The sequence below is a fragment of the Leiobunum rupestre genome, chromosome 6 (assembly GCF_980474605.1).
Source record: "Leiobunum rupestre chromosome 6, qqLeiRupe1.1.hap1, whole genome shotgun sequence".
NCBI classification, from domain to species: Eukaryota; Metazoa; Arthropoda; class Arachnida; order Opiliones; family Sclerosomatidae; genus Leiobunum; species Leiobunum rupestre.
Window position 1 is genome coordinate 55,917,183 of NC_143389.1, and position 144,179 is coordinate 56,061,361.

Sequence of the window (144,179 nt, forward strand, 5' to 3'; positions counted from 1 at the left end):
GTAAGCTACTTGTAAGAGTTGCCTATAGCCGCTACTAGCTCTAGCCCGCCTTCCTACCGTAAGTATAAGAATTTGAGATTCCCAGAACGAATTTACGTCATTAAGAACGGTGCACCAATTTAATGTGGCACGTCTAACATGTGGAGGCTGCAAAACTTTGATATTATTGTTATTGTTACGTTATTTTTATATTTCACTTCATTTTTATATATATTTTTCATTTACCATATACCTTTGTAAAACGTGCCCCCCTCCCCCCTTACGCTTTTCAAGGGAAATGAAAGTCGTGGGGTGCCCAGTTCTCAGAAGTCGCGCGGGACAGAGAAGTAAGGGCCTCGAGGCTCTAAGTGGTTCCTTTGCCCCCCCCCCTAATGACCGCTCGGGAACTCCAACCCTTTTCTTTATTTTCGATTCTCCTTTAAAAATTATCGTGCCGATGGGCAACCTTAGAAGTTGCTAAAAATATTTTAACTGTCAGTGACTATTGTCACTGAAAATATTTACGATGTTGTTTTGAACTTTTTGGTGGGAATGTCGGGGAATATGCGTGTCAAGATTGGGTGGTTTTCGGATCGTCACTGCCACTTACAATAAAAAGCCAGATAAGCCATGGCAAAATAAACCATTTCTAAAACGTTAATTGTCAGCCCACTGCCAGTCATGATACATGAACCATAAACTCATTTCAACCTACTTTTACCCCTTTTCTCGCCATATACTCAATAATAAGAAAATAAACGCTTCTCTTAATCCGCTAAAATATTTGGATTGGCCAGAACTTAGCCCCTCCCATGACCTACGATTGGTGTCACCTAGTGACCCTAACACGTGATTTCATGTGCCAAGACATCAAAAAAAAAAATACAATAAAACCAGCGAGAGTGAGCCTGAAGGAGGGAGACGTCCGACGACTTTAGCCTGGGAGGCTAGTTTTTCCATATAGGCCTGGGAGGCTAGAGTTTTCGAAATATTAGTCTGAACCAGACTTCGCTTTCGTTCCGCAAGTTTAAAAGAGTATTAAAAATTCAAAAGAGACAAATCTGTCCAAATCGGGAATGTGCAAACCTCTTCGTCGAAGTCATCGTCCACCATCACCTTCTATCTACTAATCTTCACCTGTGGCCAAAACTTTTCATTAATCTACGTTTTTCCGTTTCCGGAGGAGTGCATCGGTGTATGGTACCCAACGAAGAGATAAGTACTTTCGTCGAATATATGGCTTGGCTTTAGGTAAAACAAAAGGGCAAAACGCTGGCAGTGACAACAATCCCTATTAGAGACAAAGTTTTTTTTTAATTGCATGTATTTAGTGTCGGGGAAAAATGAGTATTTAGTGGGAGGGTAGCTTGAAAGTATTTGGGGCGGGAATTTATTGGGGATTGGAAGTGTACGGGTTTGATAAAGGAAGCAAGAATTCCTTATGTATATTTGATGTATTGCAATAGTGTACTAATTTAACCATTGGCACGATAATTCCCAAGAATAAATTTCAAACGTTAACCTTGATCCAGTACAATTATTTTCACCCACAGGAGCTCTTCCTCTTCCTATTTAATGTTACGGCTATCTAGAGAACCCCTAGGAAGAATTTAAAATTACGATAAAAATAGCGTAACAAACTGGGGGTCCGTCCGGGATCCACTGTAGGAAGTATATATTGTTTTTTTTTATATAAACAAAAACCTTAGTTAAACGTATATGAGTGACTCTGATAATAACGAAACCTTTGAACCCTCTTCAAATCGCTTCCAATTTTGCCCTGACTGTGTTCCTAGTTTAGGGAAAAATAATAGTTGCTCTGACTGCTTACGAGTTTTTCAAACCCAAGAAAGAGAATACCGCAGGCATAAATTGAACCAAGCGCGCGAATTAGAACAGTTGAAACGAGATCTATCTCCGTCCTCAAACAAAACCCTAACAGATAACCTAAACCATCAAATACCCAATCATACCGAGGGCAATAGTTTAAACCCAATTCGGGAAAGCGAAATTATAGAAGAAAATATGGCTACGGCAGACGTCTTAGCCGCCCTTGTAGCTCAAATACAGGCCCTCACGGCAACCATGGTCCCAGGCCAAAACAACCAACCCGCGGCGTGGATACCTAAGGTTGATCCCCCGACATTTAATGGGCACGCGGATGAAACAAATTCTCTGAAAGAGTTTTTGATTAAGGCCAAATCCTTTCAGAAAAGTCGGAACATCCCCGACCAAGTATTTATCAGTTCATGGGTCCCAAACATCTTAAAAGGACCGGCTTTAGATTGGTGGGTTGACAGCCGATTTAATTTAACCACTTGGGGGGAGTTTGAAACGGCCATCAAAGAGGAATTTGAAAGCGAGGATGAGGATGACCGGGTGTTAGAACTACTTCATTCGAAAGTTCAGGGAACAGAATCCACTTTAGATTATACGAATAGCATGCAAGACCTTATGCGGCGTCTGCAAAATCCCCTCTCGGCGAAAGAAAAAGCCCGTATTGTGTTTAGAAATTTGCGCCCCTCCATGCGAGGTTATCTAGTGCATAAAAAGTACACCTGTCTAAAGGATATCATAGCAGACGCTACCCGCGTAGAGAGCGTTATCCCTTCGGAAACTCCGAAAGCCGCACCGCTCGCGGTTGCCCCCATCCCGACAGGGAAACCGGTACCCCAACCGTCCCGTCAAGGTGACAGGTACCCTCCGCAACCCTCCCGGGGGTCAAACTATAATGACTCGAGGTATGGATGTTTTGAATGCAACTCCCCCGATCACTTCAAAAGAGATTGCCCTCGTCTAAGAGACAATTGGCGCCGTAACGTTAACAGCAACCAGGGAAACGGGAGAGGCGGTGGTCACCGAGGCGCGGGGAATGGTGCACGTCGTACCGCGCAATAGAATCCCCACCAGCTTTGCCTGAAAGTCCTCCACCATTGATAGAAAGCAGTACTCTTTCGGGCAATAATTTACTTTTCGTTACTGCTGAGTTGGGAGAAATTCGCTGTAAAATATTAGTTGATTGCGGGGCGACCCATACCATTTTAAACGAAACCTTAAAACCCCATATAGAAGGTTTAGGGCATAGCACTAATAAAAATGATACAATTTTTAAGTTACCTAATAAGCATTTTGTACAAGCACGTGGTAGTACGATTATTCCGATTTCCTTCCCCGAAGTTACTTTAACAACCCCAGCTGTTTATGTTCGAAATTTAAATTTCCCCGCTATACTTGGTATAGATTTTTTAAGCAGAGCCGGCATGAATATCAATTTTCAGAAACGTACCTATTACTGGCAAGCTAATCCAAAAAAAATTCATTCTTTCGAAGAAATGTCTGAACTACGCAGTGTAACTGTAAATAATTTTCTTGTAGATAAATACATGTTTGACTCCTCTGACGGATCCATTGATTCTGAAGAGTTAAGTAAAGCTTTAAATCTGGCCCCAATAAATGATACGCGTAAAGAAAGTCTTTGCGAGGTAGTGAATAAATGGAAACACGTATTTACTAAGGAGGCGGGAAGATCTACTACCACGGAGCATTTTATTGAGACAGAGGGTCCCCCAATTGCTTGCCGCCCTTATAGATACGCCCCCCCTATTCAAAATAAAATAAATAGCATTATTCATGATATGATTGCCAAAGACTTTATAGAGCCATGCGAAAGTCCTTGGTGTGCCCCGGCATTCCTAGTTAGGCGCGAGGGGAAAGAAGATCGTCTAGTGATAAATTATACGAAACTTAATGAAGCCAGTAAGAAAGATCAGTTTCCACTCCCGAGAATGGATGACATCCTGGAATCTATCTACAAACCTAAGTTTATCACCCTATTAGACCTAAAATCGGGTTACTGGCAGATACCCCTACACCCTGACTGTCGCGACAAGGCAGCCTTTATTACCGACAAGGGATTATTTCGCCCCAAAGTCATGATGTTTGGCCTATCAAACGCGCCTCGAACTTTCCAGCGCATGATAAACAATATGTTCATCCAATTAAATAGAGTTATTGAAATAAGAGTCCTAATTTTATACGGGGAGGTAAAATAGTAGAATAACCCCTCCCTACGTTTGAGATGAAGTGGTGTGGGGCCCATTTCTTGGAACCCGCTCGGTCGGCGTAGATAAGAATCGCCTTTTTTGGTCGCCGTCCTAAGTGCTCCCCCTTCCCCCACGTAATTGCCGCCAGGGAGCCCCCAACCTTTCTTTTTAATCCTTTCTTCAAAAAAAAAATACCGTGCCGATGGTCAAATCGCCAAACGTCCGAGTTTCTCGGGAAAAATATTTCACCTTTCGTGTTGACGAATTTATGACTTTGTTTTGAAAGTGTAAGCAAAACTTTGATATTATTGTTATTGAATAACTTAGGTTCACATCTCTGATATTTCTGGAAAATGTTTTAAGTAACACTTTTCTAAGACGAATTATATGAACCTAGGCGACTCGCAACTCTGGCTAATAGCCGCACACTTTAATTAAACGAATCGGCAAATCAAAGCAAATTTTCAATCATTTCGATCAAAACTTGGTGTCGCTAATGTTGATTTCAGACCACCTCTGCTATAGTTGGCCGTCATTTCTGAAGCGTTTCTTGACTCTACCACCTACCTCTCTATTAAATTAACTATAAAATGTGCATAATTACATTCCTAAACATAACTTTTTTAAAGACTTAAACTAACATTAGTTTTAAGCTTTTAAAAATAATGAATTTGTTTTATAAATTTATTTGTTAAAATTTCATAATTACTTTGTTTTAACTTTTAAACATATTAATTTAAAAATATATTAAAAATGTATTAGTTAATTTGGAAAGATATCCATACGTCATCTTTTTAAAATTGTTAAAATATAGTTTTCCGGTTACGATTAGTCATTCAAATTTGGACCTTCGTCATGATCAGATCGCTTACTCGGCTCTCGTTAGGCTAGTTGCCAATCCAGAGTTCCCCGGGAAAATACCAAAGTCCCACAACACACAGTCTTGGCTCAAAGTGTAAAGTTAGCTGGGAAATTCCCGGTAACATAAAACGACAGTATAACGGTGACAAATATCGTGAATTTGTGCCACTATACAGGTAAGATTTTTTAAGCTATTTGTAACGGTAATAAAGGAAGTTGTAACTTTTTTGGGGACACTAAAGAGGGTCGCATCTGAATATTATCGAATGTGAATATTATCGAATCTGAATAGGATCGAATGTGATTATTATCGAATCAGAATATTATCGAATCTGTATAAGATCGAATCTGATTATTATCGAATCTGAAAAAGATCGAATCAGACTATTATCGAATCTGAATAAAATCGAATCTGACTATTTTCAAATCTGAATAAGATTGAATCTGAATAAGATCGAATCTGAATAAGATTGAATCTGAATAAGATCGAATCTTACTATTATAGAATCTGAATAAGATCGAATCTTACTATTATCGAATCTGAATAAGATCGAATCTGACTATTTTCAAATGTTAATATTATAGAATCTGAATAGGATCGAATCTGAATATTATAAAATCTGAATATTATCGAATCTGAATATTATCGAATCTGAATATTGTCGAATCTGAATATTATCGAATCTGAATATTATCGAATCTGAATATTGTCGAATCTGAATATTATCGAATCTGAATATTATCGAATCTGAATATTATCGAATCTGAATATTATCGAATCTGAATATTATCGAATCTGAATATTATCGAATCTGAATATTATCGAATCTGAATATTGTCGAATCTGTATAAGATCGAATTTTATCAATAATTTACTAAACTCGAAAATGATTTGTCTGGAATTTGAATAAGATCTAATTTTATCAATAACTTACTAAACTCGAAAATGATTTGTCTCGAAAATGATTTGTCTCGAATCGGAATATTATCGAATCCGAAAAAGATCGAATTTTTTCAATAATTTACTAAACTCGAAAATGATTGCTCTCGAATCTGAATATGATCGAACATATAATTTTCGACGCTTTTCAGTTTCAATATATTTCAGTTGCGATATTATTTCGTTACTAGCCAAAGTCTATCGAGGATATTCAGATTGGAAACATAGCACTTTCAAGCTTAGTAATTGTTATCGATTTCGACCTTATTCAAATTCGAGACAATTCCATTCTGAACACATCGATTTCGACGCTTTTCAGTTTTGATGTAGTTCAGTTTCGAGACTATTCCTTTACTAACCCAAGTCTTTCGAGGACAATCAGATTGGAGAGCAATCAGTTTCGAACTAAGTCAATTAGTTACGAAATTTCGAAGATAATGGGATTGGATAAAATTTATTTTCTAGACTATTCAGGCGGCCTTGTAATTGTTATTGTAATTTGCATTATTACCGGTTAAAATCGGGAAATGGGGCGGCGATGTACGTAAGATTTACGATTTCCTTCGGCCGAAATAACAACTACTTAGCTTCCAGATGGGCGTGTCGAGGATAATTTGTTTCGCCAGTTGATGGCTTCTGATGTATGACCCCAGTTGTTTATTTGAATGTTGGCTGCCGATCGGCCGAGCTAGCTCCTAAATCAATCTGAATACTTACAAATTCGTACATATTTATTTTCTCCCGCCTGGAATACATTTTCTACTAGAGGAATTTAGGAAATAAATGACTTCTTTATGTAGATAAGAGATGGAGCCACGGTGGAGTTTTTAGGGGTACTGAAGGACCGCTCTCGCCGGGACCAAAACGCGCATTCATTATCAAATTAGTTTTGTTTTTCCGATTACAAACGTGATATCCGCGTTCAAATAGAACCGAATACACCCACCGGGGTTGGCGTCGATATATTCAGTTGCGGGTGAAGAAAGGCTAAATATCTAGTACATTTGGCGGAAGATACTAGCACGAATTTTCGGTAAATCGTCGCCGGGAATTTAGAAAAACAGAATCATAAGGTTTGGAATACTTGGGTAGGATATTGTCCGTAGGATGAAATAGGATTACAAATATTAAAACTATTATTAAAGAAATAACTGGTTTAATAATAGTATTCAAAAACACAAACACGGCTGACATTGTGATTATATAGTTTATTAGGGTGTAGTAACTTTGTTATTGAGTGCATTTTAGTATTGTTATATTATTTTTCTCACTCTGTTTTGTATGTACTTAGTGTGTAAATGAGAAAAATCCTAGAAGTCAGACTAGTACTGTGTACAAGATTGTCGATATATTATAATTTAAGGATTATTTAAATTGATTCTTTTCATTTAGTGGTTTATTTCCCGTATTTTTTATTTTAAAATTTTATTTTTAATCCTAGATTTTCATTTAAGGACTTTATTTTTAATCCTAGATTTTCATCTAAGGACTTTATTTTTAATCGTAGATTTCCATTTAAGGATTTTATTTTTAATTCCTAGATTTCCATTTAAGGATTTTATTTTTAATCGTAATTTTCATTTAAGGATTTTATTTTAAATTCAAGGAATTTAATTTAAGGATTTTATTTTTAAATTCCAGGAATTTGATTAAAGGATTTCATTTTTAAATTCCAGATTTACATTTAAGGATTTTATTTTTTAATTCCTTGAATTTCATTCAAGGACTTTATTTTAAATTCCTGGAATTTCAATTAAGGATTTTATTTTTAAATTCCAGATTTTCTTTAATTTAAGGATTTTATTTTTAAATCCAGATTTTCATTTAAGGGTTTTATTTTTCAATCCAGGATTTCCATTTAAGGATTTTATTTTTCAATCCAGATTTTCATTTAAGGATTTTATTTTTCAATTCAGGATTTCCATTTAAGGATTTTATTTTTCAATCCATTATTCTCATTTAAAGATTTTATTTTTTAATCCCGAATTTCCATTTAAAGGTTTTATTTTGCAATCGTGGATTGTCAGTTATATAAGGCCTATGGGGATTTTCGAATTTTGACCTTTTACCGAAATAATGTTGTACAAGATCTTTTGTGTTTCTTTGATAAACAAAATTATTAGCTTAAATAGATAGAAAATTCTAAACTCTTTTTTTATAGGTCTAAAAGACTATTTTACATTAGAGTAAATTATCATCCTTTTCAGACTCATGGCCCAAAATGGTGTAGCACTAAATTTGCACTAGAGTTACACTTGCAATGTAGCTACACTTGGCACCGATAGTTTGATCACGTGCACCACTATAACTGAAAGAGTGTAACACTAGTGTATTAGGTAATACTTTACACCAACAATTTCTAAGAATTACACAATTATATTATTATCACTTTACGATTTCTGGAAAATACGCCCTTTACTTCTGAAATACGCCTATAGGGTAATTTTCTAGACTGCCTATAGCTTTTTTGGCATGTGGGAACATTTTGCAACTTGCCGATGCAAAAAAATAATTATATGAAAGACAGGTATATTCGAAGTAGAAACTATTAAGCCTAGTTTTCACTAGGACAAAAATGCTATGACGGTGAACGTTGACGCTAAAAAATCCCCGTTAGGCCTAATGCAATTGTTTTGCGTCAACGGTCACCATCGGTCACCATCGCGACTTTTTCGCCGTCGTGAATACCAGTTTTTAGGGGGAAATACATTCAGGTCGTTCAGATTAAGTATTTATAGGCATAGTTAAAATAAATGAAGAGAAAAATCGACGTGAGGAATTACAATTTTGGAAATCCATTTTTTTCCACGAAACTGACCCGAAGTGTGACTGTGGGAGAGACGCGTGATGATGTCCCTGGTTGTACTTGTATCGTGAATTGGAGAAGTAAATTATCTCGTATACAATAAAGTCGTCAATCACCAGATTGTCATTTCTTACAAAAAAATCTGGACGACGCGTAGCTGAGAAATGTAAGAGACCAAGGGCAAACATGCCAGCTTCCCGCGGAAAACCTACTCGGCCATTTTGGTCACGCTATGGTCATTAAAAAGTGAAACGACGTTGCATTCGTAGTTCGCGTCCTATCAATTCATCATCTTCAAGAAATGGCCATGGCTTGATATCTCTCCTCCTCCATCTTTGACGAAGCGTGTCCGATCTCCAGCGATGTCCCCTCCAGGTATACCCTGAGAGCTAAATCGGAGGCATGTCCCCCTGTTCGGATTTAGAGAAGCACGGAAGATTATCATCAAATTGCTGAACGACTAAATGTTAAATTGAGGATGGCCCTTTTATCAAATAATAGCTCCCTTCACCCTATTTTAGTGGCTAGTTCTGCCGTGTTTGGGTACTTATAAAAGTTAAAACCTACTTACTTAATTTCTTATACAGAACTCTATGGGTAGTTCTGCCGTGGTTGTTTAGTTATAAAAGTGAAAACCTACCAACTTAATTTTTAAATAGAACTCTATGGGTAGTTCTGCCGTGTTTGGGTAATTATAAAAGTTTGAACCTATTTTCTTAATTTTTAAATAGAACTCTATGGGTAGTTCTGCTGTGTTTGGGTAATTATAAAAGTTAGAACCTATTTTCTTAATTTTTAAATAGAACTCTATGGGTAGTTCTGCTGTGTTTGGGTAATTATAAAAGTTAGAACCTATTTTCTTAATTTTTAAATAGAACTCTATGGGTAGTTCTGCCGTGTTTGGGTAATTATAAAAGTTTGAACCTATTTTCTTAATTTTTAAATAGAACTCCATGGGTAGTTCTGCTGTGTTTGGGTAATTATAAAAGTTAGAACCTATTTTCTTAATTTTTAAATAGAACTCTATGGGTAGTTCTGCTGTGTTTGGGTAATTATAAAAGTTTGAACCTATTTTCTTAATTTTTAAATAGAACTCTATGGGTAGTTCTGCCGTGTTTGGGTAATTATAAAAGTTTGAACCTATTTTCTTAATTTTTAAATAGAACTCTATGGGTAGTTCTGCTGTGTTTGGGTAATTATAAAAGTTAGAACCTATTTTCTTAATTTTTAAATAGAACTCTATGGGTAGTTCTGCTGTGTTTGGGTAATTATAAAAGTTAGAACCTATTTTCTTAATTTTTAAATAGAACTCTATGGGTAGTTCTGCCGTGTTTGGGTAATTATAAAAGTTTGAACCTATTTTCTTAATTTTTAAATAGAACTCTATGGGTAGTTCTGCTGTGTTTGGGTAATTATAAAAGTTAGAACCTATTTTCTTAATTTTTAAATAGAACTCTATGGGTAGTTCTGCTGTGTTTGGGTAATTATAAAAGTTTGAACCTATTTTCTTAATTTTTAAATAGAACTCTATGGGTAGTTCTGCCGTGTTTGGGTAATTATAAAAGTTTGAACCTATTTTCTTAATTTTTAAATAGAACTCTATGGGTAGTTCTGCTGTGTTTGGGTAATTATAAAAGTTAGAACCTATTTTCTTAATTTTTAAATAGAACTCTATGGGTAGTTCTGCCGTGTTTGGGTAATTATAAAAGTTTGAACCTATTTTCTTAATTTTTAAATAGAACTCTATGGGTAGTTATGCCGTGATTGTTTAGTTATATAAGTTTAAATCTACCTACATAATATTTATATATAACTCTATGGATAGTTTTGCCGTGTTCGTGTTTGGTTAGTTATAAAAGCGAAAATCTACCTACTTAAATTTTGATATAGAAATCTATGGGTAGTTCTGTCGTGTTTGGGTAATTATAAAGTTGTATCAAACTAGACTTAAAGTTCTATCAAAATAGAGTTAAAGTTCTATCAAAATAGCCTTAAATTTAAAATTTGTATCACAATAGCCTTAAAATTGTATCAAACTAGACTTAAAGTTGCATCAAAATAGTCTTAAAGTTGCATCAATATAGCCTAAAATAGGCATCAAAATAGCCTAAAACTGGCATCAAAATAGCCTTAAATTTAAAATTTGTATCAAAATAGCCTTAAAATTGTATCAAACTAGACTTAAAGTTGTATCAAAATAGTCTTAAAGTTGTATCAATATAGCCTAAAATAGGCATCAAAATAGCCTAAAACTGGCATCAAAATAGCCTTAAATTTAAAATTTGTATCAAAATAGCCTTAAAGTTGTAGCAAACTAGACTTAAAAGTTCTATCAAAATAGAGTTAAAGTTCTATCAAAATAGCCTTCAATTTAAAATTTGTATCAAAATAGCCTTAAAGTTGTATCAAAATAGCCTTAAAGTTGCATCAAAATAGTCTTAAAGTTGCATCAAAATAGCCTAAAACTGGCATCAAAATAGCCTAAAATGGCATCCAAATATCCTAAAATTATTATATGAAGTATCAATATCTTCCTTAAGAAGACATCAAAATATCCTTAAAGTTGCATCAAAATAGCCTAAAAATGGCATCAAAATAGCCTAAAAGTGGTATCAAAATAGTATAAAATGGCAATATGCGTAATAACTAATGTATTAAATATAATGAACAAATTGTTTTACTAAAAAATAAAATGTCATTGTCCATTTCCTAAATAATAGTATTCCAAATTCTCATTTCTAATTCCCTTGCCTATTATGTGAAAGCTCCATAATTGTTCGGCAGTGATTTTAAACTAATCTACCTTTAATCAACTCAAACCGTCTGTCGTAAAGACATCGTCACGTTTAGTCTTATTTTAAACGGGAAAAAAAAATCCAAGTTGGAATGATCTCTTTTGTGCGATTTCTCCAACGCGTTGCGTGCTCATTACAAAATCTCTGAGATGATGTTTATTTAATGGAAGCCCCCGGTTCCCCGCCAGTTTTAGGGATTGTCAAAGAAGAGACCGAAACGCCACTTATCTCTACTGGTCCACGCGATATTTCCCAAGTATGCTAATCATTCAAATTTTCTCTCTACTTTTTATTTTATTTTGGGCCGAAAAAGCTGGGCCATAAAAAGGGGTGAGATGGGAAAACAAGTCTTCGCTGCCGACTTTACAATTTTTAAATTGATGTTTTTAATAGTTGCCAGTTGCACCCCTCCCCCGTCGATTGAAAGGGGGAAATATTTGGAATTCCTATCTCCTCGCTCTCAGTCTCCTCTTACGTTTATCAAAGGATCGAATATATAGGCCTTTTAATTATTATTCTACAGCTCAGCTTAAGAGCTTCAAAAGGTTCTGTTTATATCGTTCTAGCAAATACATTCTTGGTTCTAGTAGACATTAATATTAAAAATAAATTGGGGAAAATTTTACATTTAATCGCTTATATTATTGTTGGTGGCTTAATTGAACTTATTAATTATTTTAAAGTTAAAATAGTATTCGCGTTTTTATTTTCAACACTATTTAAATATTATCAGGTTTGTATTTCGGTATAATTTCTATTATTAAACGATATTAATTTTGAAAAGTACGCGATCACATAATTTCCAATTAAATTTTGGCTTGTGAAAGTTAACTATTATAGAATTAAAGTAGTAAAACATTATGTTCAAATTTTAATTTAAATTACTAAAGTAGGTCTGTATTTTGTTATTTTAAAAAATTAAGCAGTATTAATTTGTAAATTAAAGTATTAAACTATAAATTACTTTAAATTATCGTCATAATTGTTAATCTTAGATAAATTTTACTCCCAAAATATATACTTTCTTTAATATTGGTTTAATCAGCTAATCTTGTATTAATGGTACTCCAAAATAGATATGTTTTACTCCAAAATAGATATTTTCATAAATATTTGTTAATTTTTAATACATTTCACTCTCAAAATATGTAAATATTAAGGGGGAAGACTACAGTGATTGTCTACTTTTGCGCTATTTCAAGCTGAACTCTTTTAATTTTGTATTTTAACTTATAAAACTAATAGTTATGTGTAGAACAGCCTCTTGTTTAGTGATTAAAATAATTTTAACGATTTCAAATTTAAAATAAATTAAGTTATTACGTTTTAATTCGGACCCCCGGAGCTAAACAAGTTGGGCAAGCGCTCAAACTACCCTTTAGTTAGGACCTCAAATCTCGTTAACTATTAATATTAGAATTATCAAGATTATTTTAAGCACTAGAAGAGGGTTCAGCCTAATAATAAAAATATAATTCAATTATGTAATTGTTAAAACATAAACGTTCAGCTTGAACGAAAAAGAGGTTTTTACTGTATTCTTCCCCCTTAACCGGTAAAATTTAAATACATTTTACTTCAAAATAATCAAGCTAAATAAATTATCGTATTAAAAATTTTGATGTAAATTTGTCATGTTGTAAATTAAACTATTAAAAAAAGTACGACTTTAATTAGAATTTTAATTTATTTAATTTACGCGCGAATTGGTTTGGAACCAAATATTTTGACACCTCACCAATTTGGAAATATCAGCGCGACTAAATAAGAATAATTTCGTTGGCCTCCGTCGAATCCGCGTGTTCGGGCCGCAACGAAGGCGAACGTTAATACGATGTTGAAGATGATTTAGATCCCATACACCGAAAGACCCGCTTAGACGAATAATGGGGCGATGGGGAGGACTGGCAGGCCAGGGGGGGGGGGGACTAGCCAAAGACAGAAAGAAAAGCTATATAGCTAGTAGAAGCGTGACCGGAGTGACAATTCACAGGTGTTTGGCGGGTGGCAGAGATGCCACTGCAGGGGTAGGCGAAGACTTCACCCCCCGCCTCGCAATTCATCAAGCGAGAAGACGCGCTGAGGATGGAGATTGGAATTCCTTCATACTCGTCCTCATTGACTATCCGCCTTGTCCCTTCGCGTTGCCCTAGCCTAGAGTCGGACAAGTGATCGAGGCAGGCCCAGTTTGAAACTTCATCCGTCCATCATCCTCCGAATGCCATCCCCGGGTTAAAAATCACTAGGGGGGGCTTGGGGGTTTGGGGGAGATGAAGGCGGTAGAGGTCGCTCTGGAGGGGGAGGGCTCGCTTCATCGCGCAGGCGCAATTAACCATTTAAAGCCGTAATTATTTTAATAATTGGCCAACGGAGAAAGCCTACTTGGTCATCAACAAACCATAATTCGAAAATCGCTCTGGCTTCGTTTTTATTACTGTTATTAAACTTATTATCACTTTTATTATTATAATTATTATTATTATTATTTGCGATCACGACAACCTGTATTATAGTCAATTTGGAAGATATGGCGTCTAATGAGCCGGCCATATGTCGGTAGACGTTAGTGAGACATCCGAGGTTGGCTTGGAGGAAGTTCAACCAAAATAACCGGTTTTCTTAATTATATTTATTAAGTCTAATTTTCATTACCTCAATCGTATATTTCATTTGACGTTAATTTTACGAAGACCAGTAGCAAAGTCTTAACGATTTTAATTGGCTACCTCTAGAGTCGAAATATTTTTTGGGGGTTTGTGGGTTTTATCTAACTCTTGGTTTCTCGAAAAAAATTAAGATTTTGGCAATAGATATACTTTTCTTTACTGTATAGTTTTCGGTATAATTTTGTAACATACATTTTAAAATAAAATTAAACGTTAAGTTGTAAAAATTAAACATTAAGTTGAAAAATTAAACATTAAGTTGAAAAATTAAACATTCAGTTGTAAAAATTAAACATTAAGTTGAAAAATTAAACATTAAGTTGTAAAAATTAAACATTCAGTTGTAAAAATTAAGCATTCAGTTGTAAAAATTAAACATTAAGTTGTATAAAATATTTATTTTTCCAGAAAATATAGAACTTCGTATAAAAGGATTTTTTAATAATAATTTTACACATCGTTTGGCTAAGATCAAAGTGTAGTATTTTTTCGCAATATCTGTGAAACATATCTCACCATGTTCAACAATTAGTAGGAGAAAACCCTGGTGGTCAGCTTCACCCAGAACGCCGGAATAGCAAGGCTGAAACACTTTTACAGGAGTGTGGCTCAATATTATCTTTTTATAAATAAATCCTTCTGATATCCAAAATAAATCATAGACAACAATTTCGGGTAATAAAAGTCTAACATTTGCATCAGATTTTGGACGAATAACAAATTCTAACAAATACCAAATAACCAATGAAACCTTTAGTTTTGTAAAAGGGCTGGAATGTGGCAAAAAAAAAGCTAATTTCATACTTAAGAAATTCGATTTCAATTCTATATTTATATTTTAATAACCAAAATTTCAATAGAAATTTGGATCAGGTTTTTTCAAGATAAGATAAGATAGAAGATAAAAAAAATCTAGACATTCTATAGACCTCTATTAGATTTTAATTGTTTCGTTATTATAAAATAACAAATATTATTAAAAATATCACGCTTAGTTCACCTACTAACTAAGCTGGAACTAAACTATATTCACACTACGTTACTTAATTTAAAACTAATTTTTGTAGCAATCAAACTAACCATTCTGAAGTTCCAGTAAAACCATTGTTTAACCTCTCTAATAAGAATATCAGACATTTTCAACTCGCTTTGTCGTTAGGCTTAGCGAATCCCTTGAAAAATCCCGATAAGTGGGACGTTTTCCTAGACGTATTTGTCGTTCTTCATCCCTATACTAACGCGGGAAGGTCATGACGTGCCGAATTCAATAGAACAATCTCGGAACAAGTGTAGTTCTTCAGCGGTCGCTTATTTACGAATCGTAGAGCTCATTAAACGGTTCGCTAACCCGTATCAAAAGAGTCTCTCCCTCCCCGCATTCTCTCTCCAAAGAATCCTTTAAACGCTATGTAAATGACCTGCCCCCCCCCTTCCTATTTAGTAGTTACCTGACTCTTTGGGGGGATGTCAATGGTCCGAATAAATCGCCACTGGGTACTCTCTCTCTCTCTCGGGATGGGATTTGGGGGTTTCGCGCAGTCGACTGGTTCTGGAATGGAAATTCCGAGTGAACGCGGCGGGGATTCTCTCGTCACGGACTCTTGGCTTTCGCCTCCTCGCGTGTGACGCGTTGTCTGCCCCTTGCCTCGTCGCTGCCACTGATAAGTCATTCCCTCGCGTTTTCGCTTCCTAGGATTGCCAGACTGCGCGGCTACCACGGATCCCCGCGTAACCCCCCGAAGACATCTTTTCTGGCTCACCCTCCCGCGTCCAGAAGAAATATCCGTCGCTTTCACCCCTGTCGGATGCCGACGCTGGTAGCGGTGGGTCCCCGGGAATCTCGTCCTCAGGTATGCCAAATCCGGGTATTACGGCCGGCCGACGCGAGATAATAAAAAATGGTCGCCTAGAGAAGTCTCTTCTTCTGTAAGAGAGAAACGAATTTGGCTCGGAGCGCGGTTGTACGACGGAAGATTAGGACGCACTCCGCCCATCGTAACGTATTCACTGCCCCCTTTCCCCAGTGCGTCCGCAGATACAAGTACTTCTTCTCGTCTCATTTCCATGTCATCCCCTCCTTAGCTTCCTCCCCTCGTCATCTGCTATTTTTTATATTCGTATAAATATATACATTTTTCTCGCTACCCCACCTTTGGAATACGATAAAAAAATGACCACTTTCACCTCCAGGCCCTAAAAAAGGCCAGTTCTTCGTCAGCGGGGATGGCGAACGAAGGGGGGCCCGAAGGATCCTAATAAATTTGATATCGGAATGTATATTCCAGGAGACTTCTGCGTGCCTCTAACATCGCTTACGCCAAAAGTCCCCGAGAGCCAAAGAAGCGTTGTTTGTTGGAGTTTTTTTTTCAATTACTCTTGAGCAGACAGCGTGGCCACGGTCGGATCAGCACCGTCATTATACGTTCGACCCAGACTCAGACTGCTCGGCTGTTCCGATATTGATTATACAATCCCAAAGAGAGGTCAATAGGTGGGCGTGGTTGTTGTTGTTTTTGAGGGATTACCCAAACAACTAAAGGTCAAATCCGCTTCCACCTCGACAATTTAGACATTATTTTTTACCTAAATTTAATAAAAAACGATTTATTTATCAGTCTAATTCGAATTGTGGTCGAAAAAGTGGCTTTTTTTGGATAGTAATCTTCGGTAAAGAAATAAGTGTGGCGCAGCTTCAGGTTTTGGACCAAACCACCATTTCCCCTAAATATTGAATAACAGAATTTATATTATACCTTTAGAAATATATATTTTACTAAATTTTGTGAATATTTTTATAAAATACGAATTTTGCGTGACTAAAAGGTCCATTAAATAATTTCATTAGCCAGCTTAAAACATCCCTCAAACTTGTAGTTCAGTTACCGGTACACTTATTCAAGTTTCGTCTTCAAAGTCCGTTGATAAACGTCATTCGATTTGATATAAATTACAATACTTTTATTAATAAAAAAAATTCAAAGTACTTGTTGGAATTTTCCTCAGTAGAGTCGATGTTTATTCCTACTTAACGAGGTTTACCAATTGGAATGCCTACTTTTTATTGTCACAAAACAAGGATGCATTTTTTGGTCGTGAAATAGCGGCTGGCCAATGCACTCTGACCTCCGAACATTCAAAACAGAGTCTCGTATTTTATCCAAAACGACTTAATTAGAAATTCAGGAATCTTTAATGATCTTTTTAATTTTCTAATATCAATTTTTTTTTGTCAGATTTAGGGATAACCCGTGCCGGAGTGTTATCGAGACGCTCAGAGAGAGATGACACCACGCCCCGGGGCAGCATCGCCACCAGTTCCCCTCGGACGACATCGAGAAGAAGAGAAAGGAATTCGACGAATTTGGCTCTTCGCAGCCGCATACCGAAGTTGCCTTTTTTTTTCGCGATGGCATAAATTTTTATTTTTTTTATCCTTTGGTAGAAAGGGGGGTTGTCAGCGGTCCCGGATTTCACTTTTTTTTGCACCTTTTAATATCGAATTTATGAAAAGCATTTTTATTCGCGACGCATTGTACGTTTAAGCACCGATTGGCGAAATTTCGGTTCGGTCAGGGGGCGGAAGTTTCAATATCTGCATAATGAATTGGTCGTTACGGAATTATCGTTTTCATAACGATCGCGTCGGTCGTCTCGAAAAGCCGCTTATAATTAACATGATCTGGGAAAGTTATTTTTACGGGTTGAGGAATTTTTTGGTCGGTGCAGGGTGGGGAACGGGGAACGGTGTGTGGAGAATAAATGTCATAGTTGGTCATTAGTGACGAGTACCGCGTCCCGAGATGGGACAAAATGTCCCTCCAGGTAGTCTCGTTTTTAAACTGGCGTTCAAGGGCTTATTTCTATAACCTCTAGATCCATCTCTGACGTACGTATATTTTAAATTATTATTATTTTCACGCTAATTTTTGTCGTGTGACGTCATGATAAATTTAATTTAATAGAGAAGAAATTTCTTGGCGGTCATCACCGTTGACACCAGATGGCATTCTTCGACGCGTCACACACTGCTCAAGCGCCATTTACATAGCTATAACCTCCGAGGGGTAAGACAGTCTCAGATAATCTGTACACCGAGTTCGTGCATTTAGCACTGTTAAAGGTACATATTTTAAAGAGTTCGCGAGTTCCATTTAGCACTGTCAAAGGTACGGCAGTGTACACCGAGTTCGCAGAGTGTCTTACCCCTCGATAACCTCCGACTTTCATTTTCTCTGATAATTTTATTCGTTAGCTTATGCCATCTATTGTTTAATTTTTGAGGGACAAAATTTAAACTGAAAGTATTCGTTATATGAAAAAAAAAACGCAGTTCTTTTTATAATTTAAAAAAAGTAAAACACCGAACGTCAGAGGGGGGAAAGCCTAAGCTTTATTACATTTGTAGTTCTAGGCGAAAAGACAACTTTTTTTTTTCAAATATCGAGAACATTTTAATCGGTCAAATTAAATAATCCAAAGTTTAACCAAAAACTCATTCGAATTTTTCGAATTTTTTCGTCAAGCGTGAGATTGAATAAAACGGATGGGAAAATTTTGATAATTAATTCCTTCGAACCGTCACTCGGACTCTGATAAATGTTTTTTCTTCTAAATCTGTCAGGGCAAACATTCAAACGGGTTGTTTCCGAGAGATAAACAGTGAATATATTAAGTCTAGAACATGATTTTTTTCCAAACAATTTCTAACCTTTAATTGGATACAAATTGGACCCTCTATATAAGATTTTAAAAATTTACATATTTTATTAGATAGTAAGGGATTTAAAAGAACATTTTCGGAGATGTCACGAAAGCGACCGAAGAAAAAAAGGTATCGAACGTACCCAATAAGTGGTATATGCTAGATAAGCCTCAATCAAATTTCAAGCTGAGTTACGAGCAGATAATTCGGATTCTTTTGAAATTCGATTTTAAGGGCGAGCCGATATAAACGTATGTACAGGTAATAAGCGAAACCTCGTAAATTCACCCAAATTAGTCCCGTATTATCACACTAACTCTCCATTATGGTTACCTCCTGATAACGATACTTCTCCAATTTCTTATAGGAGCCTTTTTCACGCCACGTCGCTAATGGAAGCCGCCATAACGGATAATCTTCGCTTTGACCGAGCGTTTAAAGCGAAAATGTCGGTCGAGCTACGGCCGCGATAAAGGTATATTTATGATAGCGTACTTCCCACTTTATACTGGATATAAGGCCGCGAATCTATAGGTACCCCGCGACTGCCTAACACGCGCTAGTTATAAGATTGGGAGTAAACTTGGGGCGTAGAAGTTTGTAAGTTGCGGCGGTTGTCGTGCCGCTCCTTAAGGTCATTGAATGTCTGCCTTGAAAAACCATTGAAAGAATCGACGGGTATAAATTCAGTGAGCAGGGAAATTTATGTCCTTTCTATCCGCTGGTGGCGATAGTCAACCTCGCTGAAGAGGATCCTTTGGGAGTTAAGGCGATCGCGATTACACCAGAGAAAGCGCGCCCGTTTTTCAATGGGGAGACCGTACTCGCCTCTGGCCTGATGCCTCGATCGTCCCCAGCTTATAATCTGCCGTAAAACTCTTATCATGGGCGCGCGAGCTCTACTTATGGGCCATATAATGGTCCCGGCAGGTAGCTTGTATATCTTTGAAGAGCGACCATGGCTGTTTTTAGGTATCAAAAGCTAAAAGTGGAAAACCAGGAGTTGAATTCGATAACATTTTAATTTCGCGGGTTTTTTTTAGTATATTTAATTTAATTTATTGATGCGCAAATATATAACAGAAGTATTACAAGAAAATATTGCATCTTCCCGTTGCCACAAGCAAAATTGCTTGAGCGTGGCTGGGAACATAAATATACAATTATTAATAAATACTTTTTCCTATTAGCCCATAATAAAAGGATACATAGATCTCGAGGTGAGTAGATAGTTAAAACAGTGGAAAACCAAAATACAATATTACTAAAGTTACAATATTTATCAACCACAGATTAAAAGTCTAACATATTATATAATTGGTCAATCTCCGAATTAATTAACCAGCTAATTATTTTCTTCTTAAAAATTTGAAAATGTTGGATTAACTTAATCTCTTAATTTCGCGGTTTAAAATGATTATCAGGGCAAATTCAAATTATTTTATGTTCGTCAGTAGGACCCATACTAGCCTAAAATATTACCTACCTCCTCCCATAGAAGTACGATCTAAGTTCTAATCCTACTCAGGAGTGTTGTACCACATTTAACAACTCGACCTTTAACGTTAATAAGCCAATTTAAATTTCACACTTATAACCGAGTTTGTAACGATTGTTGACCGTGTATTTGCAGGGTTGACGAGAGCAGGGCCCGGGCCTGGGCCCTGTTAAACAATCATTGAGAGTCGTTATTATTGGAGATTATTATATTGAGCTGGAAAATAATTTTTTCATAAACGTTTTGAGGTGAGCAGCTGAGTTCTACAGGCCTTGAATTCATGAATCTGCCCAGCCTTTTGTCGGAATTCAGGTAAAGATGTACAAGGGTAAAAATGTACAAAGCTAAGACTTATCAACGTAAAGGTAAAATATATGAATGCCTAAATGGGTATTTATAGCCCAATTATCTTATCCAACCGAAACTAACTATATACAGAAATCAAAAACATACTGGTATTGTATTAAAATTGGCATCTAACTGAACTGAACTATAGTGAAGAACCCCATGCCTTGTAGCATAAAAAAACACTTTTAAGCAGATTTTAGCAAACCAATGTGCGGAATAAAATAACTGTTACCAACTGTTAAAACTGAAATAAAAGTTCGAAGAGGGAAATGATATTACTGTACAAAGGCTTTACTTTTTTGACCTTTGACATTTTTTTATCTTTATCTACGTCTGCACATTTTTACTTTCTACAATTACTTATTTTTACCTTCGACTTATGTACATTTTTACTTACATCAGCACATTTTTACTTTCTACAATTGCTTATTTTACCTTCGACTTATGTACATTTTTACCTACATCTTCACATTTTTACTTTCTACAATTGTTTATTTTTACCTTCGACTTTTGTACATTTTGACTTTCTACAATTGCTTATTTTTACCTTCGACTTATGTACATTTTTAACTACATCTGCACATTTTTACCTTCGACTTTTGTACATTTTGACTTTCTACAATTGCTTATTTTTACCTTCGACTTATGTACATTTTTTACCTATGTCTGCACATTTTTACTTTCTACAATTGCTTTTTTTACCTTTGACTTGTGCAGACTTTTACTTTCTACAATTGTTTATTTTTACCTTTGACATTTGTACATTTTTACCTACGTCTGCACTTTTTTACTTCCAACAATTGTACCTTTTTATTTTCTTCAATTTACATTTTTACACTCTACGATTGTACATTTTTATATTGTACAAATTTATCTAATAAAAAGGTACATTTCGTGTTGTTACTTTTCACATTTTAGCCCATAACTACTTTCCATAACGTTTTATTGTATTGCATTTTGTGCAAATATCGTATGAATGAATATTGTATTTACCTTCTAATGTAATGCTGTCTTTTCATTCAAAGAGGATTACGTATAAAAGATTTATCATGTACAAATTATAGACTTAATACACTAATATTTTATTCAAGCATGATATAAATTAAATGAAAAAATTTATAAAATTAAATAATATGAAATATAGAAAATTGCGTATTTATTGGCAAAATGGTCTAATAACACGGACTACGACTTGTTTTTCCCGAAACTAGCGACAATTACCGTACGTTCGAAGGGGAAAGTGAACTGCAGGCGTCGCAAAGAACAAGCCTTTTAATCGATCAAGCGAATGATAAATAAAATACGTAACGTATATTCAAACAGCCAATTGTTACCGGTCTATGAGACTGTGCTGCCACCTAGCTTACATAAAATTAGTACACGATGTAGTACATAATAGAGTGTTTTTATTACATCAGGAAAATATTGTTTATTAAATAAATATCAACAACGCTGCTTAATTTCTATATTTTGTATGCTTGAAAATTTCTTCGCACCTGCGAAGGTCGAGCGGCGAAGGTACAAGTTTCATTTTTACAGCTTAGATGGATGGATATTTTATATACAGCTGATAATTTTAATATAAAATCGTATAACGTTAAACTTTGATCATACGGCCAGAAATTTTCTGAATTTTATAGATTATTGGTCATTTGCAGAATATATGAAACCAAGATTTAGTTCAAGCTTAATTTTTCATTTAAGTCAACCGTGAATAAACTTCACCGGCCCTTCTGGTCTGTGCCTCTATTCAGTGCTCCAAAATACCATTTTTTTTAATATAGCGCATACCGCTTGTAACTAACAGTATTTTGGAATTTTTAATAAATAATGGAAAGTATTACTAAAAATTAAATAACATTGCGGTTCATTAAAATTTTATTTAATTATTGATTTTAATTAAAATTGTACTTAATTATTGCTTTTAATTAATTTTTATATATTTATTGCTTTTAATTTAAATTTTATTTAATTATTGCTTTTAATTTAAATTTTATTTAATTATTGCTTTTAATTTAAATTTTATTTAATAATGGCTTTTATTTAAAATTTAATTTAATTTTTGCTTTTAATTAAAAATGTATTTAATTATTGTTTTAATTAAAAATATATTTAATTTTTGTTCTAAATTAAAATTTTATTTAATTATTGCTTATAAAATTCGTTTTTTAATTATTGATTTTTATTAGGATTTTATTTAATTAGTGCTTTTAATTAAAGTTTTATTTAATTATTGATTTTAATTAAAATTTTATTTGATTAATACTTTTATTTAAAATTTAATTTAATTTTTGCTTTTAATTATTTTAAAAATATATTTAATTTTTGCTTTTAATTATTTTAAAAATATATTTAATTTTTGCTTTTAATTATTTTAATTAAAAATATATTTAATTTTTGCTTTTAATTATTTTAATTAAAAATATATTTAATTTTTGCTTTTAATTATTTTAATTAAAAATATATTTAATTTTTGCTTTTAATTATTTTAATTAAAAATATATTTAATTTTTGCTTTTAATTATTTTAATTAAAAATATATTTAATTTTTGCTTTTAATTATTTTAATTAAAAATATATTTAATTTTTGCTTTTAATTATTTTAATTAAAAATATATTTAATTTTTGCTTGTAAAATTTGATTTTTTTTAAAATTATTGCTTGTAAAATTTGATTTTTTTTAATTTTTGCTTTTTATTATGATTTTATTTAATTATTGCTTTATATTCGGATTTTATTTAATAAGTGCTTTTAATTAAAATTTTATTTAATTATTGCTTTTAATTAAAATTTTATTTAATTATTGCTTTTAATTAAAATTTTATTTAATTATTGCTTTTAATTAAAATTTTATTTAATTATTGCTTTTAATTAAAATTTTATTTAATTATTGCTTTTAATTAAAATTTTATTTAATTAATGCTTTTAATTAAAATTTTATTTAATTATTGCTTTTAATTAAAAATTTATTATGTATGTAGTTGAATTCTAGCCTACAAATTTAATTTTGTAAATAATTCATAGTAATAATTATTTTTGAATTCGATAGAGACCTGCAATAGGAATTTTTTACAAAACAATTATACAAAAATTTCGAAATAATTTCCAATTTCAATTATATTTTAATAAGAATTATTAATTATTATTATAAATTAATTATATATATTTCATAGTTATAATAATTATTTAAAACAATTTAAGTACATCTAAGCGCGCAACGAAATTTGTACTGAACAGAAATGGCCGTTTCAAACATAAATTTATAATAAATTATTCCATTTTAACGTTATTTACCACAATTTAGCAAACCTTTAAGTACCACTTCGGAGCAGAGTTCCTATTTAAAATGAGTAAATATCTGTAGTGGAGATTTGGGAAGATAGTAACGTAACTTTATTGAGAGGGTCAGCGCGGTATCTTCGGGGGAAGGCGCTGTGGAAAATGGATCTACGCATTCCAGCGTGTTCGCTTTGAGTCGAGTTTCGTCGGGTTTAAGTCGCCATGGCGCGCCGCGTGAAACAGCCGTGTTCGCTGCACCTCCGCAGCACGCCGCGATCCCGGGTCACGGCGCATTCCTCTCCATCTATCTATCCGTGGATGTACTCTTCTTTTGCACTCAACACGATATTCCAAAGTCAGACTTCACCCTACTCACAAGGAGAGTACCCGAGGTGTTTATTGCCGATTTTGTTCAAAGTCGGGCGTAATGTAGACCTTATGAGATATGAAATTTCCCAAAAGGAGACGTTGCACTATCCATTCGATTCGCCATGGCAACCGAAAATGTTTTTGACCACTTCAAACAAAAATAAGATTTTTTCCTTATTGTACCCAAAAATTGTTACAATTTTATCCCAAAAATGTTCCAATTTACTCAAACGATGAAATTTACCTAAATGTGGTCCAAATTACCCATTTCGTAATTTTAAATTATATAAAAAAAAATCGTAGCTAGGACCCTGTGAAACCGAGAAAATCCCATGGTTTTTTAAATGGAGATTTTTTGTTTTATGTGGTCAAAAACATTTTCGTTTGCCATGGCAAATCGAATGGGTAGTGCAGTGTCTCCTTTTTTGAAATTTCATATCTCATGTAGGTCTACATTACGACCGACTTTGAACAATATCGGCAATAAACACCTCGGGTGCTCTCCTTGTCAGTTCTCAATCCAACAATTTCGTTCGATGGTCTCGGATAGAGATTGGCCTTTTTCTATTAATTATCCACAAATTGGGAGATAATTTAAAAAAAATTATGCTTGTAGATAATTTATCCATTTTATTTATCCATATTTGTTGTGGATAAAGCAATTTTCCCGGAAATATTTCGATTATTTGAAGAAACAAAATTTATTTTATTGAATAAATCAGTTATTTTATTCAAAATTTATTCATTTATCCCTTACGTATACTTTAATTAAACAGAAAATTGTTTAAAGAAATTATGTGAGTTTTATCAATGAATAATGAATATCCGAAAGCCGACCTCTAGTCTCGGAATTATCATTTGCTGATTTGATTGTTTAAAATTCTTAATTTTTTTTTCAATTTCTATATTTTATTGATTGGTTTCTTAATGTTTTAACAATTGATCTCTCATCTTAATTTTACTTTTATATTGATATTTATTTAATTTATGTTTGTGAATGCCCACCACAGGCTTTGCCTCTGTGTTTGCCTGCAAAGTGATTGTGAAATAAATATTATTATTATTAAGTTATATGTAATACCACTTATGGTTTACCAGTGCCTTTTCCTTAATATAATCAGAAGTATATAAGATATATCTTACTAGTAAGTATCCCTCTCGCGCTTGAAACATGTACCTTAGCAGGCTCCTGCTGAATTTATAAAAATACATTTCGGAATCTTGATAAAAATAATACGGAGGAAATTCCCGATTTTCTAAGAAAAAAAAAATTGTTTATAACAAGTAAATAACCTTAGGCAGTGTAATTTAAAAAAATTCGTCGTAAGGGAAAGTAAATATGGAATAAGTGGGCATCTTTTCAACACATCCACGTTGTAATTCCTGCCAGCGAAGCTCAAACTAATAATAAAAATAATCAGCTAGGCTAATAACCTAGGCGCGCACCACCTTAGGCCCAAGTCATCAAGCGACTTATAATGCCTTTAAACTGATGGCAAGCCCTTCATGCCACGTGAGCCAACAGCTCCCTACACTTACTATTACCATTAACCTCTTCAAGTCTTTATGGAAATGGGAAACCGAAGAACTGGAGAGAAAACTCCTTTAACCAGTGGGGAAAGAATATGCAATCCCAACGCGGAAGGAGTAGTTCCGAGTTTTCGTTTTTACGTCCTAGATGTATACTTCTCTTATACGTTATATACTTCTGATAAAACCTATTTTCACCACTGACAAATTAGTAGTATTAGCAAATTTTGAAGTCCTCGTGGTTTCATTCTTTCCTATTTGTTAGCCAAATTTAAATCTAATATTGGTCGAAAAATGTTGTTTGTTTGCCATAACTACACGGAAAAATGTTGTCTCATAATACAAATAGTCTTTTAGTACGTGTTTCTTTAATTCAAGAATACATCGCTTTTTTATCGATGTAAGCGTCGATTTTTATTTTGAACGCGTTATAAATTTTGCTAAGCCTTGGCCTGATACGTAAACAAGTAAACGGAGAAGATTACATTCCAGGAAGTATAATGGTACTATCTTGTTTGGTTTTCTTAGCGTCACTGTGTAGAAATGACGTAAAAGTAAAACTAAAGAATACTTATTTTTATTAAGTTACTTATGATGCAGTCTAAATCGTTATTTTCTGCTTATTCTGGCACCCACTTCCAAATGGATTCCAAAATCTACTTCTTAAGGTGCTTTTTCTTTATCGCATTAGAAAATAAATGTTTTTTACGGCAAATCCATATAAATTAAACGCCTTTTTTCAAGGAGAATTTATTTTTCTTTCTCGAGGGAAATCACGGCGTTTATCGGCGCTAGAGGACGCTAAAATTTAAGTACTTCGGTCACACTGACAAGCCGGGACACTATCTGTCTCGTTGGGACGATATGTCGTATCCGTGGCTTTATATTGCGCACCATGCAGGTTGAAGCTGGAATCCGTAAATTTATCGATGAAAAAAGGCAAAATACGGGACAAATTGGTATTTGAACTTTGACAAATTAAATTATTTATCTAGACCTTTTATATATGGCTGTCTCAAACTTAAAATTAAAAAAAATATTCAAATATTCCCAAATTAAATAAATTGTTTTCGAATTTCTGGATGTGTTAGTCTTATAATTGACAATCATAAAATAAAAAAACACGTATTGTTAGTAAAACTAAATTAATTTTATTAAATATTCGATCACAAAGAATAGTTTGATGTAGAGGTCGGGGACGGTTAATCATTATCCATGTTTAAATTGATTTTTTTCGGGGAAAAAATGTAAACAAAGAAATTTACCGGTTAATATTTCGGAAAAGGATTAAAAAACATGTATTATTCGTAAAATTTGAGCTTTTTATCGAAAAAAACGTCGTTTTTCCGATTAATTTTAGAAATTTATCAAAAAATTAATCGGATAATACAGAAATATAAATTACTTGATCAAAACATTTTACGAATAATTTTGAGAGCTTTATCTATTGAATAAAAGTTAACCATCCCCGACCTCTAGTTTGATGTACGGCTAGCCTAGAAAATGTGCAAACTAGATTTAAAAAATTAACTTTTTTCTAAACCCGTTTTTAAATAAAAATCGATTCATGACTGTGCATGCAGTGTGATAAGATGTTTGGGAATATTTATTAAAAAAAATATTTATCAATTTTATAATATAAATTTTGGCGTTTAATAAAAACAAAAATTAATATTCTGGTTTAATGTAGAATAGATTAGATCATTAAAAAACTATATTAATTTAGTCAAGATATCACAATAGCTGAAACATCTGATGAGCTGATTACTTTCCATATTCGTTATATACTATGGCTGAAATGATTACGGTAATCATCCTATAATCAGACCGTAATCGCTGTAATATATCTGGAATCATGTAATAACATATACAGACTGAAATTGTTTCTTTTTTTTGTAATAAATCCGTAATCTCTGTAATCGTTCCGTAATCAGATCGAAATCGTTTTGTTATTCGCTACGGTAGATGCGGAATCTCTGTAATCGTTTTATAAATAGTCCAAAATCATTTTGTAATCGAACAGTAATCACTATAATCGTTCTATTATCAGTCCAAAATCATTTTGTAATCGACCAGTAATCTCTGTAATCGTTCTATAATCAGTACAAAATCATTTTGTAATCGTGTAATCGACCAGTAGTCTCTGTAATCGTTCTATAATCAGTCCAAAATCATTTTGTAATCGTTTTAATCGACCAGTAATCTCTGTAATCGTTCTATAATCAGTCCAAAATCATTTTGTAATCTTGTAATCGACCAGTAATCTCTGTAATCGTTCTATAATAAGTCCAAAATCATTTTGTAATCGTGTAATCGACCAGTAATCTCTGTAATCGTTCTATGATCAGTACAAAATCATTTTGTAGTCGACCAGTAGTCTCTGTAATCGCTCTATAATCAGTACAAAATCATTTTGTAATAGTGGTAATCGACCCGTAATCTCTGTAAGCGTTTACTGATTACGTAATAGGTGTAAATTGAAGTGGTTAACCAATCCATCGAAACAATAATTATTACAGCTATTTTTTATTAAATATTTGTACATATTTTCTTTATAGAAATAACCCGAAAGGCTCTATATATAGTTTTGTTCACTGTTACTAAACCAAATCAATAACTATCGTAGGCATAAACCACTACTGTTAGCTAATATTTTTTAATGCGATTAGGTAAATATTTTTAAATGTTAATAGCAGACGATATTTTTCCGAAGTCTCACACTTTTTGTTGCCTTTTTAGGCGTATGATAATTAATCGAAATAATGATTGTTTGGAAAACAATTTTAATTTTACAGTATCACTGTATAGACCGATCCAATTTTAGTTCTGAAAGATTCAACATTTAATTTTGGTTAAATTTAATACATTTTGAAAAAAAAGTGGAACCCCTTTCGGGTAGGCTCAACCTACAATAGACTTTTCTTCAAAATAAGATAAATTGAGCGATTTCAAAATAACCTTTACGTTGTGAGGTATAACCATAGATATAAGAAACGTATATAAAGGTCTACATAAAATATTTCAAAGGGAGTGAATACGGAGGTGACAGCTAGCAGAAACGCGTAATTTCTGCAGGCTATCCTTATAAAGCGCTATCTATCGGTAAGAAAGCTCGTGCTATCGTCGCGAGAGCCATTGTCTCCTGCTTAAAAATTATACTAAAGGTCACCAACAGATGGTGTCTAAAGACTACGGCCTGCGGAAAGGTCAAGCACTTAGTACTAAAATGCTAAGAGAGCTCGCGCTCTTGGTCACGTGCCTTCCTCGGTGTCTGCTAGGTGTCAACTCCGTATTTTATGTTAGGCTTAGACGCCCCGAAATTTATCTAGACCTTTATATACATTTCTTATATCTATGGGTATAACAGGCATATTTACCTGTTTTTATACCCTAACATGGCGGCGTATTTTCACGTGCAAAATGAATTTTAAGATCCACCAATCAAAAATTAGAGATATAAAATAACGAGTAAAATAAGACACGTGATTTATGAATATAAATTTCTCACGTGCGCTGTAAAATCCGAATTTCTTCTAGCGATTTTAGCACGCGCTCGAAAAGAGTCAGTGACGTAAGAGCTACGTTAAAACAAGAAAGCCAAGCTACTTCATAGAAAGAGCTATTAGCATCGCTACTCGTTAGTGCTAAATTCAATTTTGTCATTCTGATTCCTAATTATATACTTGGATATAGCCCTAAGAGCGAACATTTTATAAAGAATTACCATTTACCCGCGTCGAAAAAAATTATTCCCGCTAAAAGTGCTTACCAAACCAATAACCTTTGAACTTGACAAACATTTTCTTTACGGTTTGTAGTACACAAAATTAATTTCAGCCTACATAACACCTATTGGACCGATCGAGTATGCATAGCTCGATACGAATTCCATGCTATAAGTGGTGAGCTGTTTCACAGAAGAGATGAAAGATATAATACACTTTGATCGTAGCCAAAAGACAAAAAACCTTATTAAATTTCAAAAATATTATTTTAGGCTCAAAACAAAATATATTTTAGAGGAGTCTACCTACACATAGATTTTATTTTAAATGTTTTTAAAAATTATACTAAAATCTATACAGCAAGTCACTAGTTGACTAAGGCTAGTTGACTCGCGTGGCTTGCAGGGCTTGCCACCACCCTCCTACGCATTGTAACCCGGTCACCTGAATTAATAGCTTTAAAAGTCGCTTGATGACTTAGGCCTAAGGTGGTGCCTTGGGTATTAGCCTAGCTGATTATTATTATTATTATTAGTTCCTTAGGTATTAGCTAAGCTGGTTAGCTGGTTAGATATATCGAAATATTGCTAAAATTTTCAACGTTTTGGAGAAATATAGCGTTAGATATCGTGTCTGGAGTCAGAACCAAATATCAAGTCTATTACCATGTCGTCCTCGATCGCTTAGCACGCTGATTCCCTAACTTTTTGAATGAAAAAAAATCCGTGAAACCCCTAATGGTTTGGTTTTTTTATAGTGAAAAAACCCCCGGATTTAATTTTTAAAATAAAATTAGACCACAAGACTCGCGAAAAATGGAATAAAATGCAAAAACTCCCACGAAAACAGAAGATAATTTATACCCAAAATAGTATGTGCTCGCCGTCGAAATACAAAATATAAACCATTGAAATAAAGCCTAAATAAACAGCATACATTTTACGTGCTACCAATTTAAGCCCTATGGGCTATTAAAGAAAACGAGAACCACCGTTGGTCTAAAGATAACATTGAACAACATCGAAGAGGTAAGAAAGAAAAACAATGTTTGTGGAAACAAAAATAAATTTATTTAATAATTTGAACCGATACGCGGTACTTCGGCCGATATACCTTAAAGGGAATATAACCTCAAGTCTTTTTTAAGGTCTTTTATGGTAACAATTTTGGCGGGAAATCACTAACTAGCGCCCAAAATATCTGAAGCCATAGGAGTGAGCGGGAAATGGTCGAAGTGTTGGTGTTCCACACCAAAAAACCTGACGTTATATTCTAGAGGTCGGCGTTTGAATAAGAAATTGTACGATTGTTTATATTTATCCATAACCGAGAATTATTCAGAAATATTCGAAAAAAATGATCAATTTTGCATGTTAAATCGTTGTTTAATTTATTCGTATAAAACAAATAATACTAATTTTAATGATTAATTGAAATTTTTGCGGTTAATTTATTTGTTCCGCCGACCTCTATTATATTCCCTTTAAAGGTGAAGTTACAAGTTAACAAACTAACGGAATTTTTTATGGGCTATTAGCACTTCATATTTTTGCTCCAAATAATTTCGTGGAACCACTGGAACTATGACAGAGTTTGGGAAACACTGGTTTAGCACATGGTAATTGAATAATCACGGTATTTTGTAATTAGATAACTAATCGATCGACTTACCTGATATTATGGAATGTAATTGTCCCCCTTTAAGTAGGCTTCCATGTCGAATCGCGAGAGGAGAACGGTACTCGTAGAAGGGGTTGGAGAATATATAGAAAAGAAGGATTTCTCCGTTAAATAATTTCCCGCGCGCACTCTCATAAATACTTTTGAATAATGTTGTAATTTAATCAGTCGACACGCTTGGATGCAATATGGCCAGAAAGGTTGGGGGCAATCAGAGTCGGGGGGTGGGGAAGCGATAGAGAAGTTGGACTTTGCCGTCTTCAAACCTTTCTCCTCATTCTCCCTCAAAAGAGTCTCCCCAGCTCTTAATTTTAGCTCGTAAGAATATCCAAGAATTCGGGGTAGGTGTCATTCTTCTATAACTCATTCGGCCCCTCTTCGCCCATATTTGAGCTCGCTCTAAACCTAAAACTGGATGGTCTCGCTTTGACCCCGCATACTGCCTTAATTTCTATAATGAATGAAGATGGATTGGTTTGGCTCAAAATAGGGCCGGTTATTGGCGTTTCAAAAACAAAAATAGGACTAATAATGAGATTTTAAAATAAGTTTAGATTAAATGTAATAACTATACTCTTTCGTTGACCAAATTTAATTATTGTTAGAAATTCAATAATATAAGTCTTACCATATGTCTATAATATTGTTCCATAAGTTTGTCACTTTGGGGAATATTTTACTAAGAGGTAGTAACGGAGTGACGTCATCGCGAGAAGAAAATCTCCCCCTAGCGAGGCGGTGTCAAAGGCCATATGTGTGACGCGTTAGCAAGCGGACGAAAAACGGTGACGAAGCCCGTAATGCAGTCTGTCTTGTTAATAGCTTTCAGTAAAACTTTTTCATGTTAAGAATAGGAAGAGTCACACGTTTATTTAACTATATTATATACTTATGGTCTTACATATGCGCGGATAAAACCCCTATGAATACGTAACCAACTCTTTAAATCTTCATAGATTGAAAGTCTGATTAAAATAAGCTAGTATCCATACCTACCTGAATAGTGCTTATGTTATTTACTTGAAACATTAATTGAGCTCACCTTGTCTTTGAAAATAATCTTTGGTTTGACTCAAAAATCGAAGACTATGGCTATGCGAAGTATTCTACACTATTCGAATATATCAAATTATGATGAAAAATCCCGTTAACTAATCGTACCGACGATTCAAATAATCATTATTCAAGAATTCCTAATATCAATATCAAATCCGAGCTATTTGATATTCAACAAATTCTTAAATAAAGTGTCTTTTATAGCTCAGATGGATACTTCTATCTTATAGATTATATACTTTTGATACAAGTGATAGGCTTATAAAAGTAACGTACAAAATGTTCTAAATCGAAGCTTAAGAATTATATATAGAAATAGTCAAACTCAACTCTGCGATAAACATAGAATAACCTTATAGCAAGGTTAATTTTTCTAATAACATTTGCTTTAGAACAATTATATCCATTAAAATCTATAGAAAACGTTTAGAATAAGTTTAGTTAGAAATAGCTTTATAATATCCTAAAAACTACAGAGCTATTTCTTCAAATGTCTTTAGAACACTTTGTACGTGATATTTTTCATAGCAAAAACGTTCAGGTGTTGGTCTATTTTTGGTACTCGCGAATAAATGGCCCTGTCTTCGGGGTCTTTTAGGAACGAGCAGTTGGAATGGATGTCCTCAAACTACTTATTATTCGAGAAAACATCCTTTCCCCGAAGCACGCGTCAACTATATTTAGTCTTTTGTTATTGCAGCGAATGGAACCTTACCTCGGAAACCCCAAAATCGTACCTCGAACCCTGTAACGATACCTTTTCAAGTCTGAAGTTAAGTTCATTAGCAATATCACGCTGATAAATAAAACTGTGACATTACGTTTGAAGGGCACTAGGTGTAGAAACACATTTAAATTGTGAAATTACGTTTGAAGGCACTAGGTGTATAAACGCATTTAAACTAACAAGGAGACGACCCGAGGTGATAATCACCGATTTTGTTCAAATACGGGTATAGGGTACACCTCCATGTACATTCAAAAACCTGCAAGGGAAAAGTTGCGACGGGCTTTCGTTTTGCCATGGCAACCGGAAATGTTTTTGACAACATGATTTGGAATTATTTCCATTGAAAATAACATGGGAATCTGAAGGATTTTAAGGGTCCCCCAATTGACCAAATTGCATTTAACCTTGATTAAATTAAATTTTTAAAATCAATTAAATTTTTTTTAATTTTCAAAATTTTTCGTTTTTTAAAAGGTTTCACATGGGGGACCCTTAAAATCCTTCAGATTACCATGTTATTTTCAATGGAAAAATCCCAAATCATATTGTCAAAAACGTTTTCGGTTACCATGGCAAAACGAAAGCCCGTCGCAACTTTTCCCTTGCAGGTTTTTTAAGGTACATGGAGGTGTACACTATACCCGAGTTTGAACAAAATCGGTGATTATCACCTCGGGTCGTCTCCTTGTAAGTTTAAAGGGCACTATAGGGTGCAAACGCATCGAAACTGTGAAATTACGTTTGCAGGGCACTAGGTACAAGCGCAATTAAACTGTCAAATTCAGTTTGAATGGCACTAGGTACAAGCGCAATTAAACTGTGAAATTAAGTTTGAAGGGCACTAAGTGTACTAACGCAATTAAGCTGTGAAATTAGGTTTGAAGGGCACTAAGTGTACTAACGCAATTAAGCTGTGAAATTAGGTTTGAAGGGCACTAAGTGTACTAACGCATTTAAACTGTGAAATGAAGTTTGAAGGGCACTAGGTGCACAAACGCATTTAAACTGTGAAATGAAGTTTGAAGGGCACTAGGTGCACAAACGCATTTAAACTGTGAAATGAAGTTTGAAGGGCACAATAGGGTACAAACGCAATTTAACGTGGCGACTTTGTGACTGAAAACAAACTTTATTGAGCACATTATAATTATGACCCTTTCGTGGTTGTCGCGTATAACCGTCGAAATAAACATCATTATCGGAGGGAAATGCGAACGACACCAAATTTTAGGGACAACGTCAAAAAGAGGAAACCGCGTTAAATAATAATTGAAAAAAAAATGTCCGAATTGAGTTCGTACAGCGATTTGGTTTTAAGGACGTATTTAGTGAACATGGTGCAGTCGCTGGTTTTCGTTGGGATAAAAAAATGAAATGTTTTTCGGTGAATGACGGCTTTAGCGAGATGTCTCTTCTCCTTGGCACTGGTCGACAGTGATTTCTCCGTCGCTGGCCTCGCTACAATCGTCCACGTCCTCGGGCCGCAAAGGGTGTCCTTGCATGGCCACCATCTCCAAGTGCCTCAAGGAATGGGTCAACGTGTGTCTTCGCAGGTCGCAGTTGCGCCGGAAGACTTTGCCGCAGGCGGGACAGTTGTAGGGCTTGATGTCGGTGTGGGTGAGCAGGTGGGTTTTGAGGTTGGAGCGTTGGTTGAAGCTGCGTCCGCACGTGGGGCATTTGTGGGGAGAGTCCTCCATGTGCAGGATCCGGTGCACCGCCAGAGTGCGCGACTGGCAGAAGCCCTTCCCGCATTCCGTGCACTTGAACGGCTTCTCCTTCGAGTGGATGTACCTGCGAAACAAAACATATCCTTATTTAGACCAATTTTCTTTTCCAATTCAAAAACTCTTATCAACTTAAAAATGTTATTGCTCAAATCGGACACTAAAACGTCAAACTCGCGGTGATCATATAGAAACAATACAATGCCACCTAGGAGTAACAAACACAAGGAGAGCGTAGCTAGCCTTTAAACACGCTATCGCGGTGTTGTGTACAAATTTCATTGGACGAGCCTTTACGCTGAACGTTTTACGGAAAGGGGGAAGACAATTTACGAATTTTCCCTTCCGATGGCAGCAATGAAAACTTTACACAAGAAAATGCACGACTTTTGACGGGTTGCGTTCTCCTTGTGTTTGTTGCTCCTAGCTGCCACGATACTTTAAGTCCTCATTATTTGCTACTTGAACTATCGTGACTGAACCGACCGAAGTCCTTTGGACCAAGATCGGTTTTAAATTATCTCCGAATGATAAAATATAACGGTATAATTTGAAATTCGCGTCATGATTTTCATTCGGGAACAATTAACCTAATAAAACTATTGCAGCCGTCTGATGGTTCGATTTATTTGGGCCGCATTTTGGAGTAACGCCCCTTAATTTGTTCATCGCGTTCCTTATTAGTGGAGTAATTAATTCCGATTAGGTTTGCTTCTCTAATGATTTAAAAATTGAAATCAGTTTTTTTCTTTCGACGAAATTCGCGCACCGTTATGTCGCCAGCTCGACGATGGTACCAATTACGTAACCAGGACTAACGGGAAAAGAAACGCGTTTAAGATAGGCGCTGGCCAACTCTCCGAGCAGAACCGCGACTAATACGTACGTAACACGCCGTTCCCCACTCGCTTTCAGGTTAAGTTATCTCGGGTGACCATCCCTGACGACCTTGGCTTGTTGGGGAGTGTTGAGTAATTAAAATCTACTAAATACCGGGGTACCATGGCCTAGGTTCCTTCTGTATCGCAATTATTTCGACTGATCCCTCCATCGGGAAGAAACGGCGGATAAAAACCTCCTATTATTTCGCGTTGACCTTCTCCGGTAATTTCTCTCCTCCCATAATTAAAGCCGCTCCCACAGATTCCCCCCCCCCCCTATTTCTTCGTCCCCTACTCCCCCCCCCCCCCGTTCAAGATTTCATGTTTTTTTATATCGCGACGTTTGTCTAGTTTTCGTCCAATATTATAAAGAAACAAGTTGCTCATACACATTATTTTGGGAATAATATCTATATACACTAGGAATACCAAGAAAGGAGCAAGGTGGTCATATAAATTATTTTGGGAATAATATCTGTAAACACTAGGAATGCCGAGAAATAATCCAATTTATCATGGACATTATTTTGGGAATAATATCTATGTAGACTAGGAATGCCAGGAAAGAAGCAAGATGGTCTTATACATTAATTTGGGAATAATATCTGTATACACTAGGAATGCTAAGAAATAATCAAATTAATCATAGACATTATTTTGGGAATAATATCTATGTAGACTAGGAATGCCAGGAAAGAAGCAAGATGGTCTTATACATTATTTTGGGAATAATATCTGTATACACTAGGAATGCTAAGAAATAATCAAATTGATCATAGACATTATTTTGGGAATAATATCTATATACACTAGGAATGCGTAGAAAGAAGCAAGGTGATCATTTACATTATTTGGGAATAATATCTGTATACACTAGGTATGTACTTCCTTAGTTTTGAAAAGTAACATCTCTTAATAGTTATTTTTAAAGCCGATAGATGGCACGGCGATGATTAAAAATCGCTTTATTAATTGCGCGATTTATTTGACGTCACTGATTTTCTACAACGTTTAGAATATTTTATTGGTAATATTTTAATCAAAATATTTCGTTGGTTAAAAATCGTCTGGCCACACACGGTAATTTTCCCAAGTGAGACCCCAGAATTCATATAATAATATAATTTAACAGTGTTCCTAAAAATAAACCTTTTTGGAGAAAAGTCCAGACCAGTGGTAAATAGTGCAACTAATAAAGAAAATTGCATTTCAAAGCTTCAAAAAGTAATTGGAATTAAATTTTTAAGAAGATTTTTGTAAAAATGTCTTAGTTTACACTGAACTTACAATATTATAATTATTTATTCCAAAAAATTAACAGACTATTCTAATGTTAATAAGAATCTGACCATTCCGTGTTAAAATATTTTTCTATTATTATTTTATAATTATCTGTGGTAAAAATATTTATTGGCCACTTATGGTCATATTGGCCACTAAATTCACTTTTGTACAATATTTTCCACACTATTGTCTGCCTGGCAGTTTCCACCTCGGAACACTGTAATTTTATCTTACCAAAACCTAGCCTAATCGAACATAACCTAACTTTAAATTACCCTACCCAAAAAACTGCGAAAACCAAATTCTAGCGAACGGTTCACCAATTTCATAAACCTTAGGACAGAAACAAGATGACGTAATCCGCAACCAATAAAAATCGTAGCCATATTGCTGCGTCTCATGATGTCGAGAAAAATATTATATGGAAGCGCTTAATTGCTTTTCTTTAATAGCAGAAGTAAATGAACTACATTATTTCCCGTAACACTTTTCATGCCATTTTTAAATTTATGAGCACTTCTAGCGGCACCTAGCGGCGTTTTCAAAATATTCGCAACTCCACAGTACATTTAAGTCGCGAAAACGAAGCCTAGTTTTCCATCGAAGGAAAATGCCTCTTAATTTTCAAGTTTTTCTTCGGTAACTTCAGTTCATTTACGTCTGCTAATAGTGGTATTATATTAAAACGAAAATATGATTGTCGCGTCGAATGGGGGAAGCAGAAGGGGGTTATAAAAATTAGCGTCTTCGGAACAAAACAGAAGCTTGATTTCTAGAGGGGCGTCAGATAACTTACTCGCTGTACTCCCCCATTTTCTGTCAGCCCCCCTTTGGCTTCTTACAGAAAACCAGTATAATAATATCCACAGAAAGTAGCTAGCTAGACATTAGCTGACTGGAGAGTAGCTGCTTGAGAAAAATCAAACCCGTTACAAATTAGGTACAGCTTTAAAAAGATAGTTTTTAAAGTGTATTTTTATTTAAAATAACACGGTGAGATACGTCTATTATTTTAAATAATTTAATTCGTTTGAAAAATTTACCTATTCAGGCTCACGTTGATTTTCAAAAACAGAAAATTTATTGCGTCTTGAAAACTAATTTAGGGCTGTGCGAGTACTCGAAAATCATCGAGTAGTCGGCCTTTTTTAAGGTCCTGTACTCGAACTCGCCCTCGAATAAGTAATTGGAGAATACATAATTACCGAGTACCAATAAATTGCATAGTCGGGTACCCGATTACTCGAATAAGCTGCTCTCTAAACTCGTCGAGTATTTGTTTTTTCTATCCTCGTTGCTTCAAACTTTTTGAGGGGCAATAAACGGTACCTACAAAGTTGTGTAAACTGTGGTTCATTTAAATTAAAGGAATATTTTTCAGCATTGAAAGCTACTTTACACTCCTTTTAAATTTAATTTCATAATTACTTGAAAAAAACCAGCTCCTAATCAAGTACTCGATAACCTGACTCGTTAAAATATAACTCGAGTTTTTTTTAGTTACTCGACTCGAATAAGAGAAAGTTTCCCCTTAATCAAGTACTCGATTACTCGACCCACCTTCAATATTACTCGACTCGACTTCAATATTACTCGACTCGACTTCAATATTACTCGACTCGACTTCAATATTACTCGACTCGACTTCAATATTACTCGACTCGACTTCAATATTACTCGACTCGACTTCAATATTACTCGACTCGACTTCAATATTACTCGACTCGACTTCAATATTACTCGACTCGACTTCAATATTACTCGACTCGACTTCAATATTACTCGACTCGACTTCAATATTACTCGACTCGACTTCAATATTACTCGACTCGACTTCAATATTACTCGACTCGACTTCAATATTACTCGACTCGACTTCAATATTACTCGACTCGACTTCAATATTACTCGACTCGACTTCAATATTACTCGACTCGACTTCAATATTACTCGACTCGACTTCAATATTACTCGACTCGACTTCAATATTACTCGACTCGACTTCAATATTACTCGACTCGACTTCAATATTACTCGACTCGACTTCAATATTACTCGACTCGACTCGAAAACTCGATGAAAAGAAATTTGATACTCAATAACCGACTCAATTGCCTAAAACTACTATACTCGCACAGCCCTAAACTAATTACATAGATCAAAATATGACTGATTTTCAAAAACAATAATAATCAGCTAGGCTAATACCCTTGGCAGCACCTTAGGCCCAAGTCATCTAGCGACTTATACTGCCTTTAAACCGGTGGAAGGGTTAAAAATTGATAAAAATGGGGTTTTTAAATAGGAAGTTATCCATACGCAGTGTAATTTTCACATTTTACATCGTTATGCAGGGTAGTGCAGGCGGTACATTTTCACATTCGCGGTTTCGTATGGATACTTCTTTCGTTAGGGATATGTTATAAACTTCTAATAAAAGTAATTCTTTAAAAACAACGAAGCATCTATTATACAAAGAATATCCACTGCCCAGAAATGGAAACTTGACCCTCGAAGTTTTGGAAAAAGAATATGAGTAGAACCCGATATAAACAAGTCGACACTGCTTTTGTAGAAACAGTAGAATACAGACCATTTACAGCTAACATTTCTGGACTGAAAATTCTTGGCTTTAAAGATACGTAGTTTAAAATTTTAAATGAAACACTTTTGTTTATGGCAAACCCGTTACAAGATAGATGTGGAAAAATAATGTTTTATCATCGATGATACGGGACCGAGTGAAGTTTGAACGTTTATAAGATATTTTTTCGTATTTGACGTCTCGATTGGCCCATAAATTAATCACGAAGTAACTATAAATCAAATTGACTTTCTACCAGATGAGGTGACCTATATTTTTGAGATCTCATACCACTAAGTCGTAAAATTTAAATGTCATTTAAAACAAAAAAATCTGATAGGATAGGACAGTAGAATACTAATGAAGACACACTTTTGTCTTTGGACACTTATCTAAAAATCGTCTCCTAACATGAGCTAAGAATTGTTTTTAACGTAACTAGTTACCCCCAGCGTCTGTTAAACATCGTGGAAGAATTGCGAAATTAGGTAATAAATAGTGTTCGGAAATGTTTATTCATTATCCACAAATTTTCCGATTTATTTAAAAAACGTTGGTAAAAAGAATATCATTTAAACTTATTTAATTATGTTTTTACGCAACCAAGCATTTATTTGAATAAAAGTGGTATTTATTTAAATAATTGTTTGTTTTATTTAAATAATAGGCTTATTCACTTTCGATTATTTAAACATTTTACAAGTTTTATTCAACTATTGGTTATTTAAATAAATATTATTTATATATCGCCGAGCTTATTTTATTCATGGATAAAAATTAATCTAATGCCGAGCACTAGAAATAAATATGAATATTTTTACACTCTTTATTCGATAAAATAAATAATATTTAGGGATTGAAAATTTAATAATATTAATATCGTCTGCTCTAATAACTTTTTAAGTAAAATGGGATAACGTTTCATTTTAATTCATTAGATTCGAACAATAGATTTTGCAATATTTAAAGTCTGATTTTGAAACTATTGATTTTGAGATAGTCATCATATACTGCCCAAGTGTATACTACACGGATTAAGAGGAGTGCTCTAGAAATGTGAACGACAAATTCTTTAAAATTTAAGCGTGTTTTCAGTTCAACGCCTATAAGGAGCACGTGAACGGTTCAAATAGAAGTTTAACTGATTTTAGACTTTTGCTATTAACCAGGATACGAGAAAAACGTGTTTAAACAATACTAAATCTGTGATCATTGTCTAAACACAAACTTAGTTAGTTTTAGTTGAATACTAGTACTGCTTTCACCTTAATTAAACAAGGCTTATTTAACATATAATATAAGGGCAATAATTACTCGACGTTGCCCTAAAACTTTTTAGAGTGCTTTGCTTAATCTCTTTAGGTGGACAATAGTATGGAAAATAGTAGAAAATTCCAGCTTGGACAAAAGTGAATTTAGTGGACAATCTGAACAAAAGTGACCAATAAATATTTTTAACACAGAAAATTATAAAATAATAAAAAATATTTTAACACAGAAAATTATAAAATAATAATAAAAAATATTTTAACACAAAAAATTATAAAATATTAATAAAAATATTTTAATTCAGAAAATTATAAAATAATAATAAAAAATAATAAAAAATATTTGAACACAGAAAATTTTAAAATAATAATAAAAAATATTTTAACACAGAAAATATTTTAACACAGAAAATTATAAAATAATAATAATAAATATTTTAACACAGAAAATTATAAAATAATAATAATAAAATATTTTAACAGAAAATTATAAAATAATAATAAAAATATTTTAACACAGAAAATTATAAAATAATAATAAAAAATATTTTAACACAGATATTTCAGATTTGGTCTACTTAAGGCAAATATATATGCATAGGAATGGTCAGATTCTGATTAACATTAGAATAGTCTTAATTTTTTTGGAATAATTAATTCTAACATTTTAAGTTCAGTGTAAACTATGACATTTTTACCTCTCCGAGGGGACTTTGTACCCTAGGAGGGGTTATACAACCACCGTGTCTGTCTGTCAGGCCTGCGAACGCGTTCGGGGCATTTTCGGGGCAAAGGGTAATCACTGCGTACGCAGTTTCTTAGAATCAGGGAAAAGGTTTTTCCAAAAGCGCCCTCTTTTTGTCATTGGGTGTAGTATAATTTTTTAATCGGCCGGGATTCGAACCCGAGCCCTCTTGCACGACAGGTGAGCGTTCTACCGCAGAACCACGGATACAGTTACGCTTCATTGAAAATTAAAAATTCTTACGAGGAGAGGTATATTTTGGCTTGCCAACTTGTTACAATTAACTTCTTAAAAATTTAATTCCAATTACTTTTTTAAGCTTTGAAATGCAATTTTCTTTATTAGCCACTATTTGCCACTGGAATGGACTTTTCTCTAAAAAGGAGACTTTTTAGGAACACTGTTTAGCAGGGGCGTAGGAACGTTCTAGAAGTTGGAGGGGGCAAAGAGAAACGAAAAGGGGTCTGGAGAAAGTTTTTGAATTTTTAATGGAGTGTAGCTCCGAATGCATGTGTACTTTTTACTACTATCGAAATGGGCGGGAAAAGACGGACATTTTAAACACAGTTGAGGTTCTATACTAAAATTAGCGATTAAGTAGATTAGTCCATAATGAAAAGGGATAATAAAGCTAAACCCTAATAAAATTTGAAGAAATTTAAAAACTTACTAATAGCTCGTACCAATAGGTCTTCGAGCAAACAAAAAGACGCGGAACTCGGACCAAATCGATCTTCGAGTGAAAAAAATAAAAATAAAATAAAATAGCCAGAATTTCCAACGGTAGACCGGGTTTGTCCTATTTGGGACGGAAAGCCTAATAGGGGGAGAGTGGTCGATAATAAGCTTTATATGCTTATAAATCAAAATTTGAGCCTATGAAGATTTCAACTGACCAAAACGTTGGAGGGGGCAATAAAATTAGTTGCCCCTCCCAGCAAAATTCTACGGAGGGGCATTTCCCTCCCCCCGTTCCTACGCCCCTGCTGTTTAGTAGTTTTATCAGCTTTCTTACGGTTAATTAAAGCAAATCTCAGGCAGCATTTTCTTCTTCCTGATTGTGTTTGTTCGAAACATTTTCGTTTTTTTTTCATTGGGAATAATTTATATCGGTCATTAGAGAGGATAGGAAAGTAGCTTAAGAGGGGGAAACGGGAAGATGAATAAGATAGCCTTCTTAGTTAAAGACAAATGGCCATTTCGCTTTAAAGAGTACACGATCGTTTCTCTAATGGCCATAGCACCTATAATCACAACCCCCGCGCCCCCCACTGTTATTATTTATCTATTTCATTTATATCGGGCTTCACCAGAGGGTATTGCCGATACAATGCGCCGGGGTCGACAAATCGAGAGGTCGTCCGGGGGACTCTCGAGTCTCTCGTTACTTAGTTGTCACGCCAGTCGAGTGCAGCGCCGACAAACGACCAGCGGGAAAAATGATTTTCCCTTTTTCCAATGGCGCGATTCTGCAAAATCTACGCGAGCAACGAGTTTTGAGACACGCAATGTCTGTAGCTTCGTTGGTTGTAAGGTCCCCGAAGCGCCGAAGGGAACGTTAATACTAACTAGGGGGCGCTATTCATCGGACATCATCCGAACGCTCGCGGAGATGGACCCAGGCCCTGCTGGAGCTGTTTTTACCAATGATTATACATATCTTTGACAAGAACTCATTTAGCTTACTGAGAACGTACGAGTCTACTATTTAAGCTTCTCTCTCAAACTGAAACCGAGGGGCTTTTCACTCCGAATTTGCCTGTACACTGGTTACGTAATTTCGGATTACGCGGAGTACGCTAAGACTACGCGGAGATTACGTGGAGTACGCTAAGACTACGCGGAGATTACGCGGAGTACACTAACAAGGAGACGACCCGAGGTGATAATCACCGATTTTGTTCAAACTCGGGTATAGTATACACCTCCATGTAACTTGAAAAACCTGCAAGGGAAAAGTTGCGACGGGCTTTCGTTTTTGACAACATGATTTGGGATTTTTCCATTGAAAATAACATGGGAACCTGAAGGAATCTGTGAAACCTTTTAAAAAATGAAAAAAAATTTAAAATTTCAAAACCGTTAAAAATACATTTAAATTGATTTTACAAATTAAATTTAATCAAGTTTAAATGCAATTTGGTCAATTGGGGGACCCTTAAAATCCTTCAAATTCCCATGTTATTTTCAATGGAAATAATTCCAAATCATGTTGTCAAAAACGTTTTCGGTTGCCATGGCAAAACGAAAGCCCGTCGCTACTTTACCCTTGCAGGTTTTTCAAGTTACATGGAGGTGTACATTATACCCGACTTTGAACAAAATCGGTGATTATCACCTCGGGTCGTCTCCTTGTAAGACTACGCGGAGATTACGCGGAGTACGCTAAGACTACGCGGAGTACGCTAAGATTACGCTGAGATTACGCGAATATTTCGAGAATTACGCAAAGATTACGCGGAGTACGCTGAGATAACGCTGAGATTACGCAGAGTACGCCAAGATTACATACTCTTTTCGGGAAGCCTTTACACCGATTACGCGTAGTGATCATCCCCTTGTCTCAAAAGCTCCATTTTTCCCATTAGTAAAGCGCCATCTGCACTCGAGTCGTAAGATCAATTATCTTTCGAAATTAGTTATTAATCACTTCGATATAATTATTAATTTAATTTGGGCAGCTTGAATAAAAGCTAAATTTAAAGATTTAATTTAAATATATTTGATAGAAGGTTAATTTGAATGCAGTTCTATATGCTGGTATAGTTGAAATGAGACGAAAAACTTCCTTATACTTGTGTAATATGTTTAATATTGAAACCGTAGTATCCCACTAGGTTTTATTTTTGAAATATATCCAAATTTAACGACGTTTTTTGTCTTATTTCAATTAATTAATCATAATTCAAGTGTTGCGTTAAGAAAATTGTTAGTAATTAAGTCACCGAAAGATGGTGTTAAGCTTATTTGGCACTAGCGCGCGTAATAATTATTTGAGTTGCAATTTTCAGCTAGTACTTCTTGCTTATGTAAATGGGTCGATTGGTACTAAATTAGTTATGGACAATAAAAATAATCAGCTAGGCTAATACCAAGGCACCACCTTAGGCCCAAGTCAGCTAGCGACTTTTGAAGCCATTAATTCAGGTGGCCGGGTTACAATGCGTAGGAGGGTGGTGGAAAACCCTGCATGCCACGCGATCGAGCCAACAGCTCCCTACACTAACTTTTACCGTTAACCTCAATTGCAATACAAATCGTTCACGCTTTAAGTTTATTGTAGCTGATAATTATTATAGTTATTAGATTATCCCAATTTATTTTACTAAGAACGCGATAGATGCTTCAATAAAACATCTTCCAGGAAATCACCAAGAAGTAATATTTTCGAGAGCCAGGACCTGCAAGCTAGCTAGTTACCGTTTGACTTTTCACCTGTACGGTATGCAACAAGCGTTTCCTTTTAACCATGTAGCTTTTTTTGACATAATAATTCTTAGCAAAACACGATGTTCTGTTTACAGGTGAAAAGTTTCCATTATTTCAACAAGTACTATATAAACAGTAACTTGCAGGTAATTTCTCAGTAACAGTAACTTGCAAGGCCTGGCCTTCGGATATATTACTCCTTGGTGAATTCCTGGAAGATATTATATTGAAGCATCTATTGGTTTTACGCGAGGGTACCGAATATCGTACTTTATCGAGAAAAATTCTTTTAGAAATTAGGAAATCAACTTTTAAAATTGTAAAATCTAGGCGAAAATTAGTTCCAAAATCTCGAAATCAGCCATAAAAAAGCAGAAATCGACACGAAAATTGTTCTCTGAAATCTCATAATCAGTTTCTGATTTCTAAAATCACTTTCCTATTCAAAATCCAGAAAGCAAAATTTTAAAGTGTTCGGTCAAATGTGTTTTTGAATAGATGATGCAAACTGTTTTTTAAATTAAAAAAAAATTGTATAACGTTAAATTAATTTCAAAAGATTTTAAAAATGGTTTTGAGATTTTAAAAGCCGATAATTATCGTTTTTTGAAAATTAATTTTAAAAACTGTATGGCTAATTGCGTAAGGAATTTTTACGATTTCCGCGTTTTTTGAAAATATATAAAATCTATAATTGACTGCAAACGCACGGGATTTTGAAAAATATAACTGTAAAAACTAGTACCAAATATAAATTCGAAATATGCAATCAATTTTCAAGTATTAGTTCTAAGCCAATTAATTATAATCGCAATTATAGAATAAGTTAAAAGGTGACCAATAAATTATTTTAACAACAGAGTGCAGAGTTTAGTCCACCAAGTTCCTATTGACTCGAGAAATAATGGTATTGACATTTGCTTCGAAAACGCTTTCAGAGATAAAATCGTTCATTGCAAAGTGGATATGCCTTTCTTATCTCATTTCTAAAACGATGACGTAATATCGTACTCGAAGTTGATGATAGATTAGTCTATGTTTCTTAATTTCGCCCACAATCCCGTCTAATTACTATAATAACAAAAATATTCATCTTTGTTCTCCGCAAGATCATTTGTTTTATTTAAAATGACAAATTGTGGAAGCTACCTACGCGTCACCACCCGTATTGCTAATTGCGTGACAAAATAAACAACTGCTAAGTGGTATTTAAAGATTTATAGTGCCTGGTGTTTATACGGGTCGGGGAGTTGTCGCCAAAATCGTTTTTACCGAGAGTTTGATATCCCATATATTCGCCAATTGTAGATAGCGATGCTTTATTTACCTCGTTTGAAAATTGGCCGAAGCCCAAGTGTCGTAAATTATCGAATTGATCCGGCTTTCGACGGTGCTTGGCGACCCAAATTCTGCGAATTCCTAAATTTTATTTCGTCGTTCGGTCTTTGAAATAATATCGCGGGAAAAGACAAAGGACATAGATTACGCGTCAGAGTGGTAAAACCCGAAACTAATGTGGCCTGATGAAATATCCGCTTCCCTAATAAGGATACTGTTCAGTATACTTATCCCGTTAATGTCAAATGTACCAAAAGCTATTAAATTTTTAAAATTTAACGAATGGATTATGTTTAATTTTTCTTCTAAATAGCTTCAAAAGAAGTAAACGTTCATTGATCTATAATTTAATTATATTTTAGTGGGCTGTTATAAAATTGAGTACTGCTCAAAAAGGTTCAGTTTGTAAATCATTTTGGGTAGAGGTAAAATTTGGTTTTGCAAAAGTGACATAATTAATTAAAATAAAATGAAATAATATAATAAGAAGCACCGTTGCATAGTAAAATTTTATAATATTTGATTAAAAATATTTATCACTACTAGTTTCGAAGCCATTTCGGCATCATCATCAGGGGTGCAATTAGTTTTAAGGCTAAGTATAGCAAAGAAGTTACACAATTAACAATCTTATCCTAATTTTGGTTAATTTGGGGTAGGCACTGTATGTCCGCGATTCAGAAGTAAATCACGCGTATAAGGAATACTTAGACAATTCGGCTTTTTCTGGATCCGTCTTTATTTTAATTTTTTTTTATTTAATTCAGCTATAGATTCTTTATGTTAATATACCGATTAAAAATTGTTCACACTGAACTAATCAATAATAAACGAAATTAAAATTTCCCGGATTTTAGATAATTTAAAATTTCTACGTTCCAGACTAATGGCGCCATCTGGAGGACTTATCGTATTTAATAGGGCTGTGCGAGTCCTCTTTTTTGGATTTCGAGTCGAGTCCGAGTCCCAAAAAATTGGACTCACCAATTTGCGAGTCCCACTTTCGAGTACTCATTCGAGTCTTCGAGTCCCTAAGAATTAGCCACGAGCAATATTCGAGTCTTAAATTTCCGAACGAGTCCAGTATTAGCATTAAATTTATTCCGAATCCAATTCGAGTCTTAAATTTATTCGCGAGTCCAATTCGAGTCATAAATTAATTCAGAGTCCCCAATTTGCAGTTGAGCCCTATCTAAGCCTTATATTGCTAAAAAGTCAGAATCATCCTAAAAATTAAATCAGTAATTAATATTTAAAATACTTAATTTACTTATCTACAATTTTTATAATAAGAAGTAATTTTACTAATTTACTAATTTAAGTAATTAAAATTTTCTTCAAAAATGTTTTAATATCTGGAATCTGGATTTTTTTGGTTACTAAAACTTACTACAAGAACTATTCACCATGTGAGTCATGTGACCTCTGACTAAACAAACTGCGTTAACGCTACCGCAGCGCCAATACGGGACTTTTACAAAAAAAAATAAACAAATAAAAATGACGGACTCGGTGGAAAATAACGGACTCGTCTTAAAAAAATTGGACTTGCGAGTAATTTTTAGGACTCGGTGAACGGCTCGCAAGTCCATTCGAGTAATAAAAATTAAAATATTCGAGTCCGAGTCCGAGTACTCCACTCGGACTCGAGACCGAGTACTCGCAGTTTTCGAGTACTCGCACAGCCCTAGTATTTAATACCTTACCTTCAATGCCGTTAAATAGGATCTTATCCCTTGTCATACGTGTATCGATCTACTAATTTTAGTTCTAGTTCCAATAGAACGGTTTTCTGTATTTGCATGTACGTATAGTGCATAAAATAATTTTGAATATTTTAAATTCAATGGTTAGTTGTAAAGTATTAAAGTTAATTCCAGGAGGTAAAGAAGCTGGATTAGCAGAAAATTTTGCCTCATCGTCTCAATACATATTATCACCTCATTAATTATTCAACCAATTAATCAGAAAAAATTATTTCAAGCACTTGAATACTATACCCATAAATCAGACTTAACGAAACTATTATATTACAAACGAATCGTGTTATTATCTGTTATTTCTGAGGCAGTTTTTGCCGCCTAGACCGTTTAACTCGGATAAGAGATGACCTTTCTAACTCGTACCCTTGACCTTGATCGATAAAATGGATCTTACCTGTGATCCCGGAGGTGATCCTGTCGGCGGAAAGCTTTGTGGCAGATATCGCAAGTGTAAGGTCTCTCATCCGTGTGCGTCCGTTCGTGAATCAGCAAATTGTAGGATTTGGTGAACCGACGCTGGCAATACTTGCAGATGAACTCTTTCTTTGGCCTCGACGACGGTGCCCTGGTCGCTCGGTGGGTGGTCGTTGCCAGGTGGTAACCGCTCCTTTCCAAGATCAGCCCTGGCTCCCTGACGAAAGCGGATGGGTGAGGTATTTGGTGCTTGGCTCCGAACAGAGCGGCCGCCGCCGCGAAACTGTGTCCGTAATGCGGGGGAGCCGAAGACCCGTGGTGGACCAGATGGACGCCGTAATTGGCCATCGGTACTGGTAAAGAAGGACGGTGACCGTCCAGTTTTTGCGGCGGGACCTGGTAGGCCGGGGACGGGTAACTCGTTGGGAATCCTGGTTCGAAGCTTTTGAACGGGTAAGAATTGTCCTCCAACGCGTGACGTTCCGGTACTTGGGTACCGCTGAGAGGAATCCTAGGCACTTCCGGCGGGATTCTCCTTCCGGCGCAGTCGGAACCCGACTCGTCGTCTTCTACGTCCAATTCTTCGTCGTCGAGACCCACCGACAGACGCTGTCTGACGCGTTCCATCTCTTCGTCGTCGCTGCAAGCTGGGTCGGAATCCGATTCCTCTCGATCGGAGACGGTGGCCGAATAGGCCAGACGGGCGAAATCGAAGCGTTTCTTCTTCTTGCGGGCTTCCGCTTCCTGCCGACAATTCCTTCGAGTCGCGTCGTCAACTTCTTGGCTTCTCCTTTTGCGATTGTCCGCCGTCGTTTCTCCGGACGAGGACGTGGAAAGGGAAGAGCTGGATCGGCCATCTTCGGAGCACGGCGGGGAAAGTGCCACGCCGGCGGGGAGGCCTCCCGGGTGGTTACCGGAGAATAAGAAAGTCCCGTTAGCGGGCGGGAAACGTCCAGGAAGAAGATCGGGCTGGAAATCGGCGAAGGAGGCGCCGCGTCCGCTTTCGAGGTTTCGGCTAACGACTCGGTCACGACGCGTCGAGTGATTAGTTTCGGCTGGTGGCGCGTTGATCGTGACCGTGCCTCTTCTCCCGCGGCTGCCAGCGAGAGCGAGTTGTTGGGAGGAGGCGTTCGAAGATGATGGCTCATTAACGAGAGCGTCGCCGCCGACGAGAAATTGATTCGCCGCCGCCGAAGGAGAAGCGTCCGAGGCTTGGCGGGACGAAGACGGGAAACTCGGGTAAGAGAGACACGATGTCGCCGTCGGCGCCGATGTCCGCTTCGTATCGCATTGTTTCGACGCGGAAACGGCGCTCGGGGGATGATAAGCCGTAAACGCCGATCCCCCTCCGACCGAAGGCCCGGTCTTCGAGACAGCGTGCCGAAAACTCGGTTCCGATTTCCTTTCCGCTAGTCGCGGCGGCTGTTGGTAGGCCATCACTTTCGCGTTGGTCAAGTTCCTCAAGACCGCCTCCATCGACGCTCCGTTCCTTCGCGGCGAAAATGTCGCCAATAAAGGGTGCGACGTTTGGTGGTCCCCGCGTTCCGCCAGGAGCGACGTGGTCGAGGGGACGGTGGCCATCGGGGTGACCAGGAGCGTGGCCGACCCGGAATGCTGTTGTTGCAGCATCCCTCCGGTCGGGGTCAGAGGCGGAGTCGGCATGAATAGATCTCTTCTCTCGTCTGCAAAACGGAAACGGGTTATCACATTTTAATTACTTAAATTAAATTAATTAATTAATTAAAACTCTTATATCCCGAAGAATTAAATAAATAAGTCATACGCTAATTATCAATGTACGGGCGTAAATTGTTTGGGATTTCACGTCATTTTTTGGGGAAAGGTTGATCAAATCAGGAATTTATGAAATTACATTTACTAAATGAAAAGAGACTTAAAACGGTTTTAAAATTCACAATTTATTTATTGAAATAAATTGTGAATTTTAAAACTGTTTTAAGTCTCTTTTAATTTAATTTTTCACAATGTGCTTCTCTTCACTTCTACATTTACTAAAGTTTAGACACCGACAAAGCTAGGATTTTGGTTAGGTTGAGCACGCAATTAACTTAAAAGTTTTAAAATGAAATTGTTTATAAAACCATACATTTCGTTACATACAAAGCCACTACTAACAGGCCAAAGCTATTTATCTCAATAGCTATAAAATGATGCGAAAATAAACTAATTTAAAATAATAAATTTTATCGAATTAGTTAATATTTAAGTCTATTTTATTTCAATATATTTGATGCTGCAGACTTTTTATTAAAGGTTTCCCGCCTACGATTGATGTAAAAGAACATAAAACAACCAAGCAGTGAGGAGTACTTAAATATTATACTCTAGTGGAATTCAAGCGAAAAGCCCAATTACTTCATATATGGTTGTAATGAGGGGGTGGCCTAGCATCGTTAAATTTTATTTCATGAATATTTATTTGAAATACGCTTAAACGTGTTGTATCCGCGGATTTTTCTCGAACAATTTAGTTTCGCTGTCCTGCCTCCGAATGGCGTCCGCACCCAATCCTCGGCTTCCGCACGCATCCAGCAGTTTAATGGCCGCCAAAAAGCCATCCCATTGTCTGCCAAACAAGGCAGTTGAATACCGAGGGAGGGGGGTCTTTTAAACGGGCGCGTTTAACATGACTCAATAATAATTGGTATCGTGGCCCATTATCACCTGCCCAGCTCCTGACCCAACCGCGAGGGTAATGGTTAAAGAACGGAGAACCTTTGGGGGTCGAATTAGACGGGCTTCCATATACTTCAGCTATTTCCGCCACACCAGGATTTCAGAAGCCCGGAATTGGCTGGAAGACGTAAAAATAGTCTTAATCGAAGCGGAACTTATATTAGGGAGCTCTCTGTTACTACAGTTGTTGTGGCAAAAATTTTCAAGTTGGTCTGACGATATAAACGCTGGTACGGTTAATCATTATCCATGATTAAATTGATTTTTTTCGGGAAAAAATGTAAACAAAGAAATTTACCGGTTAATATTTCGGAAAATGATTAAAAACATGTATTAAGCCTGGTTTTCACTTGGCGGAAAATCACCGACAGAAAGTTCGACGTCGGAGATATGGTTTTCGACGTTTCGCTCACTGTCGGCGTTTTAGCATTTTCACTTGGCGTTTTTTTAGGGCGGAAATAAAGCGCTTTTGTTTCTGGCAGCGAGTTCGTCGGTTTTCGTCTGATTGTGGAGATTTAAGCCTAGGCCTAAAAATGGATGATTTATCTGATCATAATCTTGAACTATTGATTAAAGCTCATGTAAGCATTTTAAATTTAAGGTTATTTTACATGATATATCGTGTTCAAAGAAATATGAGTTATGAAAGATCGGTTTGTGTGAAAGAAACATACTGGAAAACAAGGCAACAAGGGTATCAAGAAAAAAAACACGTTCCAAAATTCACAGAAAAGCACGTGGCCGATTTCCGGATGCAAGAAGCGGGAAATTAACCATCCCCCCTGACGTCACAGTAACCTTTCGATAATGGTTTTTGATTGGTTGAAAAAGAGCGAAATCGCCCAACTGACCGAAAAAAATAGAAATGAAAATCGCCACACAAAACCGAAAACCGACGGAATTTCCGCCCGGCGTCGACGGAAATTTTCGCCCATTTTCCGTCGACGCCGGGCTTTTTCGCCCAAAAACCGCCAAGTGAAAACCAGGCTTTATTCGGAATATTTGAGCTTTTTATCGAAAAAAACGTCGTTTTTCCGATTAATTTTAAAATTTATCAAAACAATTAATCGGATAATACAGAAATATAAATTACTTGATCAAAACGCTTTACGAATAATTTTGAGAGCTTTATCTATTGATTAAAAGTGAACCATCCCCGACCTCTGGGTTCTTCCTTTAATATACATTGGTAAGATCCGTACTTTTATTCCTGTAGACAGAAGTATATAAGATACTCTTACGACAGAAGTATCCAACTAGGCTATAACATTGTACCTTCTCGCGGGTTCTGTGTGGTTTTCAATGGGAGTTATTTTCCCGTCAAATCGCGGAAGCATACACCGCATCACGATTAAAATATTACAGCCTGTATTACTCCGCCTGAAGATGTAACTAAATTTGCCTTTTCTAGCTTTAGATTAGTAGACCGTCTTGTGATAGTAAAGTATCATTTCAATGAAAGATACGTAACGCTACTGATAAGATACTAACACGGCTTCTTTTAAAGGAAAATCTTAAGAATTTCCTAAATAAATTTTTTTCTATACTTCAATAGTCACTACGCCGAGATTTTTTCTTACAGAAAACTATTAAATTTAACAGAATCTTAAACAACGCACGAGTTTAGAAAGACGAACTAGCTCGTTTAATCCCATTATGAACACTTTAGTCATACTTGACAATCCTGATCTCAACCATGCTGCCGATTTTAGACTATAGTAAATACGTGAGCTTTTATCTCTTAATGAACCCTTTTATATGAGGGGTTTAAATTTAACCCAACTTAAATGAATCGCAGTTTTCCCATTGACCCGAGGCATTTTCCTTTTAATTCCAATTCAGGGAAAAACTTAAAAGTTACTACATAAATAAATATAGGATTCAAAGAAGAACAACACTTTGTTTGAACTAAATGGTCCCAGAACTAACTTATTTTTTTAAATAATTTATAAATTGGCTTATTTTTCATTATTAAAATATTTATTTAATTTTGACTATTTGGTAAGCCACCATTTAGCAGTATTATATATTGTTTTAAAGGAGAACTGTCACCAAAACCAAAATTTACGAGGTTTGTTTACAGAGAGATGGAAAATAGATTAATAATTATGTCCCTGAAATTTTATAGTTATTGGAAAAGTATTTAAAAAGTTACGCTACTTTTTCCGCAACCTACATCAAACGGCTCCAAAAATTTCAGAAATCGTGGTTGAACCTACGTGCAGCGCCAAAAGAATCAAGCGGCCAAAATTTGAGAAAGGGAAGCGTGTAAGGCATATTAAAAACACGATTAACTACAATCTACCAATATAACTAGGTTAAAAAGCCAAGGAGAATGTCGTAGCAGACGGCAGTTCCGATCGAAAAACGATAAAACCGGGGGGGGGGGAATATTTCATTCACGAGATGGCGCTGCAGGTAGGTTCAACCAATCGGTTCTGAGATTCTCGAGTCGGGGAGGATAAAACACAAAATTTGGTTGCTTATAATAAATCAAATACTGGAAATATTAACATGAAATTTTTTGTATAAAAATTTTCGGACGTCCTCTATCCATTTAAATAGTTTTAACCAATTTTAGGGTGGTGACAGTTATCCTTTAAGTCGATTTATTTTAAAAAAAATAGTATTTATGTGAAGTTCACAATTGATGCAATGTCTCGCGGAAAAATTTGGATCATTCGAGCAGTTATCGAGCCAATTTAAAAAACTTCAGGTCATTTATTTAAATTACAAGTTTATATAACATTTCGTTTGCGCGAATTTCCCGCCAAACATTTACCATGTGCGCCTAACTATTTGAAATGTCTAAAATTACACTGGTAGAGATATTTATAAATCATATATTAGCGATGTAATAGTTTTAAAAACTCGCTTCAAGCCGTATTTCGATCCGCACTATTTTATCTTTCGTAAGGTATTTTGAAAAATCAACGGGAGCCTGCGAACGTACATGCTACAAGTGCATTAAATTATGAGTATAAATAAATTAATACTTATCTCGTAATAGATATGTTATATACTTTTGATTATAAAATAATGCCCGGCAGGGCAGTACAAAAAGTGTCTTACGTATTCTGTTTCACCTTACTCGTAGTTTCAAATGTGGGATTCAATTTCGGTTATACATGTTGGCAAATATGAATAACCCAAATTGAATATATAATTGTAAGGCATTTCTCTCGCAAGTACGAATAACCCAAATTGAATCAATTATTGTAAGGCATTTCTCTGATAAATATGAATAACCCAAATTGAATCAATTATTGTAAGGCATTTATCTCGCGAGTACGAATAACCCAAATTGAATCAATAATTGTAAGGCATTTCTCTCGCGAGTACGAATAACCCAAATTGAATCAATTATTGTAAAGAATTTATCTCGCAAATATGACTAACCCAAATGGAACCCCGCGTTTCAAGGTATTGCTCTCGCGAGTACGAATAACCCAAATTGAATCAATTATTGTAAAGCATTTCTCTGATAAATATGAATAACCCAAATTGAATCAATTATTGTAAGGCATTTATCTCGCGAGTACGAATAACCCAAATTGAATCAATAATTGTAAGGCATTTCTCTCGCGAGTACGAATAACCCAAATTGAATCAATTATTGTAAAGAATTTATCTCGCAAATATGACTAACCCAAATGGAACCCCGCGTTTCAAGGTATTGCTCTCGCGAGTACGAATAACCCAAATTGAATCAATTATTGTAAGGCATTTCTCTGATAAATATGAATAACCCAAATTGAATCAATTATTGTAAGGCATTTCTCTGATAAATATGAATAACCCAAATTGAATCAATAATTGTAAGGCATTTCTCTCGCGAGTACGAATAACCCAAATTGAATCAATTATTGTAAAGAATTTATCTCGCAAATATGACTAACCCAAATGGAACCCCGCGTTTCAAGGTATTGCTCTCGCGAGTACGAATAACCCAAATTGAATCAATTATTGTAAGGCATTTCTCTGATAAATATGAATAACCCAAATTGAATCAATTATTGTAAGGCATTTCTCTGATAAATATGAATAACCCAAATTGAATCAATTTTTGTAAGGCATTTCTCTGATAAATATGAATAACCCAAATTGAATCAATTATTGTAAGGCATTTCTCTGATAAATATGAATTACCCAAATTGAATCAATTATTGTAAGGCATTTCTCTGATAAATATGAATAACCCAAATTGAATCAACTATTGTAAGGCATTTACCCCGCAAATATGAATAACCCAAATGGAACTCAATATTGTAAGGCATTTACCCCGCAAATATGAATAACCCAAATTGAACCCAATACTGTAAGGCATTTACCCCACAAATATGAATAACCCAAATTGAACCCAATACTGTAAGGCATTTCTCTCAGAAATATGAATAACCCAAATTAAACCCAACGTTGTAAGGCATTTATATCGCAAATACGAACAACCCAAATTGAATCAATTATTGTAAAGAATTTATCTCGCAAATATGACTAACCCAAATGGAACTCCGCGTTTCAAGGTATTGCTCTCGCAAATACGAATAACCCAAATTGAATCAATTATTGTAAATAATTTATCTCGCAATACGAATAACCCAAATGGAACCCAGCGTTTCAAGGTATTGCTCTCGCAAATACGAATAACCCCAATTGAATCAATTATTGTAAGGCATTTCTATCGCAAATATGAATAACCCAAATTGAATCAATTATTGTAAATAATTTATCTCGCAAATATGAATAACCCAAATGGAACCCAGCGTTTCAAGGTATTGCTCTCGCGAGTACGAATAACCCAAATTGAATCAATTATTGTAAGGCATTTCTATCGCAAATATGAATAACCCAAATTGAATCAATTATTGTAAGGCATTTCTCTGATAAATATGAATTACCCAAATTGAATCAATTATTGTAAGGCATTTCTCTGATAAATATGAATAACCCAAATTGAATCAACTATTGTAAGGCATTTACCCCGCAAATATGAATAACCCAAATGGAACTCAATATTGTAAGGCATTTACCCCGCAAATATGAATAACCCAAATTGATCCCAATACTGTAAGGCATTTACCCCACAAATATGAATAACCCAAATTGAACCCAATACTGTAAGGCATTTCTCTCCGAAATATGAATAACCCAAATTAAACCCAACGTTGTAAGGCATTTATATCGCAAATACGAATAACCCAAATTGAATCAATTATTGTAAATAATTTATCTCGCAATATGAATAACCCAAATGGAACCCAGCGTTTCAAGGTATTGCTCTCGCAAATACGAATAACCCCAATTGAATCAATTATTGTAAGGCATTTCTATCGCAAATATGAATAACCCAAATTGAATCAATTATTGTAAATAATTTATCTCGCAAATATGAATAACCCAAATGGAACCCAGCGTTTCAAGGTATTGCTCTCGCAAATACGAATAACCCAAATTGAATCAATTATTGTAAGGCATTTCTATCGCAAATATGAATAACCCAAATTGAATCAATTATAGTAAGGCATTTATATCGCAAATATGAATAACCCAAATGGAACCCAGCGTTGTAAGCTATTGCTCTCGCATATGCGAATAACCAAAATTGAATCAATTAATGTAAGGCATTTATCTAGCAAATACGAATAACCCAAAATGAATTAATTATTGTAAGGCATTTCTCTCGCCAATATGAATAACCCAAATTGAATCCATCATTGTAAGATATCGTAGTTTTCCTTCGATTAGTCGTATCTCAACCACATTTGGAAGTCGTAGTTAGTAGACGGGGATTGTCTGCCTTCGATACAGCTGCGTGAACACGATCAGGCTAACGAAGAAAGCGGGAGTCTGCGTCCGAGATGGGAAAGCTCCTTTTGTTTGTCCGCTCTCGGTCGGTCATGATCGGCGTGTCCAGCGGCAGCGGGATCCTTACCTTATCTACAGCTATATGGACACGAAGCCAGACCATGCAGCCGCGTGAGAGACGGGGTGCGCTGCGGGATATAGACAAGCTTCTACCTCATTCCTTACATCTGCTCCCGGAGACTTTATGAGTAAGCTGAGGCGTCTGCGATTCAATCTGACCACCAACGTTTTCTAATTATCCGGGGCTATAACGGACGGAAAACAATTGGACCAAGGGTAAAACGATTGTAGTTTGGGGCATCTGTTCGTATCTGGCCATAAAATTTATAGTAGACCCATACCGTACCGATTTACGGAGCTAAACGTTACTCCACTTCGAATAATAAATAGATAAAAATGTGTCAATTTGACTGCAGCTGCGTTTTACAACGAACCAGCTTCCCATCTTATAGGACACCCATGAAATAATTATTACAGGGACGTTTAGCTTCCTCTAAAACGTAACAACGCTTATTTTCATCCCTCTACCGGCGAAAAAATGCGTAACTAACTCTGCGCATGCGCGAATGTATCACACGTAGAGATGCTGACTAGGTGGCGTCTCCTTTTGGCAATAATAGGCAACACCCTGATTTTTTCGACGGTTTCTTTTGAAATCGAAATAGTAATATCGTTAAGAGCAGCAAGATGGCGTGGTTTACGTTATTTTTAAACATGGCCGCTTCTTGTGATACCGATTTTTGTGAAGGTTTCTTTTGAAATCAAAATAGTAATATCGTTAAGAGCGGCAAGATGGCGTGGTTTACGTTATTTTTTTCTTGTGATACCGATTTTTGTGAAGGTTTCTTTTGGAATCAAAATAGTAATATCGCTAAGAGCTGCAAGATGGCGTGGCTTACGTTACTTTTTAAACATGGCCGCTTCTTGTGATACCTTCGAGAATGCGTATTCGCTGTTAGGCTTTACGCATGCGCGCAGGTGTAACATGCAGAGAGGGTCCGGTTAGACAGTGTCTACTGTTGGCTTTAGTAGGCGACACCCTAATTTTTGCGCCCGTTTTTTTCGAAATAGAAATAGTAACAGTAAGGTGGCGTGGTTTACGTTATTTTTAAACATGGCAGCTTCTTGTAATACCTTGATGCATGGGCAGTTACTGTTATATCTATTTTTCCCGATAAAGTGATGGGAATAACGTTTGCTCGCTTAGTATCAATTAATTGCGTAATTTTATTTGAAATAATTTCTCGAAACGCCTTTTATTTTATGAAATCAAGTAACTATATGATAACATAGTTTCAATGCTTGAAGCCTAGGTGTTCCCAGGCATAGGTAGGTTATCGTGGCGTTGAATATTTCCTACGCCACTCATTACGTCATTGTCGTGCCAAGTTAAAATATCGAGACTATTGGCTGCGTTGAGTAATAGTCGGTATCAAAGAAAATGAACTTACAGAACGATTGGTTTGAAAGTTCGGAAAAATAATATTTAGTTTAACTAATTAATGAACTTGCTAATGATGATTTGGTGTAATTAAAGAGTATGAATTTGAAAAAGCACCGAAAATTATATAAAAAAAAGTAACTACGTGTATCGTAATTAGCGCTATATCGCAAAATAAAGCTAGGCCTTGGTCAGTTCATTAAAACAAAATACAATTACTCATCCGAAAAAAAGACTCCTCCAGCCGATAACGTCTATATGAGCACAGCCAACTTTGATCACGCGCTGTTCGCGCTACAGCAGCCAACCCATTCGTCGAAATTCCGCTAGCAAGGATTTCCCCCTATAAACTATACTATAACGCTCGGTTTGTATATTGGCTTCAATGTAAAAGCTATTCTAAAAATAATAATCCGCTAGGGGCGCTCACATCATACACATCCTTTGCTCATAGGTTAACACAGAAATGTCAACGAATGAGATGGCCGCTGTAGCGCGAGAGATCAAAGTTGGCCGTGATATGAGCTACGTCTAACCGGAAACACGAAAAAGCGTTAGGCAAGAAACCGGTGTCAGCGGGTATTCATAGGTGTCAGCTGGTATTCATAGGAGTCAGCGGTTATTCATAGGGGTCAGCGGTTATTCATAGATGTCAGCGGTTATAAATAGATGTCAGCGGTTATTCATAGATGCCAGCGGTTATTCATAGATGTCAGCGGTTATTCATAGATGTCAGCGGTTATAAATAGATGTCAGCGGTTATTCATAGATGTCAGCGGTTATTCATAGATCTCAGCGGTTATTCATAGATGTCAGCGGTTATTCATAGATGTCAGCGGTTATTCATAGATGTCAGCGGTTATAAATAGATGTCAGCGGTTATTCATAGATGTCAGCGGTTATTCATAGATCTCAGCGGTTATTCATAGATGTCAGCGGTTATTCATAGATGTCAGCGGTTATTCATAGATGTCAGCGGTTATAAATAGATGTCAGCGGTTATTCATAGATGTCAGCGGTTATTCATAGATCTCAGCGGTTATTCATAGATGTCAGCGGTTATTCATAGATGTCAGCGGTGAGAGGCATACTGAACGCCAAACAGTATAGGCAAAAGCTAACGTTACGATTAAATACTCAACAAAAGATGAATTAGTTTCTAATCTTTTCTTCAAAACGCTAATTTTAGAGTTTATGGTGAAACTAAATTGTTCGCTAATTTTAACAAATAGTCTTAGTGTAAAATTTAAAATAATTGTCGGAAAAGCCTTTGACCAGTTTAGGAAGATAATCCCGAGACGCAAAAATCCGCCATAAACAGCTCTGCCAGGCCAAAATATTCCCAGCTAAAAATATAGCAGTGTTGTCAGATTCAAGTAATTATTTTTTTCACAACGAAAATGGCCAAATTTTGTTTTCCCGCCAAATATGCAGCTATGAAACTAATATTTTGCGTCGAATTACGACGCGCCCGTCATACGCCTCGGCACGGCTCCGTGCACGAGCTCGCAATGACGACGACGCAAAAACCACGTGTTAGGCCTAAATGACCAAAAATAATTATGATCACTATAGAAATGACTCTCGGTATAATTATAATTCGAGAATGATAGGGAACTGACCAGTGACAGTTTAAATAATACGCGGGTCCGATTATTAGGGCCCCCGTTAACTTGGTTCCCTCTTGATCGTAAAGGGGCCCTCTACATTTTGGCAAGTTCGGGCCCTTACGGTTAAGCCTACTTGGTCTATTGGTTAGTCTTAGAACTGACACGTAAACCTCATGTCAACAGTGAAGTGAGAAAAGTTACCGCCTAAAATGTTGTAAAATTAAAAAATATCTGCGGTTTAATTTGGTTTTAATATGAATATTTAGTTTATTGGAAACAATATTGAGATTCACCTTGATCCATTTATCACTTATCTTTAATTGTTTAGAATTATACAGGAATAAATTAAAAGTGCACAGGATTATTAAGGAATTCAGGACGAATTTCAGGTATATATATCTTTTCGATTCGCAAAACACGTGATTCTGTAGCCCTACCTTCAAACTTCAAAATGATTATGTGGCCCTCAAATAAACGTTAATTAATCCCATAATATAATATTCATTTCTTAAAATTTTAATTTCCTTTGTGAATGTCCGGCAAACTCGTATTTTTCATTAATTGGAAAGTGTAATTATTTTTAAATTCGTTAATTAATATATTTCACTTCTTCTCATCCCTCTATCGGCCGAAAAAATTACTAACTCACTCTGCGCATGCGTGAAGGAAGAAAAATGTGGCGATCCTTACTTTTTGCGTCTGTTTGTTGAAATCGACACGGTAATATCGTTCAGCGCTGCAAGGTGGCGTGGTTTACGTTATTTTAAACATTCACGCATGCGCAGTCGCTGTTACGCCTATTTTTTCCCGATAGAGGGATGGTAATAAGCATTAGTGCGCTTGCTAGTTAAATTCGGTGGCGGCGAAACGCCCCTGTATTGATTATTCAGAGACCTTGGTGAATTGTTAGCTTAATTGGGGAAAGGGTTGAGGTTGAATGGCTCGATTGACCTCAACCGGTTTTGCCTTTCACTCAATGCTATGACGCCCAATAATCCCTATAAAGACGCTATTGTATCACTCATACCGGTATTTGTAGTTGTTTAATTACTGATTTTTAATTATTCCCTTTATTGAGTTATTAGATTGGCAACCAATCAGCGACTGATACCCTGGCAGTTGTCCAATGAACGGCGAGATTCCCTTTACCATTCATAATGACCATAGCCTACTCAACACTCTAGGCCTAGGCACGTAACAAAAGAAAAGGCAGAAAAGCCGGTTTTCAAAATCTCGCTAGATGCCGCTATTAAAAAGTATATTTAAATTAGTTGAAGTTGCCGCTAATATCTAAATTTTTATCAGATTTTTTCAATGGTGAGTGATAGACAATTTTTAATGTTTTGTTTGTTAATATGGACCCGATAATCAACGCTATATTTCTTAAAAAGTTTGAAATTTTAGCATTACATCAATTAGCCTTTTCAGCTTTCATACAGCCACGTAGCGGCCAACGCGACAAGCTAATAAACTGCTGGATTTTTGGCTGCTAAGTAGAAGCTTTGTGATTTATTAACCGCTTAGCCGACGAAAACCCGGTAGTTTATTAATATCTTACATTGGCCGCTACGTGGCTATTTGTAATTCGGTAAAGTACTTTTTGAAAAACCTTAAATAAAACTGTAGATAGTCAAAAGGATCAAAGATCTTTTTGCGTCAATAAAATAGGTGACTTTGCAAAATAAATTATTTTGAAATTAAATGATAAGATTATTCGTGTTTTGGCTAAGATCAAAATGTAGCAGCAGTAGATGTATGCCAAAATGTTACATTAATTGAGGTTTCAAAGTGCCAGATAAATGAAGAGAATAAGTAGGCCTAGATAGTTGAGAAGCTAGGCCAAGTTCTAACTTATAAACGCCCTTATAACGGTGGCGCCATCTCCCTTTGACGAAAATAAAAAACCCACCAAATAACATTAGATACCTTCACTTCTATGGTTACTAGGATTAAATCATGATTAAATCGAATTTGTAGCTGTGAATGCGTAAAGATTAATTATGATTAAATTCAGGTAGTGTCACGATAACAAAATAAATTTCCACATTAGGTCTTGAAATTTTGATATTGCTAATCTGTGTATGTTATACCAGAAGTATATAAAATTTCGCATACGAAAGAAGTATCCGCCTAGGCTATAGAAATGAAACTTGTACCTTCGCATGTTCGTAAAGTTTCAATGGACGTGATATTTCCCGACAAGTAGTGGTTGTGTACACGGCCTCACGGCTAAACACTTACCACCGATATAACTACGTCTAACTAAAACGTTAAAATTAAATTGACTTATTTATAAACCTTTTTTTCTATTAAATAGTTTTAAACAGTTAGTACATAATGCATTTTGACTGCACAATTTGTAGTTGAAAGTACACGTTTAAAGCGAATAACAATAACAGGATAGGATGACGGATACTTATATCTTATACTATATACTTTTGTTCATACGTATCGCGTACACGGAAGCGTTCCGGAGAAATATGGGGTGGTCAAAAGCTTCGTGAAATTCGTGTAATGCCTAGGCCTATAGCAAATTATAAATAAAATTTCATACTGATGAGGACATCAGCTTACAGAACGAATCCACTGTTTTTTCTTTCGTGACATAAAGCATATGTAACGTAATTACTCATAACATAAGTGTATAAAATTATAACATAAGTGTGACACTTCCTATTCTTCACATGCAAAAGTTTTACTGAGAGCTATTCACAAGACAGACTGCATTACGGGCTCGTTTGCCGTTTTGCGTCCGCTTGCTTACGCGTCACGCGTAGCCTTTGACAGCGCCTCGCTAGTGGGAGATTTTCTTCTGGTGATGACGTCACTTCGTTACTAGCTCTCAGTAAAATATTCCCCAAAATGACAAACTTATGGAACGATATTATAGACTTATGCTCATAAGTATGCCTCTGTATAATATTTCCATGGAAAACATTTCAATGAAACCTTGATTCACATGGAACATACAATGAGCGGACCGTAAAATAGAAAATTCAATAATCTTTGCCCGATTGAAAAGGTTACCACGGAAACGCATTCTGGGTGTTTTCAAAATGGGCTTCACTAACTAGCGTTTTTGAAATCGCTACAAGTGGGTGACGCGTATTTCGTCAAGGAGTTGAAAGTGAATAATTTATATCCCGCGAACAAGGTTTCATTAGAGAAAATACCCTTTTTGGCATAATTATGAGTGATTATATTACATATGATAAAGGGAATATCCACAATTATGATGGATAACCTAACTTCACCTTTACTGCCAGCACCAGGTTGAACATAAACTAGGCTTAACCGGCGCTAGTTACTTTAAAAATATTTTGTAACGCGAAAAGACCATCAGTATGAAACAAAGATTGGAGAGCCTTTAATAATATGTGAAATTAACCCAGGAGCCCCTAAGCGTGCTAAAAGGCAGGGGCCCCAGACACGAGGTCAAGGGGGCCCAAGGGCCAGGGGTCAAGATGGTATTTAACCCGTCACTACTACAAGACTCCCCTACACGTGTTACCGTCTAATAGTACAGGCCAATAGTAAAAATACAAAAATGTCGCTAGGATAAAAATGTCAACATACCAATATCTTTCATAAGCGGATGACTAGTCGCTTCCGTCTGTAACATCTTGCCCAAAAAGAAAAAACTTGGGATGATAAAGTACTTAACGTTCCGCGTATAGCAACCGAGTCCAATTTAACGTCCTTTACGTCGTTGTCATATCGTTAAAATACATTAAAAAAGTCGACGACGAAACTGAAATAACGCGTCTTCAATTCGGCGACGGGACGGTTAAAACGACTCCGCCGAAAAATCGCGGTGTGTCTTCGGGCGTAGAATGTGTGCGCGCACGGTAGCGAAGTACGATGAGGGAATGCGATCTTTTTTTGGGGGGTATTTTTTCTTCAGGCGGGCAGCCTGGGCGTCGGATCGCACTCTTTGATGGCCAGTTCAAAAGGGGGGGGGGGTCGCCACTTTTCTCAAATTGGGGGGAAGGAAACGCGCCCGAACTGAAGATCGCGCAGAACAAAAACAAAGTAAAAATGAAGTTTAGCGGCGGGACTTGGTCCCCGAAAAAAACAGCTCTGCACCGTGCGAGCTCTTCGCCGGCTCTGGCCGACTGTTTCTCTCTCTCTCTCTCTCTCAGACATGGCTTCTTTCGGTCCCCCCATCTTTTCTTAAATGTCTCGAGGAGTAATTTTTTTGTAACTCTACCCCCCCTCGCGGGACGCTTGTACGGGACCTATTCCGTAGTTTCGGCGAATTGTCGACCCTCCCTGATATAATTTCTTCGTCAAGACGCAGGGCGTATCTATTCCGTTATCAAGGGTCCTATTAAATGCAGGGGGCTGCCGTCTTGTCCCGGCCCATCCGAGAGAATGAGATTCGTCATCTTGCTCATTAATGCCTCCTCTCTCTTGGAGAAGATGAAACTGATATTTTTCTTTGCACCTTTCTTTTTTTTTATTTCCCGTCCCCCCTTTTGACCCTCCCCGGGGTTTCGCTTTGACGATTCTTATACCTGGTGTATGTTTTTGATCATAATGATACCTGGATGGACTCCCCCCTACTTTCTGCAGATCTGTTTTAAGGGATGTAACTTAACTCCCTGGTTTTTGATGTCACCCTTGGGCTAAAATATTTTTATAGTTCATTAAAGAAACGTATTATTTGGATCCCGATGTATGTAATAATACCACTTGAAAGTGGACGAGATTTTTAAATATATTTCTTGGTGTTATAAGTAACGTAACGACGTAAGTCTGACACTGATGGATTTCGGTTCGTGGAAAGATTGCGTTAGATGAAACTGGTTAATACTTTATTTACTGGCAAGTTAATTTGATGGCGATAAATACGATTAAAAAACCGTGTTTAATAGAGTGCTAGCAGTTGATGGGTTTTTAAAAGTTAGTGACGTCACAGCCGTAGCTTCCGTAATGGTTGTCATGAAAACTCGCGTTTTTTCTCAATAGACGTTTAACATTGGTGACGTCGCAGGGTTTCAAGCTGCTGGCACTCTATAATAATAATCAGCTAGGCTAATACCCTTGGCACCACCTTAGGCCTAAGTCATCAAGCGACTTTTAAAGCCATTAATTCAGGTGGCCGGGTTACAATGCGTAGGAGGGTGGTGGCAAGCCCTTCATGCCACGCGAACCAACAGCTCCCTGCACTAAATAAGATAAATTTTATGTCAATAATTCATTATTATTTTTACCTCAGTAAGCATTATTTTTACTATTGAAAGCGTTTCGAGTTTCAATAAGCGAACATCCTAAGAATTATCTTTTTTTTTTACTTTTCCTAACTGTACCTTTTGTCATTGCTGTTATTTCATTCTTATTTTTGTGTAACTTTCATGGTATTTTATATTATCTCCATTCCCTACTAAAGCAGGGCGCAATAAGTGTAAAGTGTAAACTTTATTTTCCTGTTTAATAAACTTTGTTATTATACTAGTGTATAGTTGTCAGCCACGTTATGATTTAGGTAGTGAAGACTATCATTAAAAACATTACCTTTAGGTCATACTTATCACTACTATGTTACTTATAGCGGTAGCTATACAAGGGTGGAAGTTTTTCGTTTTTAAAGATAATATTATGTTTATGTACCAGTTTTACGTGTTATTCAAATATAACATTTATTGTAATTATATGTAGTGTTATCTAAAAGCTCAAGAAAAGTTTTTGAAGTGTTTTTGTCAATCATACAGATTTGTTTGAATACCAAATTTTTGTTTTGACGTTAGTCAAAGTTTAAAGTAAATTATAATTTATTGGAAAATGTTCAAATGCGTTTAAGGTTGACCACAATATCGTACATATAATTAAGCTACGGAACATACATAAATTTAAATTTAATTAAATTGAATTGATTGAAAGGAAAATTTCAAAATCGAAATAAACCGATTAATTGTAATATAGTTGGAACAAAGAATATTTTAGAAAAATTGATATTCAAATCTGGAGATCGAAATGAACCAATAAATTCTAATATAATCAGAACCAAGAAAATTCTAGAAAAATTGATATTCAACTTTGAAAATTGAAATGAATAAATTAATTTTATTTTGTAATTACAACCAAGAAAATTTTAGAAAAATTTATATACAAATCTGAAAATCGAAATAAACGAATTAATTTTATTATATAGTTAGAACCAATCAAATTTTACCAAAATTGAACTCAACTCTGAAAATCGAAATGAACGAATCAATTTTATTGTATAATTCGAAAGAAGAAAAATTTAGAAAAATAGATATTCAAGTCTGAAAATCGAAATGATCGAATTAATTTTATTATATAATTAGAACTAAGAAAATTTTCGAAAAATTGACATTCAACTCCTAAAATATAAATAAACAAATATGTTTTTCTAATATAATTAGAACTAAGACTTTTTGTAATTATTTTCCTTTAATTTTTAAACGAATTTTTACGCAATGTTGTATACCATATTTCAATAAAGATATTATAATTTTATTCGTAGCAATGCAGCCCTGCTAGATGGCGCCACCCTACGGGAGCTCCCCCTTTAAATATTTTGTCACGAAATAATTTTATTATAACAAGTTAATTCATAAAAGTGCAATTTAAAAGGATATCTAAATACTTCCTCGACTTGTATTTTTTTTTTACATATTTTTTTTGTAATAGAGGTTAATCCCCAAACTTTTAATTTTAATCATTCTAAATATTTCCCGTTCCTAACGGGTTAACGATATCCTTTTTAGTGGAAAAACGTGTGACTGAGATAATTTCAATAAGGCGGGTTACAGGCGGGTTACATCCGCTTGGCACAGGAAGCGGTAAAAGACCCTTTAGAGCACCACGTTGTTCAAATTACACCATTTTCCTACGAAAAGTGTAGTTTTGTAAAATACGATTAAAAAATCTTCGGTAGCTTCTTTATAATATTATTTTACCTGAAAACAAAAATGAAAAAGCGGTTCTTAAACCGCTACCAATAGACGCAAAAGCATTGAGCCGCGGGGGGGTAACACTTTTTTTCAAGGTAATTTTTTTTTTGGTTTCTAGAAATTCGAAAAGTTATACGCCATTTTGGTATAGTATAGTGTATTCAAGAGTATAAAAATGTAGCTGGAAATATATATATATATATATATATATCCTGGTGAGAGAGAGAGAGAGTGTGTTCTCGCCAGGAATGAAAGGAGCGAACTTCGTGAGTTTCTTTTTCGGGCGTCCCGAGTCGATCGTGATAACGCGCAACTTATGGAATCCGGATTTCCACTTTTACCCAAAGAGAGAGAGAGAGATGAACAAAAAAAAACGTAGCCAAGTATATATACCGTTGTTACCTAGCCGCGTATTATTTATATATATATATATATATTTTATTATACATACGCGTACGGTATTACACGTAGATTATTTTCAACCGTGGATGTGTTTTTCTTTTTTGTTGCTTCTAATATGGCGCTTCGGGCCTTGGCCAGCAGCCACGTGCTGCGACGCGAAATAAACCGGCGTTTTGGCTTTTGAAGGCGCGCGCGCGTGTGTGGTGGTGGTGCGGCCCCCTCTCTACCCCCTCTTCGGGAGCTTGCGCGAGCGGCGCGTGACGATATCCACGCCGACGCGTGACGTTTGTCTCCCTCGCGCGCGCAATACGGTCACGTTCTACCCCCCTTTCTGGTGCACGCTTTTTTTGCGTCGGCCCGGATATGCTCGTTTTAGCGCGCCATTTTTCCGCCGAGGGACCGATCACTCAGCTCCGGGTTTTTTTCGTTTGTTCAGCCCTGATTTCAACTCCGAACCCGCTACGTGCGTTTCTCCACTCTCTCTTTCTGGGTTTATTGCGCCTTCCTAATAATAATAATAATGATGATGGTGATTGCGACGCCCCGGTAAGAAAACGCTACGATGACTAACGTTTGTCGTGTACTAACGGCGCGCTCCTGAAGTTTAAATCTTATTATTGCTTACATTACACATCCGGCACTCAATAGTATCTCTTATTACTATGTCTTAACGTAAATAGGTGGGGTTTCTAGAAAAATGCATTGCTACCAGAACGCAAATTTTTCCTGTCAAAGGCAAAATTACCCATGGCATCGCGTCACGATAAAGTTAATGCCCGAGGCGATATATACTATGACGTCACCAATGCCCGGGTGATGTTGCCCACTATTTAACTTTGGATTAATTAACGTACTTAATTCTACGTTACCAGAATTATCCCTGGCAGACGCAAAAACGCTAATGGCGCTCTGGCGGAAAGGAAATGCATGCGCGAAAAACAGTGCACATCAAAGATTGCAATGCCTCGTTTTTCGCGCATGCGCAGATATCGTTTTGCATTTTCTTTCCGCTAGAGCGCCATTAGCAAACCTTTTTCTGGTTTTTTCTGAGTCGAAATATCCCTGCGCGTTAATTAATCCAAGATTTAAGCTATGAGAAATGTCATGACTTTGAAGTATTTTTAGGTAGTTTTAAAATATTCAATAAGCTAATTCCTACTGTAAATTTTTGTCATAGGAGACTCACTTTTGTAATAACACTAGCGCCATCTCTAGATTCGTTGGTTAGCCACAATTCAGCAATAGATCTAGGGATGGCACCACGTTTTTTGGGAATCAATTGTAGGGCTATTCTCCATGACAGGGTGGGGTGATCGGTTAATTTCTACTTGCATTTTATATTTTGCTTGATTAATATGGGCGTTTTATTCCTGTCACAATAAGGCCTAATAGACTTTTTTTGCGTCCGCATTTGCCTGTTAAAATCGTCTGCTTCCCCAATTCATTCATCAGCTTACAAAAACTCAGAGGAAATAGGAATAACGTCCATTGTAGCGAAGCGTCCATTATTATCATCGTAGACAGGGTAAACGTTAACCGATTTGAATTAAATTTTTAATGGAAATAGATCTACTCCAATTTTAAATTTCCATCGAGGGTCTAAGATATTCCATGTTAAAGTTCATAACGCGGGAATCAGTTCTAGGATCGCGTAAAAAATCAACAATATTGTGGAATATATACAGAAATCTCGCAAGATTTTAAGTATTTATGTATTACCATAAAAATATAGAAGATTTAAATAGAAATTTGGCAGATTTATTGTTTTGGGGTACTTTACGTCTATTACTTCTGATAATGTCATGACTTAAGCCTTTTCTATTAAAATTATATTAATCCCTCGCTTTAGACTTGAACTAATTAACACAGGGACGTTTCGGTTTACCTAAAACGTAAACCACACTTAGGGGCATCCCTCTACTGGCGGTAAAATGAGTTACTCACTCTGCGCCAGCGCGAAAGTATCACACGGAGCGATCCTGTTAGGTAGCGTCCTCTGTTAGCATTATTAATCAATATTCTCCTTTTTGCGTCTCTCATAGCTGACATCTTTAATATCTATGAGGTGGCGTAGCTTACGTTCAAGATTCGAAATTTTGAGCATGACCGCTGCTTGTGATACCTTCGCACTTGCGCAGTGGCTGTTACGCCTATTTTCCCCGATAGAGGAATAAGAATAGAATAGAATAGAATTTATTGAACTGGAATATATACAAGCTTATTGGGCCAGCATCAGTGTAAGTTCTCTCCCAACTGGTTTAAGGGGTTTTCCCCCGAGTTCTTCGGTTTCCCCTTCCATAAAAACTTGTTGAGGTTAACGGTAATAGTTAGTGTAGGGAGCTGTTGGCTCGCGTGGCGTGAAGGGCTTGCCACCACCCTCCTACGCGTTGTAACCCGGCCACCTGAATTAATGGCTTTAAAAGTCACTTGATGACTTAGGCCTAAGGTTGTGCCTTGGGTATTAGCCTAGCTGATTATTATTAAGTTCACCGTCGCGTTCTTGCTGGCCAAATTCAGTGGAAGCGAAAAGTCTCTGTGTTAATTAGTCCAAACTTTTGAGCTTCGAGATACATTTTAGGGCCTTGTCAAAATTATAAATCTATATTTTCTATGGACATGCAAAATTTAACTATTATCAGTAAAAAATAGGTTCACTGAAGATAACAATTACCATTTGGATATATTTAATGGTTATTGTCTATCGAGAAGACGTGAAATCATAGGCCTGAGAACCCAACCTGAAAATGTATCGGAGGGGCGCAAGAAAATTGTGAAAGGGTAAGAATATAGGGGGCGCAATGTCTCGGGACCTGACTTAAAAGACTGCGCGCGCCTATGAGTTAAAGCCAGATTGTAACCAATTAATCGAAATAATTAAACCAACTTTCCCCTTCAACGTCGCTCTTTGAACAAATTTGGGTTTAAAAATTACAGAACAATTATGTTGGAGTTTTCATTGTGAAAGAAGAAATTTAGGGCCATTTTAGTTTCGCATTTTCCACCTGATTTTCTCTCATTTCCACCGACGGAGACCGTGGCGACATCTGTGAACGAAACCCGTAACGTTCTACTGACCCATCTTACAACCTTCTATTTTTACGACGTTTGATAAGAAGTATGAAGATTCTACGCTCTAAGAAAGCGTTTACGACCACCTTATACCATCCGAAAAAGCACCTTTTTAATATAGGCTTTGTTGTCTAAACTAGGGTGGTCTCTCGAAGCCACTGTCTGTTGTGACCGCCACCGTCATAAACAAGACATCCAACGTGGATAAACGTCGCCTCATAATTTCCGTTGAGAACGGTTTCACGTGATAAATTTTAAGTATCTATTTTATACCGTATAGGTTTTAGTATTTTAAAAATTCAAAACGCAAATGGACGCCTAGTATAACCAGAAGTATATAACATATCTCTTACGAAAGAAGTATTCGCTATCTATCCAGGTTGTGTTATTTGCTTGAAACATATACCGTGGATTTTTCAACATAAGCTTCGGAAGGCAAAATAGTGCGTGACGAAAAACATCATTATGGTAACTTTCTTAAGCTATTTTATCGGAAAAATATGCCTTTTATATAAATAAATATCTCTAGAGTTTAATTTTTACCTTTGACCTTGTTAGACGGAATAATACGAGTGGTAGATTTTGAGAAGTCACGCGGTGTATACATCCGCGATTTGACTGAAAATTCGTGTCCGTTGAAAACTAACTCGTGCCAGTAGCGCATTAATAGTTCTTTCTATATTTTTTTACGCTTATCCAACTTGTTAAAAGTAGATGTATAACATGTTGCTCTTACGTCACAAGACTTAGCTTTGGTAGAATTATCTTAGCACGCGGGATTTGCGCGAGCGTTAGAAAATAGGAAGCTCCTCGTGATTCGAGCGCGCGCTCGTAGTGTTGAAAAAGGTAAATATAGTGACGTAAGAGCTACATTAAAACAAGAATGCCATGTGACGAACTATTACAAAGTTGGCCGTACTTTAGCCTAGTCACCCTATTGGTTAATTCGCAATTGTCTCGAGCCGGCGAAGGTTTACATATTTCATTTTAATGTCCTATAGGTGGATACTTCTTTCTTATAGAAATATAGTATAAACTTCTGGTAGAGCTTTCGAGAGTAGTTTTTTCTTTTACGATCGACTTAAACTTTATGAAATTACATGACTGCTTTTATATCCATAACCGAAATGGCCAAAGTAAACGGAAAATTGATGCCTACGCGCGTTTTCATTGCGGGTACATTAAAAAATGAACATCTCAAAATATGCCTCCTGTTCATATCATCTTTTATGTTTTAAAGATATTTAGAAGAACGACGCGTGGGTTTTTATGGACCATAAGATATTTTAGATTGGGGGCGAAGTAGTAATTCTTCTTTATTTTTATTTATATACTCAAATTAAATTTGTGGAAATCAGACATTTGTGTACTATTGGCTAAAGGAAAGGTTTAGGCTGATAATAACTTTTTGCCATCAGAAAGATCTTGAAAAATAAATAATGCAATTTGAATTATGTTTCTAGCTATAACAGCCAAAGAATTATAATCATTTATATTTTGAATGGACGTTATTCCTATTTCCCTCAAGCGGTGGTTTTTCGAAGCTTATAAAGGGACAATGTGTATTAGCCTAGCTGAAATATCCGTTATTTTCACAGGGTTTCCACGTAGTTTTCAACTTTTCATTTTCATTTATAATATTTATAATTATGGCCGCACTGTTTTAATGACAATGAAACAGGGTTGCCACACATTTTAGAGGAAAACTGCGTGGCAACCCTGCCTGGGTGCATTTGGCCGACTCCTCATTTGACCGACTTTTCAGTCGGCCAAATGAGCAGACCATATGGCCAACTACTTATTTGGCCGACTACCCTTTTAGCCGAAATTCGGTCGGCCAAATGAGCAACCTATTTGACCGACTACTCATTTGGCCAACTGCTCATTTGGCCGACTGCTCATTTGGCTGACTGCTCATTGAGCCGACTGCTCATTTGAACGACTGCTAATTTGGCCGATTTCTCAGTCGGTCAGATGAACGGCTCATTTGACCGACTGTTATGCTATACTAGCCGAGAAGCCCGCCTTACAGACGGGCCCTCAGCTAGTTGTGTGTTTCGAGGCACTCCACCCCGGTACGCCCCCCCTAACCCCTTTTTCCCATAGGATAATTTCCGTGCCACCCTTTCCCGCATAGTCGAACAACCGCAGTAAGGCACCCTTCCCCTTTTACCCATGCGATAATTTCCGTGCCACCCTTTCCCGCATAGTCGAACAACCGCAGTAAGGCACCCTTCCCCTTTTACCCATGCGATAATTTCCGTGCCACCCTTTCCCGCATAGTCGAACAACCGCAGTAAGGCACCCTTCCCCTTTTACCCATGCGATAATTTCCGTGCCACCCTTTCCCGCATAGTCGAACAACCGCAGTAAGGCACCCTTCCCCTTTTACCCATGCGATAATTTCCGTGCCACCCTTTCCCGCATAGTCGAACAACCGCAGTAAGGCACCCTTCCCCTTTTACCCATGCGATAATTTCCGTGCCACCCTTTCCCGCATAGTCGAACAACCGCAGTAAGGCACCCTTCCCCTTTTACCCATGCGATAATTTCCGTGCCACCCTTTCCCGCATAGTCGAACAACCGCAGTAAGGCACCCTTCCCCTTTTTCCCATGCGATAATTTCCGTGCCACCCTTTCCCGCATAGTCGAACAACCGCAGTAAGGAACCCTTCCCCTTTTACCCATTCGATAATTGCCGTGCCACCCTTTCCCGCATAGTCGAACAACCGCAGTAAGGCACCCTTCCCCTTTTACCCATGCGATAATTTCCGTGCCACCCTTTCCCGCATAGTCGAACAACCGCAGTAAGGCACCCTTCCCCTTTTTCCCATAAGATAATTTCCGTGCCACCCTTTCCCGCATAGTCGAACAACCGCAGTAAGGAACCCTTCCCCTTTTACCCATGCGATAATTGCCGTGCCACCCTTTCCCGCATAGTCGAACAACCGCAGTAAGGCACCCTTCCCCTTTTACCCATGCGATAATTGCCGTGCCACCCTTTCCCGCATAGTCGAACAACCGCAGTAAGGCACCCTTCCCCTTTTACCCATGCGATAATTTCCGTGCCACCCTTTCCCGCATAGTCGAACAACCGCAGTAAGGCACCCTTCCCCTTTTACCCATGCGATAATTTCCGTGCCACCCTTTCCCGCATAGTCGAACAACCGCAGTAAGGCACCCTTCCCCTTTTACCCATGCGATAATTTCCGTGCCACCCTTTCCCGCATAGTCGAACAACCGCAGTAAGGCACCCTTCCCCTTTTACCCATGCGATAATTTCCGTGCCACCCTTTCCCGCATAGTCGAACAACCGCAGTAAGGCACCCTTCCCCTTTTACCCATGCGATAATTTCCGTGCCACCCTTTCCCGCATAGTCGAACAACCGCAGTAAGGCACCCTTCCCCTTTTACCCATGCGATAATTTCCGTGCCACACTTTCCCGCATAGTCGAACAACCGCAGTAAGGCTCCCTTCCCCTTTTACCCATGCGATAATTTCCGTGCCACCTTTTCCCGCATAGTCGAACCACCACAGTAAAACCCCCTCCCCCTTTTCCCATGCGAGATTTTCCATGGTGCCCTTTTCCCTAAAGTAGAACCCCTCCAGTAAGGCCCTTCCTCCCCCTTTTCCCCATGTGATAATGACCGGGGTACCCCCTCCCCATTCTTTCCATGTGATAATTACCGTGGAACCCTTTTCCCCATAGTCGAACCACCGCAGTAAGGCTCACTCCCTTTTGTCCCATTCGATAATTGCCATGGTACCCTTAACCCCATAATCGACCTCCCCCCTAAGGCCCCCCCCCCTTTTTCCCCATGTGATAATGACCGGGTACCCCCTCCCCATTCTTTCCATGTGATAATTACCGTGGAACCCTTTTCCCCATAGTCGAACCACCGCAGTTAGGCTCACTCCCTTTTGTCCCATGCGATAATTGCCATGGTACCCTTAACCCCATAATCGACCTCCCCCCCTAAGGCCCCCTCCCCCTTTTCCCACGCGATAATTACCATTTTCGGTGTCCTATAATTTTAACAGTGAACTATATAGGACGTTTTTTCCGACTTTGCGATATTGATGACCTATAAATCGTATAATTTGAAAATTTCTTACTGAGAGCGTTAACCGTCCAAGAATTTCTCGGCTCGCAGCTGACAAATGCGATGGATAACTGTGTTTTTATAATTTTGCATTTTTTTTACTTAAAAAGTTTTATTTTACTATACGTCACTGGGTTTATTTAAAAGAGAAATTTTATCAAACATCAGTGGGATATCCGATGCAAAATTGAAATTACCGCCAAATACAATATGTCCTATAACTTGGACTGGAAAGATATAATTTTTAGTCCTTGGGTCTATAATTGGATTTTGGCTATCTGGCAACGCTGCTTTCAAATCGGAACGACGCCGAAACCGTCGCCCCTCCCCGTTTCCGAAACTCACCGCCTTCCCCCCTCCGAAATTCGCGGTGGAAAGAGAGAGAATATCGGGTGTCTTGCGTGTTGGGACAAACACGGCCCAACTCTCAGGGGCGACAGATTTGGAGAAAATAGATAGTCGAACCACCTCAGTAACGAAGCGAAGGCCAGCAGCTTCTCTCTCGGTCCCGCGCTGGCGCTTTCTCGCCGCCCCGCCTTTGGCTTCGTGGCCGACTATGCAAACATTCCTGAAAGCTCGGACGACGACGACGACCAACGTACCAAGTGCTCCTTATAATATAGATAGCCTGTCCTATACTATGTCTTTAGTGTTAGGTTGACTTATAGAACGCGCAATGTATTCTAAATACCCAGCCCCATTCTTTATAACCAAGCTGGGCCTTCTAAAACGTGACCTAGAGGACAGTACCTAGACAAACGCACCTAGTATCGTTCAACCGCCAAATGACCAGTCGGCCAAATGACCAGTCGGCCAAATGAGCAGTCGGCCAAATGAGTAGTCGGCCAAATGATTAGTCGGCCAAATGATTAGTCGGCCAAATGAGTAGTCGGCCAAATTATTAGTCGGCCAAATGATTAGTCGGCCAAATGAGCAGTCGTTCAAATGAGCAGTCGGCTAAATGAGCAGTGTGCCAAATGAGTAGTCGGCCAAATGAGTAGTCGGCCAAATGATTAGTCGGCCAAATGAGTAGTCGGCCAAATTATTAGTCGGCCAAATGAGTAGTCAGCTAAATGAGCAGTCGGCCAAATGAGCAGTCGGCCAAATGAGTAGTCGGCCAAATGATTAGTCGGCCAAATGAGTAGTCGGCCAAATGAGTAGTCAGCCAAATGATTAGTCGGCCAAATGAGTAGTCGGCCAAATGATTAGTCGGCCAAATGAGCAGTCGTTCAAATGAGCAGTCGGCTAAATGAGCAGTGTGCCAAATGAGTAGTCGGCCAAATGAGTAGTCGGCCAAATGATTAGTCGGCCAAATGAGTAGTCGGCCAAATGATTAGTCGGCCAAATGAGTAGTCAGCTAAATGAGCAGTCGGCCAAATGAGCAGTCGGCCAAATGAGTAGTCGGCTAAATGAGCAGTCGGCCAAATGAGCAGTCGTTCAAATGAGCAGTCGGCTAAATGAGCAGTGGGCCAAATGAGTAGTCGGCCAAATGAGTAGTCGGCCAAATGATTAGTCGGCCAAATGATTAGTCGGCCAAATGAGTAGTCGGCCAAATGATTAGTCGGCCAAATGAGTAGTCGGCTAAATGAGCAGTCGGCCAAATGAGCAGTCGTTCAAATGAGCAGTCGGCTAAATGAGCAGTCGGCCAAATGAGCAGTCGTTCAAATGAGCAGTCGGCTAAATGAGCAGTGGGCCAAATGAGTAGTCGGCCAAATGAGTAGTCGGCCAAATGATTAGTCGGCCAAATGAGTAGTCGGCCAAATGATTAGTCGGCCAAATGAGTAGTCGGCTAAATGAGCAGTCGGCCAAATGAGCAGTCGTTCAAATGAGCAGTCGGCTAAATGAGCAGTCGGCCAAATGAGCAGTCGTTCAAATGAGCAGTCGGCTAAATGAGCAGTCGGCCAAATGAGCAGTCACACAGTGGGGCAAACTGAGCCCAAACCTGGCCAAAAGTCAAAAAAATAAATCGCACGTATGAATTTTATTTTAATTTATAATGTTTGTTTATTAACCACCGCACACTTTACCGGTGTTTGATTTTTGACTGCAAAATTTTATTCTCCACCAGGCTCCTTATAAGTAGTAGAATTTTTTTAGAAATTTTAAGTAGGAGTTTTGGCATAGTTTTTGGTATACATTCAGGCTTGATTTAAAAGGTAAAGATATTTTTTTGGAGACTTTAGTTTTGGAAATATCAATACCAAGTAGATATCGATATTTTCGAGTTATGAAACTATTATACAAAGCCGCGTAATTCAAATAGTGTTAATTCTGGAAAATGACGTTAAAGGTCTTAAACTAATATATTCCTTTTAGAATTAATGTGACATTTAGTTATGAATTCAGGTAGATTAATTAAGTTACAATTTTTGATTTAAGTTCATGAATATTCAGTATTTATCACAATATCGATTAAAAATTTTGCCAATATTTGCCTATTTTCTATTTTTTGTACAGATTTTCAAAAGATGTATGAAATTAAAAAGGGTGTCCAATTTAAAAATGATCAATAGTGATAACATCTTAACCGTTTCCTGTGCTAATTTAAATTTTTGTGGCACTTAACACGTGTTGGGGGACAATTAAAAATGATAACATCGATGTCCTTGAACCGTTTCTTCAAGGTCATTGATAAATTATCTCGAGTACCATTACATTTAGAAACTTGATGACTTTCAATTGATCAAATGAATTCGGACCAACATAATTTAGACATGATATATGAAGAGGAGCAACTTTCTAATTGGAACGAAGTTTCTAAATCTAACGATTGTCGAGATGATTTTTCAATGACCTTGAAGACTTGGTTCAAGGTCATCGATGTTATCATTTTTAATTGTCCCCCAACACGTGTTAAGTGTCACAAAAATTTGAAATTAGTACAGGAAACGGTTTTTGAGATATTAATTTTGACCAGGTTTGGGCTCAGTTTGCCCCACTGTGAGTCGGTCAAATGCACGGTCCGTTTAGCCGACTGCCCATTTGTCCGACTTCTCAGTCGGACAAATGTGCAGTCGGCCAAATGGACAGTCGGCGTAACGTGTATTTTGTGGTCGGCCAAATGAGAAGTCGGCCAAACGAAACTCTCCCTAAAAGGGGGGGCCTTAATGGTAATAGTTAGTGTAGGGAGCTGTTGGCTCGCGTTGCATGAAGGGCTTGCCACCACCCTCCTACGCATTGTAACCCGGCCACCTGTTTAAGGCATTAAAAGTCGCTAGATGACTTGGGCCTAAGGTGGTGCCTTGGGTATTAGCTTAGCTTAGCTGATTATTATGTTATTCCTATTTCCCTCAAACGGTGGTTTTTGGAAGCTAATAAAGGAACAAAGTAAAAGCACCTCAAGGCTTAGCCGCCAATTTCTTACGGCGTTCCCGCAGCGAACCTTGAAGAAACGTACGTTGGCAGTTTGCTTTACGGGCGAGTCTCACGCGTAGGGGCCTTATAGAAAATATAAAATAAACCTAACTCTTTAACCAAGCAGCAGGGAAATGCGAACATTAAGGTTTGGGTTCGTGTGATAGGTAAAAAAGGGGGTAACGAATCGAGGTAACCAGCGTAAAAAAGTAAACTTAAACGGTATTTAAAGTCCCTGCTGCTTGGTGTGCGCTTGTTGCAGCCTACTTAAAGGGGCTTGTAGGCCACACTTTGAAGCTCTCTGGCGCTCTTTTGACCCATCGTAGGAAAATGGGGGAAACACAGGCATACTTCTCAACTCACCCCCTACAACTCCTTAAATATTTTGCATAACCTGTTGAAACACCCTGTGTAGTTGGTTTCCATGGTAACTATGGAGCTAATTCATTTGCAGTTTCGACAGGAAGTGGCTTTTATTTCTAATCTAGGGTACGATGTTTATATTATCCTTGGTTAAATGACCCATGATTAGCCTTTTAAGTGTATATAGAGCCACCTAGCGTCCAATGCGAGAAGTTCAATGTACACTTAAAAGGTTAATTGAATAATCCCATATGCAATTTTTTCATAACTTTGACTGGTAAAAATTTAAATTAAATGTAGGAAAGCTGTCTGCTCGATCAAAATGAACCTTGCGCCAACAGACGAGCGTTTCAGCTACAAGCGTTAAAATCTAAAAGACGTCTGATATTTATCACCAGTTTCAGTTTTAAAATATTACAACAGATGGCGCATTATATTTTCTAAGCACGAAGCTCATAGGTAGTTTTTCCCGTTTAATCGTAAATTCATACGGGAACCGATTAATACGTAAAATCATCTTGGTTTGTGGCCATTCTGTTTTTAAAAGAACATGATCGTAAATCGGAGAAGCTTCGATAGATGGCGCCCAAGGGTAACGTCGCTTTAGGATAGCCGCTTTATCCAGCTAAATATATAAGATATACTTCGTAGAAATGGCCATATCTCGCGATAAAGATCTTAAACGGCTACCACGCTTTCCGTTTTGGCAGTCCCGAATTATGTCTCGCCATTTGGTAATTAATTACATAATCTCCTCAGGAAGAAGACACGCCTTTGCCCTCCCCTCCATTGCGCTGCAGTTTAAAAATAGCCTATTCACACACTCGGAGGTGGGGTGGCTCAGCCCCGGGGGACCCTTTGTTTTTTAGCCTTCTTGTAAGACGTTTTGGACAAGATGTTATCTTTTCGACTTTCGAAGTAAAGCTGTTGCGCCGTCGAATCCCATTGTCAGGGGAAATTTAGTGACCGTTTCAGACGTCTCGAGGCGCTACTTGACCCTAGACCCGAGAAAACAAATGAGGGGCGCATTTCTAATGAGCGCCTGAGTTAAGGTCCGTTCAGTTGATGAATCGATGCCTCCGGTTTCTTTCTCCATTGTCATGGTGTGAATGGCCTCGTTTAGAGACTGACTGTACTTTATATTGAGTATCTCGATCGCTCACAGCTCGTACATTTAAGCGTAAAGCCTAGCGTCGAAAATAAGCGAAAGTTTTAATGTCTATGGGTAACTTTGGGTAAACGCTTCGTTACAAAATCGCCGATCGAAAAGCTCTCAGAATTCACATCTAGGATACGGAGTTCTTTATTATCTTTGTTCTTATTGACATCACTCGTTAGATTTTCTAAACTCATGAAAAGACTATCATAGTGAAGCACACGCCATTTTATTTATTTCACATTGATGCATGGCCTTGTATGGCAGCACTAATTTCCAGTGATATCATTCTTACCAAAGATTGATTAATTTTTTATGTAAAATAGCGTATGTTTAAAAAGACGGGTAAAAATGACGACCCACCCTACCAAATTTGAATTTATATGGACATGAGTTTCCTGTCTTGCGTAGTGTTTTCCGTTTAAAATCATCTGAGTTTCAGACGACTTGTAACGAAATAGCAGTTACTTATTGGTCTTTCATATAAATTTAAATGCTGGCTGGGTCGGAATTTTTACCCACCTTTTAATATAGGCGTATTGAGCTCTTAGAACACTTCCCTCGCTTTTTATTAATAGGAATAAGGCCAATTCCCGGAGGTTGGTTTTACCCGGCACACCACTGTATTGCACGTGGAACACTTCTACAGGGGCTTTCCTATTTTTGACCTGCATAGATATTACACGATTTCTGATCATTTTCATTATTGGCAATTTGTAAATATTTTCCAAGTGAAGATTTAAATTTAGTTTGGCTTCTATGGTGGTTCCAGAGTTGCACTAATTTGAATATATTATTTTATCCAACATTTTAAAGGATTTGTTAGCTTTGCATTTTCCACCAAAATCATTCTATCTTTTACTTTTTAAAGAAAGGTCTGCCATCTATTGGACGGTTTGGTAATATTTTAATGATTGATTTTTTTAAGCCTTAATTTAAACGTTATTATTTTCATTTGTACATTTTTAAATTGTTTCATTGCTTTCTAAAATTAATAATTGTGTGGACAGATCAAAAGCACACGGTTTTATTAGAAGACACAAGACTAACGGCAGACGGGCTTCTCTGAAGTACAGACTACACACACCCCACAGTCTGTTTACAATGTTTTGATTTTTTTCGTTTTCATCACATCAGTCTCTTCGCGGCAAGCCTCCGAGCACATTACGTAATATTGAAATTTTTTCTTTGGCAAAATTTTTTCATCCTCGATGATAAACGAATGAAATATAAAACTGTTTAGCGGTATTTTCTTAATTTAATTTTACATTCAGCGCGTTCACGGAGTAGTTGATTTTAATTTTTATTAAAAACAATTCCATTTCGCGAAAGGCTTAGTACTATCATTGTTCCGATTTTGACGTAATTTTCATTTTGGCGATAAATTTTACGTTAACGCGTTATATCGGTGGAATTTGGCGCGTTTACTATTTTATCGATTAAAGGAATATTACAGAGGTAGCGCACCGTGTTTAACGTAGGCGTACATCGCTATTCATAGAATAATTTAGTAGATTGTTAATTCCGTTCTTTAATTTTAACGCCAGACCAACGTGACTTGGCTCGAAGATTGCTTTAGTTCCATTACCTACTTTGTTGTTGGCGGAGGAGGGGTCAAACGTGAACCACCAAACGAATCAAAACCATTCTGGCCCTCTCCTCATTCATTGTAATCCAAGGTTTGTTACCCATGTCTCCTACATGACACACCCTTTGAACTTTGACCTTCTAAACCACCAGCTTGAGAGCAGTGGCCAAAACACTAGTAGTGGTAAATATTTCCTGAGCATTAAGTAATTTTGGCTTGCTCACTTTGTTCTGAATTAACCTACTTTTTTTTGCAGCGTCTCTCGGTGGTTTATGTGGAGGAAGTTCAAATATGATTAACACTGGCAGATTATCCCCAGGCTCTCAGGTGCCTTCTTCCTCAACAACACGTATTAGTAAGGTTAAGCGAAATCGCTTCTGTAGGCATTCCTGGCAACCTTACGCATTTCCATGGAGGCCAAAATTGGAAGAGACTTTAAGTCTTCAAGGACCCTTGCCGTCTTCAGCTTTGTCTAGAGGTTGGTTACTTTTGCCTCATTTTGCACTAACGCAATTGGGGGTTTATATCTTAAGTAACTGTGGCATTTTCACCTGTCAGATTTTCCTTCTCTGGAAAGGAAAAGGACGGAATCGGCCCCTCCAACTTGTAACGTTTCTAGGCAAGATAGTGGGAATAAATCAAACCCAGGCAGCCCGGTTAAGAGTCATCCCTTTGGTGGAATCGCAACGGGAACAACCCGCGAGTCATCGTCAGAATGCTCAATCATTCGCTCACGATCGCTGGGCCATTTAGATTTTACCAGTGATGGCTGTGATAGGTTATCAGACGTAGAAACAGTGTCTCAGCGAATTAGTAACCTCCACGTTGTCTAGTGTCAAATTCGAAAGAAATTAAACTAAACAAAACTTTTACGAACTAATATACCTATTAAAACAAATTATATTATGGAAATATATTTAAACCCGGTACGTGAAGTACCCCTAAACTTGACCCATTGTTTTTCCCCTCATCTCGAAAAGAAAACAAATGCGTGCCCTAAATTTTGTAAAGATTTATAAAAAAACAACAAAGCTTTAGGTAGTTATATCCAGTATTAGGGGATGGGGGAATTTTTTTACAATTTAATTTTGACTAATTAGTTAATTTCTAGTTAAGACAAAATGAACGAGTGTACCGTGGTATTTCGAATCCTTTTCAATGGCTGAGTTTAGGAATGAATTGTGCCCCATTTATATGGTTAGTTGTTATGAAGATATATTGTAAAACATTTGGAGTCGAAAATTATTATTGTACTTAAATTTTGTTCAGCTCCGTTGGTAGCTACTTGTTTAGTGTCGGTATGTGCTTTATCATCAAAGCAATGGGAATACTTCAGTTTCAAGTTATAAAAAATTCTTTGAATCTCCAAACTGCAAATTTTCAAGCATTTTTTAGGTCAAAAAAATACTAGATATAGTTCAAAATTGTGCATGTTATTTTGTTTTCGTTCTAAACCAAAGAAGGCCAGTACTCCAATAAAATTAACTTTAATATTTGAATGAGGTACATAATTTTCAGAATTGAGACGAAAGACTTGACCAATTTTAATCTAATATTTTAAAACTTCAATTAGCTAATTTTAGGTATTCGCATAATAACTTTTTTCAAATAAGCTTGTATTAAAAGTGCCATAATTAGGTAGCGCGAGTCATACTTTCCAAGTAATCCCACTAAATTAATCTCAGGGCGATTGAAAAAAAAATGATAAAATAACTTTAAATATTATTTTAGACATTTTTTTGGTCTAAAAATTTCAGTTCTATTGAACTAGAGAAAGTAAGGAACGAGCGGAAGTTTTATGGAAATTGACCAAAATAGTCATTACTGTAGAGGGAGGAAAAATAAAAAGTGCCTAGAATGGGGTCCTCAACCAGGTCTAACCAAATTTTACCCTTTCATAAATTTTATCTAGTTATATATAAACAGTAATGAAATTTATCATTTTAATGATTTCTTATTGGAATAGTTAATTAAATAAAAACCTCTGATTTAATTGCGATGGCCACTTTTCTTCTGGTACATTCGCTAAAATAAACCACAGAAAAGACTTATTTTTTCTGCACAAAAGTAATGAGTAAAGCAGCGAGTGTCGTACCTTTTGTGGCTTATGTTAACAACTTTTGTTGTTAATTGAACTTGCAAATATTTAAAGATGATAAAGAGCTTGTTCCCCGATACAGTTAATAACTTAAAATGTGATGTTTTTTACCTTTTTTTATTTCTATTTGCCAAGTAATACCTATATCTTCTAATTTTTTCTTTAAAGTGATATGTAAGAAATAAATTAAACATTCGCAACTATAAAGAAAATATGGTTTATTTTTTACTATAATTACAAAATGGTATAAGAGTATTAAAAAAAAATGCAAAATTAATTTAACCAAAATTTACAGGTACCTTATATTTTAAATAAGTCATTTTTAAAGTAATAATTCTATATAACCATCTTGGATTTCAAGGAATAAAGATGCACATACCCTGACAACCTAACCATAATCTTTTTTTAATATATAATTTCCATGGGGTCCCTTTAATTTGAGTTTCATTTTGATGTTTATCTTCTTCGACTACTGGTGAGCCTTTTTCTACCTGCAATTTATAAGAAAATTAAAGACTATTTTATGATAAAAATTATAATAGTGCATTGTTGAAACTAAGGAGCTTTGTATTAAATCGCAAAAATTCAAGCTTTATACACCATTTTCATACTTATGCTTCAATGGAGTCAGCCATTTTGTTTAACCAGCATTTACAAACTAGGTTTACGCATAATGGCCACTTTCAAAGTTGCATTGGTGAAATTGGTCTACAACTAGTTCACAGGAAACCTTCTCTATAATTTGAAATGCAAAATTCTGAAGGTGCATGTACAATGAATTTCAGTTCCATACCAGTAATGCCATAAGTAATATACTATATGTAAGTTCTATTCTCCCAACGATAAATTTTTATAAGTCCAATTCACCAATGAAAAACATAAATCATGATGTGCCAAGTGGTTATTAATCTTAGGAATTGCCAAGTTACAAGGTTGGACAAATCTCTGCTGATTGCTTTTTTTTTATATGGCAGCCAAAGCCTAATGAAAATTCAAACTCTTTAGAAGTAAGAATGACACTTCCTTTGATAAATAATAATTACTAGAAGATTGGTACTTTAAATGGACTTATTTAAACTTTCACTGAGGGTCTAAACTGAGTTCTCAAACTCGGATTTGGGCAGTGCTATTTGTCGTGAATTTATCGCAAAAAAGTATGAAAAATTTAAAATACGAAGATGTCGTGGTCGACGGGTCTTCCAGTACATATCGACAAACGTAGCTAAGTTACTTATTTACATCCCTTTTTTACCAAGTTGTTAAAAAATAAAATAATTCCAAGGTTCCAATTGGTTTTATAGCCAATTGAAATTATGTTTTGAGGGTTTAGTTTGTATATAGCAGGTCTCTCGCCGTTATTTTTTTGGGCAGTTCTAAAAAATTCTTATTTCATCCTCTGCTCTCACTTTGTTTCTAAACGCCATCAAACTAACTTGTAGCGATTCGGAAGTGGGGACAGAGAAGTTTCCTCTTACAGAAATTTCATTAACATATATCATTCAGTGTCATCCTTATATCTGTTATGTTACTTATGTTAATGCAAATAAGGAAAATATATTAATATTACCCCAAATCAGAGAGTTCAAATATTCAGTTGCGAAATACTCAGCCACTGATACAATAGCCATAATTGTAAAGAAGATCAAACGATGTAAATTGCTCATTTGATATAGAATAGGGTACACCCAAATATTGTAGACAAATCCAATGAAGAATATCCTATCAAAGAAAAAGTTGTATTAAAATTATAGATTTTAATATATTTTACGTGGGAGGCGTGTACCAGATTAAATAAGCCCCTCCGAAACACAACCCAGCTTGAAGAGATTGCCATCTTTTCCAAGTGTAATTCCTGGTACTTATTTCAATGATAATTAACGGTAACATCAGAGTGTGCTAAATATAAATTTTTTGTTATTAATACATTGACATTTATTTATTGTAACGGGGTGATTTTTTACGGAAAGATGGTTCAGCCATTGCGGGTAATATTTCTCAAACGCTTTTGGGAAGATCAGTTCTCTGTCTACCGCATAAATTGACCAAAAAGATACGCAAACATTCTGTAAGTATGATAATTTTCTATTAAATTGTACAATTTCAATTGGAATATTTGAAATTTTACTATTGCGTAAGGAACCGCTATCCCTGTGACTAGTAAATTCCTAAAGTTATGAAGCTTGACTTGATAATGATTTGATAATGGAATGAAATCCATGATAGTCGCTACACTGAATACCAATGCTTGGGCAACCTATGAAGTCAAAATGTCATTGTCTTACTTTGATTCGAGTTTTCATTGTTAATCTTTGCTTTATTTTACAAATTACTTACAACATTCCAGTAGGTTAGATATTTAAAATTGCCAAACCACGCTCTGTTATCAGTTGTAAGATTTTTCCGTATCTCCGCTATGGGTAATGAATGAGTACTTTATTTGGCAAACTAGTCACTATTATTTGCATTATGTATTAAAATTTTACTTATGCAAATTAAAAATTACCTAGCGTCTCATAGAAATTCAAGGCGTACATGTAGATCAAAAATACAAGTAGATGGTAGATCTTCAACCACTTGATGTTCATTTTAGATGCCATTACGTTTTAATTTTATATGGTAAACGTACAACGCTTACGTGGATTATTTTGACGTTTCAAAGGTTAATTCTTTAGAACTTAAATAGGGAGATCACGTTCATACCAAAACGGATTTGAACGGAACAACCTTTTATGAACCCACGTACTCAATGAAAATGCCAGAAGCCGCAAGCCGGTGCCGGGGGTGACTTGTTAGTGGCGCATATTCACCATAATTTAAGGGGGGGGGGGGATTTTATGGCTATTTTCATATTGTCTCCAATGGGCACGGCCATTTTTTTTCCAAAAGGTAAAAGGACGATAGTTAACGGCCAACTTTGGCTAACAAAATATACCTTCCACCCGGTGCAATCGTAAATTTCTCTACTTATTATTTTTGGACGAAAAAATTAAATATTCAAATATTATAAATTTTAATTTCTATTACAATTTGTGAGAATTTAATCATTTTACTATGCTTTTTGCATTTCGAATGGCCTTTGGTGGTTTACATTCCCTCCCCTCCACAAGATAGCGTAAAATGACGTCACGAATAACTCAAGGTTATTTGGTGACTGGCGTCGCTCTGGTCGCCTTTTTTTTCATAATTAACGCCATCTGGTTAAACAAAACAAAAATAAGTCGCGTTCCCTCACTTTCGATAGTCGTGTGGCTCTGTTTTTAAGTTAAGTTCATTACGGCTTTGGTTTAAGCTTCGCTTACGCTATTTTAGAGGTGGAATGAAATAATAAATAGACGAAGATGTCGGCCGCCCATCATTTCGGCCACGTGTGGGAAGACCCTTCCTGTAAAATCGGGTACGGATAGTGAAAACAACTTCGCGAGCCTCTCTCGGCCGCTTTCCACTCGGGCTTAGGCCCCGCCGCTTTCACTGATTCGGGGAAGAGAAAATTTGTGTACAATGCCACGTCGGAAACAAGGTCATTTTTCGCAATGTGAGTCTTTTTATTCACTTTCATTCTGACAAATAAAAGTAGGGTCGTCCAAATTGTTTTTAACACTCGGCTGATGAGAGAGAGAGAAAGAATGGCGAATGTCTCCGAGATGATATCCCCCCGTCGTAAACAGTTTCGCGTAACGTTAGGCCTAGCGATCGGGTACGGCGTTTTTCCATGGCAGTGGTGTTTCCCGATTTTGCGCTTTCATCGGAGGGGGGTTGAGTCACGCTTCGCCTTCGTTAGGAAAGGGGGAAAGCAGTTCGGGAAACCTCCGACCGACCGACCGAGTGAGAAGGGATATCCCTCGTATTCGAAAGAGGGATATCCCCTCCCGAAAATTCTTAGCAAAGCCTCGTTTCTCAAAATCGCGGCTGCGAAGATTCGCCGAACGAAAAGCGTTTTCTTTCTCTCCCAATATTTAGAAATTCTTCAATGGCTGTAGTCAAATTGCGGTAATATTTCCTAAGAATTAGGTCATAACTTAGTAGCGGTGTACATCGATAAATTTTGACCTACAAGCGGAAGGGGGGTTGTTTATCGTAAAGGGGGAAACCCCCTCATACCCAATATCATTCGATTTTTATTTATCGAGTTCTTATCGAATAAGTTCTAAATAAAATTCTAAGTTACAAAATAGTCAGTTTGTAAGACCTATTTAGTTCACTTCGCACCGCGTTGTTTGTTCACCGATTACAACTGTATTGTAAGCCAGGAGCTAGAAAACAGCTTCCCCCGTTTGCTAATTTGAATCTTGCGCAATCACCCAATGAACGTTCGAGACGGCAGACTTTTTATAATGAAAAATGTTGTGGGAGGGAGGGAGGGGCGTAAGACAAGGGGGGGGGGGGCGCAATTCGTCGTGTTTTTCAGGAATTTCTCTTTCGCGATAGCTTACCTCATTCGGTGAAGTAACAACCAACTGGAATATAAATGCCGCTAGCTAATTGGCTACGCTCGTTGAAAGAGCGTTTGAACGGCTTCGGGGCTAGCCCAAAGCTGCAGTATCGGCAGCTTTCGGCTTGCTTCGTAGCTTTTTTTCCCCTTCCTTGATCCTCGTAGCTTTACTTTCATTCTGGATTTTATCCCCCCTCCTCTTACCCGCCGTGCTCGCCACCCTCCCCTGAAAGACAGGCTTGTGGCGTTTTCCAGTGGAACGCAGCCACGGAGGCGCCAACCTCGATAGCGAAGCACTTGTTTGTGTCGCTAGATTATTCGCACTCTCTCTCGCCGGTTTTTTACATTCGGCGTTGCGGGGGGGGGACGTTACTTCTTTAGTCCCCCCCCCCCGGTAGGAGGAGGGTGGGAGACACTCCAGTCTCCTTGGCTTCTTTAATACTTTACCCACTGCCTGCGAATCTGTTCCCGGAGTTATCTGCCAGAGTGCCAGTCCATTTGAAAGCGTCTTTAAGGGTTATGCGGGCACGATGTCCGCCGCCTTTTATAGAGTTAACAGGTGACCCATTTATTCTCCTTTTTAAACACTAGAAAGTTAAATATTAATCACGTTAAACTCGGGATTATCCGATATAAATAAATTATTTAAAAAATTAAATTATTAAATAAATCATTGTCTTAAGTCTGATAATATAATTCAGTATATTTACGAAAAGGTACAAAAATAGTTTCCTTAACAATGTCAAATCAAAGCCAACTAAACTTAAATTTAATTTTTTTAATCAAGATTTATTTAAAATTTAGTTGACATAAAATGTTTAAAAATCAAAGTCTATTAAAATAATTAAAATATTTAAATCAAATTAATTTTTAGATTTAAACCCTGGATTTCTACTCAAAACAGGAGCAATAAACAAAATTAGTTTAAATCGATGCTTTAAAATTTCAAGGTACTCCTAAATTATCGCGGACACAAATATTTCTAATCTAATAGTAGAACTCGCTTCGCTTGGTTAAATTATCTCTCCCAAGTACAAAACTGAATAAAACCGAAAACTTAATACAATACAAAGTTGATTTCATTCCAAACTTTGTACTAGGTTGTACCGTTACATTATTTTTTGGTTACTAAGGGTGTTGGGTTATTCGATATAAACTTTGAGCTCTTATTTTTAAGAGTAGAATGTTGCGCGGGGGAGTGACGGTTACATCGGTACAAAATACAAAGATCCAAACGTAATCGTACCTACAGGGAATAAAATTTTATTTCTAGGGCTTCGTATTTTTTCGTTATCTTTGAAAAGGTGCGTCTGTCTACGACGAATCTCCCCCCTAAAATCGCCATTTTTCCGTATTTACGAGTGGGCGTTTGAAAACGCTCTTTCCATTATATCCAAAGACTATGTAAGCTATCGCTTATCTTAAGCGGCGAGCTGACGTCAATTTTTTGCCCCTTCCTCGTCTTATCGGGGAAACTTTCAAGTAGCGCCAAAAATATTTCAACCCGGTACATTGCCGCGACATTATAGACTCTTTCCATCGGTAAACCCTCCTTGTCGCCACTGATTATAACTTATCGAAAATTTCGCGTACGGATAAAATAGCGAAGCCCGGGAATCACCCCAGAATGCGTCACAGGGACGAAGGATAGGTTTTCAGGGTCACGTGACTTTCAATGGGCCTTCGCGCGCCTTTAAATACCCCCCCCCCCCTTTTTTTTGGCTAGCCACCCCCTCCCACCAGATGCACGCGCGTTCTTTCTCCTCGGACTCTTTTATCCGTTTATCGTGTTTACCAAAACTAGCGGAGACAAACGTACGATTGTACTTGTTATGTCTCATTTTGGCTCCCAATTATAAGTGCGGTTGGAGATTCAGACCAAGGTTATCCTCGATTTCCGCCTGTCTTCAATTTAAAACCAAAACCATTTCAGTCGAGGAATCATGAGGTATGGAATGTACCGGAATTCTTTTTTAAAGGGGAAGGGGTATTCCTTGAATTTGGGTTAGCTCTAGAGCCCGTGTGTGTGTGTGACTCGCGATTGTCATTGAGAGATGGATAAATATAGAACACATAAAACGTGAAATCGCCTTAAGTGTTTTATATTTAATGTTTGGGATTTTACATTTTAAATCCATTTTAATATTATAAATATTTTTACAATGGGCTGATCATTGTTCGTAAAGGCCGTATTAAGGTTTCAAATGCCTGTTTATCTGTGTACAGATTTCTAGGAAGTAGTATTTTCTACATCGTCAGGTTGGCAGTGTTCCTAAAACCACCTCCGTTTGTACGTTTCACATAAATATCTAAAAAGACTGTTTAACAAAGATCTTTTGGGCTGTCTTGTGGTAAAACCTTGTAAACGCCAACTTTTAAAATTTCCAGTTAGTCGTATTTTCAAGTAAAAATACGAATTTTACACCTACTGTAAAAATATTTGACAATCTTCATTTTACGAAAATTAAACGCTTTGAAATTGAAGCGAAAAAGCTCGATTTTGTTCCAAGTAAATACACGTGTATTTGTTTGAATGAAACGCTCGTAAATTTAGATTGTTTCAATCAAAATTCGATAAACGAAACTTTCTTGAATTTTTTTTTAAAGCTATAAAAGAGCAGTTTTGAATGTGAGTTGGACATTTGCCCTTTATTTCGACAAAACAAATCAATAGTTTAATTGAAACCTTTACATTGCGTTGGAAAACCACGTGCGCGTTATTTAGCCAATTAAACGAAGCCGTTTTATCCGTGACATCTGGGATGATATCACGCTAACGAGTTGGCACCGTTTCGCCCCCATGGGGTTTCTCCCATGTATTAGATTACCAGTACCTCTAATCAAGGTAGCTGTAGTGTGGTGCCTCTGTTTTGACTAATGAGCCTTCATTTTTTATCGAGGGTTTTCAATGTTACGATTGTTTTCGTTTAAATTTAATGGTTTCCTTTGTATTTGAGAAATTTGGGGAAAAAATATTTGAGAAATTTGGGGAAAAAATATTTGAGAAATTTGGGGAAAAAATATTTGAGAAATTTGGGGAAAAAATATTTGAGAAATTTGGGGAAAAAATATTTGAGAAATTTGGGGAAAAAATATTTGAGAAATTTGGGGAAAAAATATTTGAGAAATTTGGGGAAAAAATATTTGAGAAATTTGGGGAAAAAATATTTGAGAAATTTGGGGAAAAAATATTTGAGAAATTTGGGGAAAAAATATTTGAGAAATTTGGGGAAAAAATATTTGAGAAATTTGGGGAAAAAATATTTGAGAAATTTGGGGAAAAAATATTTGAGAAATTTGGGGAAAAAATATTTGAGAAATTTGGGGAAAAAATATTTGAGAAATTTGGGGAAAAAATATTTGAGAAATTTGGGGAAAAAATATTTGAGAAATTTGGGGAAAATATATTTGAGAAATTTGGGGAAAATATATTTGAGAAATTTGGGGAAAATATATTTGAGAAATTTGGGGAAAATATATTTGAGAAATTTGGGGAAAAAATATTTGAGAAATTTGGGGAAAAAATATTTGAGAAATTTGGGGAAAATATATTTGAGAAATTTGGGGAAAATATATTTGAGAAATTTGGGGAAAATATATTTGAGAAATTTGGGGAAAATATATTTGAGAAATTTGGGGAAAATATATTTGAGAAATTTGGGGAAAATATATTTGAGAAATTTGGGGAAAATATATTTGAGAAATTTGGGGAAAATATATTTGAGAAATTTGGGGAAAATATATTTGAGAAATTTGGGGAAAATATATTTGAGAAATTTGGGGAAAATATATTTGAGAAATTTGGAAAAAATATATTTGAGAAATTTGGAAAAAATATATTTGAGAAATTTGGAAAAAATATATTTGAGAAATTTGAAAAAAATATTTGAGAAATTTGAAAAAAATATTTGAGAAATTTGAAAAAAATATTTGAGAAATTTGAAAAAAATATTTGAGAAATTTGAAAAAAATATTTGAGAAATTTGAAAAAAATATTTGAGAAATTTTAAAAAAATATTTGAGAAATTCGGAATAAAATATTTGAGGATTTTGTAAAAATTTGTAAATGAGAAATCTGACGTAGAGTTTTTAAAAGCAGGATTTTAGTGGGGAAACGTACTATCATTTCCGTGTAGAGGCAATGTCACGTGAAAGGTACCTACGTTAGTAATTATACCTTCGCGACAATATCTGCCAAGTTAAATTCTCAAAAGAATACGAGGATAAAACGTCGGGAATAATGAAGATAACTAACGCATTTTTAATTGTCGCGTGTCGACGGTGAAGCCTAAGGCTAGGCGCCCACTGGCTCTCCGTTTCGTATCCGTCCTGCCTTCCAGAAGGCATTGTCTCCGTTACGAAGCAAAGGCTTGTGAAAGGTAGGACGGAAACGTTACGAAGAGCAGCGAGCGCCTGGCCTAACGCGTACGGACGGCAGAGTGGCGGGTAAACGCGTTGTTAAGCTTTGTTTACAGCTGGCAATTTATTAATTTCAGCCGAGTTGGACGCGGAGGAGATGTCGGACGTCTCCTTAAGCGAGGCGTCTCCTCTTGTTCAAAATGGGATTGCCGCGGATGAGTCACAAAGTGGCGGCCAAATTGTTCTTCAGCGAGACTCTTTTCGCGAGGATCCTCTTCCCGCGCTCCCCGTCGTCTCCTCCGGCAGAAGGAGGAGAACCGGGGTCGTGTCCATGAGTCCCCAGCCGATGCAACAGTCGGTTGCCCAAAACCTCTCTCGGCCTTTTTGCCCCCGTTGCGAAGCCACCGTCACCGTTTGCTCGTGCAATCCGCCCACTCTCGTTCCGGAGTCTCCGCTACTGGCCAAAACGAGCGACGAATGCGAAATGTTACCGCGCGCGGCCGAAGAAGCGGGAACCCCGAAAATGGCTGGTCCATTGAACGGGTGCCTGCCAGATTCCGACAGGGTGATTCCCGCCATCTCGGTGACGTCGTTCGAGTCCAACGAGGTCGAGATTCTCAAGTCCAACAGCGAGGACAACGAAAGTCGTAGTCTCGTGGGCAGAGGCCCCATCGTGTCTTCCCTCCCATGGCGGGCCGTGAAGAGGGAAGAAACTAGCCTTTCCAGCCCTCCCCTTCGAGACGTTTCGACCCCCGGAAGTTCGAATAGTTTTTCCGACGTGTTCGCTCGTGACAAGCTTCGTCTGGCGGTGCAATACTCGAACGTCGCCATGCCCAGCTCCGTTTACGGGGTGAGAGCCTCCAACATCGAAAGGGTCTTGTCCGGACTCGTCCTCGACAAACCGGCGGTCACCGACCCCCTGAGCGTGGACTGCGGCCGCCGGGAAATGGACACTCTGAAACCGGAAAGCGACGACCTTCCTCGAACTCGTTGTCACAGTTTGCCCAGTTCGACGTTTTCGCTGTCGAACGCGCTGACGCGCCTCGCTCCGTCTCCTCCTATTCCCCAAAATCCCGTTCTGAACGTAGACGTAGCGATCACTCAGTCCAGTTCTATGCAAACTCTCTCGGGGTACTGTATCTCTAGGACTTCGAAACTAACCCGGCCCGAAGTGATCGAGCAGCGCATTAGCAAAATTATCTCCGAGAACGCGGCCATCGTCGAGACGCAGGACCCTTTGTGGGTCAAGCGCTACATGAGACAATCGAGTATGGCCTCCGAAAGTAACAGCGACGACGAGTCCAAGAAATACAAAAGCAACAACAAGTTTCGACGCTACAGCGAAGAAGTCACCGTCAAGTACAAGAGACCGGCCTCCCCCAAGTTCAAGTCCAAACTTCACTCGGCTCTATTGGGCAAAGTGGACGAAGTCCCTTATCGAAACGAGGCGCTCGGAGGCCGGAAAATGTCTTTGGACTCCAAGGTCAAACCCAAAATCGTACATTTTCCTTCGCTGTCCTCTCGAGACCAGAAAATGACGGAAGTCGCGTATCCGGGAGACGCGTTCGGTAAATCGAGCGAATGCGTGTCGCTAGATGGCGACAAACACCCCGAAAATCCGGAAGGCAGCATCATTAAAGACTTGTTGCTGAAAGCGCGCGGTTCGCCCTTGAGGAAGTCGCCAGTACCGGGTGACGAAGATAGTCAAAGTAGTAATTGTAGAAGCCTGGTGAACGGGGACAACGGTACTAGGCCCGAGCAAAGTCCCGTTTATTACTGCCTTATTTGCAACATCGGATTTCGAAGTAGAGAGAATTTGGAAGCCCACAAGTCGCACTACTGCAAAGGGATCGTCGAAGCACCTTCGCGTTCGAATCATTTGGGAGTACCGCTCAGCACGGACTGGAAAACAACCGGCGCCGTCAACAAGCGCTCTTCGTCGTTCAGCTACCCTCGGCCCGATTTCGGGTCGGGACAAATCCTCAAGAAGCAGCTATTGAGCGGAGCCACCAGGAACGTCTCGCCCTCCAAGAAAAGGAAAACGTCCGAACCCGTCTTTTCCTTCGCGAAGACGGATGGCGTCTTCGGCTACCAAGACGTCGTCAAGCACGGGCGTACCAGCGTCTGCTCCAGCGCCACGTCCTTCAATACCGACGTGAGTGGTTTCCCTTCCAGAAACGCTAATTTCACAGTGGCATCTCTTCTTCCAACGGTCACTATGGAAACCGTCACCACCCCTTCCGTGGTGGTGACGATCTCCAAATCCGTCTTGAGTTCCGGCGGAACCATGGTGCATTATTCCGACAGCCAAACTAGGGGTATCCCGACTATCACCTCTAGTTTCGCTTCGACTCCAAGTTTGAGCCTTCCAGGCTCCGTGATAGTTAGTCCTCATTCTACGACGACCAATTTGGGGATAACGGACGCGGCTAGCGTCATCAAAGCGAATAGAAACGCCGGCGCTGTCGAAAGTTGGCTTTTATCGCAACAATGCTCCGAACCGAACCGTCCCGTCTGCCTTAATCAGCCTCTCAATCATTCTACTACGCCTTCGATAGAGAGCTCCACTAGCGATGCAAGATCGGACAATCTTCCCGCGACGGACGCGAAACTAGTCAACAAAAGCCCCTCGCCAATTGCTCAAAAACAATCGACCGAGAACGTGATCGTTCCGACAGTCATTCTCAGCCCCTGTAGCCCCGTTCGAGCCCCCGCTGACCATTCGCTGACCGAATCCGCGCCGCCGCTCGAAGAGGGTAAAAATCCAAAGAAGTTTCTTTTCGCCAAAACCCAACAAGTCGCTTCCAGACCGACTACTTTGCCGCTGTCCAAAAAAGCCGTCACTCTGATCGGCTCTACAATCGTCAGTCCGGAAACCCCCCGGCCCAAGCGAAGTCGCATTCAACTCTACCTAAACGGCCAAGCCTATACCAGTTTATCGCTCAAGTGCTCCACCAAATCGTTCTACTGTTGTATATACCGTTTGCAACCCATGTTCGTCTTGCAAAAGACGCAACCCAAGTTGTCGATGTACTCTAATTGGCAGTGCTACCCGCGTAAGGAGTCGCCGTTAGGTCTGACTCCGGGACAAGAGATCTCGTTGTACAACACCAGGAAAGGACAAAACGGCTTACCGCTCGTGTACTCCATCTCGACCGTGAGCGACAGTTTGGTCGTCACTCATTCCAGCTATTGGCAGTTTCGCAAAACCGACGTCGAAGTGTCGAAAACGCAAGAATCGTTGTATCCTATCGAAAATGGGAAACGAACCGATCCGGCGTCGGTAAGTTTTGCGTGTTGGCCAGCCGTGTCTCTTATTCTTAAGATTTTTGTTCAAAACTGTCCCCCATTCATTGCCTTGCGTTGAAACTCGAGTGGATGTGCATGAGCGATACAAAATAATCGTGATAATAATCATAGTGAACGTCCGACGTAACTACTCGCTACTTGTCTAGACACGCTTTTTTGCTTTTATAGCGCTACTTAACCCAGCCAGAAAGGGGACGTGCAATGGCGAGCTTTGGCTCTTGGTGGTGGTTTTCGGTGGAGGCTGTATCATTATAATTGGTCATAACATGTCGGAGCAACTCTAAACCCTTTCCCTTTCTAACCCAATTCATCTTAACATTATCTTACTCGCGGATTCGTAGAAATTTACCATCTTGTGTTTGTTCTTCATAGAGCGCATTTTGTGACTCATCTGTGTCAAATCCATCACGTAAAAAACACACAAAAATACTAATTATAACCAAAACCTAGTTCATTTGTCCGCTGTTTGCTACACATCGTCCGTATAAAGCTGCTTTTGGTGCATAGGTTTTTTCAAGCTTTGATATTATTATACCCTGTCATTCGTCATCCATTTGTAGATTTTTTAAGTATTTTTTTTTATCTGTAAGTGATTCCTAATAAAACGTCTGGTTTTGCTACCGCTACTTTGCAGGACACGAAAACAGGCGAGAGGGTTTTGTCTCTGGAGACCAGTTCTGGTCAGATAGGCATGGAAAGTGACCCAACGGATGAAGGAAAGAGTGTTGTTGGTCAAGAAAGTTTGCAAGGGGTTGTTCCGGAAAAGAAACCTTACGAAAGTGACTCTGAAGAAAATAATCAAAAGGTTGGTGTCGCGCTTTGTTCTTGGAGTACATAGTGGACAATTTCTGATTACGTTTAAGTCAATCTGCCGTTTTATTGGTTGATACATTTTCGTTCGACTTTTACTGACGCCACTGTCCAAAATAATGTTTAGTGGCGTGGTGCTTAAAAATTGCGTAAAATTATAAAGCATTAAACGTGTAATGGCGCCTCGCAGGGTTCGTACAGAACCTGGATGTCCTGGAAAACCTGGATAAGTCGGGGATCTGTAAAATGGAGGAAAAATGTCAGGGATTTAAATATTTTCGTAGAAAGTCTGGGATAAGTCAGGGATTTTAGTTAGTCAACCAAACCCCACATTAACAAAGAATTTTTTAACTAAAATAATATAAAAAATGTCCAAAAATATAACCAAAAAGGTCAGTAATATTGGCAAAATTGGTCAGGGATAACCTGGAAAAGTCAGGAATTTTAGATCAGAACATTTCGTACGAACCCTGCCTCGGTCTCTGTAATAGGTTAGGTACTCTGCAGCTGACAGTGATTGGTTGTACACGTTTGTACAACCAATCACGCGTGCAAGTGGTTGTTGACCCCGGACTCGAGAAGTAACTAAATGTAGCAAATTTAATTGGCTGTGAATTACGTCATATGAGACTAAAATTACTTTGGTTAGGAGATTAATTTTAACCACACCGAAATACCTTCCACCATCTAGTGGGCTGATGTAACTAGGGTTGTTGATTACGAATCGTATAGCTAAATAATGACCCAATATTATGATTTTGGAGGACGTGTGCCGTTAATGGCTAATACCGTAACAGTATAAGATTTATTAATAACGCTACGCTATCAAATTCTATTGTTTTCCTGTACACTACCTATGTAATATTCATTTATGGCTCGGGACAATGCCTTTTAACAGGAAACTATAGAGGTATAAACTTGGAATGTCTAAGGTTCCATTGGGACGGTGATACGAAAGCGCGTCGAGAAAAAGGCGGGGCTTAACTACGTCAAGTGTAAGACGTAACACGACATTTCAAATTCATTGGTTGGAGGTTTGACGCGAAAGTAATGCGTCGTCATGGTAACAAATAGGCGATCTTCCCACGCAAAAAAGGCTTATAAAACAATGGATTTAAAAACCTCAATTTGTTATCGTTCTTAATATTTTGAAGTAATTATAATGTTCTTCGCGAAAGAAGTGTAGTGATACCTAATTTCAGGTATTTGTATGGTTATAAAAGAGATAATCAGGGAAGCTAATAATATAATAACCATGACTAGGCTTAATAACGAGTTTTCGTCGAATGAGGGTAGCGAGGCGCCAGAGTTTTTCTCGTGAGTTTTCCCGCTTTAAGACACGCCCTTTTTTTTACGAGCTTCATCACGGCCGTAAAAATCTTCCTTAGACATTCCAAGTGTATACCTATATAGTGTCCTGCTTTTATTTGTTAGGTATTGCGCGTTTATTTATACGCAATGATTTCACGAGTTACAAGCGGTCATCTTGACCTTGTCCCCAATTGCAATTGCTTTCTTTTAAAGACCGCAATGTTAGTTGACTTCCGTTATAAGTCTAGTAGTGGTCTATAATAAATTTACTAAGTATGTACTTCCGGACCTTCACATGCAAAACTTCTATTACTAGCTATTCCCGGCACAGAATGTATAGTGGGCTGCGGAATATTTTCGGTTGACGCACCATAAATAGGTGTCAGCAAGAATGAGAGGTGGCGGAGTGGTTAGCACTTTCGTCTCGCAGCAAGAGAAGCCGGGTTCGATCCCAGATTCTGGCACTCCTTCGATGTTGAGTTTGCAAGTTTTCTCCCCACTGGTTCTTCAGTTTCCCCTTTCCATAAAAACTTGTTGGGGTTATTGGTAATAGTTAGTGTAAGGGAGCTGTTGTCTCGCGTGGCATGAAGGGCTTTCCACCACCTTCCTACGCATTGTAATTCGGCCATCTGAATTAAAGGCATTAAAAGTCGCTACATGACTTGGGCCTAAGGTGGTTATTATTAATGTATTGAGGTTAACAGAGTGGTCGCTACTATAGCCTACGTTTTCATAATTATCCGCCTACTCAAAGAGCTTGCGTTCGTACTGCCACTTACCGGGAGAAAGGTGGAAGGGCGTGGTTTTTCTTCCAGGAATCAATAGGCAAATTCCCTGTTCACCCGAATACATTCTTGGTTAGGTGGAAGGCAATTTTGGGTACATCTTTCTTGCACAATATGATTAAAGTTAAGGCAAAACTGACCGCGACGACCAGTGTTGACTCAAAAATTGTATTCGGCGTAAGGACTGGTTTTCACTAGAGCCAAAACGCCGCAACGATGACCGTCGACACAAAAAATTTTATTAGGCCTAACGTTAATTTTTTGCGTCTCGCCGTCGTAGCGTTTTTGCCGGAGTAAAAACCACTCTTAGCTTTGTTTCGTGTCGAATAGTCTTCACATTTTCCATTTTCTTGTTGTAACCTTAGAATGAAGAAGATGGTGTTAGTACATTAACGAAACTACCCGGGGATCAAGTGGCGGAGGTTGTCGTGAGCAAATCTCCGAAGCGAGTGCGTATCTTTCAAGGGGGTTTTCGTTCGAATGAAGACTATACTTACATCCGAGGCCGAGGCCGCGGCAAATACGTCTGCGAAGAATGCGGGATTCGCTGCAAGAAGCCGAGCATGCTCAAGAAGCACATTCGCACTCATACCGATTTGAGACCGTACAAGTGTAGCCACTGCGCGTTCGCCTTCAAGACGAAAGGGAATCTGACCAAGCATATGAAATCAAAAGCTCACCATAAGAAATGCTTGGAACTCGGAATCGTGCCTGTACCCACTACCATTGATGATTCTCAAATCGACGAATCTGCTTTGTCCAAACAAGTAATTCTAAGTCAATATATACGCGCACTTTTTGCCAATCATGTTTTCCCAACGCCATTACGACCAAGAATAAATAAAAACAAATATATAGATTATGACGTTTAAAATATAGATTATGGAATTATAAAATAGAATGAAAACGAATATAAAGTTGGAACTTTTTACGAATATAAAGTTGGAACTTTTTACGAATATAAAGTTGGAACTTTTTACGAATATAAAGTTGGAACTTTTTACGAATATAAAGTTGGAACTTTTTACGAATATAAAGTTGGAACTTTTTACGAATATAAAGTTGGAACTTTTTACGAATATAAAGTTGGAACTTTTTACGAATATAAAGTTGGAACTTTTTACGAATATAAAGTTGGAACTTTTTACGAATATAAAGTTGGAACTTTTTACGAATATAAAGTTGGAACTTTTTACGAATATAAAGTTGGAACTTTTTACGAATATAAAGTTGGAACTTTTTACGAATATAAAGTTGGAACTTTTTACGAATATAAAGTTGGAACTTTTTACGAATATAAAGTTGGAACTTTTTACGAATATAAAGTTGGAACTTTTTACGAATATAAAGTTGGAACTTTTTACGAATATAAAGTTGGAACTTTTTACGAATATAAAGTTGGAACTTTTTACGAATATAAAGTTGGAACTTTTTACGAATATAAAGTTGGAACTTTTTTACGAATATAAAGTTGGAACTTTTTTACGAATATAAAGTTGGAACTTTTTTACGAATATAAAGTTGGAACTTTTTTACGAATATAAAGTTGGAACTTTTTTACGAATATAAAGTTGGAACTTTTTTACGAATATAAAGTTGGAACTTTTTTACGAATATAAAGTTGGAACTTTTTTACGAATATAAAGTTGGAACTTTTTTACGAATATAAAGTTGGAACTTTTTTACGAATATAAAGTTGGAACTTTTTTACGAATATAAAGTTGGAACTTTTTTACGAATATAAAGTTGGAACTTTTTTACGAATATAAAGTTGGAACTTTTTTACGAATATAAAGTTGGAACTTTTTTACGAATATAAAGTTGGAACTTTTTTACGAATATAAAGTTGGAACTTTTTTACGAATATAAAGTTGGAACTTTTTTACGAATATAAAGTTGGAACTTTTTTACGAATATAAAGTTGGAACTTTTTTACGAATATAAAGTTGGAACTTTTTTACGAATATAAAGTTGGAACTTTTTTACGAATATAAAGTTGGAACTTTTTTACGAATATAAAGTTGGAACTTTTTTACGAATATAAAGTTGGAACTTTTTTACGAATATAAAGTTGGAACTTTTTTACGAATATAAAGAAGAATTGTGGCGGGGAAATAAGTATTTTGGCGAGGAAATAAGTATTTTGGCGAGGAAATAAGTGCTTGTCCTTAATATCGTATCTTAAACCTTAGTTTTCTGACGCGGATGAAGATGACGATGATGATGATTTAGACGAGGACGAAGATGAAAGTGATTACGATGAAGACGAAGACGATAGCCAAGATCACAGGTTCGATTTTCGACGAATATTTTCGTGACGTTTTTATCAATAATCCGTGTATTACTTGAAAACCTGCAGAGATGACGAAGAAATGTGTTCTTCGGAGAAGGACGTCGATGGCGTAACTGGGGACTCTGAGCAATTCGAAGACGCTGAACCGATAGTTCCAGTTTCTTCCTCAACCGTTATAATTTCTTCTACGAGTCCCGACTTGGCCGCAGCGTCGTCACTGGCAGATACTACTCCCCTGGTTGCTCTGATCGCGGAAAACGAAATTGGCTGGGAGCAGGAGAGGGAAGCGGCTCGTAGTCTCTTAAATTTATCATCTTGCGGGTTGAACCGAATCGACAATTGCACGAGTGATTGGGTGATGGCATCGCCGTCTCCTCAAATACACAAATCGGGTACGAAGTCGTCGCTCGGTCCTGGTCCAGCTTGAAATTCTAATTTTTTCGTTCTGTTTTTATAGAAGGTAGCGTTGGTTCTATGGAATCGCTGTCTTCGGCAGCTGGCTGCGTCTTGTCCGGAAGCGACATAGCCGAAGAGGTCAGCGTTAACGATAATTTGAGTGGCGTCCCCCGAGTTCATTGGACGACGGTCAACGAGCTGTCGCCCAAGTCTCGCCGGCGGTCCTACTCCGTGAATATGCCCCCGGCCCGATCGGGAAACGGCGCCGATATTCAGGTTGTCGGTGGAGAAGGAGTGTCCTCAAACAGGGAACATTTACAAACGAGAGTCATCAGTTTCGCGAGTTCTTTGCCAGTTGTTCTGGAAGATCAGTTGGAAACGATGACGTCATCCAGACGCTATTCGATGTCCGCTGTGGGAGAATCTAGAACGATGGCTTGTAGTAACAACCCTTCTACCTCGACCTCCTACGAAATTAGAGAGACCGAGACGTCTGGAATGATTTTACTGAGCGAAGAAGACGCGAAACGAAACGAGGCCCTGATTCAAAAGAGTTGGGTCTCCTTGAACGGAGAGCAACCGATGGACTTGAGGATTACGAAGGAACCCCGCGAAAATGCGGGTCATTTGCCCTTGTCCCTGACGCCTCACTTGTGGAAGTCGAGTCTCTTGCCGGTGGTGCCCATGGACGGTTCGTCGTCGGTGCTCATTAACGACGGTAAAGCCTACGACGTGATGGTGTCCCCCGGAAGCGACCTGACCATGATGTCCCCGGAAAGGAATAGTTGCGGCGGCGTCGAATACGTCTACTCGAAGGGTTCCTCGAACCGAGTGCCTCACGGAACTTATTTCCAAGCTTCGGACGGCGAAGAAATGACCTCTAAATTGCCTTACGAAATGTCCGACAATCTGGACGTCGACGGCTCGGTGGACATGCTGGAAGGGGCCTATAGTTCCGAAGCGGACGACTATCAGCATCCCCTGTCTCCCGTTTCTCAGAATTCGATGGACAATGATAGTCAGTGTAATCATATAGAAGACGCGTGCGGGGGCCCCATCGGCTCTTCGGGGATGATGGACAATTACGGCGTCAAAGAGAGGCAGCCTTGCAACCCGGCTGATCGCCGCAGCGGCGCTGGTAACTCGCAAATAGAATTTCGTCTGTCGGCGACGGTGCCCAGCGGCTCTTCGATCTCTACCTCCAACCACGTGCGCATCGAGTCCGAGGGAAAGTGTTCGTGCAGCATTTGCAACAAGACGTTCTCCAAACCGAGCCAATTGCGCCTGCACGTCAACATTCACTATTTCGAGAGGCCTTTTCGTTGTGAGAGTTGCGCCGTGTCGTTTCGGACCAAGGGTCACTTGCAGAAACACAAACGGTCGGTGAGTCACTACAACAAAGTCAACATGAATATGACCTTCGGGACCCCCACCACGGACAATCCTCGGCCTTTCAAGTGCGGCGACTGCAAAATCGCGTTTCGGATTCACGGCCATTTGGCCAAACATTTGCGCTCGAAAATGCACATCATGAAACTGGAGTGTTTGGGCAAACTTCCTTTCGGCATGTACGCCGAGATGGAACGCTCTGGGGTCAATCTCAACGAGATTGACACGACCGATTGCGAGAATTCTTTAGACAGTTTGCAGTTGATGGCTCATCGTTTGTACCAGCAAGACCCTCGACGAATGAGGTGGCACACCGCCGATGGTCAGGCTCCTCCTCACCCTCAAGTCGTCAATAACATTCATCACGTAGTTAAAGAAAGTGAGGTCATTCAAGAAACTCAAAGGTACAGTTATCTTTTTCGATATTCGTTCAACCTTGTATCGATTGATTTCGTCATTTTACTGATTCCGATGTAGTAAATCGATTCCGATACTGATTTCCAAACTGCTTTCACAAAAAAATTATATAGCAGCCTTAGCAGTCGAACTTGAACCGACGTTAGTTACGTCAATGTTAACGGTTCTAAGCTATTATGAAGCCCTCTTTGACAAAATATGTTCAATGATTGGAAAAAAAGGGCTGAAATAGGTATAGAATAGGTGTTTACCGATTAGTTGGGTGATAGGCCATGTAAAATCAATATCGGTAGCTCTTACCTATTAATAATAAATGTAATTTTGATGGAAACTGATAAATTGGTAACAGCCGATAATTTAGATAAATCGGTAAAATCGCCATATCAATAACTGATAACCATTTCGTATCACTTAACCAGACAAATCTTACCTTTGATTCTTTTAGCATTAAACTTCCCGCGCCTGTACAGTATTCATTATCACCGTCACTTCCTACCATTCACCCATCTGACGAAAACCTTTCCGGTCCGCCTCTCCGAAGATCATCCATCATTTCTTCGCCCATCCAGGCCAACAGCAGCCATCAGTATTCTCGGCCTCCTTTGGGCAAAATATCGCCGGCCACGCTTGCCTCCGCCCCCAACCAGGCGGTCAAGAGAGAACCTGAAGACAGCGGTATCGTCGCTTGCACGATGATGAACAAGTCACCTTCAACATCGCTCGCGCCGCAGACCATGCTGTTCGCGGACGCCGGTTCCGTGGTCAACTGCGCGAGTGTCGGTGGGGTTCATCAAGGAACGGCGCCGGGAATAGAAGAGTACCCTTCGACGGAAGCGCGGAAAGTCAACGTTACTGTTGAATCCAACGTGCCGTTCTTGCATCGTTCGTGCACTTGCCACCTGTGCAGCCGGGTTTTCAAGAGTGCCAAATTCTTGCAAGTTCATCTCTATTGTGACCATCCACAGCAACAAAACCAGCAGCAAGCGACGGGAAATCAGTGGCCTTCTTGCCACCCATCCACCGCCTCCACCGTCAACTCTCCCGCCCAGGAACAGGTCCAGAAATCCAGCAAGGAACCGACACCTCAGTGGTTGGATTGCGACAGAACTATTACCAACGGAATCATTGCCGATAGTTTTTCCTGCGACATTTGCCGTAAACAGTTTCCTACTCAAAATACATTACAGCAGGTAACTTTTACATTTTATTATCATCCCTCGCATAAGTAACGTAATAGAATAGATATAGCACTAACTATTCTGCGAACACAAAATGTTTTGAGTGGGATGTTTCACCAATGACCTTAATGTAGTTAAATGCCTAACACTCTGCGAGTTCTTGTCTTTGAAATTGTTAATCGGCACAAGCCTTTTTAATGGAGCATCCAAGTCTTAGTGGAAATAAAAATTACTTTGACAAAATTATGACAAATAAGTGAATATGAACATAAAATTAAATTGATTGTCATAAACACTTCAGTTTTGTCACAATAACTCGTATTTATAGTAAACTGCCAATTATTCTGCCAACAAAACAGATATGTAGTGATTGACGAGTTTAGTGTTCCAAAACTTTGTACTACAACAAACTACCATTAACTGAAATTGTTCAGTGTCACACTTTTTAATCACGTTACATATGGCCCTAATCATTATCATTTGATAGTCATATATTAACACACTTGCTTCTTTTTATTTTAGCACCTGCTGACTCACGCTCAGTTGAGGCCTTTCATATGCGAAACTTGTGATGCCGGATTTACCTCTTCCGTCATGCTAGCAACTCACCTTGCCACTCATCAACAGGTATGTCACTGCTTTCTCACCTTTGCTTTTGTTGGGTTACACTTTACGGATTATTGCTTTGTGACACTACCTGCCTTATTGGCTAGCTTGGAATCTCTCGCCATTTAGTGGTTTTGTGACCAGAAATTGGAATTTTCCAAAATTGGTGGTTTGAAATCAAATTCGATTTCAAGTAGTGTATGCAAAAGTAAATAATATTGTTCCACAAGTGTGGCACCCTTTATTTTTCACCTGGAAATATTTTTTTGTGAGAACGTTTTGTGACACCCTCTAGCAGGCTTGGCTAGGGGCGATTTTCTTCCTGTGTTGACGTCACTGTGTGTAGCTTTCACTGAAATATTTTCCAAGAAACACAGTTATGGAACAGTATTAGAGACCTAATGTAAATGGAATTGTGGATATCACTTTCTGGTTGCACATAGATTTTGCTAAATGATAGTTTTGACACTATTGCATGTTGTTTTAAGTTTGAAGATTTCTTAGTGGTTTTATGTGTCATTAAGAGCGTTAACATTTTACAATTTTATTTTGGTCAAATGGAAACAGTCCTTCAAATTAAGTTTATAAACTAATATTTGTGTTGCAGTAACAAAACATGGCCGGCCGACTTTCAATTTCCACACTGTTAAATTTATGTTCACCCAACTAATACCACCATTACGCTTCCTTAATTTTAAAATATAGTTTTCCCCAATAATTTTTAAAAATAGTAAAAAATCAATAACTTAGAAACTATATGGTAACTGTTAGTAAACGCCAAAAAAGCTAAATCGAGTTACGTGCTATTGGGACTAGTTGGTAAATTGTTGTATAATGTGTTTGAATCTTTGCTTACACCACTTTAGAATTGGTAAAGGCTTTTTAACATCGCTTCCTCTAATTTTTGTTTTTTTCATCATATATTTCAAAGTGTTCTTGAACTAATTTTTAGTTGCCTTTTTTTAGGATAAACCATACATGTGTCACGAATGTGGCAAGTCATTTGCAATTGCCGTGGACTTTCAACGACACGTTCAAGCTCATTTAAATGACGCTAGTTAGTGATCATACAAGTAAACTGGCACTCTTTCCTGGTATTCATAAACGTTTCATCTTTTTCTTGAACACACCAAAAATGGGATATTCGATAGCTTTTGAGGAACTTCTAAAAATAATGTTGTGGTAACTTGCACGAGGGAATGTGTTGGGTGTCTGTTAAAAAAAAGTGCGCGATTTCAATGTCACTTTAATCCCCCTTTTTTGATGAAAAGTTCCTTCCAACATAATTTTGTGTGTTTCGTATTGGTAGGACACTAAAACTAAAACACCTATGTGACACACCCCTTGAACCGTAGGCGCTATGTATAAATATTAATAACATAAATAGTAATATTATTAATTTTAATTATTATCGAACCAAGAGTCAAGGCTGCCCTACACCGTGGTAGCCATATCAAACAAATTAACTATAAGTCTACCCCCACTCAGAAACAGCATTTTTTTGTGGAAACAACGCTCAATAGGGGGCGTTTTTATGGGAGGCGCCTTGTTACATTTTTTTTAACTCTCCAACTGGGCTACTTGTGGGGTGCTGTCATGAACTCTTGGTAAAACTTAGATGCAATGTCTAAAATGTAATTAAGTACAAAAGAACAATGTTTCTTTGTTATTGTTGAAATTGCATGAAATTTCTTATTTTGCCAACGCTTACTAAGTCCATACAAACTAAATAAATACTATTTAGTTTACCGTAACCACGTTATTCAGAACAGATAACAATAAATAATACATCTTTTAGAATGAAGTATCCGTCTCCTTACTCTCCTAATATTATTTGTTTGAAAAATGTACCTTCGCAGGCACTCACTGATTTTGAAAGATAAAATAATGCCAGGCGAATTACATCATTATAGTAATTTTCTAAAACAATCACGAAAACATAATTTATAAATAAATACCCCTACATATTGTAATTTTTACGTTTTACTTCGTCAGGGGGAGTAATACATTTATATAATCTTGAGCCTTGTTGCATGCCAGAAATTTGCTCCAATTGAAAACTGACACTAGCCTGCCAAGTTACACATTTCATTTTTAGAGCCTAATTGGATACTTCTCTCATAAGAGATATTTTATATATTTCTGCTATAAGCTAATTTTTTGTTAAGAACCATGGCAACTATACAATTAGAATTTTGTTTTTTTCTATAAATTAAAATAATACGCCCCCTCGTCCTTTCCTCCCGATATTTTGTAAATCAGTATCGCGCCAGGCGAGTTTAGGTACAACTTAAAAACAACGCACATTCAAACAGATATAATAAAACAAATATTTTTCCTATAGATTTTTATGTAAATATTATATAATCATGACAAACTGTAGACAGATCTCTACTACTATGCGTTTCTATTGGCTCAAACATAAAATATAAATATTACCTCAAATCGAAATATATTTCTGCCATATAAAGCAAAAAACCAAACAGAATTTTGCAAAAATGGAATATTAGTTAGTATTTTATCAAACTAATTGTCGCTTCGTTAGTCTTGCCTGACTATATATAATCAGTCATTTAATTTTTTTTTTTCAAACTAACCCCGTAAAATGTACAAATTACTATACAAGCGTTGGATTTTTAGAAATAATTCATGCAGTTGTCATCAAGTTCATTATTGCGATATTTCACGATTGTGTACAGATTTTGTCTCACTTTTTCACTTTAATTAATGTATAGACAAATTTTACCTTTTTTCCTTTACGCAATTATTTCCATTAAATTTTGTAAATTTACCAAGCACCCATTTTTAAAGCAAATATATTCGTAATGGTTTTGTACAGTGTAAAATTTTAAAAAGTAGTTAAAACAAATTTTCATCGTAACGTGAAACGTTTTTTGTTTTTGGAATTTTACGTATTTACATAGAAGCCATGTGCTTTTGTTTTGGCTTAAATGAAAGTACAACCATAATCATTAACAATAGTACCATGCTATGTGTTTTCCTTATGTTTTGGTGCTAGCTAAAACTGCCAGTACATAAGATTTGGGCATATGGAATTTAAGAACTGTAGCTAGCATTTTTAATTTTTATCGGAAAAAACCAACAATATACTAATAACATAAGTAATGTAAGACTAATCAGTGTGACATTACCACTGAACTAATTTTTGGGGAGTTATTACGATAACAAGGCTTAGGTGAAAACCGAGCCCCCTAGTTTCTAAATATAGCAAAGGCTAAATATAGTAGTCAGTTCTAATGCAAGCTGGGCGAAAGAGTCAGTGTCGAAAAAGGGGGTTGTTAAAGAAAATTAACTTTATTAAGAATCATACTTATTTTGATTACGTTACTTATGCTAATAACAGTATAAGTGTTAATATTAAGAAACTGGTACGCTCTCTAATTATTCTCCTATCCCCAAAATAGCCAAAACACTTCTTTATATTACTGCAAAAAAATCTCGTTTATATTAAATTTTATTATACCTTTTTATTATAAGCAAATATCAAATACAATATGCCAAAGCTAGCTTGGCTTTATATATAGATATATTTGTTTAAAAATAGAGCAGATGGGTGCCATATATATAATGTACAATATAATGATAATTGATATATACATGGCCCGAAAGCCAAATGATAATCAAACGTAAATTTTTTGTTTCAAAATAATAGATTTATTTAATCTGAATTAGTACAATTGTTTATGAACATTTAAAACAAAAGATAACTTTAAATTCAAAACAATTTTAGTCGAAAGTTACTGATAAAAATTAAAAATGTGAATGAATTTATATGAAAATACAATGGTGTATATAAAAAAAATAGTGGAAGAAAAACCTAAATGATGTTATCGTAAAAGAATTGTACATTTTGTATAGCAGTGGAAAAAAACAATACGTTTATTGAGTGTTGAGTATTAAATCTTCTAGCTCTATCTAGCAGGGAAAATATGTACTAGGTAATTTAGTTTTATCTCTAAATAGCTTAACGTTTATGTACGTGTCAAAAACAATTTTCAGTACTACCGTATTTGTACTAATTCATAATTTTATATTGCGGTTTTCGCATTATTCAAAAATTATTATTTATTCTTGAAAAAAAAATTGTTCTTCTTTTCAAAAATTGCTTTTTTCAATTATTCACTATACCATGAGTGAAAATTTATTTTAAAATAACCTTAAAAGGTGCTAGTACCTGAGCAATAATTAGCAAGCTCCCAACTAATCACTTTTACACCTTTTAACTACTTTCTTGAAAAAATATTTATCTTCATTATACTTGTACTTCGTATAAAATTATTTAATTTTCATTTATTCCATTGTAGCAAATTTTTACATGTTGACCTTGATAGTAATTACCTAAATATTTTAGTCTTAATTCCATAAAATTGTCAAAAATGATTCATTTCTCATAATTCTACACTTATGACATATCCATTGCTCAAAATATGAAAGACCTTTACAGATACAATTATGGTATAAAGTTTAATTTAAAAAAACTTTTAAAACATTTTTAGTTTTTTCGATACCGGTGTACCTCAAGAAAATATTCAACTACACATCTTTGAAACAGCAAAACCCATTTTAAAATAAAACCATGAATTTTTGTCTTCCTAAAATAAACATAAAAATCCGTAATAGTAAACTATACATTAACTGCCCTTAAAAACCGTAATTCAGAAAATACCTCATTTTTTCATCTCTCGGAAATATCTTTCCTATTGTAACAGTCAACTTTTCTTCACATCACCCTAGATAACTATAAATTAAAAAAGACTAAACCTAAAACATAACTTTTTAATTAATTAAAAAATCTTTTTTTTACGGGACATAGTGGTAATCCCCCTTTCATCCCCAAATGTCATATTGTTTTGTTAAAAGTCGCTTTGAGAAAGTGTCATTTTTTATTGTTAAATTTGCCAGCAAACCCACTGTTATAGTCTTTTAAAAGTATTTTTTTTTGCTTTTACAATTAATCAATGTAAAGCTTTTTTTTTACAAAATAAGTTGTACATATAATTATAACGAGAAAGAATGTGTATGAGACGTGTTTTTTTTTTATATATCATTCTGACAACACCCTACACCTCCCCTTTCCCATCCCCTCGAATGAAAAACTACCTTAATATTAAGGAGGCACTTTTTGGTCCTAGACTGTAATTTTTTTTTTAATTGTTACTTGTTAATACCTCAGACATATTGTTACGAATACTGAGTATAATGTATAGTTATTGAATGCATAATGAGAAAAAAACATTAAATAGCGAACTGCTGAAAGCAGAAGCCGTACATTTTATTGTCTTTGTGAATTTATTTCCATCTTTGTGGAGCTTTACCTTAACTAATTGGTAGCGTGTGTTACCAGATGCTTTTTTTTATTTAGATTATACTCCCTTTAAGCACATAGTACTTAAAAACATAAAAACTTACACAAACTAGAGATATTCGTAAAAATGTTTTTACATGTTTTGACTAGTACACCATGCTAGCTACGCCACTGGTCACGCATACTTGGGTATCCACAACCCGATCGACCGAAGAACCACTTTGAAAGAAACGAATCGATTTCGAATAACACAGTCGAAAGATAAAAAAAATAGTGAAATTTGTCCAGTTTTTACATTTTCCGCGTTACTCCAGTTTTTACAATATTCCGCGGTATTCCAGGTTTTACATTATTTCGCGTTATTCCAGTTTTTACATTATTCCGCGTTATTCCAATTTTTACAGTTTATATTATAGACTTTTGATAATAGTCGATCACCTAAAGGGTTTTACGATTTCTGATTGACTAAAAATTCTTTAAAGGGTGGTTTGCTGTTAACCAGCTCTTTAATCAAAGAAATTATTAAAGGAAAACACAATTTCTTTGAATATACCGAATGTCTCGATTTGCTTGCACGTGGAATTTCTTAATTTTCAGTTTATATTAACATAAGTCCATAAGTATTTTTCAATAAGTGTGACACTGTCTATTCTTAACAAAGCAACATTTTTATTGACATGACACTAACACCTCCGTCTTTGACAGTGCATCGCTAGTGGGCGATTTCTTTTGGTGAAGACGTCAATCCGTGAATAGATTTCACTGAAACGTTTTCTAAAGAGATTACCTTATGGAACTATGTTATAGACTTATGATATTAATAATTATTTTAAAATTTTGTAACTTTAAAGAATTAAAATACATAAATTATAAAATATTTTCTTCCGCTAGATGGCTGACCAATTGTCAGTTCGAAATGGTTAGACTACGACTAGATAAATTGTTATTTTTCGGCAAACTTTCACGTAAGGAGATCAGTTTTCCATTACGCATATTTCAGTATAAAATAGCCATTTCTTTAAACGAAATAAACTCTTTTCGAAGTTAAAATATCATTCCGCGTTGTTATAGCCATTAACGGCAAAAAAATCGAGACTATTTCGAAAAATTGTTAAAATTTGTAAATATAATTTCACCCTTCATTTTCAATATATTTCGAAACTTGAAACAGGGATTTAGAGGATAAACTCTGCTAGAACAAATTTAAATATTCTTCCAACTTCCTGATAAGTTTAAGCTCAATAGACGCTTCAATAAATCATCATCCAAGGAAATCGCCAAGAAGTAATATTTCCGAGAGCCAGGACCTGCAAGTCACTGTTTATATAGTGCTTGTTAAAATAATGGAAATTTTTCACCTTTACGGCAGCAACAAGCGTTTCCTTTTAACCAGGTAGCTTTTTTGACATATTAAGGCTTGGCAAAAACACGACGTTCTGTTTACAGGGGAAAAGTTTCCAACATTTCAACAAGCACTATATAAACAATACCTTGCGGGTCCTGGCTCTTGGAACTATTACTTCTTGGCGATTTCCTTGGAGGATGATTTATTTAAGCGCCTATACTACACGAGTAGGACTTCTACGTACAACCTCGATTTCCAATGGCTGAGATGGGCCTTTCAACCGTCAAAACCAACATATGTGGGACTACGAGAATCCACACTGGGGATTTCCTCACCGCCACCAAGTGCAGTTTCGCTTAAATGTGTGGGCTGGTCTGTTAGGTGACAGAATTATTGGCCCGTTCTTCCTGCCAAATCGTCTGAACGGTCAAAACTACTTGGAGTTCCTTCAAAATGAAATATCCAACGTGTTGGACGACATTCCTCTGGCCGAGTACAGACGCATCTGGTTCCAGCAAGATGGGGCGCCACCTCACCAATATCGTGACGTGGTTGCATATCTAAACGACGAGTTTCCTGGAAGATGGATCGGAAGAACTGGTCCTGTTCGTTGGCCTGCAAGATCCCCTGATCTAACACCACTCGACTTTTTTCTTTGGGGATTCGTAAAGGGCTACGTATACCAAACACCTGTGACGAGCGTTGAAGATTTACGACAAAGAATCATCGAAGCATGTCGCCGGGTGACTCCAGAAATGGTTCGGGGAGCATTTCGCAATATGCAACATCGTGCATATTTGTGCATTGCATCAGAAGGTGGCATTTTTGAAAACATTTTATAGAAGTCATTAAAAAACATTTGTCACTTGGGCTAATTATTATTTGTTTATTTTTCGAAATATTATAACTGAAATGCATGTTACCTACAATTCGCTAGCACAACTTGTTTTTTCCCCCGACCTCCAAACTCAGTGAAAAATAGGTCTTTTTCAACCGAACCAAAATTATGTTTACACTTTCTACTATGCCCTACAACTTTTCTATTGAAACATTTTCCAAAACGGCACAAAATCGTTCGATTTTTCTGAAATTTAGTAACCAAAGCCTAAATAAATACATTTTGAGAAAAATGCCCTGATCGAGCAAATTGAGACACCCTGTATGTTAGAAGAATTCGGTAGCCCTCCGGCCAGCCCGTGTTTTCAAAAGATAGTCTCTAAACATATAGGATCCTTGGTTTATGAACTTCTAAAGGTGGCCGCTACGTGGCTCTATGCACAGACCACCTACCCCAAGAGGGACATGTATCTCTGGTAGTAATTTCAATATTTTTTTATGTCTCGAATATGATGCGGCTTTTTTAAGAGCGCGCCATCTCTCGGTAAGTAGAGGCAGTTTTGAAGGTACTAAGACGAGCACGTGCGATAATAAAAATGTATTCTAGAAGCTGGCTCGCGCACGACATTTTTAATGTTATTTCTTAAAATAAAGAATTTCCACGCGCTATGTTCTGTTTGCTGTAAAAAAAAGTCGCGTCACTTTTGGGACACCTTTTTTCGAGATAGATGCTAGTCCTTCTTAGGTACAGGTGGTCTGTGCTCTACGGAAGCTAATTCCATCTCACTTCGTAAGTATTTGAAACCTAAATTGTTCTGTGTTTACTTCAACTTAAATTATCCGAGATTTTCCATTACTTTCCAAAATAATATATCTTAAAAATCATTTTTTTCCCTGTGGTCAGCCTGATATAATTATCGAAACGTATTATAGGTAATAATAATCAGCTAGGCTAATACCCAAGGCACCACCTTAGGCCCAAGTCATCTACCGACTTATAATGCCTTTTAAATAGGTGGCTGGGTTATAACGCGTAGGAGGGTGGTGGCAAGCCCTTCATGCCACGCGAGCCGACAGCTCCCTACACTTACTACAAGCACCTACCAAAAGGCTTCGTGCGTAGTTTAAATTTTAGTCATAAGTATCGCCGCCTACCGACCGAGTTTTAAATTGAATAGATGAAAACTGTCTGCTCGTTCAAAATTATCTCTGCACAACCGCTTAAAGTTCAACCGAAAAAACCTTGAAATTCAAAAGTCGTCTGCAATTTCCTCACATATTTAGTTGACGATATTAATACAGATGGCGCTATAGTTCCTAAGCTCGAAGCCTATTTCTGTATCGTAAATCATAAATTCCAAGCGATAATGTTTTGGTCTACTGCATATTTTGACCACATACAAGTTTAGCGCCCTAAGCCGCAACCAACCTACGAAGAGGGGAATGGGAGGATGAACTATTTTCCTGATCCAAAGAAAGGGGAAGAAAATCCACTTTATCCCGTTAAGAAAATAATCTTCCGCCGCGAGGACTAACTCTGGTGATACGAAGGGAGGAAGTGGAGCCAAGTGCAGAGGGTGGAATAAATTAGGCGTTAGTTTTGGGATGGCTTTGGCCCGGAACAATCTCCGGTGGACTTTATTAAATACAGCGAAGGGGATTGCGGCTTGTTTTAGCTAAGAATAAATGTTTTAGCTTGCCGCTACACGCTTCGAGCGCCATCCAGCGGCCAATCCTCCGCGTGTCCTCTCGTCTCTCCTTTTTTGGGGATGATGCCTTCTCCATTAGGCACGCAGGACCGGGAGAAGGACGTAATTAGCCTTCTCTCGCCGCCTTGAATTAGATTGTTTAATTTCCCACGGGAATTTTGCTAGTCTTCAAACCCCTCCGTATCTTATACACTTGTTCCAGCGTTGCCAGATCGTGAAAATTGAATTATGGTATCGAGTCCAAAAAAATATCGTTTTTTTTTAAATAATTTAAAATTGATGGTAAATTTTGTCAGATTATTGGCGTTTAAGTTGATCGAAGTTATAATTATCGGAAATCAAGTTGAGCCCATTGAAAAACATTTTGAACTTCAAAAATTGTAAGAGTTATAGTTTTTAACGCTTTTCCGCTTAAATATAAAATTATCTAGAGGTCCATGATTAAATTATTTTTTTTGGGAAAAAAATGTAAACAAAGAATTTACCGGTTAATATTTCGGAAAATGATTAAAAAAACATGTATTTTTCGTAAAATTTTAGCTTTTTATCGAAAAACACGTCGTTTTTTCCAATTAATTTTACAAATTTATCAAAAAATTAATCGGATAATACAGAAATATACATTACTTGATCAAAACGTTTTACGAATAATTTTGAGAGCTTTATCTCTTGAATAAAAGTTAACCAGCCCCGACCTTTAAAATTATCGTACTCTCCAACAGAATTATTGAAAAAAGACGTACTATGTAGTACCATCGAGAAATAAATAGAGGAGATGAAAGAACCGTCCAAGCTCTGCTTGGCTTTTTATGCCACACTCCCCCAAACGGGTGGACGGAGAGAGATTTTATCCTAGTAAAATTTTGTCACGTGATAAAGTTAACAAGCTACCGGGCTTTTAAAAAAAATAAAAAAACGGTTGAGTTTGAAAATGACGAGGGTTAAGAAAACGTGTGAAGAAAAGAATAATATAATTAGGAGGACAAGGCTTACCTTTATCGATGTTTCTTCGTTGCGCCTTTGAGGGTTTTTTAAACTTAATACTTACGTCGTGATAATTATGGTCCATATTGCAAATAATTAAAATTTAAATAAATGATAAAACTTTGTTTTCGCACGTTGATTTTAGATATTCTAAAGAGCACAAAGAAATAACCATAGAACAAGCGGTACACAGATTACTCGGTATTTTTTTGCAAACAAAATATTTATTATTGGTAGTGGCGCTGCGGTACCGAAATTTGAAGTGCAAATTCACTGAGTGCCTTCCCCTCCGGTTGCTACAACTTCCTTTACTGCTTTCGGCCGTCATTATATCTCTAGGTTACGTAGTTTTTATACTATTTGGTAAAACGATCCGACATATGAATATTTGGAACTTGTATTAAATGTTTTGAGATTTCGTCTGCTGTTATTTTTGGTAGTGTTACAATGTGTTTTTAGTTACGTGTTTCTCTCCTTGGTTGGTCCTTTACCAGGGGCGTAGGAACCGGGAGGGGCAGGGGGGCAATGCCCCTCCTTAGAATTTTGCTGGGAGGGGCAACTAATGTTATTGCCCCCTCCAACCTTTGGTCAGTTGAAATCTTCAAAAGGCTCAAATTTTCATTTTAAAAGCATATCCAGTTTATAGAACCTCAACTGTGTTTAAATTTCAGTCTTTTCCCGCCAATTTACGTAGTAGTAACAAGTACACATGCATTCGGAGAAGCTACACTCCATTAAAGGCCTAGGATTTCTTCTGCCTGTTTTCCTTTAAGTTTTCTTCTCGCCGCGCAAATATCCTGGTGGTGGGCCAACCGCAGAACACGTTGGCCTACCACCAGGATATTTGCGCGGCGGGAAGTAAACTTAAAGGAAAACCGGCAGAAGAAATTCTAGGCCTTTTAAAATTAAAAACCATTCTCCACACCCCTTTTCGTTTATCTTTGCCCCCTCCAACTTCTAAAACGTTCCTACGCCCCTGTCCTTTACTATCCACAAAATGCAAGTTACAAACATAATGATGTTTTTTTTTAGAGTTTCCACAGTAATGGTTTCACGGTTAATTGCATTAATCTATTTTTAACTCACAAGTAAATTGTTTCCTTTCCTACCAGGCTTAGGAATTGGATACAAAATTGTTTTTGTGATACCTGGAGTCACTACGACAATTGTCAAAACAGCAGTATTTTCCCATTACTAAATTTAACTTATTAACAATTACTATTATTACTATGATATGTACCGTTGCCGTTCAAGCATTCTTTGATTCAAGATTTGAATATCTAGCCTCGGTCAACTTATATGCACACAGCGAGTGTATGAGATCATCTAAATTGGCCGTGATCTAGCAGAATAAATTAAGAAATAAACGTAGATGGCGCGTAGATCTTATGTCGGACCGTTTGCCTTGCGCAGGAGGGAGATAAGTGGGGTAGAAAAGAGTGGTTATGACCAGGCTTGGAAATAAGGTTTATTTCTAAACTGGTCTATTTGGCCAGTGACTCCCAACTCTTGAATTATTTAAGTGGTCACGTAGACCAGTTGGTTAATAATACGGTAGATAATTTTGAATTAATAAACGGGACACTGGACCAGTGACCACCGCTTATTTCCAAGCCTGGTTATGACCAATAAATTATTGTTTAAGTAGGGGGTATTGTGGTCATATTGACAAGTACTTTTAAAAAGCTTATTTCCAACACTGGAACGGGCCCTAAATTTTCACAAATCAGAATTAAATTGTTTTTTTTTAGCATAAGCGCTTTTAAATGTTTCAATATGTTAATACACATTTCTTAAAAAAACTAAAAAACATAATAATATAATAAAGGTGGAGTTACGATATTTTCATTTTGAAATTGTCATTCAAAATTATTGTAACTTCAAGTTACTACAAAATTAACCTACGTTTTAAATTTTTCAAACGAAAATATCGTAACTTTTAAAAACAGTTTACTATTATAATTTGTAACATAATCACTCATAAGGATGCTAACTAACAGGATCGCACAGTCACTAATTTTCGTCGGTAGTGGAATGGAAGTTTTTCGTATTAGGTGAATCGCAACGTAGCTGTATTAATTAAACAAATAAAGAAAGGTTTTTGAATAACCACACGTTTCGTGCAATGTAATTTTTTACCCCTAAAACGTTCGACCTATTTTTAATACATTTGTGAGCATCAAATTTCAATTTTAAATAAAACGTTACAGATATTTTAGATTTTTAGCGTTGAAAAGTATGTCCTGATCCGAAGCTGTCCGATTTTGAAGCTTCTAAAACAATATCTATATACACCGCTGGTACTTTTTACAAAGTAGGGGCTTCCCATCTCTTATTAATGTACGATAATATATTCGTTTTTACCCTCTTTCCGAGCTCGTGCCGCGCACGTTTCGCAAACGTTACATAGATGGCGCTAGCGCCTCCACCAATGAAACTTTTTCTCCTCCGTTCGCTCGCTGATGGATATTTCGAACACGCCGTAATCGGTTTCATCTTTCAGTTTTTGTCGCGAAAACGGAGACGCGTTTTTTTCCAATCCCTAAATTGTCAACGACTCACCGACGCGTGACGGTCCGTCCCTAGCTGTTACTACATTTTTTTTTGCTTAAAGTTGTCATTTTACAACGTCAGAAGTTTTCCCAACCCCGCGATTTGCCTTCCAAAAATGTTAAGACTAGTAAAGCGATTTTATAAATAATTCATCAAGATTCTTTCCATTTTTCCGGGCGGGGGACAAACTATCTTCTATTTTTTAAAGTTTCTCCCCCCAGTCCCTGCTGCGTATGGTAATTCGCTTCTGTTTCTGCTTGCATCTAAGGAAATACAACTTTTAGTTGGCTGTAAAGGCGTTAAATTTTAGCACGAGCTATTTTAGTGACTATAAATAATATCAGAAGTATATAATATATCCAACAAGATAAGTTTCCTTCTAGACCATAAATATGAACCATTTACTTTCACAGGCTTGACGCAGCTTTCAATGGCTTACGTGTAATTTGGACTGTACTAAATTTTCCTTTAAGACCCCCTCCGAAACTGACCCCTAATTGGCGAATTTCTGCCTACACCACTGATTTACATATTTATTAACTATATTATCCCGCAAGAAATACAGAAATCCGACGCGAAATTTCGAAATTCGGCGAGAAATCCAGAAATCCGACGCGAAATTTCGGAATCCGGCAAGAAATCCAGAAATCCGACGTGAAATTTTGAAATCCCGCAAGAAATCCCGAAATCCAACTCGAAATTTCGAAATCCCGCCAGAAATCCCGAAATCCTTGGCAAAATTTCGGAATCCGGCAAGAAATCCAGAAATCCGACGCGAAATCTCGAAATTGGGCAAGAAATCCAGAAATCCGACGCGAAATCTTGAAATCCGGCAAAAAATCCAGAAATCCGACGCGAAATCTCGAAATCCGGCAAAAAAATCCAGAAATCCGACGCGAAATCTTGAAATCCGGCAAAAAAATCCAGAAATCCGACGCGAAATCTCGAAATCCGGCAAAAAATCCAGAAATCCGACGCGAAATCTCGAAATCCGGCAAAAAAATCCAGAAATCCGACGCGAAATCTCGAAATCCGGCAAAAAAATCCAGAAATCCGACGCGAAATCTCGAAATCCGGCAAAAAAATCCAGAAATCCGACGCGAAATCTCGAAATCCGGCAAAAAAATCCAGAAATCCGACGCGAAATCTCGAAATCCGGCAAAAAAATCCAGAAATCCGACGCGAAATCTCGAAATCCGGCAAAAAAATCCAGAAATCCGACGCGAAATCTCGAAATCCGGCAAGAAATCGAGAAATTGAAAAATCGCGAAAACCGACCAGAAATCTTAAATCAAACGAGATCCAGTATGAAATAGAGAATTCTCGAAATCCGATTAGAAATGGCAAAATCCGACACTAAAGTTAAGAAATCAGAAATCCAGCGTGAAATCCCGGTTTTCAAAATCCCGTACACATTTTCGGTGAGTGTCCGACCCCTCGGTGAGTCACGTGACCTGACGTCAAGTCGACTCGTGTGTCGAGATGTTGACGAAGTCTCAGCATGTTTGCCGGAAATTCTAACGAAGGAATTCCGAATGTGGTTCTTTGCCGCATTTTTTAAAGAATTAAACGTGAAAAAATTGAAATCGGCTTCGTTTAAGCCGATATTACAAAAATAGGCCGATATATACGAAACGTATTTTGATAAATCAGCGAAAGCCTGAGATGGTACGCGTGTTTCGAGCAACTAACATTCGCTTTTTAGGGAGGTGAATACTCCTCTAGTAACAGATATTTATATACTTCTGGAATTGAAGCCGGCCACCTGAATTAAAGGCATTAAAAGTCGCTAGATGACTTAGGCCTAAGGTGGTGACTTTAATTGTACAGGGTGTTTCAAAAGGTAATTCAAAAATTTGAAGGAGTTGGGTGAGTTGAGAAGTATGCCTGTCTTTGTCCCATTTTCCTACGATGAGTGAAAAGAGCGCCAGAGAGCTTCAAAGTGTGGCCGCCTGGAAGTAGGCTGCAACAAGCGCCAAACCAAGCAGCGGGGAAACGCGAACATTAAGGTAGGTAAAAAAGGAATTTGTAAACAAATCGAGGTAACCAGCGTAAAAAAGTAAACTGAAACTGTATTTAAAGTCGTGATGGACCGCGATGTCTCGCAAATTCGTCGTACCCCTGAAACTTCTCTGCAACTGGTTCGTATTACAGAGCAGGATCGAAGTAGGTCGACCTAGGGTTGCCAGCAATGTTTTGCGCTTGTAGCAGCCTACTTCCAGGAGAGAAAAAACAGGCATACTTCTCAACTCACCCCCTACAACTCCTTCAAATTCTTGCATAACCATTTGTATGTAATAGGCATAGAAATACCAATCCCTTTAACGTATACAACAGACCCTTAAAATTTACCATGCTAAACAATATAAACCGTATGGATACTTATCTCTAAGTCGTAACTTATACGCTTCTGATCGTATTTAGTCTTCTAAGCGCGCTTTTTACCTGTTATATCATTCCCCCCAAAGGCCAGGCGCCCACTGCTCTTCGTAACGTCTCCGTCCTAGCTTTCACAAGCATTTGCTTCGTAACGGAGACAATGCCTTGTGGAAGGCAGGACGGATACGAAACGGAGAGCCAGTGGGCGCCTAGCCTAATGTATCTAAGTTTGGTTTTGTAATCTATAACCAACAATTAACTAAGCATATTGAACCGTTAAGATTCGTCTGCTTTGTATTTAATTAAACCTTAACGGGAACTGCTGCGCGGGGGGGGGGGGGGTAAATTAGATTCTTAGACGACTGAATCCCCCCTAATACATTATTCTGTCTCTGGCCCCTCTAATGGAGCGCTCCGTATTTGGTTCCGCCAAGGTGTGCCCTTCCCTGGTCATTAGTCGAACCAATTCACCTATCTCGCCATCTCCCGCGAGGCGTTGGTCTTTTCTCATCCTGTTTTTCCTTCATTTCCTTCTAAGACGGCATCTTTCCGACTCCGATTAAGAAAAGCGATAACCCCCCCTTTCCGTCAGTTCTTACCCTCCAATCGATTATTTACCGATAAATGGCCTCCGAGATATTACGGAGGATAGCCCTCCCAAGGCGTAGTTACGAAGATACGCGCTATCCTCCTAAGATCCATTTGCTTAACACGGTTCGAATGCGAATGTAGTTTATGGGGTTTTGGGCCCCCTTTTAATCTTAGATACACCCTCAGAACCTGACGCGAACGGGGGTTATTATACTTACGCTGATATTCTAGATATAATTGATTGAGGGTAATTATAGTTTGAGTATAGGAGAAATTCGAAATTATTGAGTTGAAGAGAAATTCGAAATTATTGAGTTGAGGATAAATTCGAAATTATCGTGAAATTCGAAATTATTGAGTTGAGGATAAATTCGAAATTATTCAGTTGAAGAGAAATTCGAAATTATTGAGTTGAGGAGAAATTCAGAAGATAAATTTGAAATTATTGAGTTGAGGAGAAATGCAAAATTATTGAGTATAAGGGAAATTCGAAATTATCGTGAAATTCGAAATTATTGAGATGAGGAGAAATTCGAAATTATTGAGTAGAAGAGAAATTCGAAATTATTGAGTTGAGGAGAAATTCAAAATTATTGAGTAGAAGAGAAATTCGAATTATCGAGAAATTCGAAATTATTGGGTTGAGGAGAAATTCAAAATTATTGAGTAGAAGAGAAATTCGAATTATCGAGAAATTCGAAATTATTGGGTTGAGGAGAAATTCAAAATTATTGAGTAGAAGAGAAATTCGAATTATCGAGAAATTCGAAATTATTGGGTTGAGGAGAAATTCGAAATTATTGGGTTGAGGAGAAATTCAAAATTATTGAGTAGAAGAGAAATTCTAATTATCGAAAAAATTCGAAATTATTGAGTTGAGGAGAAATTCCAAATTATTGAATAGAGGAGAAATTCGAAATTATCGATAAATTTTAAATTATTGAGTTGAAGAGAAAATCGGAATTATTGAGCTAAAGATAAATTCAAAATTATTGAGTTGATAATTAATTTAAAATTATTGAGTAGAGGATAAATTTAAAATAATTCAGTAGATAAATAATTTGTAATTAAAGAATATAAGACCAATTACGAATTTTTGAATTGAGGAGAGATTAGGAATTATAGAAAAGTGGAAAAATTCGCAACTATCGAACAGAGGGGAAATTACCATATAGAGGATAAATTAGGAATTAGCGAACAGAAGGAACATTCGTAATCGACGAATAGAGATAAAATTCACAATTATCGAATAATAAAGAAATTAGAAATTATCGAATAGTGAAGATATTAAGAAATATTGAATTGAGGATATATTTAGAATTATTGAATAATAAAGAAATTAGTAATTATTGAATCGTGAAGATATTAAGAAATATTGAATTGAGGAGATATTTAGAATTATTGAATAATAAAGAAATTAGTAATTATCGAATCGTGAAGATATTAAGAAATATTGAATTGAGGAGATATTTAGAATTATTGAATAATAAAGAAATTAGTAATTATTGAATCGTGAAGATATTAAGAAATATTGAATTGAGGAGATATTTAGAATTATTGAATAATAAAGAAATTAGTAATTATCGAATCGTGAAGATATTAAGAAATATTGAATTGAGGATATATTTAGAATTATTGAATAATAAAGAAATTAGTAATTATCGAATCGTGAAGATATTAAGAAATATTGAATTGAGGAGATATTTAGAATTATTGAATAATAAAGAAATTAGTAATTATCGAATAGTGAAGAAATTTACAATTATTGAATTGAGGAGATATTTAGAATTATTGAATAAGAAAGAAATTAGTAATTATTGAATCGTGAAGATATTAAGAAATATTGAATTGAGGAGATATTTAGAATTATTGAATAATAAAGAAATTAGTAATTATCGAATCGTGAAGATATTAAGAAATATTGAATTGAGGAGATATTTAGAATTATTGAATAATAAAGAAATTAGTAATTATCGAATCGTGAAGATATTAAGAAATATTGAATTGAGGAGATATTTAGAATTATCGAATAATAAAGAAATTACAAATTATCGAATAGTGAAGATATTAAGAAATATTGAATTGAGGAGATATTTAGAATTATTGAATAAGAAAGAAATTAGTAATTATTGAATCGTGAAGATATTAAGAAATATTGAATTGAGGAGATATTTAGAATTATTGAATAATAAAGAAATTAGTAATTATCGAATCGTGAAGATATTAAGAAATATTGAATTGAGGATATATTTAGAATTATTGAATAATAAAGAAATTAGTAATTATCGAATCGTGAAGATATTAAGAAATATTGAATTGAGGAGATATTTAGAATTATTGAATAATAAAGAAATTAGTAATTATCGAATAGTGAAGAAATTTACAATTATTGAATTGAGGAGATATTTAGAATTATCGAATAGTGAAGAAATTTACAATTATTGAATTGAGGAGATATTTAGAATTATCGAATAATAAAGAAATTAGAAATTATCGAATAGTGAAGATATTAAGAAATATTGAATTGAGGATATATTTAGAATTATCGAATAATAAAGAAATTAGGAATTAACGAACCATGAAGATATTAAGAAATATTGAATTGAGGAGATATTTAGAATTATTGAATAATAAAGAAATTAGGAATTATCGAATCGTGAAGATATGCGCAACTATCGCGAACAGACGCAAAACTCACAAGCATCGAACAGACGAGATATTTTCAATTATCGAACAGACGATAAATGGAGGTTTTTAGAAGATAGCGTAAATTCTCAATTACCTAATCGAAAGGAAACTCTTAGTTACCGAATAGAACCAAAATTATGATATCGTAAATGGTTCATCAGAACGATTTTATTGAAACGAATCTAATTTGTGAAAGACACCCTAATCGGATCTCGTTTCGCGCTGACGTCTTCCAATTGAGACAAAGTGCGATTCAAAATTCCTCAAAGCTGATCAAATCCTATTGTAACTGCAACCTAAACCGAACTAGATCCAGCACGTTTTGGGAAAGAGGTCTCCGCATTCGCTACGGCGAAGAGTGAGTCGATATTGGCGACTGCTGTTCGCGCTCTCTAATAATGGACGACGGAATTCGGTCGGGACGTGCGGCCATTCATTCCTCGTTTGTCTTCCGCTTCAAAAACTCCCCGCCATCCCGCCGCTCTTTGCACCTCCCGCCAAGAATAGATAAACCCTTCACGGGCAGATGCCATACGATATAGCGGAACCGCAGCCTTCTGCCGCTACCATCGGAAATGGAACTGGGAGCGTCGCGCTATGATGTTCCGTATCGAACGGACAGGAACTAGACGCTTGATTTCTATGGAAGGACTGATTACCGGGTACCCTCATCTGACACCGCGTTCCTTGGCTTTTAAAAGCTCGTTTGAGTCTCCGGTCAAGCGTCAGTTGACGCCGCGGACGCCACTGTCAGACGTCAGATTCGAGCCCTGGTCTGATCGGGTGGTATCGCCATCCGGCACCCCGCGGGAGCCGTTGCGAAGAAACTGAAAATTGTGGATAATGATATCCCAGAGTAAAGGTGCAATTGGATAGAAGGCAGGCTGCCCACCAAATCCCTTCGGTAAATAAGACTTTGCCGTCTTTATCAAATATTAAAGACTGAAGGTGTGGCTGTGTTTTGCTCTCTCCGTTGGTGTCTGTGTGTGATTGGTACGGGGGAAAATCTTCTCTCTTCCCGTTGTAGGCTTCGGATTTTCCAAATGGGACAAAGCTTTCAAGGTTATTGGACCGGGGAGAATTTTTATTTCACACTGTGTACTTCTTGAGTTAGCGCCTTGTATTCTAGGATTCCAGTGTGGCCGATAACAGTTGTAAAATGCGAAGTACTTCGTGACGTGTTGGAAACACTTTTAGTTTTGATTGTAACGCTCGTATTGCCGTATGGGTAATTCTCTGACAAATGGACGTCAACCCTACCTCGGCTGATTTGACTAAAATTTGGTGTAAAGGGTAATCAATGTCGTCCAAACCGAATTCCCGAATATCTTTGAAATCGGACCAGTGGTTTTGGATTTACTGAACATTGCCATTTTGTCAAATTGTTCTGACACCTAAAATTGACCATGGCGTAAATTGCCCAATTATGGTCAGAATTTTATGATTTAACTATCATTTTAAATAGAAAAAGGACACAAATTTAAATTTTTGGTTTTGAAAAGATAATTAAGGCGATATAATTTTTTGACCTTTGACCTTAGACTTTAAATTAAAATTCAACATTTTTTTCGAATAATCCGTGCCTTCTTTATCAAATATACAAATCGGGTGAATTTTACCACTAGGAGCGCTGTTGATGGACTTAGAGGTCGGGGATGGTTAACTTTTATTCAATAGATAAAGCTCTCAAAATTATTCTTAAATGTTTTGATCAAGTAATTTATATTTTTGTATTATCCGATGAATTTTTTGATAAATTTGTAAAATTATTCGGAAAAACGACGTTTTTTACGATAAAAAGCTCAAATTTTACGAAGAATACATTTTTTTTAATAATTTTCCGAAATATTAACCGGTAAATTTCTTTGTTTACATTTTTTCCCGAAAAAAATCAATTTAAACATGGATAATGATTAACCGTCCCCGACCTCTAGATGGACTTACTGGTTGTAAGGTGAAATGGGCCCTTTGAAATTAAATTACTACCCCCAATTTTCAAAATACGTAACTGTAAAAGGAACGCGAATTTCAAACCCGCAAACGAAGCATTTCTGGTAGAATTTGGGAATTTCACTCGCGTGGTATTTTTGAAATCTGATCTAAGAAAAGTTCCTTTTTTGCAGAGAATGGCGAATAAAGATGCTAAGAAGAGTTTTAAAGATTCTATTTGCAGACGGCGAGGGCCTCTCGAAATTATTCCTACTGCTTTTGTGCCACGCTGAACTGCTATTTTACCGCTGCTATAGCGGAGCTTACCGTAGACCTAGGAGGATTTCAATTATGTAGTAGACTAGGTGGGTAGGCTTGGCAACGTTACACCATTGAACTTACAAGGAGAGTACCCGAGGTGTTTATTTGCCGATTTGGTTCAAAGTCGGGTGTAATGTAGACCTATATGAGGTATGAAATTTCTCAAAAGGACCCATTCGATTTGCCATGGAAACCGAAAATGTTTTTGACCACTTAAAACAAAATAAAACTCCATTTAAAAAAGCATGCGATTTTCTCGGTTTCACGAAATGGGGAATTTGGACCACATTTAGGTAAATTTCGTCAAGTTTGGGTAAATTGGAACATTTTTGGGATAAAATTGTAACAATTTTTGGGTACAATAAGGAAAAAATCTTATTTTGGTTTTCAGTCGTCAAAAACATTTTTGAGATAAAATTGTAACAATTTTTGGGTACAATAAGGAAAAAATCTTATTTTGGTTTTAAGTGATCAAAAACATTTTCGGTTGCCATGGCAAATCGAATGGGTGGTGCAACGTCTCCTTTTGGGAAATTTCATATCTCATATAGGTCTACATTACGCCCGACTTTGAATAAAATCGGCAATAAACACCTCGGGTACTCTCCTAATTGTTAATACAATATAGATACCTAGCGGAAATAGTTTGAACTTGAGAATATATTTTCGTCTGCTAGTTGGTGGCACGCCACGTGTTTTTATAGTTGTTACAATGAAACCAGGCACAGCGTTCAATTTAATTTTCCAAGAACACAACTATACTGTTTATTACAAAAGTAAAAAACGAGTAAATATATATTGTTTAATTAGATATGACAATATTTTGTTACTAAAACCAAACATTGAGCTTCCTCCACTAATTAAAATCAGTTTCCACAACTAAAACTAAGAAAAAGCCGTAATTACTTCTTATTTAGAACGTCTAGCAGACGAAATTATACTTACACGCATATATGTTAATCTAGTAACACTTCCGGCAGTAAGATGGCGCTACAGGCTTAGGTTAAAGTTTTAGCTCGAGAGCCTCGAGCTACGTTACCGTAGCTGCGACGGGGAGCCCGTATTGGGGGAAGGCCAAAACTATTCGCTCGCTTTGGGACGAAAAGAGTACACTTTTTACTCCAGACTACCAACTTCTTCCATACAAAAACAGCCAAACTGCATTTTGAAGTTGATCGCTATTTGCTAAAAATTACTCCAAAACTAGCGAATAGTTTTCGCCTAGTTTTCCATTCCAGGATTCGTATTCTAGAATCCTAGCGTAGACTAGAAAGCTTTCTTTTGCGTGTTTCTGTCTTGAGCAAGAACTAACTCTAGATTTAATTTTTAATGAAATTTGTAAGATACTTCTAGAAATGTGTTATTTAATTTAATAATAAACTGTTTAATCTTTTGGCTATGATCAAAGTGTAGTATGGTTTTAAATTTAATAATAAGCTTCTTCGTCGTTTAGCTAAGACCAAAGTGTAGTATCTATTTACATCGACAAAACAGAGTAGTATCTATTTACATCGACAAAATAGAGTAGTATCTATTTACATCGGCAAAATAGAGTAGTGTCTATTTACATGGACCAAATAGAGTAGTATCTATTAACATCGACAAAATAGATGCCTTCACAAATTTAATAATAAGCTTCTTCGTTTCGCGTCAGCTGTGTAACTTCTTGGAATGTCCACCATTGACATAGGCTCCATCTACACAATCCACGGCCCGATAGTTGTCTAGTAGACTCGAATAAATCCTAGTTACCATTTTCACGCGCCATTTGAAATCCACTATTGTTCAAAAGACGAACAATATCTTAAACACGTTTCTCCGTTAGCTAGGGATAACGTTTCCGGTGATCGAGGCTTTCAAGAGCTTAAGCATCTCTTGAAGATAGTTGTCTGCACCAACCCGCGTCACTTCAACCCCCGGGTTTTTGGACGCGAACTTATGAAAGAGGATTTTTTCAAACCGTGATGCGATAGAAGAGCGGTAGTTTCCCGCTCTCTTTAAGAATCAATATATTCCAGCGTAGTTTCTCCGACTGGGCGACTAGCCTGGCGTTGAGTTAGATCGACGCTTATGTTCGAGACGTTCCCCTTTGATGTATTACAGATCAAAATTGTATCGAATCCAACACCCCAGTTATGAAATGGTCGGTCTCGTTTACGATGGTTGCCTAGCGACTGCGTCGTTTTACTTCCCATTGTGTACTAGAGATGGCGCTGGTAAATTAGTGGAAAGTTTTCGCGCCTTAATATGGCAGCTGACTAAGTGACTCACTTTATAGCGGAGTAGTTATATTGTTAATTCGGAGGACACATTTAAATGGTTTTATCATGAATTTGGTTCAGTTCCATTGGAAAAGGTTAGGCCTAACGGTTCGCAAACCGAACCCCTAATTGGATACAGATCAGAATTCAGAATGCTGTCTTTCTTGAAACCGAAGCCAAGAAACAAGGCGTCGGTTTGTTGCAATGTACCCCTTGCCGAGAGGCGTCATATTTGCGTGGTAAAGGCTTAAGACTCAGGTATAGCTCTATCACGGCCAACTTTGATTTCGCGCTGCCGCGCTATAGCGCGGCAGCGCGAAATCAAAGTTGGCCGTGGCTCTATCTAAGGCAAAAGTGAGGGGCCAAGTTCAATACTTAAATGCAGATACTGTCTGAGATTCTCAAATCAAATCTTAAGAAAGAGTTCGAGGATACTGTTAGGTAGAAGATTTTGAAGGATTACGAGTAAGTCACCACAAGTTTGTGTCAAGAAACGTTTTCATTCATAATTTTCATTTACCAAATTGAGATTTTTGGAGAGCAATTTTTCTGGGGTTGCAAATCATAATTTAAGACATTAACTACTATACTCACTTACAAGTTAAGAAGAATATCTAGTACATTTGGCGGAACGATACTAGCACGAAAATAGGTGAAATTCGAAATTCCGCCGCCAATTTACCGGAAATTCGTCCTAGTATCTTTCCGCCAAATGTACCTGCAACTGAGTATTGATGTTTTGAAAACTTCCTTTGTATTCAATGTTTATATAGATGGAGTGCAGTTAGAAGAAACCACCTATGGACTGTGCAAAGGATGATAAATACGCGAAAAAGTAGATTAGTCCATAATTAAAAGGGATAATATAGCTAAACCCTAAACAAATTTGAAGAAATTAAAAAACTTACTACAAACTCGTACCAATAGGTCTTCGAGCAAACAAAAAGACGCGAATCTCGGATCAAATAGATCTTCGAGTGAAAAACTACATAAAAACTAAATAAAATAGCCAGAAATTCCAACGGTAGACCGGTATCGTTCTATTTGGAACTCATCAGCACCGTGCGGGAAATCTGGCTGGCGACTGTTATATCGAAAAGAGAAACTAAGCCTAAACATTAAAAATTTCAAAACGCGTTGCATAGCGTTTAGGCTTAGTTTCTCTTTTCGATATAACAGTCGCCAGCCAGATTTCCCGCACGGTACTGATGAGTTCCAAATAGAACGAAACCGGTCTACCGTTGGAATTTCTGGCTATTTTATTTAGATTTTATGTAGTTTTTCACTCGAAGATCTATTTGATCCGAGATTCGCGTCTTTTTGTTTTCTCGAAGACCTATTGGTACGAGTTTGTAGTAAGTTTAATGAATGTTGTAGTTTGTTGGATTTCCAAAGATTGTAAATTTTATTTTACTTCGCTTGAAAAATTACCGTATATGGTTCTTTTGTCGCAAAATTATTAATTTCACGTAGCTATATCACAAAAACTGAAAATCTTAGACCTGGTTAAACGTGATTTTTGTGTGTATTGGATGTATTTTACCCAGTATGTACTGCAGTAACTATTATATACTAGAAACCTTTGATTTTACGAAATTTTCTCAAAAATCAAAATAATTCAAAATATGCAATTAAATGTGCGATTTTACATTTGCGCTCAAACTTTTGCAAGGTATTCTCAAGAATGTATTTATTTATACTCAGGCAGAATGAATATGTCGAGATTATTTTTAGCGTTTCTCCAATTCCACCCGTTGGGGCCCCCGGGATGCTCCTCCGCTTTAATAAAATCAAATAATACTGCAATCTCATTGGTTCTTAAAAATTACGTTTTTCGATGCGATTAACGCTGCTGCGAGAACGCAAAAATATGACCGCCTCCCCCCCCCTTAGCGTGACGGGGTTAGGGCCTCAACGTGTCCGTCGATAGTCTCGACATTTTCATTCTCTCTGAGTATAAATAAATACATTCTTGGTATTCTCTACCACCTATATTTAGATTGTATTAAATTTTATGTACCTATTTTAAGTAGTTATCGAGTTATCAGTTATCCACCTGTGAACGTGCTTTTTTTTTAAAATCATATTTAAATTACAACGGTGAATTGAGAGCTAGGAATTAAGATTTCTTACTAAAGTTATCCATTTTTAACTGTGAAATGTGAATTTATTTAAAATCTGTAGCTTTGATTATATAAAGATTACATTTGATTAATTAAAAATCTGTAACTTTGGCTGTATAAAGATTAAAGATTAAATTGGATGAAATCAAGAGGAAATTTTTAATAATCATTAAGACACCCTATAGCATCGTGCTTTGTTTTTAGAGAAGAGTGTTTTAAACTCAAATAAGCATTTCGTCCTTCAAATACAGAAGTTCGATTCCGAAATTTAGTGGATGAAATTTTCCTTTCGGCCTATCTTGTGAAGACCAAGGTGAAGACTCACTTCCCCTACGTCACGACCAGCCCAAGTTTTCTTTTAACTATTTTTTGGAACGACGTATTGGAAGCTCTCATGGTAGCTAAGAACAGTCATTTTTTGTATCAGATGAAAGCTATCCCTCGAATATAACGTTCCTTTTTCCACTATAGGGAACGCCAATGCCAAACGGGAATGACCGGAAGCTCCAGAAACATATCTGCTAAACGATGGAGGAATGCCATTGAAATATTGATGTCCGAAAACGGTCTAGTCAGTTCCCAAAAAGGGCAGGATATCCTTTATACGTTATACCGTACTTTATCACCTTGGCATCCGCGTTTACAGGGTCCGTGGTTGGTTTGGGAGTTGAAGAAGATATTACTTGCCGGTATGGTTTTCATTTGGGCCCGCTCGGATAATGTCTTTTCTTCCGCTTATAACGGTGGGATCTGTTGATCCCTGGGAGACGTCGGGGTTGGATCCCTTCCATTAAGACAACTGCGTCCCGAGAAAACGAAACTCTTCTCCCACGACGTCTAGCGTTATTTTCTTTCGGCAATTTTGTTGCTCGTGTTCTTGGTCGATGTCTCTTTCCACCGTTTATAGTCCTACTTAATGTATCGAGCGGGATGAAGACAAAATATACAATACTAATGGTCAAACTACTTCCACTGTTTGTTTAAAAAACGGCTTTATCCGTAGATGGCGGCATCTAGGAGCAACAAACACAAGGAGAACGCAGCTAGCCTTTAAACACGCTAAGGCAGTGTTGTGTACAAATTTCATTGGACGAACCTTTACGCTGAACGTTTTACGGGCGGAGGGAAAGAAAATTTCCGAATTTTCCCCTTGCGACGGTAGCAGGCGCTAAAGCGTCTAACCAATGAAAACTGTACGCAAGAAAATGCACGACTTTTGTCGGATTGCGTTCTCCTTGTGTGGGGTCAGGGCCGGATTAACCAATAGGCCGAATAGGCTTGGGCCTAGGGCATCAAGCCTACAAGGGGCACCAAGAGGGTTCGAAAAAAATAAAAGTACAAAACTTTAATCATTTGCTTTTCACAAAATATTTTCCCGAGTAATTTTAGTAAATGCGTCCACCCCTATTAACCAAAACCGTTTGATTGTCACATTCTCTGACGGACTGCCGTCTAGCCCCTGACGACATACTAAATCTGGCAGCAAAATGAATTTTCCTTCCATTTCTCAATTATAAATTGAGGAAGCGCCTAGCTCGCTTCGCTCGCTATTGAAAGGGGGCACCACAATTAACTTAGGCCTAGGGCCCCATAAAGTCTTAATCCGGCCCTGTGTGGGGTGCTATGTTTGTTGCTCCTAGGCGTCATCAATATGGGAGGAGTCAAAACCTTAAAACCTTGGTAATGTACCATTTGGTAGACTTTGCAAAGACAAGACTACTCTTTTCCTAACCATCCCGTAAACTAAATTGCGCTGTAAAGTAGGATACGCGAAGAGTAGAAAGTATCTTTAGACTTTACTCGATTCATTTGACATTGCGATTAACAAGCTTTTGTATTATTTAAATCAACTAAATACTTATATAATCAAAATTAACGCTAATAATAGACAGATTAGGTCAGCATTTCTAATACGTGTAGGGGAACCTTGTAGCTGAGTGTAGAAGTAGCTTTATCGTGTGCAATCTACACTTAAGTTATCACTAAACGTTTACGAGGAATGGCTTAACCAGTATTTTTTTTACGAACCGTATTTTATTGTAAAAAACCGCGGTTAGGCTTAGCTAAAATTTTTCGCGTCGACGCGAAAACTAGCACTTACTTAGCGCTTAAAGAGTAGCTTGCACGTCCAATCTCTACGTATTAACATGAATCTATTTAACCCGTGAATTTTCAACTCTATCGTTAGCCACGGTATACTCCAATAAGAAAGCATTCGGAAATGATGTCATTTTAGAACAAGATAGTTTACGAGAGCAGAATAGCTTTTTATTTTTAAATGACTTTTATTTGGTTAAAAATAAGGTTTACAGTTATAAATATTTCTAGCATACAAAATGAAGGAATTTAACTCTTTTGAAAGCGATTCTATCGAGTGCCTGTGAAGTTTTTAACAATTTCAACATACAAACTATCTCGCATCGCTGGGAATAAGCTATATTGAAGCGTCTATAGGCCTTTCCATAAAATATTTCTACGTGCTTTCACTGTTTTTTCTACGTCACCCACCACCAATTTTGCTAAGACTAAACAATAAGTTGGCTGTACTTTTGGCATTTTCCGGTAAGATTTTCCCAAAATTTTACACGGAGCTCGGGTGAGGCTTAGTGACATCGAAGTTCAAACTGATTTTAATTTATTTTCGATACTAATTAAATGAATTATTATTGCAATACTCATATCAACTCTGTGCTGTGAAAGTATTGATAATACTTCGATATTTACTAGTTAGTATTTTATGATAAACAACAATCTTTACCTGATACACTACTGTGACTGTTAATGAAATGTTAAGCCTTAGTTAACTGTTGAACCTTATCGAAACCGTACTAAATGTTTCGTTATTTTGAATATTTAAATCATCTTCTCTCGTTTGGTAAACGAAATACTTTTATACTTTAAACATTTGATATAATAAATTTAACCATATCACTTGGATGAATTTTAGTAATTTCAAGTAATATATATAACGTTGATCTAAATCATCCTTGCAAAAACAGTTTTCCTTCCCCCTCTTACCGTAACGAACATTTTATGGAAAGGTCTATTACTGTTCGTTTTATCCTAATCTCACTCGGGTTGACGTATTCGGTTTGGTTACGTAAACTCAATCTCATTTGCGAGTCTTTTTTAGGGCTTATCAAAAATCGATATCTCCCTCGTAAAAATATCGAACTGTTGGCGCTGGGCCAAAGAACTACACTTTTTCTAGTTTTCCGGCAGATAAACTTTGGGCAGATGAACTGATTTTCAACCCTGATATACTTCTTACTTTTTTTGCACTTTATAAACTTTTTCTACTTTTTCTAACCTTTTATTCGCGACTAACCGTCAGAAAACGTTTTGCGAGTGACTTTAGGGGCTATTTCGGCGAACCCAAAAGAAATCACGACTCAAAAAAGAGCAAAACTTTCAACGACTACAAGAAGTATATTTTCGATAAAAAAGTTTCTTTTCGCTATCTTTTCGTACGTAGAGGAAGAATGTTTGGCAAAATGTCGAAGATTTGGGCTATATTCCTTCGCGCGAATGTCAAGCTAAGTCGTACCGGCTCTACCAAACTCCACCTTTTTTTTGGTCGCCGACGTACTCGTAAATTCCTCAACCTTTTTGGCGAGAGCTTGATGCTCGCCGTTTTGAATGGTCGAGCGCTCTCTGATCTCTGCTACGGGTCATTGAGCCAGTCGCAACCTATACCTGTGCCCCGACACACCCCTCGAGTCTTTCGCCATCAGGACCAGCGTCTCCAGCTTCGGAAGAAAATGCTTTTCTCTGTCTACGATTTTTGGGGGAAACATTTTGGGGTGGGACGAAACGCGCTGTTGACGTCATAAGCTGACGAGAGAGAGTAAGTGGAAGATGAGGTGACCACACGACATCTTGCGACGTAGATCGCACCTGCGCAGTTGGGGATATATTTTTGTCTTAATAAATCGGGTGATTGTCGCGTGAGCCCCATCCTTACCAGCACCCTCACTCGCTCCATCTTTTCGGTTGGGTCCTGGCAGGTACGGGGGTGTAGGGAGTAACTGATCGAACGCGGGGTTGTCAGGCAATATCAATAGCATCGGCTAAAATTGTTTTGGTATTCGCTGAACCGTTCCGGTCGGATTAGTAAAGGCAACGTTCCCGTTTCGATGTCATCCGCTAGCTAGGTGTAACGTATCGACGATGAAGAATAATCCTCCTCCTAACTCCCCGTTAACTACCAGGTTACTCGGAATAGCTCCGTAGTCAGCCCCGGGTTCACGTATTTCTTTTTTCGCCGTCGAGGTGGATAGGTTAAATTTTTGGAGTCCCTGACTCTTGTCTCGTTTGTTCCGGATGGCTGACTTCCGAAAAGAGATCCCAGATGGCGTACGCCGCCTAACGAGTTCGATGCTTCATTTGGATTTTTATACGCTTTCATTTGACTGCTCTAATTTTTTACGCCGTAAATTGAAATTGGTTTTCGGACGTAAGTAATTCATTCCTTAAATTTAATTTGGAACGACGAAACTTAATATTCAAAACGAAATTGGCCCGGTTCAAAGCACCTTCGTTTTATAATTTGGGTCTTTTTACTCCCAGCCTTAATGTAGAACGTTGTAATTTGCATGTTTTTATAGCGTTTATTAATTTCCCACCATCACCTTACATTTCATACTAGCTTTACTCCATTCTTCCAGCTACATTCGAGTGTAATATCAGATTAGGTTTGGGTCTCTAAGTCGCCGTTAGAACTTTTTCATGAGTATCTTTGAGAGGGAAGGAATTTAATTTGCCACCGCAAAAACATAATCTGGAATCGGCTTAGAGAAGATATAAAAAATCCCTGCCGTCGCACCCAAAAGAGGACTTGTCCTTTCTTTTAGCGTCGCTTTTCCCTCCCACGCTGTTTCGCCTGTTTAATAATGCAGGCAAATTGCTTCGGCTAAATTTGGGGAGGGGATGCGCCCCCCTTCTATAAATGCCCCCCTTTTCTCGAGGCGGGCATCTTAGCATCCTTACACGGATTTGGAGCATTGGCCCTCCGCCACTCGAAAGTCGAGAGGGAATTCCAATATCCGATGTTAAAGATCGATAAATACCATCCCTTTTCTCACGTGTAATTGTTATAATTGTTTTTTCGTTCTGAGGTACTTTTAAATCGAAATTTAATAATAAACATCTTCGTCGTTTGGCTAAAATCAAAGTGTAGTATCTATTTACATCAGGGTTGGCACAATTTTGCCAAGGGCGGAAAAAACTGGGTGGAAAAAACTAGATTTTTCCTCGGTTTTATCCACTCATTGTTTTCCTATTAAAAACCGTGTGGAAAATCGTACTTCCATGATTTTTTCTACCTCTAGTGGACAAATTCAATAAAAAATAAATAATAAAAGCAGTATATTCTTCTATTCTATTCACTCTTCTTCTGGCCCTTTTTCATCTCTCCTATTTGCAATGACCAAATTAGTCACTTAATAGATATATCAATGATTAATTTAGCATGAAAAGAGTTTTTTCTACTTTTCCCCGGTTTTTACCAGTTTATCCCACATGTCCCGGCAAAAACCGGTTTTTGCCGGGTTTTTTCCAGCCCTGATTTACATCTATACTCGGTTGATTTATTTCAATCTGATTTTCTGAATAATAAAAAAATAAGTTGATTTTATTTCAATCGCATAAATCGGATTTTCCGAATATTTAGAAATTCGGTTGTTTTTACTTAAATCGGATTTTCCGAATATTTAGAAATTCGTTTGTTTTTACTTAAATGGATTTTCTGAATATTTAGAAATTCGGTTGTTTTTACTTCAATCGGATTTTCCGAATATTTAGAAAATCGTTTGTTTTTACTTAAATCGGATTTTCCGAATATTTAGAAATTCGTTTGTTTTTACTTAAATCGGATTTTCTGAATATTTAGATATTCAGTTGTTTTTACTTAAATCGGATTTTCCGAATATTTAGAAATTAAGTTGTTTTTACTTAAATCGGATTTTCCGAATATTTAGAAATTCGTTTGTTTTTACTTAAATCGTATTTTCTGAATATTTAGAAATTCGTTTGTTTTTACTTAAATCGGATTTTCTTAATATTTAGAAATTCGGTTGTTTTTATTTCAATCGGATTTTCCGAATATTTAGAAATTCGGTTGTTTTTACTGAAATCGGATTTTCCGAATATTTAGAAATTCGTTTGTTTTTACTTAAATCGGATTTTTTGAATATTTAGAAATTCTGTTGTTTTTATTTAAATCGGATTTTCCGAATATTTAGAAATTCTGTTGTTTTTATTTAAATCGTATTTTTCGAATATTTAGAAATTCGGTTGTTTTTACTTAAATCGGATTTTCCGAATATTTAGAAATTCAGTTGTTTTTACTTCGCCTAGTACCCCAGAGTGCTGCGGGTGGAACACTTGTACAGGCGCTAGTAGGCCAAAAATAGACCAATGGGATAATAAGAAGCGCATCTTCCAAATGCTTTTTCGGGCGATTGGATAAAGATGCGCTTCTAATTATCCCATTGGTCTATTTTGGTAATACCAGCGCCTGTAGAAGTGTTCGACCCGCAGCACTCTGGTGTACTAGGCGAAGTACCGAGGCTGGACCACGGCTGAGGCTTCCACACTGTATTTTAAGAAAAGAAAACAACACCGAAATTTAAAAAGTGCACAAGAATTTTTATTTCAGCAATAATAACTTTTTATATTTCGTTGTTGTTTTCTTTTTCTTAAAATCATAACTCTATAATATTAGTCCATAATTAAGTTGGTCATTTTGGTAAATATTTTACCGAGAGCTAGTCACGGAGTGACGTCATCACCATAAGAAAATCACCCCCTAGCGAGGCCCTGTCAGAAGCTAATTGTGACGCGGCAGTGAACGGACCAAAAATGGCGGCGAAGCCCGTAATGCAGTCTGTTTTGTGAATAGCTCTCAGTAAAATTTCTCACTTATATCTTAATATTATACACTTATGCTAAAATTTAATGCAATTTTTAGACAATTATTTTAAGAAATGGCAATTGATAGATCTCAAAATTTGTTTTTAGAACGTAGCACTACCTCTGCATGAATTTAAATTTTTTAAAATCCTAAAAATAGAAAATATAGTAAATAATTATAAAGTTCGAAATTGATTGAAATATTTAAAATTGGTCAGATTCCCATGTTATATTCAATGGGAAAATTAAAATTTCCATTTTGTGTTGTCAAAAACATTTTTGATTGCCATGGCAAAACGGTTGCCTATGGAGACATTTCCCTTTAGGGTTTTTCAAGTTACATGAAGGTCTACCAAACCTTTGAGTTTTAACAAAATCGGTGTGTTACACCTCGGGTCGTCTCCTTGTGAGTACAATATCCGCAAAACTTTATATTCTTCATTCCAATGGGCTGTCTTGTTCAGTAGGTAATTTCAAATGATACCATTAGCGAATTCGATACTTGTCTTCGGAGGTGAAAAAAAAGGCCTCTCGAATTGCTTTAACTCCTGTTTTTTTTGTCTTCCGGACTGATTGTCACCCTTCTTTGGACATTCTTTTCTTGACGGCGCGGGTAAGGGAGGTCCAAAGAAAAAAGTCTCGAAGTTAGTGAGCGAAAGAAGGAGGCATCTTTCCGCTCTTCCGACTTACTCTAATGACGTATTTCCGGTTGGTTTCACTCGACCCTCTCCAAAGTCGAAACTACCAAATTGATTATTCTTCCGTTATAGTCTAGGCAAAAAAATACTCCCTGTATTCATATAGGGTTTTTTCATTCTGGAGGAAAAAAAACGCCTTTCTTAAGGATACACTGCCGTAACTAAAGTGACAGTTTAGTCAAACGAAGACGGAATGGTACAGTCAAGCTTGTGAGTAAGAACGGTTTTTTCCACCTTCTTCAGTCGCGAATTTTCTTTCATTCTTCCGAGACGTGTTTTTTTATAATGCGAAAGTGTTAGATCATTTTAGATAATTTTAGTTCTAGTTTGGGGCGTCGGATGGCGCTGGTGAGGTGGCGAAAATTATTTGTTAACGACGTGTAGGATGGAACTTGCACGCGCCCCCCGATTTCATTTATAACCATCAGCGTGTGTGAGAGAGAGGAGCAGACTAGGGGGGAAAAAATGAGAAATTGCGCTTAAAACACTTTTGATTTATCGCTCTATCTCTCCTCCATTCCAAATCATTCTTTTCTATTCTCTGCTTAGAACATAATTTTTTTTCAACGGTAACAACTAGCGAAAACATCGTAACTTAACTTTGCCTCTTTTTCAATCTCCAGATAGTTTTTGGTTTGGTTGAGTAAAAAATCGCGCATTACGTTTCAACTTCCGAGATAAATTGATAATCAATTTATTATTGGGAGTTATTTTTGGAAGATTTGATTTGAAAAATGACACCATTTTTTAAGGAATTTTTATTCCAAATTCTTCGGAAGATTTATTGCCCGTGCGAAATACTATTTGCTGGAAACATTTACCTTTAGCTTTAGAAGATAGATTTTGCGCAAGGTTAAAGGGAATATAACCTCAGGTATTTGGTGTGGAACACCAACGCTTGCAGCTTTGGCCGCTCTTGCCTTTGGCATTAGAAATGTTTGGCGCCACTGTGCAGGGAAATTTGAAATATTGAAGGGGTCTTCCATAAAGATGGCTTTGCAGGTTATATTCCCTTTAAATATATGATCTATCTTTCTAAATCTATCAGAAAAAATTGTGGTTACCAAGTTGGATCTTATTTTTCAAATTCTTGCTCGCTCCAATACTTTTTTCTTTGACAAGAATATAATATTTCGTAGTAATTAATTAATATACTTTAGATAGCAATCCTTCGTTCAAATTTAGTAGAATGACTTTATCAAATTTGGGTAGGTATAGGGGAGGTTGGGTCGAAAACGGGCCAGATATTGGAGAAAGTTAAAAAGGGGGAAACATTGACGAAGCGTGTTTGGAATCTTTACACTAACCTAGCTTTTATCCACTTTTTCTTATCTCCAACTGAGAGTTCCCTTCCGTGAAATGGCAAAATTGAACGCTTATTGCGCAGGTGGCTGTTGTCCATGTCGATTGTCCCTCTCTAGTTACCATTTTCCATTTAGCTTCGATTCAATGCTCTACGATGTCGATTCTCCAGATACATTACTCTAGATTCCAATCAACGAAAAAGATGATACAGTAAGCTATCACAAAGTTAGGACGAGTCCTGAAGAAGGTAGGGCGAGACCCGAGGAGGTAGCCACTTCAGAAATATGGTGTACAAATAGCGAGAAAATCTAGAAATCCACAAGAAATATAAGAAATATTAGAAATCCACGAGAAATATTTGAAATCTCGAGAAATCCAAAGAAATATCGGAAATAATTGAGAAATACTGGAAATATTTGAGAAATATCGGAAATAATTGAGAAATATCGGAAATATTTGAGAAATATCGGAAATAATTGAGAAATATCGGAGATATTAAAATTATCGGAAATATTTGAGAAATACTGGAAATATTTGAGAAATATCGGAAATAATTGAGAAATATCGGAAATATTTGAGAAATATCCGAAATATTTGAGAAATATCGGAAATAATTGAGAAATATCGGAAATAATTGAGAAATATCGGAAATATATGAGAAATATCGGAAATAATTGAGAAATACTGAAAATATTTGAGAAATATCGGAAATAATTGAGAAATACTGGAAATAATTGAGAAATACTGGAAATATTTGAGAAATACTGGAAATATTTGAGAAATACTGGAAATATTTGAGAAATATCGGAAATAATTGAGAAATACTGGAAATATTTGAGAAATACTGGAAATAATTGAGAAATACTGGAAATATTTGAGGAATATCGGAAATTTAAGAAATATCGGAAATATTTGGAAATCAGAAATCTGGTCTACAATTTTTTCCAAGTGGCTACCCCCTCGGCGAGAAAGATACGGTGAGATGGCTCGTATATAAGGTGAGAGTACACAAAATTCGCACCACACCTGATGTTTTTTATTTTATTTTTTATCTCTTCACCTACAGATGGCGTTTTATATGTTCTATCCCATAACGATTTTCTGCTAGTTGTCGCTTGCTTATAAACCTTCGTAGAATTGCCGATCTACCATATTTAATATATCTCCGATCCTCCCTTGTTTTGTCATTAATTTTGACTTTTATTTTATCGTGCTTAATAATGTACCAAATGCCAATTTTAATTTGTCAACTGTTTGATCAGTTTTAATTAAAAAATATTTGCCAGACTTTCCACGTCTGGTTTATGAAAAATCGAAGGAACAGTACTATTTGATCTTTTATTGGGCGCGACTGATCGCAATTTCGTTCGGACCTTGTCGTTCGGGATATCAAAGTTTTTACCTCTCCGAGGGGACTTTGTACCCTAGGAGGGGCTATACAACCACCGTGTCTGTCTGTCTGTGGGTGGGTCTGTCTGTCTGTCAGGCCTACGAACGCGTTCGCATTTTCGGGGCAAAGGGTAATCACTGCGTACCCAGTTTCTTAGAATCAGGGAAAAGGTTTTTCCAAAAGCGCCCTCTTTTTGTCATTGGGTGTAGTATAATCTTTTAATCGGCCGGGATTTGAACCCGAGCCCTCTTGCACGACAGGTGAGCGTTCTACCGCAGAACCACGGATACAGTTACGCTTCACTGAAAATTAAAAACTCTTCCGAGGAGAGGTATATTTTGGCTTGCCAACTTGTTATTCTCTGCTAACTTTTATCTTTTTTTTTCTGGTTACGAGCAAGGGGGAGGGTGTAAAAGGGGGGCGTGAAATCGAAATTGTTTCGGGATAAGAAAGATTGATGTTCCCGCTGTCGTATTTCTCCTTTCGGTTTTCAAAAATTGCTTTCGCTTCTGTTTTTAGTTATTTGTTCATCGTCCAGATGAAGTCTATTAATCAACTCTGTTGATCCTGTTGAAGTTGCTTTATTGCTAAGCCTCGGCTTTTGCCAATAACTCGATTGCCTAAAGCTGACCTCGGAAACTCCATCAGGGACGCTGCGAAAGTGAAGCTCTTAAGGGATTTTCTTCCATTCGTCCACCAATTTTGTTTTTGGTTTCTCCAGAAATTTCGTAAGTACACTTTATACTTTCTGTGTATTATAAATGATCCACATAGAGTGCTGTTTCAGCCCCGCCCGACACGACGTCCATTTCTAGGAACCTTGCACGACGTCAACCATCTTTATTTTTATTTCTATGGATAAATAATTCCCTCGCAAGATATCGCCAATTGCTACGGATGGAATCCTGTCAGTGGCATCTAGGAGCAACAAACACAAGGAGAACGCAGCTAGCCTTTAAATACGCTAACGCCGTGTTGTGTACGAATTTCATTGGACGAGCCTTTACGCTTTAACGTTTTAAGGGCGGAGGTAAGACAATTTCCGAATGTTCCCCTTCCGACAGCAGCCGGCGCTAAACATGGGAAATTTATTGGATTAATTTCTTGGCATTTTAGTTCGACAATTTTAGCCACTAGGTTATCTCGTATCTGGACCAGGGTTGGACATAAGGCAAGGGCGTATTTAAGGGGGGGGGGGTGCCTAATAAAAATTAGTGAACCTTCCGTCAGCACCCCCCCCCCCTTGAAATTTTCCCTCAAAACTCCCCCTGAAATAAAATCCTGTGTACGCCCTTGACATAAGGCACTAGTCACGGCATTTGACTACTAAAATAAATGCTCTGACTACTAAAATTAATTGAAATCTGGGGGCTCACTGGTCATTTTGACTAGTGAAAAAATTTACCTAAATATTCATAAATAATGGCGAATATGGCGTATCATAAATTCATCATTCATCAATCCCATTTTATTTAAAAAAAAATCACATAATGTAACTCAAGTGATAATAAACTACTATTGTAATTCTGACGAGTAAAGCAAAATGTTGGCTGTCCTTCTTGTTTTTATACCCCCATTTTTACCCCCACTACTCAGTGACTACTAAAATAAATTAAGATCGGAGGCTCACTAGTCAGGCTGACTACTAAACAAACTATCCTTATGTTCAACACTGATCTGGACCCCGTTGCTTAGGCAATAGCATGGTTTTAACTTTCAAGAGTTCTAAGCCCACATAAAAATATGGTGTTGCACAGTACAAACTGTGGCAATATAACAAATTTGGGGTGTAATTTCCTTTTTTTAACTTCTGCAAAGAAATTTTATTTACGAAATATAATAAATTTAATAGGTTTAATATAAAGTGTTGTTTTGTCTCAAAGGTTAAGTCTAACGTTTTGAAATACCCCTTACTAGGTCCATATCAGGGAGTCCATCTTTTGTGAATCTGCAGCAAAAAAACTAGTCATCGCGTCGGTAGCAGCGTGGTGGCGGAGTGGTTAGCACTTTCGCCTCGCAGCAATAGGAGCCGGGTTCGAAAACTCGGAACAATTCCTTCTGTGTGAGTTTGCAAGTTCTCTCCCCACTTGTTAATGCGGTTTTTCCCCGAGTTCTTCGGTTTCCCCTTCCATAAAAACCTGTTGAGGTTAACAGTAATAGTTAGTGTAGGGAGCTGTTGGCTGGCGTGACATGAAGGGCTTGCCACCACTCTGCTACGCATTGTAACCCGGTCACCTAAATTAATGACTTCAAAAGTCGCTTGATGACTTAGGCCTAAGGTGGTGCCTTGGGTATTAGCTTAGCTTATTAATATTATTATTATTAAAATGTATCAGAGGAGTTCACGGGCCTTTATAAGAACGTAAGCAACGCTCTTGGATTGGGTTTATTCGTAATGTCTGACGCATATTGCGAAAGATGGCCGTTACTATTCTTATCCCGTAGTCTTATTTGCTGTGTCAATTGGTCGCGGAGGTGTTATAGCTTTTAGCATTCTTCATTTGCATCAATTAAGGGTTAGCCCTTCCAGGGGCCCTTGGGTTTTGCGCGCTTTTCTCATACGTTAAGATTTGTATAAATGAGAGGAAAGGAAATTACATATTAAGCTGTTCTCTTTTCTGATTGTAGATGCCGCGCCAGTCAAAACGTTAGCGCAAACCCTTATTACCAAAGTGCTTTATTTAAAGATATAGTTCACTTTTCCCCGCTGCTTACAACCATAAATATATAATATATAATACGATAGAAGTATCTATTAAAGGGTGTAGAAACTAAATCGTAAAATGCTAACACGACGCATGGATAGTAGATTTTAGAGGATCGTTAAAAAGCCTGGTTTTTAGCCCCCGTAAACCAATCACACTAAGGGAGTCGGCCAAGGTTATTTGAAAAAAAAAAGTATCGCTAAGAGTGGACGATACTGTTCGAAAAAAGAAAAAATATAAACACGAAGTACATTTTTACGCCAAAAGGTATTTTTTCACGTTTTTATAGATTAAATATGATCTACTAAATATCAGTTGATAATTTTTATTGAAGTAAAAAACCAAAATTAAAAATTACTAAAATATAAAGCGCAAAAAATTACGTAACAATATCAACCGCGTTAGATTGCCATTTTGAAATTTTAAGAACACGTGGTACAAACGACCTTGCAAGACTCCCTCGGAGTCTCTCGAGCTGATTGATACGCGGGGAGAAATAAAATGCACTGTGGAAGGGTATCGAAAACCTGTCCTCTTAATTTACTGTCCATGCACGACGGTACTATTTTATTTTTTTAACGTAACTAGTAAATCACTCGTATCTTATGTTACACCTGGTGGTAGATGTGTGAAATTCGTTGATCCACCGTAAATATTAAAGTTCTAAAGCAATTGTTGATTTTATAAAATGTCTTTACGCTTGCCCAGCTTGTTGAAATGTTGCCCTGGAATAGTTCAGCCAATGCCTAAGAATGAGTTCATAAACTCTTTAGTGGGAGAGAAAACGGATCCACAGCTGAAGCGGGGAGGCAACATTTCAACAAGATGGCCAAGGTTATTTTATAAAAAGAACTATTGGGTGATACCTTGGACGAATGTGATACATTTCCGAAGAAAAAGTAGTGAAATACACTATATAGTGATTTTCTGAAACCTTTGCATAGGACAAATTTACTTTATATTAGTAATTAGTAATTAGTCATTTTTACGGTGTAAATTTTGAGTCTTTACATGTTGTAACATGTTTTATTTTAATGGATATTTCTCAGAAATCTGAAATCCGTAATCAGGTGTACAAATCGTAGCTAATAACAATAATTCGTGTTAAAAACAGGGTTGGAAAAAAACCGGTTTTTGGGTTTTAATCCAGGTTTTTTGGTTTTAATCAAGTTTTTCTGAAACACCGGTTTATATTACTTTTAAACTGCTTTTTCACTTGTGTTAATTCTTTTTAACTGTACATACTGTTCTTAATTAACTAAAATTTAATTCGAGTTAAAAAATTAAAGTATCAAAGGTTTTGCCAGAAACGAAGTTTTAGTTTCGATTATGTACAAATATTTTGGCCAAGAAAAAGTTTTAGTTTTGTAGTGTTTTGATAAGAAAATGTACACATAATTGGGAATAATTTACAGTGCATAGTAGCAAAGATAAAAAAAACCAAAGGATTTTTTTAAATAAAACCACTTCGTTTAAACCTTGATTTAAACCATAGGTTGGCAGCACGTTTGGTTTCCAGTCTCCCGGTCCTCCAGTTTCCAATATAAGGTTGGGCCTCCAGTCTCCATAGCGACTAAAGGCCTCCGGTTTCCAGGTCTCCAGTCATCATCCCGACTAGAGGCCTCCGGTTTCCAGGTCTCCAGTCTCCATAGCGACTAGAGGCCTCCGGTTTCCAGGTCTCCAGTCATCATCCCGACTAGAGGCCTCCGGTTTCCAGGTCTCCAGTCATCATCCCGA

General features: G+C 37.1%; 4 protein-coding genes across 8 annotated transcripts; 2 read left to right on the forward strand and 2 right to left on the reverse strand.

The window, feature by feature from the left end:
* Positions 1-34,129: 34,129 nt before the first annotated feature.
* LOC149942674 (uncharacterized) lies at positions 34,130-64,145 on the reverse strand. Its single transcript, XM_090178564.1, has 3 exons — positions 63,627-64,145; positions 48,418-50,119; positions 34,130-34,798 (listed from the first exon to the last, which is right to left on the reverse strand). Exons 1-3 carry the CDS (start codon positions 63,670-63,672, stop codon positions 34,405-34,407), a joined length of 2,142 nt encoding a protein of 713 aa, XP_090034690.1. The 5' UTR covers positions 63,673-64,145; the 3' UTR covers positions 34,130-34,404.
* A 16,298-nt stretch (positions 64,146-80,443) lies between these two features.
* On the forward strand, positions 80,444-83,260 carry LOC149942675 (uncharacterized). 3 transcript variants are annotated; one of them, XM_090177159.1, is made up of 4 exons: positions 80,444-80,586; positions 80,966-81,189; positions 81,263-81,484; positions 81,565-83,260. In XM_090177159.1, exons 2-4 carry the CDS (start codon positions 81,120-81,122, stop codon positions 81,837-81,839), a joined length of 567 nt encoding a protein of 188 aa, XP_090033285.1. In that variant the 5' UTR covers positions 80,444-80,586; positions 80,966-81,119; the 3' UTR covers positions 81,840-83,260. The 3 variants fall into 3 exon arrangements, with proteins under 3 accessions (XP_090033285.1, XP_090033284.1, XP_090033282.1); XM_090177158.1 differs by lacking the exon at positions 80,444-80,586 and adding an exon at positions 80,626-80,895; XM_090177156.1 differs by lacking the exon at positions 80,444-80,586 and adding an exon at positions 80,626-80,876.
* Positions 83,261-83,302: 42 nt separating this feature from the next.
* LOC149942676 (androgen-induced gene 1 protein-like) lies at positions 83,303-85,944 on the reverse strand. Its single transcript, XM_090177155.1, has 7 exons — positions 85,608-85,944; positions 85,439-85,515; positions 85,230-85,358; positions 85,066-85,167; positions 84,888-85,000; positions 84,672-84,823; positions 83,303-83,595 (listed from the first exon to the last, which is right to left on the reverse strand). Exons 1-7 carry the CDS (start codon positions 85,699-85,701, stop codon positions 83,561-83,563), a joined length of 702 nt encoding a protein of 233 aa, XP_090033281.1. The 5' UTR covers positions 85,702-85,944; the 3' UTR covers positions 83,303-83,560.
* Positions 85,945-86,318: 374 nt separating this feature from the next.
* shn (zinc finger protein schnurri) lies at positions 86,319-109,677 on the forward strand. 3 transcript variants are annotated; one of them, XM_090177153.1, is made up of 10 exons: positions 86,319-86,636; positions 92,030-95,175; positions 95,836-96,010; positions 98,480-98,874; positions 100,300-100,397; positions 100,467-100,792; positions 100,858-102,589; positions 103,048-103,792; positions 104,303-104,407; positions 105,353-109,677. In XM_090177153.1, exons 1-10 carry the CDS (start codon positions 86,603-86,605, stop codon positions 105,446-105,448), a joined length of 6,852 nt encoding a protein of 2,283 aa, XP_090033279.1. In that variant the 5' UTR covers positions 86,319-86,602; the 3' UTR covers positions 105,449-109,677. The 3 variants fall into 3 exon arrangements, with proteins under 3 accessions (XP_090033279.1, XP_090033278.1, XP_090033280.1); XM_090177152.1 differs by having other exon boundaries at positions 95,836-96,006; positions 98,473-98,874; XM_090177154.1 differs by lacking the exon at positions 86,319-86,636 and adding an exon at positions 88,495-89,481 and having other exon boundaries at positions 95,836-96,006; positions 98,473-98,874.
* Positions 109,678-144,179: the final 34,502 nt, after the last annotated feature.

Bases quoted from the DNA above. Each gene is read 5' to 3' on its own strand.
- LOC149942674 (XM_090178564.1), bottom strand. From the start codon at position 63,672: ATGTTACAGACGGAAGCGACTAGTCATCCGCTTATGAAAGATATTG. The intron at 50,120-63,626 runs GTATGTTGACAT...TCCGTTTTGCAG, and splicing joins TCCGCTTATGAAAGATATTG to ACGAGAGAAGAGATCTATTC. The intron at 34,799-48,417 runs GTAAGATCCATT...TTTGTTTCGCAG, and splicing joins GATCACCTCCGGGATCACAG to GTACATCCACTCGAAGGAGA.
- LOC149942675 (XM_090177159.1), top strand. From the start codon at position 81,120: ATGACACACCCTTTGAACTTTGACCTTCTAAACCACCAGCTTGAGAGC. The intron at 81,190-81,262 runs GTAAATATTTCC...TTTTTTTTGCAG, and splicing joins TGGCCAAAACACTAGTAGTG to CGTCTCTCGGTGGTTTATGT. The intron at 81,485-81,564 runs GTTGGTTACTTT...TTCACCTGTCAG, and splicing joins GTCTTCAGCTTTGTCTAGAG to ATTTTCCTTCTCTGGAAAGG.
- LOC149942676 (XM_090177155.1), bottom strand. From the start codon at position 85,701: ATGGCATCTAAAATGAACATCAAGTGGTTGAAGATCTACCATCTACTT. The intron at 84,824-84,887 runs GTACACGCCTCC...TTTCTTTGATAG, and splicing joins GGAGGGGCTTATTTAATCTG to GATATTCTTCATTGGATTTG. The intron at 83,596-84,671 runs GTAATATTAATA...TATAAATTGCAG, and splicing joins TTTGAACTCTCTGATTTGGG to GTAGAAAAAGGCTCACCAGT.
- shn (XM_090177152.1), top strand. From the start codon at position 86,603: ATGCCACGTCGGAAACAAGGTCATTTTTCGCAAT. The intron at 100,793-100,857 runs GTACGAAGTCGT...CTGTTTTTATAG, and splicing joins TCCTCAAATACACAAATCGG to AAGGTAGCGTTGGTTCTATG. The intron at 103,793-104,302 runs GTAACTTTTACA...TTTTTATTTTAG, and splicing joins CTCAAAATACATTACAGCAG to CACCTGCTGACTCACGCTCA.